This window comes from Maniola jurtina, chromosome 18 (assembly GCF_905333055.1).
Source record: "Maniola jurtina chromosome 18, ilManJurt1.1, whole genome shotgun sequence".
NCBI lineage: Eukaryota > Metazoa > Arthropoda > Insecta > Lepidoptera > Nymphalidae > Maniola > Maniola jurtina.
In genome coordinates, this window is record NC_060046.1 from 7050456 (window position 1) to 7194634 (window position 144179).

Below are 144179 nucleotides of genomic sequence, written 5' to 3' on the forward strand. Positions count from 1 at the left end.
AGTTTAGCTTACAAAGCTGTCCTTTGTGTAGCTACAACAGTTTGATATGTAAATGTTACCAAATACCTGTGGCACTGCACTTACATCGATCAAAATAATTTTTATTTCCATACTAGCTGATGCCTGCGACTTCATGCGCGTGGATTTAGATTTTTTAAATCCCATGGAAACTCCTTGGTATTCCGGGATAAAAGTAGTTAATCCAAGGTATAATCTATCTCCATTCTAAATATCAGCCAAATCTGTCCAGCAGTTTCTGCGTAAACACACACACACACACACTCCCGCAAAACTCTAGATTTTTCGGATAAAAAGTAGCCTATGTGTAAATCCAGGGTATAATCTATCTCCATTCCATATTTTATCCAAATCCATTCAGCCGTTTTTGTGTTATTGAGTAACAAACATCCAAACTTTTATGTTTATATAATATTAAAGTAGGATATTTAATTAGAAATAGGTAATTATGATGTAGCTAACATTGTTTTTTTTTTGTTTTTTGTTTTTTTTTTTAGTAGTATTGGCATAATATTATTGTCTGGCATAATATACCTGTTATTCGGGTTTTCAAACACAGAAAGGTTATTTTCCAGAAAACCTGATACTTTTAACTCAGAGTCCTTGAATCGAAAAATACAGTGAGTAAAAGCCTTAATTTATACCATCTTACCTACTACTTCTGCAATACACAAAATTAAAATAATACCGCTACATTTTTCTCAAGAATACGAGAATTTTTCTTTTTACTTTGAAATCCATTTCAATATCGTAGACTCAGATTGATGTCTTGCGGTTCGCAAAGTAGAGAAATATATCTTTTGACGGATAAATACAATTTGAAACTTGAGGAGTCGGCGAGTTTTGGTGCGGCTTCTCTCTCATTTTGTTGTTAAGTAGAATAACAACTACAATATTTTCTTGTTGACTAGCTATTTCAGTACGTAAATATGACGTTTTATGATTTTTTTACACGTAATCAAGTATGATGTTTTGTGACTGTCACAAACTAGTTTGCATAATAAATCAATTGTTATTTGATATTATACTATGTATAAACCTTGTGTAGTAAGTGTTTCTTTTAGTTAAGAGGCTAATTTATTAATATGCAAAAGAGTTTGGGGCGTATAATACCTATCAATAATATTTAAAGTGTGTTTGTTTCTTGGTTTGTTTTATTTTTTATTCGATTGCAAGTTAGCCCTTGACTGCGATCGCATATGGTGGTAAGTGATGATGCAGTCTAAGGTGGTAACGGGCTAACTTGTGCTTCAGTCACGCCCTAATGGAGCAACGGATTGGGGGATTTTTTGCAGCAGTATAATTAAAAACCTGGAGAGAGATGTAGACTACTATTTATCCTGGAAAATCACAGAGGTCTCACGGGATTTTCAAAAACCTGTATCCACGCGTATAAAGTCGCAGGCACCAGATAGTTTTCTAATATGAAAATAAAAGCCCTGGCTCAATCACTGACTAACTCAACAACGCGCAAGCCAAACTCTTGGACCTAAAAAGCTGAAATTTTCCACAGAGGTTCTATTTATAATGTTAATAAGGAATAAGGCAGGATACTTCGAAATACACACGGGACAGGGAATAAAGAATAGTTATATTTTCGCTTTACGACTGAAACGGAAACTAAACGAGCAAAGCCAGAGGTTCAGCTGCTGTAGAATACTTACCAACTTTGAATTAATAATATTACTTACCAAAATTAAATCAAGGTCTCAACTAATGATACGCCTAATTTCAGCTGGAGGGAACGTCAATCATTTCTTACAAATCGAAAAAGCTCAAGCGCTATTAAAGTGAGTCGACAATATTAAACTTAAAAGATTCTTCGTATCTCAGACGCTGATATTGCGTTAAAAACTAATAGAAACTACTCTAATTTACACATTTCAATGTAGACTAGTATAATACCAATCTTCACTATATTTTTAACCCCCGACCCAGAAAGAGGGATGTTATAAGTTTGATGTGTGTTTCCGTGTATCTGTCTGTGGCATCGTAGCTCCTAAACTAATGAACCGATTTTAATTTTGTTTTTTTTTGTTTGAAAGGTGGCTTGATCGAGAGTGTTCTTAGCTATATAATCCAAGAAAATCGGTTCAGCCGTTTGAAAAATATCAGCTCTTTTCTAGTTACTGTAGCCTTCACTTGTCGGGGGTGTTATAAATTTTTAATTTACACTTGTATAATTTTTATGATAGTGTTTTACCTACACTTCAAGTAAAAAGCAACGTGCCATTATAAGTACCTATTGAATGTAACGGCTATACTTACGTATTTAGTCGATATAAGCCCGATTTGTATCGAACCCATCCGGTGTCCTTTTTTTCATAGAGACAAGTCCCTATGAAAAAAAGCGAAGGCCCGCTGCGCGTCGCAAAACATCTAACGTGAAACATCGTTACGATTTGGCAAAAATAGACATATTTGCATATCATTACAGTTAAAATATTATGCAATCAAGAAAACCCAAAAAAAAGTATAGAATTTTTGTAGTTAAATGGATATGACATGTTCATTAGATAAAACATCAGTAGAGAATCCATCAGATACTAGTACTAGATAAAATGACAGAATTGATGGATGGTGCGTGAGTGGTGCTAAAATCTAATAGCTTTCTAGTTTCTGTCGCTTATGCTAGTCAGGCCTCGATACCTTTTGCAGTATGTTGTGCCTCTTGTATTGGAATTTTAAATCCAAAACAAATAAACTGACACTAGACGTTAGATACATGGATCACTAAGTAGTGACGAGCTAGGTATATCAGTGCGTTAATTAAAAAATTTAAATCTAGAAATCGTTTTCGTTTTTTTAACAAGTAGCTTAAAAAAATTGTTTTGCTTTCGAATGCAACTGTACCTATATTTATTTTTCTAAAATAAAATTCCAGGAAAATTATTTTTTCATAACTATTTTAATTATTCAACTACACTAATTAATTTTTATTTCGAAAAACATACGAGTATCTGGAAAAATACGGATTTATCTCTGGCTACGAGATTCTAGGAATTAATTTATCTGCTCTCGAGGTGTCGGAAGTATTTCCTTAAATGCAAACCAAATAAAAATAAGGTCATCTTAACGCAACCTAAAATATGAGTGCAAAACGGAATAAAGTTTGAAACTGTGTCACAGAAAATAAAATTTGTGATGTAGCAGCAAACGAATATTCGCACCAACACTTTCAGTTTAAATTTGCTAAATATTTTCTTTTTTGCTTTTGCTCAAAATCATCAACGTAGTTCGTTTCGAAATGCGACGCCGCAAGGTATGAAAAATACGTGATTAACATTCCACTAAAGCCCACGAAGCGCTCTGCGTCCTCGTTTATAATGCGTACCGCTTTAAGTGTGGAATTCCCATCCGACGTTTGTGTTTCCGGCTGCTTATAATTTTGGGGAAGCCAAAAGCACCAAATATGCTGCGGCCGTTCAATTTGTCATCTTTGCGACCCTGAGAAGTTGTTTGTCTGTTGTGGTTAGAATTTGCGAGGCTTAGCGAGGTATGCGAGCTCAGGAGGCTGCGTCTTACAAACAATCTGAGGCACTAATATTTTTTCCTGAAGATAGATTAGGGAAATATCTTTTATATATAGGAGTATATGAATGATATCCTAAATTGTTTAATGTGCTCAGGTGCAAAGGTCCAAGACTCTTAATATACTTAATATAAAAATACAACGAAGCGAACGGGTGAGTTGTGGGTAACATCTTACAAAGAAAGAAGGCCTTTCTTCAAAGAGATATATCACGTACCCTTGTTTCACAATATCGTTAGGAGCTCTCGAGAATTGGTACATACGACGTAATGGTTGCGTGGAACTTGTTTATGTTTCAAGACAGCGGCATTTAAAGGATATAAACATTGTTTTGCCATGTAATTGATGTGATTTCTTTTGGCTGAATGAAATTACGAGATGTAGCGGAGGCTAAGTAGTCAACTACGCAGGGGGTAGTAAGCGTAAGTGCAAACACAGAAATACTATCGATCTCATAGTCCGATGGGACGGCAATCTGATACAACCGGAGAAAGACTAAGAGCAGGAGCCATGGCTTTACGTGCTTTCCGACTTATGGAGGAGTAAAATGGCCAACGTCCAACTCCAGGCTGCTACTGAGAATATATTGACAGAAAACCTTAATAACTTCTTTGGGCGGTCCCGGGACTCAAACCTGGGACCACATCATCTGCAGTTGAATAAGATAGCCATGCGACCAACATGGCAATTAGTCAAATAGATCTCGTATAGTTAATAGGAAAGTAGTGCGCAAGTGTGTGGAACAGAGAAAATAAAAATGTACAGCAAAAGTTGTCGCATATTTTCTCCCTTGGGATCTGCTTGGACGACTAGGCATCCTATTCTGCATTATTATGATATTATATTCTGACGCAGGTAGTTTTGAGGCTTCTGAGCTAAGTAAGTACATGACGCACTATTTAAGAGGGGTCTCTCCGTCACTCGCTCCATACAAACGTAGTTCCAATTTCATTTGAATATTAAGCAACCAAAGTCCATGAAATTTTGCACACATATTCTAGAAACTAATATCTATGCCTATGGTTTTCCAGATTTCTGTTAAAATATTCGGTATTATAAATATTTGAGCCCCTGTAATTTTAAAACTATATATTTTTAGAAAAATCTAAAACACCACAGGCACAGATATTAGTTTTTAGAATATGTCTGCAAAATTTCATGGACTTTGGTTGCTTAATATTCAAATGAAATTGGAACTACGATAGTATGGAGTAAGTGACGGAGAGAGCCCTGTTAAGATCCGCTGTTCAAAGTTCATCTCCAATATCAGATAATTATCAAGTGTTAACTTAACCTATCTCAACATGTTTGGCTTTCTTGACTAAGCATCTGGTAATAATATTAGGTAATTAGGTATATCGATTTTATACAGAAGATAGAGTCTTGAGATTACATTACAGGCTTTTTAAAATTACTTTAGTAACCACTAGAGGATGCCCGCGACTTCATCCGCGTGCATTTAGGTTTTTAAAGATCCCGTGGGAACTGTTAAATTTTCAGGGACAAAAAGTTGTCTATGTCAATAACAGGGACTCAAGCTACCTCGGTACCAAATTTCATACAAATCGGTTAAGCGGATGGGTTTTTTGGAATCCCGTGGGAACTCTTTGATTTTCCGGCATAAAAAGTAGCCGTTATATATCCGTCCCCGGGATATAAGCTAATCCTGTACCAAATTTCAGAATCGGTTAAACTGTTGGGCCGTGAAAAGGTAGCACACAGACAGACAAACAGACAGACACACTTTCGCATTTATAATATTAGTATGGATTAGGTACAAGTCGCTACTGTAAACTGTTGCTTAGTATTTCTCTCTGTCTCTATATGGCAGATATTCTTCATTACTGAGCGCCGTGACCCCTTCCATCTACACTAATATAATAAAGAGGTAAAGTGTATAATTTTAAATTTAAGGGGTTATTATGGTCAGAACTAATGATCTGACTATGAAAATTCTTTTACTAATAGATAGGTACATTATCCCCGAGTGATACATAGTACAATTAATTATATTTATTAATTATTTTAATTATTAAGTCTTGGGTTACAGCTATTATTCATGTACTTTACGGATAATAATGCTGTAGGTTCCCAGATCTTTCCGTATATAACTTGATTAAGAGAAAGAGATTTTGATTCTTAACGTAGTGATAATATAACGTAGTATAACCGGGTCCGGCATCTTTAGCTATAGTCCGCGACAGGCTGAGATGGCAATCGGGGTATGAGGCCAGGGGACGCCCCGCACACCCGCACGTTACCTGCGCTCGCCCGCATTGGGTTAATGCGGGGACTGTGCAGGTAATTAATAAAAATGCCATTTCAACCTGACGCGTACTATACATGTTCTACAATAGGCATGGGGAAACGAAAAGCCAAATATGGACCCCTATCCAGTCACAGACCAGGGTCAACGTTGCTTAACCAGCGTGAACGTTTGGACTTTTACAACTAGGCCACACGTCCCTCTTAATTTATCCAACATGGCACTTCATTAAAATCTTCATTTCATTTCATCTATCTCAAAGATCGTATAGGCTTTAATAAGCCTCTTCTGATCTTTGGAATGTCTTGTAGGTCAATTGAATCGACCTGATTTGGAATCTGAAAAAGCTTTCAAAGTAGGCAATGTACCTATGCATTCATTTTGTAACTTTGTGTAAGAAGCGAGACGAGAATCCTTGATTTTTTGCGTCATTAAATATCAGAGTTTTTTTAATGAGATGTTCAGAAATATTAATACGACTATGTATACAACTAATAAAAATTAAACTTTTATTTCGAAATACTGCCTCAAAGCTTTTATTTCAAAATACTGTCTCAAATCTCATTATTATTTTTATTTACAAATTACTTTCGCTACCTACCCGTCCGTCGACATTCGATTGCTAATTTTGCAAAAAGGTACCTACTTACACAGTCAGGTAGCTTGTGCAATAAAATAAGTGAGAGATCTAGGCTACTTTTTATGGCTGAGAAATAAAAGGTTTCTACAAAAGGCATAAGGTAATAAATAAAACCGTTAAAGATGTTTTGAGACTAGCTTTTTAGCCAATAGTTAATCTACGCAATCTGCTTGGATTGAGAGCTTTTTAATTTATGGTATTATTGATTTGTTTAATTTTTATTATTATTTAAAGGATCAAACTATTTTTAACCCACGACCCAAAAAAAGGGGTGTTATAAGTTTGACGTGTGTATCTGTCTGTGGCGTCGTAGCTCCTAAACTTATGAACCGATTTTAATTTAGTTTTTTTTTTGTTTGAAAGGTGGCTTGATCGGGAGTGTTCTTAGCTATAATCCAAGAAAATCGGTTCAGCCGTTTGAAAGTTATCAGCTCTTTTCTTATTACTGTAACCTTCACTTGTCGGGGGTGTAATAAATTTTAAATTTACACTTGTGCGAATTATCGTTCTTTATTTCTTAAAAACCTATTAAAATATTACGACAAAAACATAGGAATATTGCAAGTGGCCTATGTCCAGCCATGGACACCTATCGGTTCAAACGATGACAAACAAATGGCAGAACATTTTAAAGAAGAAATGAACATGGCCTCCACGCTTTAATAAAGTCTTAAAGTTTCAGGGAAAGTTAAAAGGCTTTTCACATTTATTTCTAGTGCGGCGATGGTATGGTGTCGTTTATAAGTTAGCCGACGTTGCTAATTAAAGTGTTTTTAAACTTTGTTTTTTTAATGTACCTACTAGCTAAGAGTTTTTTACCATAAAATGCTTTTCATTACAGAGGCCTTAAAAGTAGACTGAGATATGCGACTTTGCGATAGGAGACTCGGGATGGCGACAAGCGACACGTGAACGTTCACGCTACGCAAGCGGTATGTCATGTTTCACACAGTTCCATTCATTACAACGCAATGGTACGCGCTACGTCTACGCTTATGCAAAGCTTACGCAGCCTGTGTGAACGAGCTCTTAAGGTTGAAATCTATAGAGCGCACTTTGACTTTGCTTAGACTCAAGTTTCAGTTAAAACGAGGCAGATTTATGCCAGCGGTATAGCGCTGTCCCGTTTTAACAGTATCTTAATTCTGAGGTAAGTCAAAGTGTCCTCTATAGATCTCGGCCTAAGAGTTGCGCGATTGATTCATAATTACGTCTAAGTATCGCATCTCACCTCGAGCATTTACGCGTATAATATGCACGTACAGTGATGGTAGATTCATGCAACTCTGGTGTCGTGTTTTTTAATTTGGCAAATACTCAGGTCGTTTAATTAACATAACCGAAGCAAATATACTAATATTTGCGTATTCCACCACAAAATAGCGAAAATAATTCGTACGCAGTGTAAACTTACGCGGTTGACGTACGTCACTGCTGCTCCCGCTCGCTCCCGATTCAGTACCACGCAGCCTCTCGGTGAGGAAACTCGGCCTTAGAACATCAACAGTGCTATAGATCGTACCTAGGTCCTAGACTAGACGTACGTAGTGGAGTGCAGTGTTCAGTGTGTGTGGGAAGCCAATTTATTTACGTGCTGTGTTGTGGTAAAAATGTGAGTATTTTTCATTTTAAACCGTTAAATTTTTATATGACTTGTAATTTTTTGGGTATCTTTTTGTTTAATTTTTTGTTTAGATCATAAAGTATATTAGGAACTAATTAAAATGAGTAGTGATATATTTTATCACTACTCGTTTTATAAATGAGGAAGTAAATATGTTTCTTTGTTGGTTTACTTTGGTTTGTTGGTTTGTTCTTCAATTACACCGTAATAAAATAACGGATTGACATGATTTTTTTTGTAAATATAACTAAAGACCTGGAAAATGATGCAGGCTTAATTTAATCTCGGAAAATCAAAAGTTTTTCTCAATTGGGAATATTTTATTGTTAATCTTAATCATAAAACATTAAAAACAAACATTTCATTACAAAACAGAATAGTTACACTTTTTTATATCACGGTATTTCACTTAAAGATATATAGTAAATCATCAGTAATACAGATAATTTGAGGACGAAATAATAACATAAGAATCTTAGAAGAAAACCTCCGTACCTACCTCTATAAAAATATTAAGTAATAATATTTTTAAGACACTGTAAAAGTTATCTTTTTGAGCTTTAGCTAAGCTCAACCAAGGGGTCAGGGGCGGGCCAAAATACGTATGTACGTGACCTAACGAATAAAGCTCTTTATACATAAGAGACGAAACACAAGCAACGCATTTTTCCATACCTAATGGAAATGCGAAATAATTACGCCATGCGCTTTTTATCGGATTTCTTAAATTCAGTATCTATAAATAAAAACCGTAACTGAAAGATTTCTGTAAATTAATTATATCTTTGTAATTAATTATATCTGTAGAGCAAAGCTGGGGCAGGTAAGTTGAGGAAGGGGAACGTGGAGAGGGAATTGCTCTCCCTGCAAACCCTTGCCCTTGGGAGGACCTGTGGGTGATGGAAACGGGGCGGTCCGTCGTTCACAGCGTGGTCCTCGGGTTAATTGGCGTGCTGTGGTTCCGGCATGCCTCTAACGATGTTTGGGGGCACGTAGTGTTCCTTTGGTGGGTCTGCTGCGGCGGACATCCGCTGGCGGAGTAACGAGGGGCTGAAGGTCCCTTGTGCTCCGTCGTCAGCGGTGGGATGAAACTTCACGAGGTTTTAAGTCGGTAGAAGTCCGACTGTGCTCCCCCGTGGCCGTTGGTATCCATGACGAATTTTCCTCGCGATAAAAAAAAGGTAATCTAGTAAAAGTATAGACTGCGTGTGACCCCGTTCTGCTGTTATATGCAGCAGTCATTACCGCCCATCTCTTTTTATCGGTTTTAATACAGAGTCATCAATTTTATCTTTTACCGTCTAAAAATGTTCTCTACTTTGAACCTTACTCACGATTTTAATCACACGTAGAATGTCCGTCGTCATACGTATTTAGCTGACACCTCACCCTATTCAAACTGAGCCTTTTTGAGTATTCCCACCGTTTTATTTGCATTAGATCAACCACTCCACTTTTATTTACACAAAATCCGCTACCTTTTCGGGGATAAGGATTTTATTTGCATTAGATTTCCTACCGGCAAGCGGTGAATCACATAAACTAGTCACGGTTCATTATTATTCACGACCCCTTTCAGGTTTGCGCGTTCCAACTCGGTCTCGAGCTGCATCATTACTTGCTACGCGGCGTGCTTTGAGATTTTGGTCAAAGTAGACAGACTATTTATAAAAAATAAGATATTTTGACCTTTTTTCAAAAAATTATTACTAATTTTTTACTAGATTTTTACTCCAGCTCTTATAATAATCCTTTTACTACCTTATGATTCCGCTGCCAACCGCTTCCAAGCCACTCGCATCAGTGGTTTCACCTACACTGTCGTCAAATGATTATGAAACGGGGTAATCGTTGCAGCGAAGCAAAGAATTTTAAATATATTATAACACTAGCTGATGTCCGCGACTTATTTCCCGTTGATATAGGTTTTTGAAAATCCCGTGGGAACTTATTGATTTTCCGGGATAAAAAGTAGCCTATGCTTTACTCCAAGGATAAAATCTCCATTCCAGATTTCAGGCAAATCCGTCAAGTAGTTTTTGCGTGAAGAGTAACAAACATCCATACAAACAAACTTTCACGTTTATAATATTAGTAGGATTTTGAAATTTTTGATTTCACGTCACCCTTAGTGCTCAAATACCTAATATTGGACAGATGTCGATTTAAGATCAAACGTAGAGTTCAGTCACTGTAATACACTCTGCTTCTACTGTGCCCCATGGAGTCTACCTTAAGTGCAACGTGCTAATTGCACTATTACGCGATCTTGTAACGTATAGTTTTGTCAGAGAACCCTCCACTCTAGCCATCTCGCTAACTAATTGGGTAACCTACATCACTTTAGCGCAACTAAAAACGAGAAAAATACTTGGCACTTGGCACCTTTACAATCCTTGTATCCACTTCCTAATTTGAGCGTTGAATTTTTGTGGTGGTGATAAAAGACACTGCAAGTAATAATCGTGGCGCAACATAATGTAGGCATTTTCTTATGAAAAAATATATCTTGAAAAGTTCTGACTCAATTACTGACTGATTCATCAACGCCCGCTGAAAATGGACCTAGAAAGCTGAAATGTTGCACAGAGGTCCCCTTTGTAATGTAGGCAAGGAATAAGGGCGAATTTTTGAAATTCTCACGGGACCAAAGTCACGAGCGATTGCTAATCACACTAATATTATAAAGGCGAAAGTTTGTATGTGTGTGTGTGTGTGTGTGTGTGTGTGTGTGTGTGTGTGTGTGTTTGTTACTCCTTCACGCAAAAACTACCGGACGGATTTGGCTGAAATTCGGAATGGAGATACATAATATCCTGGATTAGCACATAGGCTACTTTTTATCCCGGAAAACTAAAGAGTTCCCACGGGATTTCGAAAAACCTAAATCCACGCGGACGAAGTCGCGGGCGTCAGATAGTGATTTAATATATTGAATTTTAGTAGCTTCATAAATGGAATGAATATTTTTTGAAAATTTTCCGTAATTATTTATTTATTAATCATTTTCATTAATTCATTTATCACATTTATTTATTTACTAGCCGATGCCCGCGACTTCGACCGCGTGGATTTAGGTTTTTCGAAATCCCGTGGGATTTTCCGGGATAAAAAGTTGCCTATGTGCTAATCCAGGATACTATCTATCTTCATTCCAAATTTCAGCCAAATCCGTCCAGTAGTTTTTGCGTAAGGAGTAACAAACATACACACACACACACACACACACACACACACATACAAACTTTCGCCTTTATAATATTAGTGTGATGTTGCAGTATGTATCATTTATTCATTTATTTGCGTTCATGGACAGTACCGTGCGAAGGCGCCTCTATCGAACATTTACATGAGGTCCTGTTCACATGATATTTTCCAGAAAAAAATAGCATAATGTCTATAACAATTTTTAATTTTGTGAAATATCCAACTGATTCAGTTACCTCAAATTGGTATCCGTGTAGTTTATCATCTTATAAGCTGTGAACAATCAATTACAAAGACAAGAGGTATGTTATTATGAGCATACTGTAAAGCCGCAATGAAATTTACCTACCTAAAGTGAGATGCTTTAGGTGAGGTAAATTGCCCCAGAACGCTGTATCTCTCACTCTGTGTTGATCAGAATAAACTTAAATTAATATTCCATTAAATAGGTCTGTCATTTGTGTTTTGTGGTGAGATAAGTGTATATATTATACATACACACATACATACAGACTGCTACAGATAAATCAATGTTTTATATAAGGTTTTGGAGGAAAATTAGTCCGAGAACATTATTTATAAAGACAAATATATTACAAAATAATCGATTAATATCGATTCTTATGAATATGATTTGTGATAAGTACACAAACTTAATAATTGTAAATGTCACATAATGTCTCAATTTTCTCATATTTCAAATAATTACTACCGGTTTATATTATTTTCTAGAAACGTTGCATATTTTTTTGCTTTTTTAGTTACTTGTGCAGTACCTTATTATTTAGTAGAGTAGGTAAACTTATTAAAAAAAAAAACTACTTAGCATTTTCTGAGTAGCTTACTTCTCACATTGTAGGGCGTCTGGAAGAAATGTCGATGTGCAATGCCTTTTCGTTTTAGTTTTTAAGTTTTTTGTATTAAATAATTATTAAATAAAATAAAAAAAATATAACCCGACAAACCTATTTAAATGAAACTAGTATAATTACTATTCTAACGGCCATCAGGCACACCTTTAATTTCATTTCCCGTGAGTCATTGTTATTTCAATGGCTGCACTGATTTTGAATAATAATTAGTAATTATCAAAATATTAAAACATAAAAACTAATTGAAAGTCGAAATCTACTTTTGTATAAATAATAAGTTATGAATAATATTAAGTAAGGTACGCAATGCAAATAAAAAATAGATTGTTTTAGTATCCATATGATTTAATTAAATATCTGTTTGTATTTTTATATAGGTAAATTATTATTTCATTAACTGTTGTTTTTGGCTGAATAAAGAATAAGTATTTATTTATATTTGCATTGTATATGCAAATCCATATTATTTCTCATTTATATCGACACGACAGACGGACAGATGGACAAACAGACAGACATACTTACAACTAAGTGATCCTATAAGGGTTCCGTTTTTCCTTTTGAGGCACGGAACCTTAAAAATGCATAAGATGCGAAATATTTACTAAAGTTTTTACACCATGCCAAAGTGATGTAGGTTACCCAATTACTGTCCTGCCGGAAAGTGCCCTCTCCGAAGCATAGCTTCACAATGACGCCTAATTGCCCTAATTACCACGTCACTAGTGCCACATAATTGTCGCTTAGAAAAGTGCAGGTCGAAATTTACAGCTTGAAATCTCTTGCAAGATTTTGTTAAAAGCTCATCCATTTACATCGTTTAGCTCACACATTTACACATAGGTACATTTTACCGAACGTGGAGCGACCTAGTTCACTAAACGAGCAACAAAACAATTTACGCAAAGATCTTTTAAGGCTTTATAGCTACCCCATATTTAGAAATAGATGAAGCGTTTCTTGATAAAAAGCAATTTTTGCACTTTGTCAATTTCGGTTGAATAGATGGGCCGTGATGAGATAGCAGTAGACAGACAGACACACTTTCGCATTTATTCTATTAGTATGATTATTGGTAGTTTAACTACAAAATCACCGTTTCTGCTAATTTGTAACTTATGGATAGACTGTAATGTATGGATGACCATCGTCTACCAAAAAGAACATAACGTCAAAGCTTGACGGCTGAAGATCTATTAGCCAAAGCTGCCTTGAATACATAAAACCACACGAAATCTATGGAAATCCAAACGCTTTCGGATTAAAAATTGGAGAGAATATCATGCACAAGACAGAGATAGATGGAATTATCGACTGGAGCAAGCTTGGACCCACAAAAAGCTGTGGAAACATTATACAGACAAATATAGCATCAAATTACATTTTTGAGTAGTAGTCACCGCGCACAAATTTTGGCAAAGTCCAATTACTCAAATCAGAAACAGCTAAAAATCTTTACGTCAAAGCTTAACAGGGCTCTCTCCGTCACTCGCTTCATACAATCGTAGTTCCAATTTCATTTGAATATTAAGCAACCAAAGTCCATGAAATTTTGCAGACATATTTTAGAAACTAATATCTGTGTCTGTGGTGTTTTAGATTTTTCTAAAAATATGTAGTTTTAAAATTACAGGGGCTCAAAGATTTGTATGAAAATTTTTAAGACCGTGTAACTTTGAAACCGAATATTTTAACAGAAATCTGGAAAACCACAGACATAGATATTAGTTTCTAAAATATGTCTGCTAAATTTCATGGACTTTGGTTGCTTAATATTCAAATGAAATTGGAACTACGATTGTATGAAACGAGTGACGGAGAGAGCCCTCTTAATGGCAAAATGAAAATGGCATCACTAATTTTAGAAAACTCCCGGGCTTCTAAACGAAGTGTAAATAAACCAAAAGTTTTAGATTACGTGTTAGTTCCCACAAAAGGCTTTTAGTCTATTTTTCTCTGTTTACGGATTTTAAAGCGACCTAGTTAAACGAACGAATAACAAAACATCTCCTTGGCCAACAAACCTTGGTCCAAAATTTTACTTAACTACGTGCTTGTATGTTTTCGTACTTTTATTATTTGTCACAAACCTTTTTATGGTTATTTAAAATATTTGATTTCATATAATATTATGTCACTAGTCACTACATTATCTTATGAAGATTAAAGTGATCATCTTGTAGGCTATGAATATATAGAGAACCTTTTTGTCAGGTATCAAGTTATAATTCCCCAAGTCATGGTAGTAGAGCCAGTAATATTTTCCTATTACTATCGAGATATTTTTGATACTATGATAATATAAAATAACTCAAAATTTAAAAAACCCCCGACACAAAAACCTCTATAATAAAACTAGAAAAGAGCTGATAACTTTCAAACGGCTGAACCGATTTTCTTCGAATAGCTAAAACACTCTCGATCAAGCCACTTTCAAACAAGAAAACTAAATTAAAATCGGTTCATTAGTTTAGGAGCTACGATGGCACAGACAGATACACAGATACACACATTAAACTTATAACACCCCTCTTTTCGGGTCGGGGGTTAAAAAGGGGTGTTAAAATAAAATCTGCCATCTTGTACCATCCACTATAATTTGTCTCCCAGCGGGAAGTTTCCTTAGATAAACAAAGAAAGCTAGAGTTTTTTCTGCGTCGCTTCTGAAAACGGAAATATAATTATGTGAGAAAAATGTTGCTTAAAATTAAACACGCTTTAAAAATAATGAACATTATTACAGAGCAATTCTGAAATAAAATTCACTTTACAGAAGATGTGAGGGATCTTTGCGTCTAAGTTTACAATGCTGAGCTCGGAATTCATGAACATTTTTGCCATACCAATATATATATTGCATTGTGTTAGGTTTATTTGAAACTAGCCGATGCCCGCGACTTGGCCCGCGTGGATTTAGGTTTTTCGAAATTCCGTGGGAACGCTTTGATTTCCCGGGATACAAAAGTAGCCTATGCGCTAATCCAGTATATTATCTATCTCCATTCCAAATTTCAGCCAAATCCGTCTTGTAGTTTTTGCGTGAAGGAGTAACAAACATACACACACACACACACACACACACATACAAACTTTCGCCTTTATTAGTGTGATCATCCAAACCTGCGCGAACAAAGCAACTAGGAAGTGGGAACGTCAGCCGCGCGGCGGTCGCCTGCCACGATATGGCACATGCACACCTATGCGACTACAATGCGATTCAAACGCATCTGCGGAGTGGAAGGCACGCGTCTAGTAATCTAGTGAGTAGCTATAGCGCATATAAACAACGAGGTTCGTGATTAGCGTCTACATGCGTAGTTATGCATGTATAGATTTGCGTCATGAAAGCTCCCGCATCGCATCGAGTATCCCGCGTTCACGACGCGCAGGTGTGGCCGTAGTTTATGCTTACACGTTGACTGCTTATTACAATTACACAAGTTATACTATGAATTAATAGGGCCTATAATGAGAATGCTTTTTCGGGCTTACTAACATTAATGAAGCGCATGGACACGCGGCGAGATCTTGCACTTTATGTGAGCATGATTATTGAAAAGAAAGACGTTTCAAGGTTGATTTTAAGGTGATAAGCTAAAAACATAATGGGATTATTATGGCTATCCTTGTCAACGATCCCCCGTCGATTTCCTACGTATGATATTATTGTTCTTATCTCTATCTGCCCTGGTTCGTGCATTCTCGGTTCCTAGATCGGTACATTTGTGATAACCAAATTTCAAATTGCTGTGATTGGCTGAATTTACCATGCTCTTGCTGCGACAGTGAGTTTGAGCCACTAGCGGAACAATGTTAGCCGGTCAGAAATGATTGCAATTAGTCAACCTGTTTGACGTCCGTGTTCTGTTTTCGATTACAAAAAAGAAAAAATTGTTGTTGCAATCATCAATTTTAGCAAATAGTGAAAGAGAGTCGCCCAATCAGAAGTCACAACTACCGTCACACTTTCTGTCACACTATGGCAGTAGGCATACCGAGTAATGAAAACAATTTTTCATTCTGTCTAGGTCGAAGTAGGGTTGCCACCTGGCTCTTTTTGACTTACAGGCTACCACCATCAAAAATACGGGGTTTAGATTTGAAGAAATTTGAAAATTTGAAGTATTTGAAGAAATAGGTGGTGGTTCTCTCTGAAATGCATGGAAAGCCTATTTAGATATTTCAGTTTATTTGTAAGTTTTGTATTTTTTCTCTGTATGTTGCCGTGTCTTGATTGGTGAACTGTGTTTGCAATGTGGTTTTAAATAAAAGATTTATTTATTTAAATAGCTTTTAAAAACTCTTAGTGTTGTAAAGCAAAATGTTATACATTTCATGCATACAATCTTTTCATTTCAACTTAAAATTACATTTAATTTGTAATTCCACCTTCACAGTATCAATACTATGGCCGTAGCCAGGAATCGATTGCGGGAGAGGTTTTATTAGGGCCGGAACTGAATCCTGTCATGAGGAAAAAAACATTCGCTCAACTTTATGGGCTAATTACCTGGTTAGTGGAATTTCGCCTTTCAATTTGACAGTGAGATAAAATACAACAATAAAAAAGCGCGAGCGCAGTGAGCGTAAGTGTTTTTGGTTCAATACAGAAAAAAATAAAGTGAAAGGGAAACGAGTGTAGCCATAGCAAGATTTTATTTTTAAAGCTTCCTATCCATACTAATATTACGAATACGACAGTATATCTATTTGCCTATCTATTTGTTACCCTTTCACGGCCCATCTTCTTTACCAAAATTTTGGTACTTACTATTCAGAGGTAACTTGCATCCTAGACATTTTTTTTAGGTGGCTTTTTAGCCCGGAAAATCCCCCACGGAATTTTTAAAAATCTAAATTCATGCAAACGAAATTGCGGGGTTTACACCAAGTAATAGAAATTCAAAGCGCGAGTGAAGTGAGCGCGAAATGTTTGATATATTTCCAAAAAAAAATTGGTAAGCAAATGCAAGAAATAGTGTAAGTATTATTTTAGGCTTAGGTTTTTGACGGCTTCCCAGGCGCAGTCGCCATTTCTAAATTTCTGGTCTGGTGGGAGGCTTCGGTCATGGCTAGTTATATGGTTAGTATGGCCCTAACGGCCAAGAAATTAGACTGCATCATCACTTACCACTAGAAAAGATTAAAGTCACGGGCTAACTTGTATAAAAAAAGGCTTACATCCTCAAACTAAGCCCCGCCGCCTTGGCTACGACCATGATCAATATCGAGTGGGTTTCGGCTACGCATTGCCGCAAAAGGAAAATATTGTTTCTACTGGACATAACGTCAGTGTTTGATTTCGCCAGCCAGCTTCTGCTGAATTTGTAAAAAACCGGCCATGCGCGAGTCAGACCCACGCACCGAGGGTTCCGTATTCGGGTATTTTTTCCGACATTTTACTCGAGAAATCAAAAACTGTTATGCATTAAAAAAATATGCATAAAAATAAATAAAAATCTGTTTTAGAATGAACAGGTAAAGCCCTTTCATATGATAACCCACTTGATATATGTAGTTATCTTACTTTGAAAATTGAAAATACTAATATTTGTTCATGAACACATGACAGACGGATAGAAGGACAGATGGACAGACGGACAGACGGAAAGACTGACAGACTGACAGACAACGAAGTGATCCTATAAGAGTTCTTTTTTGCTTTTGAGTTACGGAACCCTAAAAATATTTAGTTTTATTTGCCCCGTATTTTATTTTCATAATTACAGGTTTCTGTATCCTGAAATACGGGGTAACCAGTAAAATACGGGGCCTCTGGCAACCCTATTCGGAAAACACTGTCACATTCAAGTTAATGTCAAATATTTTGTTTTCAATTACAGAAAGCTGCATCAATCATTATTACAATATTTTCTTTGTTGTGATTGGCTGAATTTTTGAGTTTCAGCCAATAAACAGACTGTTTGCCAATTAAACGTCATAACAATATAAATGCCAGAAAGTTTAACCAAATAAAACAAACTTAATGAGAACCTAGTGAGAATGCAAACGGCACACAATTTATAATACATATTATGTTAGTCGTATATAATAGATATTATAGTAGTCGTTCACTTTGGTAATAGTCAGATTGTCATCAGTAAAATTGATATTGGTTGATGTATCGTAAATTATTGTTTCGGTGACAAATATTTTTATTATCTATTTATCTTTGAACAGAATGGAATAGAATGAAATGGAATGGAATACAATGATAAATTTTTATTCCTGTAAACTTTTAGGTAAACTTCAAAGTGTTTTTGGATGGTCAGAAAAATTTACCACTGGTTCGGAATGCCGTTCCTACGTTTTCTAGGGTTTCGTACATCAAAATGAAAAAACGGAACTCTTATAGGATCACTTTGTTGTCTATCTCTCTGTCTGTCGTGTGTGTCAAGAAAACCTCTAGGGTACTTCCCGTTGACTCAAAACCATGTTTGGCAGGTAACCTAACTGCGTAGTTTTGGCTAGTTTTTTTAATCGATAAAGAAAGTTTGCGACATTGTTCAATAAAAAATTTGGATTCCAACTCCTCAATCCTGATGTTGCAGGGGACCTGACTACTAAAGCTAATGGGATTTAAAAAGTGTCGATTATTAATTGATATTGAAGGTATCTATACCAAGTAAACACTTTGTCGTTGACCTCAACCCTGATGCTGTAAGAAATTGCATTCCTAAATCCTGGTGATCCCTCGGGATTTGAAAAGGATCATCCGTTTAAATATTCTTACGTGATACAGAAACAAGTTGCATCCCGGGGACGGGCTATTACGGAGAGGCAACTTTTGTTCTGGGAAATGAAAGGATCGGGATTTTTAAAAACCTAAATCCACGCGAGTGAAGCTGCGGGCATTAGCTAATTGTAAATATATTTAGAAGCTACTATAAGATAATAGATAAGGTACTTATTTCCTTATATTTTTATTGTATGGCAGCGCGCGGTTTTAAATTATAAATTGCACGTCCTGTCCTTTTCTGTAATACATTTTTTTCTCAATATCTACCGCTTTATCTCATAGCAAGAGTCCGTAAGACATAATACAGTGAAAATAGGCAAAATATACAATTTTTGCAGTTTCCACGTCAGTACCTGTTGAATTTTTCTAACAGTGTAAGCAGCAGAGCTGAGTTTACCATCAAGTGTTGATATGTGGGTGTTCCATAGAAGCTTTGCATCTAACATTATACCGAGAACACGGGGTTCTCCTTTATTTTCAACATATGATTATTTATTTATCAATGAATTTATGTTATTTAAGGTCCTGGTATTGGGCAGTGTGAATTCAACACACTTAGATTTCTTTGCATTTGGAAGTAAATTGTTAGCAATAAATCAGAGAGTGACCTGTAATATGGCATTACATATAGTATACATTGTCAAAAATTATAATATTAAAGCTGTGGGTATTGCGTGAGGAATAGGTTGCAAGAGAGTTGCAACTTGCAGGGTTTGATGCATGCGCTATTGCCAGCAAACATGAGACATATTTTTATCTACAGGCAACGTCTACGCATAACGGTAGGTAACGCATACGTCTAACGCAAGTTGAAATGTACCAGTGTATTTAGTTAGACCTATCGACAAGTTTGGAGTTGGGTGCAGTCTAAATGTGGCCCGTGTGTTTAGACTGTCAGTTTCTGTCAGTTTCACGTGTCGTCCCCCGCACTTCACCACCCCGCTTGCACAAATCGAGACAGCACGAAATTTTCAAGATTTCTGGGTGTAATTTCTGGTTTTCGTAGTTCCCACATAATTATAACAATATAAAATATATAACGATAATTTTTTTACTACATAATATTCATTAAATTTTCTAGGTCTGTGGTTTTTCCAAATTTCATTAAATTGCTTCGTTGTCTAGAAAAACGAGCACAAAGTTGGGCCTTTTTTTAAAGAAAAATACAAATCTTTGAGCCCCTGTAATTTTAAAACTACATATTTTTAGAAAAATCTAAAACACCACAGACACAGATATTAGTTTCTAGACTATGTCTGCAAAATTTCATGGACTTTGGTTGCTTAATATTCAAATGAAATGGGAACTACGATTGTATGGAGTAAGTGACGGAGAGAGCTCTGTTATGAAATAAAACAAATTTATTTATTTCATGTACCACTTATGACTTAAGACTCTACCGCCGGTTCGGGAAGTAGATTCTACTGAGACGAGCCGGCAACATTAGATTTGTATTCTAAGAATCACGTGCCAACAACCTGTCAAGGGTCTGTGAACGATTAGCTCGTGTTTAATAGTTGTTTAACATATAACTCAAAGTGAACATCTTCTAATTAAGACGTAACTTTATGACTTTGATATTAATATCGATAAACTTCGGGATTTAATATTAAACAAGTTGGTGAAATTAATGTTGTTTTGTCCAGGGTCTCTGTTGTTTTGAAGTTTTCTAATTAAGTAAGTGCTTGTAAGTATAAATATACTATCTAACATATCATCCAAGACGAGTATGGACGAAATCAAAGCCTACAATTTGATCCTCTATTACCAGACGTCGATCATGTCACATGTTAGGGTTTCAGGTTAGCTTTTATTTTGCGCATATAAGCTCTCTTTTAGGAACATTCAAAACATTTTGAATTCCAGTAATTAGTCAAAATTCCACGGATACATACTTACGAAGCGCTTTTCTTCTCCTTTTTCAATTCAAACTGCTAGGATATGAAACGTCCTTCCAGCTTCAGTTTTTATTTACAGTGTAGTCTAGTATACAGTGTAGTAGTTCACTTTATAGTTATCTAAATAACCGATAAAACGATAACCTAACCACATGAATGAAAGTATTTCAAACAGAAAATAGATGAAAATAAATTGCCAAAAAATTGAGCGATTCCACTATTTCCGATTGCACTACGATATACGAGACTGGCGTGCGGGGAAAAAAATGTGACTACATTTCGGGTAACGCCCTAACAATAGCCCTATTTTATACGATCGCTCTCATCTCTATTGCCAATACAATCGTAATCTAGTGTTTTTGTGTACACCAACCAAATGCCAATTTAGTATTCATAGTTCAGTCGTTGTAGCACGCATTACATAAATATTGAGTTACTTTCAAATACAAGTGTAAATTAAAAATTTATAACACCCCCGACAAGTGAAGGTTACAGTAACTAGAAAAGAGCTGATAATTACTTTCAAACGGCTGAATCGATTTTCTTGGATTATAGCTAAAAACACTCTCGATCAAGCCACCTTTAAAACAAAAAAAAAACTAAATTAAAATCGATTCATTAGTTTAGGAGCTACGATGCCACAGACAGATACACACGTTAAACTTATAACACCCCTCTTTTTGGGTCGGGAGTTAAATACAATAAGGGACAATTATGGATATGAATAGTGAGTAGGTTCACAACTACGAGTAGCTTTTGGCCTATATTGTTATCGGTCACGTAGCTTGATCTAATAATAAATAATTAGTGGCAATAAATGCCAACCAAGTTCATTTAGAAAAATCTTTGTTATATTACTTAGGATATCAAATCAATAGGTCAAACGTTTATAGTATACCATTGTGTAACTGAACTAACGGGGTCCTAAAAACTCTACCCTATTTATCCTTCGGATCTTTCTAAAGATTACATTTTAAAACAATTTCTTTAAAGTGGCACGTGTATCGTATAGCGGTAGGACCCCTTGTAATGTTGTGTCCATAATAAACCAAGAACTTTTAGAGCGTCGGAAATAATGAGTTCATCAGACTTAAGCGACTTTACAGAGTTCAAGTATTGAAAATGTGTGATTGCGTATAATGTCTCTCATGCATTCGGTCCGGTAAGATTATTGCCAATGCGAACTTAGTTCGAATATTGAAAATGTGTTGTTTGTGTATGAATACTTATTAGTATTTGGTCTAATAAGAGAAATGCTAGTTCGAGAATTAAAATGTGTGTTCCGCATAGGAACGCATTAAAATATGAAAGGATCATGAGACTGCTCTTACAAGACAACACTTCATATAGAGCCCTACTTATTAGACGTGTGTGTGTGAGTGTGCTTCTTCCTTCGTAAAGGAAGAAGTTGTGTGCGGCATCATTCACTCCAGTTGGCGTAAAAGGGGTTTAGAGTGAATGATGGTACGTAGCTCCACCACGCCACGTACGGTGAGCTTCTGCCTTCCCTTGGTATCCCATCGTCATACTGGGACCCTCGATAAATCAAGAGATCAATATGGCACATAAAATACCAAAGAACAGTAGCTCCCCCCCCCCACACACGTCATCATCCAAATAAACAGCGCAGCGTATGCAAGCATACTTTAGGAAGTGGTGCGTACCACTTATGATCCCACGTTGCAGCCGAAGCTGAAATAGCATTTTTATAGTGGTGCTCTCCCACTACAGACCTGTAATAGGTTTCAAGGACGGGTCAGACTCACTGCGGGAATATCCACAGGCCTTAACCCAACCTTCAGTATATATGCATTAGCGTTATTTTGTATGGGTATGTTATTGATATTGGGTAACCACCACAAGGCGGTTAAGTATTCCAACAAATGTCAGAATACAAACAGAACAGCAGCATTACCTGCCCTCTGTGGTCAGTCTGTTATTAAAGCACATTAGAATCATCTCAGCAAAGGATTCACAAAGCGCCTAAGACACTAGGGCTCTCCTTAGTTAGGATTGACAAAGCATCAAAGGCACCAGGGTTCTCCCTCGCATAAGTTTCTTCCAACGCGCTCTGTCATATGTCAGATAATTAGTTAATATCACCGATAGCCATCTCAAGCAAAGATCACCGAACATCCGGAGGACACGCGGTTCTCCCCGCCTGAGCAGCCACGTCGTCAACAGTTCAAACATAAATCGCTTTTAGATCTTAGGAGGTATCGCCCCTATATAACAAATATATCTGTGTAATTAAAGTGGTCCCTTCTATTCGAGTGTTTGCTTAGAATGTTTCTCTCCAAATACCAACTTGGTCTGAGTCTCAACTCAGTATTCTTTAATATAAACTTTATGTATCGCCCCAGTACAGAATTTAAACAAATTAATTATCTCCACGCATTACGACGTCCGCGCAGGCACCGCCCGCCGACGCAAATGCATGCGGTCCCGCTGTGCGGGGTCACTTCGTTCACGTTCTGATTTCGACTCTGCTCCGAGCGTTACGACGCCCGCGCACACATCGCTCGCCAACGCAATTCGACCGCGGTCGATCGCGTCTCTGCATCACCGACATGCGAAACGGTGTTTGCCTCTTTTCGAAAATTCAAAAATTAATTTTATGTTCGTATGTGTAAGTACATCTCTACAAGTATTCACTAACCTGATTTTGATAAAATTGAAGTAAAATTTTAATACTGTTTTTTTTTTTTTTTTTTTTTTTTTTAATATTATTTTGTAACACTTTGGTGTAAAATCTAGGGTCGTTACATTCAACCCCCTAAATTCTATGAAGAATGCGAAAAGAATACCTTCTATGAAGCATGCTGAATAGAATTTACACTAGGAAATATAAGTCCTGTTTATTTTGCACTTTCAATGGTCAACCCCCCGATCTTATGATTCTATGACAGCTGAATTTATCTAAGATTAATATTCTTATACCCAGATCCAAAAGCGATCCATGCTTGACACTTCATTTGACTATTTATTGAATTTACATAATATATCATTTGTTCTACACACTTCCCTTTCATAACTTACTACTTTATCCTCACTTCTTTGTCATATCATTCATCGTCAATCAACATACATAATATTTATTCACACATTCATTTGACAACATCCTGATAATATTCTCATAACATTCTCTCGTTTCTAAACAATATTAAATATTTAATCACAGTACTTCCGTATTCCCCACTATCCCCTTTTTAATTACCTAAGCGTCAATTCAATAAGTCTTGATTCCCCTAGCTAAGGTGTCTAGTGCTCCATCTATCAATGTTTCCGTTTTTAAGCTATCTATTTATTTATTATATCTTAAATTTTCACAAACTCTGATTTTATGACTTCATAATCTAAAACTTATTAAGATTTCACGTTATAGCATGTGTTATGCTATATAACATGATTTCCCTATAATTCCTCTTAAAATCCACGTCTCCATCACCTATTATCCATCATCGATCAATATATTTAATTCTTTCGCTTCAACAAACTAACTTTCTGTCTTTCGCTCTGTCCACCTTTTATTTATCGTCTTTCGCTTCATCAAACTTTCTTTCTTTCGCTCTGTTCACCTTTCATCTATTATTTGTCTTTCGCTCCTTATTCTCTGTCATTTACTCCGTCAATCATCAAACATACCATCTCTTATAACCTTTGCACATATATGCTTTAAAAACAGGGTACTTGTACACTAGCCAACACTCACAATCACGACACACAACCAGCTACCACAACCCCCTGTCAATTAGACAGTTACTACATTCTTACTTCCTTCTCTTCAATCATCTTTCCCCCACAACCCCCTGATAACAAGTCGTTCAAGTCTTTATGAACTCAAAATTTCCTTACTCTTTCCATTTCACGAGCAACAAATTGTAGGCTTTCGCCTACTTTACCCTACTCTATTTAGCCGTTATGACCAATCCTGGTCACGGCACCAAATTGTAACTGAACTAACGGGGTCCTAAAAACTCTACCCTATTTATCCTTCGGATCTTTCTAAAGATTACATTTTAAAACAATTTCTTTAAAGTGGCACGTGTATCGTATAGCGGTAGGACCCCTTGTAATGTTGTGTCCATAATAAACCAAGAACTTTTAGAGCGTCGGAAATAATGAGTTCATCAGACTTAAGCGACTTTACAGAGTTCAAGTATTGAAAATGTGTGATTGCGTATAATGTCTCTCATGCATTCGGTCCGGTAAGATTATTGCCAATGCGAACTTAGTTCGAATATTGAAAATGTGTTGTTTGTGTATGAATACTTATTAGTATTTGGTCTAATAAGAGAAATGCTAGTTCGAGAATTAAAATGTGTGTTCCGCATAGGAACGCATTAAAATATGAAAGGATCATGAGACTGCTCTTACAAGACAACACTTCATATAGAGCCCTACTTATTAGACGTGTGTGTGTGAGTGTGCTTCTTCCTTCGTAAAGGAAGAAGTTGTGTGCGGCATCATTCACTCCAGTTGGCGTAAAAGGGGTTTAGAGTGAATGATGGTACGTAGCTCCACCACGCCACGTACGGTGAGCTTCTGCCTTCCCTTGGTATCCCATCGTCATACTGGGACCCTCGATAAATCAAGAGATCAATATGGCACATAAAATACCAAAGAACAGTAGCTCCCCCCCCCCACACACGTCATCATCCAAATAAACAGCGCAGCGTATGCAAGCATACTTTAGGAAGTGGTGCGTACCACTTATGATCCCACGTTGCAGCCGAAGCTGAAATAGCATTTTTATAGTGGTGCTCTCCCACTACAGACCTGTAATAGGTTTCAAGGACGGGTCAGACTCACTGCGGGAATATCCACAGGCCTTAACCCAACCTTCAGTATATATGCATTAGCGTTATTTTGTATGGGTATGTTATTGATATTGGGTAACCACCACAAGGCGGTTAAGTATTCCAACAAATGTCAGAATACAAACAGAACAGCAGCATTACCTGCCCTCTGTGGTCAGTCTGTTATTAAAGCACATTAGAATCATCTCAGCAAAGGATTCACAAAGCGCCTAAGACACTAGGGCTCTCCTTAGTTAGGATTGACAAAGCATCAAAGGCACCAGGGTTCTCCCTCGCATAAGTTTCTTCCAACGCGCTCTGTCATATGTCAGATAATTAGTTAATATCACCGATAGCCATCTCAAGCAAAGATCACCGAACATCCGGAGGACACGCGGTTCTCCCCGCCTGAGCAGCCACGTCGTCAACAGTTCAAACATAAATCGCTTTTAGATCTTAGGAGGTATCGCCCCTATATAACAAATATATCTGTGTAATTAAAGTGGTCCCTTCTATTCGAGTGTTTGCTTAGAATGTTTCTCTCCAAATACCAACTTGGTCTGAGTCTCAACTCAGTATTCTTTAATATAAACTTTATGTATCGCCCCAGTACAGAATTTAAACAAATTAATTATCTCCACGCATTACGACGTCCGCGCAGGCACCGCCCGCCGACGCAAATGCATGCGGTCCCGCTGTGCGGGGTCACTTCGTTCACGTTCTGATTTCGACTCTGCTCCGAGCGTTACGACGCCCGCGCACACATCGCTCGCCAACGCAATTCGACCGCGGTCGATCGCGTCTCTGCATCACCGACATGCGAAACGGTGTTTGCCTCTTTTCGAAAATTCAAAAATTAATTTTATGTTCGTATGTGTAAGTACATCTCTACAAGTATTCACTAACCTGATTTTGATAAAATTGAAGTAAAATTTTAATACTGTTTTTTTTTTTTTTTTTTTTTTTTTTAATATTATTTTGTAACACTTTGGTGTAAAATCTAGGGTCGTTACATTCAACCCCCTAAATTCTATGAAGAATGCGAAAAGAATACCTTCTATGAAGCATGCTGAATAGAATTTACACTAGGAAATATAAGTCCTGTTTATTTTGCACTTTCAATGGTCAACCCCCCGATCTTATGATTCTATGACAGCTGAATTTATCTAAGATTAATATTCTTATACCCAGATCCAAAAGCGATCCATGCTTGACACTTCATTTGACTATTTATTGAATTTACATAATATATCATTTGTTCTACACACTTCCCTTTCATAACTTACTACTTTATCCTCACTTCTTTGTCATATCATTCATCGTCAATCAACATACATAATATTTATTCACACATTCATTTGACAACATCCTGATAATATTCTCATAACATTCTCTCGTTTCTAAACAATATTAAATATTTAATCACAGTACTTCCGTATTCCCCACTATCCCCTTTTTAATTACCTAAGCGTCAATTCAATAAGTCTTGATTCCCCTAGCTAAGGTGTCTAGTGCTCCATCTATCAATGTTTCCGTTTTTAAGCTATCTATTTATTTATTATATCTTAAATTTTCACAAACTCTGATTTTATGACTTCATAATCTAAAACTTATTAAGATTTCACGTTATAGCATGTGTTATGCTATATAACATGATTTCCCTATAATTCCTCTTAAAATCCACGTCTCCATCACCTATTATCCATCATCGATCAATATATTTAATTCTTTCGCTTCAACAAACTAACTTTCTGTCTTTCGCTCTGTCCACCTTTTATTTATCGTCTTTCGCTTCATCAAACTTTCTTTCTTTCGCTCTGTTCACCTTTCATCTATTATTTGTCTTTCGCTCCTTATTCTCTGTCATTTACTCCGTCAATCATCAAACATACCATCTCTTATAACCTTTGCACATATATGCTTTAAAAACAGGGTACTTGTACACTAGCCAACACTCACAATCACGACACACAACCAGCTACCACAACCCCCTGTCAATTAGACAGTTACTACATTCTTACTTCCTTCTCTTCAATCATCTTTCCCCCACAACCCCCTGATAACAAGTCGTTCAAGTCTTTATGAACTCAAAATTTCCTTACTCTTTCCATTTCACGAGCAACAAATTGTAGGCTTTCGCCTACTTTACCCTACTCTATTTAGCCGTTATGACCAATCCTGGTCACGGCACCAAATTGTAACTGAACTAACGGGGTCCTAAAAACTCTACCCTATTTATCCTTCGGATCTTTCTAAAGATTACATTTTAAAACAATTTCTTTAAAGTGGCACGTGTATCGTATAGCGGTAGGACCCCTTGTAATGTTGTGTCCATAATAAACCAAGAACTTTTAGAGCGTCGGAAATAATGAGTTCATCAGACTTAAGCGACTTTACAGAGTTCAAGTATTGAAAATGTGTGATTGCGTATAATGTCTCTCATGCATTCGGTCCGGTAAGATTATTGCCAATGCGAACTTAGTTCGAATATTGAAAATGTGTTGTTTGTGTATGAATACTTATTAGTATTTGGTCTAATAAGAGAAATGCTAGTTCGAGAATTAAAATGTGTGTTCCGCATAGGAACGCATTAAAATATGAAAGGATCATGAGACTGCTCTTACAAGACAACACTTCATATAGAGCCCTACTTATTAGACGTGTGTGTGTGAGTGTGCTTCTTCCTTCGTAAAGGAAGAAGTTGTGTGCGGCATCATTCACTCCAGTTGGCGTAAAAGGGGTTTAGAGTGAATGATGGTACGTAGCTCCACCACGCCACGTACGGTGAGCTTCTGCCTTCCCTTGGTATCCCATCGTCATACTGGGACCCTCGATAAATCAAGAGATCAATATGGCACATAAAATACCAAAGAACAGTAGCCCCCCCCCCCCACACACGTCATCATCCAAATAAACAGCGCAGCGTATGCAAGCATACTTTAGGAAGTGGTGCGTACCACTTATGATCCCACGTTGCAGCCGAAGCTGAAATAGCATTTTTATAGTGGTGCTCTCCCACTACAGACCTGTAATAGGTTTCAAGGACGGGTCAGACTCACTGCGGGAATATCCACAGGCCTTAACCCAACCTTCAGTATATATGCATTAGCGTTATTTTGTATGGGTATGTTATTGATATTGGGTAACCACCACAAGGCGGTTAAGTATTCCAACAAATGTCAGAATACAAACAGAACAGCAGCATTACCTGCCCTCTGTGGTCAGTCTGTTATTAAAGCACATTAGAATCATCTCAGCAAAGGATTCACAAAGCGCCTAAGACACTAGGGCTCTCCTTAGTTAGGATTGACAAAGCATCAAAGGCACCAGGGTTCTCCCTCGCATAAGTTTCTTCCAACGCGCTCTGTCATATGTCAGATAATTAGTTAATATCACCGATAGCCATCTCAAGCAAAGATCACCGAACATCCGGAGGACACGCGGTTCTCCCCGCCTGAGCAGCCACGTCGTCAACAGTTCAAACATAAATCGCTTTTAGATCTTAGGAGGTATCGCCCCTATATAACAAATATATCTGTGTAATTAAAGTGGTCCCTTCTATTCGAGTGTTTGCTTAGAATGTTTCTCTCCAAATACCAACTTGGTCTGAGTCTCAACTCAGTATTCTTTAATATAAACTTTATGTATCGCCCCAGTACAGAATTTAAACAAATTAATTATCTCCACGCATTACGACGTCCGCGCAGGCACCGCCCGCCGACGCAAATGCATGCGGTCCCGCTGTGCGGGGTCACTTCGTTCACGTTCTGATTTCGACTCTGCTCCGAGCGTTACGACGCCCGCGCACACATCGCTCGCCAACGCAATTCGACCGCGGTCGATCGCGTCTCTGCATCACCGACATGCGAAACGGTGTTTGCCTCTTTTCGAAAATTCAAAAATTAATTTTATGTTCGTATGTGTAAGTACATCTCTACAAGTATTCACTAACCTGATTTTGATAAAATTGAAGTAAAATTTTAATACTGTTTTTTTTTTTTTTTTTTTTTTTTTTTTTTTTTTTTTTTTAATATTATTTTGTAACACTTTGGTGTAAAATCTAGGGTCGTTACAATTGGTATACCAACATATTTCTGGTCATAACCGAAGATCCAATAATTCTAGCTGTTGTACATAATTGCGATCTCAATTTGTGTCTACCGTCTAAGAGGATCCGCCATGTTGAATTTATGATGACGTCACGTACCCAATCTCCTTTCTTGGGTCCCAAGATACTACTCTGCCAAATTTCAATATAATCGGTTTGGTAATTTAGGTCCAATATAATATAATACGACTGACCTAATTTCCTCAACAGCACCCAATCTCAACAGAGACTAGCAACATAGGAAATGTTGCAGTACACAAATGTATACGCTGGTCCGCGTGCATTCATTATGTCCTCACTTTCCTATCCGATAGGACACCTATTCGACACAACCGGAGAGAGATCAGGCGCGGATCAATGGTTTTACAAAAGTCTGGTCATCAGTTAGCAAATTTCTTTTAAAAAAAAATTTCTATGGATATAAATTATAATATAAGGTACCTACCCCTAAAATTATGATATTTAGCCCATTTCATTTGATAACATTTACCAATATCATTGTGAATTCAAACAGCAGAAATAAGTATTTGAATAAAAACTGTTTATAGAACACGCTGACATGACCCTGGTAATGCATTAGGTACGGCGCGCTCGATGCTGTTGATCTCTGAAATGTTCCTCTAACAATCACAGGTGTTGAAGGTAGTGCAAAAGTGGATCATCTCTTTTCATTATCATCATCATTATCAACCGATAGACGTCAACTGGGCATAGGTCTCATGTAGGGTGTCCATCTAGTGGAAGGGTCTTTCAACATTGCGCTTTCCAGTGCAAAGTCGCCATTCTAGCATCTTGGGAGTTGGAACCCCAACGTTAATCGGTTTTTCGAATCTCGTCTCCTCCTCATATCCTTTAATTATAGCGTACAATTATTTAAAGATCATAATGAGACTTCGACAAAGTTCCAAGACCGCCTTCATTATAAATTGGCTCATCTCTCGGTACATTGCATGTCTCGGTAAATTCAAATTCAGTCATAATATGCTGCAAAGTTATTAAGAAAACGCGGAAAGGAATTATTCTGGCAAAAACGATCCTTTTCCAAGCGATGACTTTTCAAGTAAGTCTTTATATAGATTGGATCGTATTACTTTCCTTTAAATTAAAGTTCAATCGTTATCTTCCAGTCTATTACATTTACTATCTTCTACTGGGTTATCTCTGCAGCCGGTTCAATTAAGAGAATACTTTCAGATTTCATGAAGCCAATTTTATATTATCTGCTATAGAAATTAATATTGAATCTTGAACCATTATATTCAAATGTTTGTTGTAATTTTTCTTTCATAGCTTTCAAGAAAACAAATTTCATCAACTAGCTACTCTATCCTCCATAGAAATATCATAAATAGGAAAGTGTGTATGTCTGTTACTTTTCACGGCATCTGCTGAACTAGTATAGGATACTTTTTATACCAGAAAAATCAAGATTTGCCATAGAATTTAAAAAAAACGTGTACAAGTTGAAAAATACCATCCAGCTTACAGTATTAGCTACTGAGCTACTAATCAATATCCACATAATAAAAAGAGCTTATAAGGCTTCAAAGAATCCTGACCAAGGCCCTTTTATTCATGAGCTTGCAAAAGGTTGTTTAACTCTTAACACACGTACAACAATGACACATTGGGGATACGGGGGACACAGGAAAAGCATTATGAAGATTGTGAGGTTATGATAAATTCTGAAGTTCTTTTACAAGTAGGTATCTTTACTAACTGCTAATTAGAATTTTAATAAGCCTAGTTTATCACAATGTGATGAGGAATTTGAAAATCTTGAGGGACTGATGAACCGGCATAATATAGGTAACTGCTAACTGGTAACAGCGTTAGATGTCGGGTACCGTTTTGGGAGATCCCGGCCATTTTCTCTATGGAATGCTTCTAATATTACAATAAAAATATGTATAAAATGTATGTGATTTTATTGTTTGGGACTTGGCTTAGCCACATTTTGTTAAAAATATACTAATTCTTTCAAAATCATTGAAAATAATAGAATGTGCGAGAGAGAAAGAAACTTAGGTTACCTCAAATTCGAATCAGATTTTTCACGAGACAAATATCGTGAAAGGAAAACAGTTTAACGTTTTCATTGCTCGAAAAGAGCTCTTATGTGAATGGAAGCAGTTGAAGCGTACCCAAAGCGCGCCGTTTGAGTTTGCAAATTAATTTACCTCCGCATTTCCTGTAAATCTTGTTGATTGATGATTGTCTATTTAAGCTCCAAGAAAAATAGATTTAAAGTATCTATAGTATTCTCGCTCTTCATTATATTTATCGTTTTCAAAATTCTTTATATTTTTCTCTGTAATTTATTCTAAAATAGTTATATTATATCTTCTCGATTAATTAATATAAGGTTTAGCTACTAAATAAATTGCCTTCTTTTAACTTTATAATGAACATTCTGTATCTTTTATGTATGCTTATTAGGTATGTCGAGAGAAATATTGATATTATAACTTTGTTAGCCTATTACCCGATATTTCTGACATGCACACTTATTTTATTCGAAGGTTTAAAGTAAATAATATGCATCATTAGTAAGGAAGGCACCATGAGGAAAATACGAAGCAACAAACCAGTATAACGTTTTTTCCAATATTGCCAAACTTTCATTTTCAAAATGTCCGATTATCCGAAATTTTTTCAAAATTTCGATGTCCGAAAAGTATACAAAAATACAAGAGCCATTTCAGGTATAATGAAAAATATCGCATACTTCCATTGTGCAGCCTCCCGTGTATGAAAACAGGTAAAATTAAAAATATTTTTGCACCGGACCAAAACAGGCTGATATTGTAAAAGAAAGTCTGATATTTGGCTGTGGAATGCAAACAATATACGTGACAAAGAGGGATCAAGGTATCGGACAAAGGAGCAAAATTTTAGGTCACCGTTTACATTACTCACTTGAATAGACGAGATAGCAGAATTACTGGCTAAAATTCGAAGAATTTATATCACTTGGCTACGCTTGCCAGGTCGAGTGAACTAGATTCAATATTGCCTTTCAAATACTTTTCTATAACTATTTAATTGTAAGTTGATCACGTCATAAGAATAAAAAGATTTTTCTTCTACCTATGACTTCTTACTAGTAAAATAATTTCTTCTAAATTTAACATTTTAAGATAATAATTACTTCATCTTCAAAATGTCTACCACGATATTTATCTCTGCATTAAGTAGAAAATGCCCGCAACTTCGTCCATATGAATTTCATGATTTTAATTTTAATCCCGCGGAAACTATTAGATTTTTCGGGACCAAAAGTAGTTTAGGTCCTTCCCTGGTTCAAATTTCACCGAAATCGGTTAAGCGGATGGGCCGTGAAAGCACGAAGATAGACAAACACAATTTTATAGTAATGCTAGATTACCTGAATCTTACAAATCCGAAAGTCTGTCTATTTGCTTAATCTCTCAACTATTCAACCGATTTGAACATTTAAAACTTATTTTCCATTTAAAAAATGAAAATAAAACTTTGCATCCCGAGAAACAAAAGTTTCTGCGATATTTATAAAAACCTGCGTCCACATGGACGAAGTTTAGAAAATTTGTCGATCCATAAATATCCACCAAAAAAGTAACTTCTTTAATTCTCAGAAGGTCGAATCTCTATCACCATTAAAAATGGATGGAATTCTTCAAAAGTAGTCAGTCAGTTCTAATGAATTAGATGAAAGACAAAGTGTTTCCAATCACAGCTCCTGGAACTTAGCGATTTGATTTTCTGTGAAATGTATTTTCGTAGCAAAGAGCAATTGCTTAATTGATCCATTGGTTAATTGCTGGCTTCTTCGTCAGTGGTTACGGACTACAGTTCTTGACAATACACGGTTCACTCTTACAATACTGTGTGTAGGACGTTACTTGCTATTATCGGTTTAGCGCCAACACACAACTACTCATTTGATGTTTCTGGACTTTGAGCATGAATTCGTATACTAGCCTATTGTATTAAGCCTAGAGTGTGTGATATACAACGTGTAGTGGCATAGATTGAATTGACTGGCACAATGTTTACTCACTCACCTTTAGGTAGAACTACGCTTACGAGCATGCTTAAATATGGCAACCCGTTATTAGTCTTTAGAAGTTCTTGCTATGAGATTGGAAGCCTCTTTGTCTTTCCATCGATTTGGAGAGCAAGATTTTTGTGATTTGTTTTATGTCAAATCAGGTCTGGTATTAATCTTTAAGAATTATGCTTAAAATCTGGGTAAGTACTAAACTAGTTACTATAAAAAACGTTTATTTAAAAGTTGTGCCACACAGTTCCAGTTTTACTTAAAGGTAGATTGCCCACCACTTGAATATTTAAGCAATTTGTAAACATTTAATATTCGATAGTTTAAAAAAAAAAAAAGCTAAATGCCTTGCGGAAAAGCATGGAAATAAATAGTGTGTAAAAATATTATGTGGTAAAACCTGAAAACAGGTCCCAGCTCTGCATAATGCTGTATGCCCTTGCACAGACTCAAGTGCATATAGTGCTTATTTTCAGCTGCTACCTTTGCGTCATATCAATAAGAAGTCGAAGAGTTTTGGTTTGAGCCAATAATTTAAGTTGCGATATTTTTCTAAAGCTATACAAAAAAATTGTACTCTACATACAAGTGTACTTAAACACCAAAACAAAAAGACCTATATCAATTAAGCCAATTGACTGGCTGTTATTGTTGAAACTTGAGCGTTTTGAAAACAATATGAAAAACTCAGCGAGTGTTATAACCGTGAGTGAAATTCTCCAATTTACAAACAATGGTTGGGCAATTTTTTACTGTTCAAAGCTTTTAGCAAATAAAAAACTGAAAGAATTGTGTAGTTAAACAATTTTTACCGCTCAAATAAAACACGAACTTTTCCATTTTATTTCATGTGGATTTAGAAATATGTGATGTTTGTGTTTGTTAACGAACATCAATAGGAATTTTTATTTCGTTGCCTACGACACTAATAGATAATAATATTATATTTTTTGAAAATGTATTCTTTTGATTGCACAAGCTCACGTAGCATTCAATTTTAATTTTCGAGAGAGTGGATTATAAGCCACATTTTATCTCGGAAAATCAAAGAGTTCCCATGATGAAGAGATTTACAAAGACATATCCAGGCAGACAAAGTCGCGGACATCAAATAGTATTCTATAACACTACTTGCCAAAAATATATAAATATCACTTAATTTAGGCTTTTGATTTAGGTCTTTTGAAAATACCGTAGTAACTCTATGCATTTTTGATATAATAAGTATCGTTTGTCCATTTCCAGGCTACAAGATACCCTTCTGCAAAACTTCGTCAAAATTGGTTCAGCGGTTGAGTCATGAAAAGGTGGCAAACAGACAGACAGAAACACTTTCGCATTTTTGATTAGGATGGATGTTTTAGGAGTAGAGCTTTGGTAGTGCAAGGATAAATTAAAAAATGACGATTATTCTCAAAACCGGATAAAAATGTTCTTATCATAATCCCTAGAGACAATCACACAGCTTCACACGGCTCTGAACAAACATGCTCATCCGTTGAAATAAATTTTCATGTGTTCATACAAAGGCATGTACTCATATTTTGTTTAATATAAGCAAACCGAGAGCTCCTTTAGAAACACTCGAAATATTTTCAGTCGACGCTGTTGTTATCTTGAAAAACACATACATTGTCGCGAATTCAAGAGCACTTCTCTCAGGATTTGCTTAACAGTAATTTCACGGGAATAGCTTTGTAAATATAAAGCAAAAAAGTTGCTACGTGATGATTTAAACAGGTTTTATATTGTTTTTTCTTTGGGGACTTAGAGAACGTTACGTGCTGTGCCCATGTGCCATTCAAAACAAGTGACAGTACTAATTGCTTTCCTGTCCAATTTTTCCTCGTTTTCTTCTTATTTTTACTTTTTTTTGGTACGGAAAAATATAAACGTAATCATATTATCTGGAAAATATATTTCTATATAAAAACCTCAAGTGTTTGTGCTTAGCACGCGACTTTATATGATGTTTGAATTTTGCCATAAATAAGCTAAAACAAAAACGGACAAGTGCGCGTTGCACCGCGTAAAAAGGATTCCGTACGATGAATATGTAAGTTTGTAAGTACGACAATATAAAGAGATTTACCATGTTGGTTTTCCTGTCATCTGTAAAAAAACTAGGTATTTTTTAAAAAGAAAAGTTTAGAGTCGGCAATTTCAGATAAAGAATAAGCCCTTAATAAGCCTTTCATTTGATACACTTCGCAGCACTTTTTTATTTTCTAATTGACCCTCCAAAAGTGACTTCATATTCAAAATTCATTCATATGCCTGCGTTACACGTCCGTATTTGGATCAGATAAATTCAGATTTGTACCTTTAACTTTTATGAATAACTTCAGTAAATACGAAGCAAATCACCTGCCATAGACACACGAGACTTTTGTTTTTTCTTTTAAACGTACGGAACCCTAATAATAATCCGTTCCGTGAAACCTACTTCAAAGAGCAACTGGAATTGCAAAAAAATACTAATTCTCTATCACTGGACGTTATTGGATCAAGAATCCAGTCCCAATTTGGAAGCATAAATCGTATGAAACACCAACTGTTTTTGTTATAGATTCGTAGATAATTCTAAGCCAACGACGTGTAAACCCATTTAACTTGAACAGGCAAAACATGTGATTTGCTTCTTATCTACTTTCACACTGGCTTGACTCCGATTTCAATATATTTCACTACGAGTCACCGCCCCTATTTGGTTCTAAAACTAGTTTGATGTGACTTGCACAAGATACTACTGAGAGAAATTTATTAGAATTTTCTGATACAATTTTGCTGTAATCAGATAACATATTATGGGCGTATAATTATTGTTATAAGCGTGCTATTTATGATATTTTTTTCTGTAAAATCCATAAAATATTTAAAAGATGACACCAATAAATCTGATGCGTCAGTCAGTTAATTCATGGTTGTTTTTTTTTATTATAATATAATGTTTAGATTAATTGTAAGCTTAGTGTGCGAATTGGAATCTACCTACTTATAATGAAAATGTAAAAATTCCTCTACATTAATATATTTGGAAAATTTCAGGCAAAGGAAGTTATTAACGAAATAAACATTTCCTTCTTATTTTTGTTTCTCTGTCTGTACACGCTTCACACTGTTAACCACTTCACTCTTTCAGTGTGCGTTACGCCTTCTTCTTTTTTAACACGCGACCCAAAAAGAGAAGTGTTATAAGTTTGACGTGTGTATCTGTGTATCTGTCTGTGGCATCGTACCTCCTAAAATAATAAACCGATTTTAATTTAGTTTTTTTTGTTTGAAAGGTGGCTTGATCGAGAGTGTTCTTAGCTATAATCCAAGAAAATCGGTTCAGCCGTTTGAAAGTTATCAGCTCTTTTCTAGATACCGTAACCTTCACATGTAGGGAGGGGGGTGATACAAATTTTTTATTTACACTTATCTTGTTTGGGGCTGTGTAGGTCCTTGAATTCCCTGTATCACTTCGACCGTTTCCAATCCATTGTGATCGCCAGCAATTTTAGAATTTCTTGTTGACTCCTATACTTGGAACCACCAGGTACCACCAGCGCTTTTCTGACTGGATTTAGATTAGCTTCCTCAGGGTGTACGATGTAGGAAAACCCTAGAAGCATGCTGTATTTATGCATTAAAATGGGACAATAGCAGATTATGTATTACGCCCTAGTCGTCACCGTCTTTCTCGCCATTGTTATTGTTATTAAAACCATTAACATTGTTTTTCATTGACCCAAACTTTTTCGCGAGCGGTACTACGATCACAATCCTACCTAATGGTTAACATTATCCCGCTTTTAGAAATGGCGATGGCGTAAATGTAATATCGTAACAGAATAGAAAGGCACCATTAGGGTCTAAATGTTGGAGTTTCCATTAGCCCAATGTAAATAGCAGGAATAATAAGGTTGTAATTATTAGTAGTAGGTGAAAGTTGGTGCCCGTTATCTCTTTAACCCCCGACCCAAAAAGAGGGGTCTTATAAGTTTGACGTGTGTATCTGTGTATCTGTCTGTGGCATCGTAGCTCCTAAACTAATGAACCGATTTAAATTTAGTTTTTTTTTGTTTGAAAGGTGGCTTGATCGAGAGTGTTCTTAGCTATAACCCAAGAAAATCGGTTCAGCCGTTTGAAAGTTATCAGCTCTTTTCTAGTTACTGTAACCTTCACTTGTCGGGGGTGTTATAAATTTTTAATTTACACTTGTATATGAATGCCTTGATTTTGTATGTGATTTTGCCTGTACAGGTAAATTCGAATCAATCCATCCATTCATATGCCATAGCCTTTTCGAGAGCACGTCAACGAGGTGATCTGTGACGTCAACAAACGTTCGTTCGTCATTTTTCGTTATCATCATCATCAACCCATCGCCAGCACACTACTGAGCACGGGTCTCCTCTCAGAATGAAAAGGGTTTGGTCATAGTTTACCACGCTGGTCAAGTGCTGAATGGCGGACTACACACTCCTTTAAGAACATTATGGAAAACTAAGGCATCAGGTTTCCTCACGATATTTTCCTTCGCCATTTCCGAAAAGTTTGACATGCGTGCCTAGGATTGAACCACGGACCCACCGATTAAAAGGCTGACGTCTTTACCATTAGACTATCACCCTAAAGATGATAAAAATTAAAAACAAAATCTCTCAATCTTGGGGCTCATAATGTTTTGACTTATTTTCTTGGCTAATGGAACTCCTATAACGATAAAGAAGTTTCCAAAATTACTGGTCATTAAAATCATCATACAATTATTATTATTAGTAAGTATGACTGGAATCCATTAACTAAATCGCAATTCTGTGAAGGTAGTTAGAAAGTAATTTCCTTAAAGGCCTTAAACAAAAATAAGAAAATACTGTTATAGGTACATTAAGTAAGAAAATCCTGTTAAACAAAAGTAAGGGAAAGCCACAAGAAAAGTTCATCTAGAAAGCTGTAATCCTGTTTTTAGGGTTCCATAACTCAAAAGGAAAAAAGAAACACTTGAAACCTTTATAGAACACTGTGTTTTCTGTCTGTCCGTCTGTCTGTCGTGTATGTCTAGAAAATCTATAAGGTACTGCCTGTTGACCTACTCGTAGAATCATGAAGGCAAGTAGGTACTTAGGTCTTATAACACAAGTAAAGGAAAAATGCGAAAACTGTGAATTTTTGGTTACATCACAAAAAAAATTGTTCACGAAAAAATAGTTTACTGAATCACATATAGATGGCGCAGATCGTTATTAACTTGCAGAGTTCTAGATAAAGGTGTTAAGTAATAGGTATTTGTACATTGCATTGGTACGGAACCCTTTGTGTGCGAGTCCGACTCGCACTGGACCGGTTTTTAGGGTTCCGTACCTGACTAGAAAAAACGGCACCCTTATAGGATCACTTTGTTGTCTGTCTGTCTGTCTGTCTGTCCGTCGTGTCTGTCAAGAAACCTATAGGGTACTTCCCGTTGACCTAGAACCATGAAAGGCAAATAGGTAGGTCTTACAGCACAAGTACAGGAATAAATCTGAAAACCGTGAATTTGTAGTTACATGATTAAAAAAACAATAAAATGTGTTTCAATTTTCAAAGTAAGATAACTATACCAAGTGGGGTATCATATGAAAGGGCTTTACGTATACATTCTAAAAGAGTTTTTTATTTATTTTTATGTATAACAGTTTTGATTTATCGTGCAAAATGTTGGAAAAATACCCGAGTACGGAACCCTCAGTGCGCGAGTCTGAGTCACACTTGGCCGGTTTTTTATTTTATAGAAAGCTTTAGCGGCATTACTCCCAACATTCATTATTCAAAATGTTACCTAGAGCTGGTCGTTTGAATTTTTACAATGTTTTCTTAAAAGCAGAGAGCATTATACTCTAGTTAAGCCCCAATTTATAAGTAAACTTCTCCCCTAGTTTCGACTTGCCATTGTTATTTTAACTTTTCTTTTGACTTTCACGGTCCTAAGTCGCGAATTACATTTGGACCTTTTCTCAGTTATAACAAATATTATTGCATTCTATTGTGTGGAATAATGGGCCCCTGGCTTTTTTATATTTGGTTGACATTTTGCGGTTACGCTGCTATGTAACTATAGTTAGGAATATTTTTCACGAGTAATAAATGTTGCCATTAGTCAAACAAAATGTATTTGTCGTGAAATATGTCGTAGCTTGACGTTTATCCGATAATAATATATAATATTGAGACAAACTTCCTTGTCTTTATATTTTACTAGCTGATGCCCGCGACTTCGTACGCGTGGATGTAGTTTTTTAAAAATCCCGTGGGAACTCTTTGATTTTCCGGGATAAAAAGTAGCCTATGTGCTAATCCAGAGTATAATCTATGTCCATTCTAAATTTCAGCCCAATCCGTCCAGTAGTTTTAGCGTGAAGGAGTAACAAACATACACACACACACACACACACACACACATACAAACTTTCGCCTTTATAATATTATAGTGTGATCGTATGCCTAGCTATTCCAAAAAGTGTTAGGTACGTCATAAGAACAATCAGTTTTACTGCCTCACATACTTAATGCTTTTGTTAGCTATCATATTATCGAGAGTAATATTTCACGTAGATTTTTCCTTCTCCTTCCTGATTTTCTTTGAGTCACCTTGGCGCCGCGTCGCGAGCAGACTGGGCCATTGAAAAAGGACCCGAATGGGTTCGAAACGTATTTGTGCACTCTCCGACTAACACATGAGTTCAGCCGACAGATATTTTATCAAGTATATTTATAATGGACGAGCTGACGCCCGCGACTTCGTCCGCGTGTATTTAGGTTTTTCAAAATCCCGTGGGAACTCTTTGATTTTTCGGGATAAAAAGTAGCCTATGTGCTAATCCAGGATATTATCTATCTCCATTCTGAATTTCAGCTAAATCCGTCCAGTGGTATTTGCGTGAAGGAGTAACAAACATACACACACATACAAACTTTCGCCTTTATAATATTAGTGTGATATCACTCACATGTTATCTTTTCCAACATATTTTTTGTGTAAATAAAAAAATATGTGACCTAATAAATGTCATTCCTAATAACCAGTTAATTTAGCTCCTTTTCAAGATAGTATACTAGTTTTCATTACAATTTATTTATATAGAAAACCACTCTATGCTGGATATGAAAGCAATAACATTATTTTGGCCAACTGGCGCACTTTTAAGATAAATATTAGATCATAAAGGGCAAACAAGTGGCACGTACCGCACCCAATCATTTCAGTATCGTGAACGAGTATGAGCCAAAAAGCTGTCTAAAATATCTAGTAGATAAGAAACTAGCTTAAATTTTTCCTTCAAACACTCTTGAAGAAAATAAGACCCAATTTTAACTTCGTAATGATCGTTGAATATAAAAATATTTTGTGTGGGGAGGTATTTGAAGATATCGGATGTTTTTTTAGTGAAAAGGAAAACAGATCTGACTATTAGAAAACCGGGCAAAGTTTGAACAAGCAGGAAACTTCGACTTCAATTCCTATCGGATTTTAATATCAAACAAGTTTCATATTTCATTAAGTTAGATCAGATATTTAATAAACATGAATTTCGAAGTTTCATTATCAAGATTTTTTGTTTAGTTATATATTTTTCAAGATATTGTATAATACTACGGTTATAATATTTCCCTTAATGATATCTATCGTGATAGCAATCATGATATAAACCGAGTAACCTTATGTAACTGGAATTACCTTAAGAGCTGTTTTAATCTAGTTATCATCATGATCATTAACCCTTTATCAGCTCACTACTGAACACGGGTCTCCGCTCAGATTGAGAAGGGTTTAGCCCATAGTAGGTTCGCCACGCTCTGTCTGGCCAAGTGCGGATTGGCAGACTAAAAAAATCTTTGAGAAAATTATGGAAAAGTAGGCTACTGCAGGTTTCCTCACTAATTTTAGTTAGAAGCAAATAGTTTCAATTGATATCAAATCATATTTTTCTAAGATTTTTCTATCAAATTTTTCTTTTTCGTGTTTTAATTTTGTTTATTGTAATTCGTAAAGGTAAGTATGTATTTAACATGATAATATGAGAAATTTTCTTAAGAATAAAGAAATATAAAGGGTTAGAAAAATACGCCATACAAAGTATACGTTATATAAAGATAAATTTACTTAGTTGGAATAGATAGAATTTTTCTATCAAATTTTTCTTTTTCGTGTTTTAATTTTGTTTATTGTAATTCGTAAAGGTAAGTATGTATTTAACATGATAATATGAGAAATTTTCTTAAGAATAAAGAAATATAAAGGGTTAGAAAAATACGCCATACAAAGTATACGTTATATAAAGATAAATTTACTTAGTTGGAATAGATAGAATTTAAGATGAGTTCTTATGAAATTGTTTCATTTGCTCAAACGAACAAATCAAATCAAATCAAAATCAAATCATCATTTATTTGCTCAAATGTAGGTTAGCATAGATTTTACAATTTATTTTAGTGTCACTACACTTGCCATGTAATGGCGTGCAAATATTTTACATAAGCAATGTAAACTACACTAAATAGTTTAAATGTACATTGAATATGCTCAAAATACCTTACACCTTACAGTCATACTTAGGTAGGTATACATATACATAGTCATAAAAAGGTCTGATTTCACAACACCATCATTACTGTTAAATAAAATATAATTTAGAGCTCTTAAAATTAAAATGTAAATAATTTAATAAATCATGTATTATCTATGTAAAATGTCAACAAAAAAGTCACAAGAGTATACAATTAACATACTTAATAATTGATTAATAGACTAGTTCCTCATAATAAATCATTTAGTGTTGAAGAATTCATTTAAACTGTAGAAACACTCATTTAAATTAATTAAAGGAATTATGAGTTTATTTGGATACCTTGTGTTGAAAACCTTCTGGCTTTTTTTTTGTGTAGAAATCAGACTTATTTTTTTGAACAAATAGGCTTATCTCATAAATGTATTATCATAATTATCCTAGTCATAACAATTTCTTTTTTGCATGGAGTTACAATATCATAATCATAGATCAATAATAATAAAAAATCATAAATCAATCAGTAACAATAAAAAATCATAAATCAATAATAATAATATGTCAGATCTTACAGCTATCTAAAAAATCTTTAACGCTATAAAAACATTGGTCAATTAAATAATCAAATAACTTTATCCTAAACTTCGACATTGGTAAATTTTTTATGTTATCAGATAACTTATTATATAGGGTGACAGCCATACAATATGAATTACGAGAGCATATCGCTAGTCTTTGTCGTGGTATTTCCAATTTAAATTTTTGTCGCCGGCTTTCGTTGTCAGGCTTCCTATCAAATAGATGCTCATGTTTCTTTACAAATAGACATGTCTCAAATATATATAGACATGGCAAAGGTAATATCTTTTTCTTTTTAAATAAAGGCCGACATGGAGCTATTATATCCGCACCACACAGTGATCTGATACATTTTTTTTGTACTCTGAAAGCATTTATAATATCGACAGAGTTACCCCATAGTATTAGTCCGTAACGCAGTATAGATGCAACATAGCCATGGTATGCAGTTGTGGCTGCTTCTTCAGAGATTGTATTTCGTAGACGATATAGTGCAAATACGAACCTATTAAGTTTTTTACACGTAATATGTATATGTTCTTTCCAGTTACAATATTTATCTATTGTAATCCCCAGAAAAGTTGCCGACGGCACGACATTTATTTTTTCATTATTATAGTTGATGCTAAGGTTAAGGGATGAGCTATTATAGGTCTGGAATTCCACTACTTTTGTTTTATTTAAGTTAACGCAAAGGTTATTCATGTCAAGCCATTGAATAATTTTGTTTAGTGCAATATTGATGTCTTGTTCAAGTTCATTTTTTATTTTACTTTCAACTATTAAGGTAATATCGTCAGCAAAAAGGATTGTATCATTATTAACCGTGTCTGGTAAGTCATTGATATAGAGCAAAAACAGCAGTGGACCCAGGATACTACCCTGGGGAACTCCGGATTTAACCTCTTTATATAGTGATCTATGAGTAGATTTTTGTTTATTTTTTACTGTCGTAATCTCAACACATTGCTGACGACTATGGAGATAGCTCTTTAGCCAGTCGTAGCCTTTGCCTCGTATACCGTATTTAAATAGTTTTTCGAGAAGAATCTCATGGCTGACGCAGTCAAAAGCTTTGGACATATCCAATAGTATTGCGGCAACTGAACATTTTTTGTTGAAGGCACCATTTACCTTTTTAATTAAATCAAAGCATGCTAATGTAGTTGAGCGCTTTTTTTGGAATCCGTACTGGTTCGTTTTCAGAATATTATTTTTATCAATAAAGTCGTTTATTTTTATATGCATTACTTTTTCAAGAATTTTTGAAATAATTGGTATAAGGGTTATAGGTCGGTAATTATTCATTTCATTTTTAGCACCCTTTTTATGTATAGGTTTAACAATAGAATACTTTAATTTTTCAGGAAAGGTACCATCTTGAAAAGACATATTTATTATGTGGCATAATGGCCCTGTTATTGTTGCTGCACAAGCTTTTACAATCTTCGTTGTAATGTTATCATAACCTGTAGAATTAGTATTTTTAAGATTTTTAATCACTTTATACAGGTCATATTCAATGATAGGCGTTAAGAACAAGGTATTAGTGTTAAGTGGTATGTTTTTTGTAGAATTGTAAATATTTGTGGCTTGTTTATACTTAGTTATATTAATAAAGTAATCGTTGAATTTTTCTGCAATGGTGTATGGATCATTATGGACGTCAGAGTTAATTCTTATTTCATTGATGTCATTTGATTTATTGTTGCAATTAAAGTTATTCTTAATTAATGTCCATGATGCTTTACATGTATTCTTAGCTCTTTTAATGTATCCTAAACTCTCTATTTTTTGTGACCTAAAAATACAGTGTTTTAATATTTTTGCATACCTGGTGTATTTTCTTAGATTTGATTGTTTATTAGTTTTTGAATATATGTAATTTAAATAGAGATTTCTTTTCTTAATACAACACTTTTTAATACCTTTTGTTAACCAACTTGTTCTTATTCCTTTTTTTACTGTTTTAACTAGAATATGTGGAAAACATAGATCATAGAATAGCGTGAAGATTTCATGAAACTTGTTAAATGCTGCATTAGTTTCCATCTCATCGTATACTTCGCTAAAGGATAGAGATGCAATGTATTTGCAAAATTTATCAATATTTTCGCGACTATAGTCTCTCTTGCTCTCAAACCAGAAGGTGTTATTTTTAAGTTTATTTGCTGTAAACTTACAACCAATGCTTTGCGCGGTGTCGTGATCCGAGAGAGCTAATTGGTGTGTCCGCTGTGAACTTTCATAATAAAATAAGACGAAGATTCGAAACTCAAGGAGACGTTTTGCATAATATTCTATATTGTATTGTAGATAAATGTAGATATAGTTATTAAGAAAGTGCACGACCTTTTATGAAAATATATATTCACTCCTTAAGAATCCGAAGCTCATGTTTGGATTCTACTTTTAGTTAAGAAATTTTATACAAACATGTCTTTTTCAAGTGTTTTTAAATTAAATAAGAATGTACAATATATTTGAGCATTTTTAAGATACTTACTTAGGTAGGCGGCAGTGTGTATAAAATAATCTTACCTAGATCTAAATATGAGGAAAGATTTGAAAAAATGGATGTAAAATATGTAATTAACTTTTTATTAAGAAACAAAACATAATTATAACGAATGAGAACGATGATCCTGTAGAAGTATGATCTGTCTTGCAGAAATTAATGATATTTTAAAATAAATAAAATGACATTCTACAATAACATCTAAGTTAAATAATTTGATCATGCCTCAATGAAAAAGAAGTTCTACGTGTAAATACAATACCAAGAAATCATGTTTGGAAGAGATCACTATAGTTATAAGGTCTCATTTTGTTTGTAAAACTAACCTGTATTTTATTCTTTGTCATAATTTTAAGCAATATAGTGGTTTAAGCAGAACCTAACAATAATAGTTTTAAGATCTGTATACTAACCCAAATTCGCAATAAAGATGATTGAATTGAATTGAATTGGTTGAATTGAATTGAATTGATTAAACTAAAAATAAATAAATAAATAAACACCAGTATTAATATCCCCGGACGCCTCCGCTCCTCAAACACCCAGCAAACAGTTAAGCATGTCCTGAAGGACACGCCGCGCCGCGCCGGCCGGTTGGAGCTCGAGTTCGAGGTTGACTCAGAAATTACAACCTCTAACTGGAATTACTTTTATGTGGTGAACGTTCAGGACCAAAATTGGCCTACTTTCGCGTCGCGTCGTATCATGAAGGCAGTGGCTATAACAAACAAATAGATTGATAATACTAGTACCATTTTATAAAATAATAACTAAATAAGAATATTTACGACACTTAAGGACCCTGAAATACAAATATCAGGGGGTTTTCCAGTTAATCTTGGCTACCAAGCAAACATATCGCTACAATTTACACTCATGAAATATAAATATATTTACAAAATCCCGCTGGGAGTAATCTAAGTTGGCAAACTCAATTTGTTCGTAGACGTAGGCTAATGAAGGTGCGTATGTACCTACCTATGTACATACACGTTAATATTAAAATAGGTAAATTTTATATGTTACCTTTTGTAGGCGAATTAGAAGCTAGAACAAAATAGTTCATACTCACATACAAAGGACCCCGAACCATCGTAGACACTAGATATTGTAATAGTAAGGTATGAAGAACATCCAAAAAACCTCGAATTTTGACCTTTGACCCCGAATAACTTTTGTAGCACACAGGATCGATGGGGATTTTTAAAACTTTATTTATAACTAGCTGATGCCCGCAGCTTCGCCCGCGTGGATTTAGGGTCTGAAATCCCGTGGGAAAGTTGTCACAAAGTTCCTCTATCGATTAAAAAAAAAATTACGCAAATCGGTTCAGAAATCTCGGAGATTTCGGTGTACATAGGAAGAAAAACACAACTCCCTTTTTGAAAGTCGGTTAAAAAAGTAGCCTATTTTACTCCCTGATCAATCCTCTACTTGTCTGTGAAAACCCCGTCAAAATCGGTCCAGCCGTTCCAAAGATTAGCCTTTTCAAACAGACAGACAGACAGACAGACAGACAGACAAAAATTTTAAAAACGTGTGATTTAGTGTTGGTATCGTTCAAATAACCATATGAGCTTAATATGAGGTAGTTATTTCGAAATTACAGACAGACACTCCAATTTTATTTATTAGTATAGATACCTACATACTTAATTATATTTGATGAATGAAATTAACGAACGCAACGCAAGAGTAAACATTAGCAAGATTCTACAAACACGCTCAGTGTATTGAACACATGGGGAAAGTGTTTACTTTGGCATGAATTTAACTCTTACTAATTACGGTGTTCACTATTCACAGGTGGTGATTGTACATAGGTAAGGTTCACCTTACCTATGTACAATTTTGTGCAGCCAACCTTCATTTAAATTAAGCGTAAGCATTTTTTTTTATATTACAAGAAGCCTGCAGAATAAATCTTGGGAACGTTCTTTAGACGAAACTGGTATTATGAAATTAATAAAGTAGGTAAATAAAAATGTATGTGGACTCAGATGCAAGCCGGGACAAACGCTAGGACGCGAAACGAAGAAAATGTCTCAATCAAGTGCAACTCTTACATAGCAAGTTCGTAGTTGCAGATAGGTAGGTTTATTAAAATTGCGCGCTACTTAGGTAAATGCTGAATATTAAAGTCTTATCCATTTACCAATTGTAGAAAGAAAGTTTCTTGTTTTTCCTAATAGCTAACTTTTTGTACTTGTGAGACAAAAGTCCCATAAAAATTAAGATAGTAAAAAAACTTTTGTATCATTGTTTACTACCATTTCAATGTGTTATCCCTCTTCAAAACTGTAATAACACTTTTGTGGGGAAACTAAATTAAACTCCAATTAAGGGCAATTGGAAGGAAAATGGGTAACAATAATAATGTGACTTTTGACAACTGTTTTTCCCTTCGGCGAAGTCGAATAGCCGACTACCGATAGGAAACGGTAAAGGTGATAGCCTGCCTAGTGGTTTAGACGTCAGTCTTCTGTTCGGGAGGTTGGGTGTTCGTTCCCGGGCACGTACTTCTAACTTTCAGAGCGATGCGTTTTAACAGTGAAGGAAAACATCGTGAGGAATTCTCCATAATATTCTCAAAGAAGCGTGAAGTTTGTCAATCCACTGTGGGCCAACGCTATCTCATTCTGATCCGATCCCATGATCCGTAGTGGGCCGGCGCGGCGGTAGGTTGATCATGATGATGAAGGTAATGGTAATCATTGGAGATGCAGTAACTCAAAGAAAAACCTATCTCTATCGAATAATGATCTTCTTGATAGTGTATTGACGCACCGGCCTGATAAACATTGACGCGTAAAGTTTATCGAATCAAAATAAAATACATAAATAAGAAATATAATTAAACTAGTGACGAGTTTTCCAATTAATTTCAAAAGTTCGTAGAAAACGTTGATAAACATTTTGTAAACCGAAAAAGGTACAAGTATAAATTAAAAATTTATAACACCCCCGACAAGTGAAGGTTGCAGTAACTAGAAAAGAGCTGATAAAATTTTCAAACGGCTAAACCGATTTTTTTAGATTATAGCTAAGAACACTCTTGATCAAGCCACCTTTCAAACAAAAAAAAAAACTAAATTAAAATCGGTTCATTATTAAGGAGCTACGATGCCACAGACAGATACACAGATACACACGTCAAACTTATAACACCTCTCTTTTTGGGTCGGGGGTTAAAAAAATATTACGACAGACTTGTTTACCAGCCTCCACCCTATGTTACCAATATGTAAACCATATTTTCACGAATAAACTTATCTTGTCTTATCTTTGTCTGGCAGGTAAGCGGCGTGATGCGTCAACGCCTGTGATGTCCGGTCTAATATGCAGTGGGGCGGCCTCTACTTTGTGTGTCTAGCATTATGCTGCTTCCATACTGCGTCAGGTGAGAAGAATCCCATTATTATTTTTATTAAAAAGCGGTGATAGCTTAGCGGTTAAGACGTCGTCTGTGGGTCCGGGGTTTGACCCCGGGCACGCACCTCTAACGTTTCGGAGTCAGTGAAGTAAAACATCACAAGGAAACTGTTTGAGAAAACCAGGCATGCTAATAAGTTCTCCATAATGTCCTCAGAGGCTTAAATCCGTTTAACCGATTTTGACTAGTTTACATTCAAATTCAAATTAAAAATATTTTTATTCAATTAGACTTTTACAAGTTCTTTTGAATCGTCAAAAGCATCTACCACTGGTTTGGAATGCCTTTCCTACCGAGAAGAACGAGCAAGAAACTCGGGGGTTGCTCTTTTCAAAGATTTGATATACAGTATTATACATTCCGAGCCGTCCCTGAGATGTAAGCTATCTCTGTTATCGAATAATAAATCAAGAATATACTTCTGAGATTTGAACGATAAGAAATTTTTCTTATTACCTACTTACTCCTACAAGAAGATTTTCCATTTATCTTGCCTCAAATAAGATTTTGTGAAGGAGATCATATTTGTGATATACTTATAAAAGAAACCCTATTTTAAATTAACTTCCAACAAGTTTTGTTCGTTCAATTATTGTTTGTCAAAGTAACAAAAGTCTGACAGAACAAAACCCGCAGGGTAACATAATTGGGGTTACCGCCCCACATTAGCTGTGGACAACGTTTTGGCAAAGTCTAAAAAGCATTAAAAGTTTACAAAGTTACGAGTCCGCGGTGGTCTCGGGTTGTTATGTTAGCCTAGTTACAAAAAGCCATAGTAAAGGTTTGTTAACCGACTTCTTTTTGTTTTATTGACATCATTATAGATTCTTCTCAGTGCTGACAGAGAACACAGATGATTCAGCGCTATCGTCCACGTAGATATCCCATACCAGCTCCTCGATTATATTTTCTGGAACAAAAAGCCTAAACTTAATGTGTTAACTAAGTAGTTAAGATATAAGTTATCTCCATTCCAAATTTCAGCCAGGGGATAAAAAAGTAGTAGACGTCCAAACATCCAAACTTTCACATTTATAATATTATAGAATAAGGATTAGGAAATTGTAATGGTTAGAACATTGTAATGGTTAGAGAGGCATTCAAGGGTATAAAATAAGGCCGCACGGTGTAGTTATAATAATTATAAAGGGCTTTGTCAAAGGGATGTCTCTGAAACCGGAGGGTTTAATAATAATTACTGGTAATTGTTTTGGTGGTTACTGTTAATCTATAGAATTAAACTACTCTGTTATTGAAAGACCTCTGTAGCTTGGAGACTTTTTGGCGTCGCACGTCCTTTTTAACCCCCGACCCAAAAAGAGGGGTGTTATAAGTTTGATGTGTGTATCTGTGTATCTGTCTGCGGTTTTGTAGCTCCTAAACTAATGAACCGATTGTAATTTAATTTTTTTGTTTGAAAGGTGGCTTGATCGAGAGTGTTCTTAGCTATAATCCAAGAAAATCGGTTCAGCCGTTTGAAAGTTATCAGCTCTTTTCTAGTTACTGTAACCTTCACTTGTCGGGGGTGTTATAAATTTTTAATTTACACTTGTACACAATGAGAATACACAATTTGATTACTAGCACTGGTTCGTGCGAAGTTTAGGCAGCCAACGCACAAAGATCGCGCTAATATGGAACGTGTCTAAGGGTGAGATCTATAGAGCGCGCTCTGCCTTAGAGTTAAAACGAGACAGAGCTATATCTCTCACATAAATCTGTCTCGTTTTAACTCAATCTTAAGTCAAAGCAAAGTCAAAGTGCGCTTTATAGATTTCAGCCTCAGATAGACTTCCGTGGGTACTTACTGGATACGCCCGAAGCTACCGATGCGTGATGGCTTATGCGTTCATACACTAAACACTATGAAAATGTATGGTCTCGCTTCCAAGTCACCTACGTAAGACGCGTGCAGCCGATAGCTGTAATACCTGTCGTCGAAAATGTGTTCGCAATAAGATAAAAAGATTAATTTAGTCACCCAGAATCCTTTTTTATCTAACCTTACTTTAACAGACTACTAAAACTGATTTAGAAGTCGGTAAAAATGGAAAATGGAGAGTGACACACAAGTAGAAGTACCCTGTAGGTTTCTTGACAGACACGACGAACGGACGGACAGACAGACAGACAGACAGACCGACAGATAGACAGACAGACAAACAAACAGACAACAAAGTAATCCTATAAGGGTTCCGTTTTTCCTTTTGAAGTACGGAACCCTAAAAATTGAGTGTGTCTTCGACGTGCGTATTATTGATGCGTCAATCGCTTCAGCCGCGACCTTTGAAAGTTTTTCTGCCCCATAAGCTCACATTTGCGGTTTTAAGCATAGTCCGCCGCATTTACTCTTTAAAAAGAGTAAAATGCAGTAAAAATACGAATAAAGTAGCGAGGTACAGAATAATAAGAGATAATAGTCGCATAAAATATCAGATATTCTCGCTCGGTCAGAACATAATCGTTGAAGGCTTGTAGTACTCGGAGCTATTAACTCCATTAAATCGTTATTTCATTTTTACACCACGAGTTACCGTTTTACTATAATCTGCAAAAATAATACCTTTTTACTAATCAACAATACTATTATTTGTATAATTTTTTTCCCTAAAATATTACCCAGGTGATTAGGCAAATTGATATCAAGTAAATATCATGTGGATGCTTAGAAAGAGCCTCAAAAGCTCAAAGGTTAGGGAGCGGGCTGAATATCGAAAGGTCGGCGATTCAAACCTTACCCGTTGCACTGTTGTTGTACTGCTCCTAGTAAAAGCTTTACACTTAGTAGGAAGGGAAACGGGCAGTAATATAATTAGTCGTGATTAACATAGCTACTATTCTTTTAAAAAAAAATCTGATATAATATATCAAGGACCATAATAGGTATGTACGGTACATTAACCGCCAATCACTTTGATCCAAAGACCAGATAAAGGTGAAAATAACTGACTAACCATAATTTTATATTAGTAGATCTTTATAATATATTCCGAGTCATACCATCAGCCGATCTAGCATGAATAATTTTGCAATCCACAGACACGCGCTGTCATAGGACAGCTGTAATATAACCATCCTGTGACAGCGCGCAATTGGAATTCCCGCTGGGCAGGAAATTATTCACGTTAGGGGTGCAGGTAAGGCTCATGTCTTGGTCATATAACTCGAGAAATAATATATCCAAGGATATATTATCCATCCAAGGCCCATCCACTTAATGTTATGAGAAAGAGAGTTAAGAGATTTTACTCGATATTACCTAAGTTTTTGGTCGCAGCAATGTACGAGCTGAATTGCACTTTATTACGTCTTAATATTACGAATACAGCCTTAAGTATTATATTTTGAGATACCATGAGCGACAAATTAATTTTTTTCGTTCTCATATTGTTGTATCATCCTCATATTGATTTCACATCACACTTCACACTAATATTATAAAGGCGAAAGTGTGTGTGTAAGTGTGTGTATGTATGTTTGTTACTCCTTCACGCAAAAACTACTGGACGGATTTGGCTGAGAATGGAGATAGATAGTATCCTGGATTAGCACATAGGCTACTTTTTATCCCGAAAAATCAAAGAGTTCCCACGGGATTTCGAAAAACCTAAATCCACGCGGACGAAGTCGCGAGCATCGGCAAAAACAATAAATTATGACCCATCTAAAAATGTGCTTCCTAGAACCGCTGCCGATTCCGGAAGATTATCACACAAACGGCCTTCGAACGCGTCGAAGCGATGAAAAGGACGGGCTGGCTCTGTCCAGGGAGATATTTAAGAACATTACGAAGAAGCTGCGGGAAAACATCAAGCTAGAAGCAGCTGACGGGAGCGATCATTTGTTACAGAGTGAGTATCGATTTCGCAAACCTTTTTGTATGCCAAAAGCTTGGTACGCCAGCGTATCTTTTTGAATAAATTATGACCGGAATATATCACCTTTCAAACAATAAATAAAACGTATTGAATCATAATATGCAAAGCTTTAAGTATTTATTTAAATAAAACTATATCTTTTATTCAGCCAAAAAGACAGATAGAGCACCAGGGACTTCGTCTGTGTTGGTGTTAGCTGGCGGCCGTGCTCTGCCTTTTTGGTGTGTTTTTTTTTTTGTTAAAATTGACTGAAAAGCACTCTAAGGGGGTGCCGTGCGTATGTCGGCGAGCACCGGCACAGACGGGGTCCATACTTGTATAGTTTAATTAACTTGTTACAAATTACTACAAACTTGACATTGGCTAATCTTTGTAAAGCCAGACGAGTGAAAAAAAAAGAGCACCAAATAACCGACCAAAGTTTATACTACTTAGTTCCACGAGACCCAGGTACTTACCCACCTCTTAAATCTAAATTATTTCTGCTATGAAAGTAGATATATCTTTTCTCAGATTCAAGACTTCCTGTAGAGAAGATCTTATAAATGATCAACGTTAAAAAAGTAAAGTACCTATCGACTCGCATTCTCACAATATGAAAAGCTTGCTATTCTATGGGCTAATAATATTTTATTTAGTTTCGTAATGACTATATACATTGAAGTTTCGATCTATTCAACCAGTCGAGTCCTTGACTACGCTGCCTCAACCTACCTAGCAATGAAACAATACTAGAGGATGCCCGCGACTTCGTCCGCGTGGATTTAGGTTTTTAAAGATCCCGTGGGAACTCTTTGATTTTCCGGGATAAAAAGTAGCCTATGTCCGTCCCCGGGATATAAGCTAATCCTGTACCAAATCTCGTCATAATCGGTTAAACTGTTGGGCCGTGAAAAGGTAGCAGACAGACAGACAGACATACTTTCGCATTTAGGTATAATGTTAGTATGGATTTACTGAAAAATATTTTGTCACGCAAGGTAGCCTTGGCAGGAACGGGGTGTTTAGAAGAGATGGGAATTTGAGGTCGATTCTTTTGAGCATTTTTAAATGTATCGAATACATGAAGTTTTAGACTGAGTTAAAAATCTCACAAATGACCTTACATATTAGTATTTAAATCAAAAACTTTATTGAGTGTTCATAAACATCTTGTAAGTTTTTAATATAAGCTTTGAAACAACTTGGGAATGACGCAACTGTAAATGCTATATTCGCTCGCTCGGTAGTTTCAAGGTAAAATAATATTTACTGACGTAGCTTCATCTACTTAACTAACTTAGCTTATCTTATGCGCTGTTGACATTACTTGAGATTTTATGTTAGTTATTACCATGAACCTTATAAGCATTACTTAAATGTTAATAACAGAATAACGTGAGTTTACTTTTTCATTCTTTTTTTTGATTAATGTCTTTTCTCAGAGCCAAATCAGCACAATGCAATTTGCCAATCTCAAATACTTACCTAACTTTTCTTATTCTTATAGGTACGACTGTTGAAAAGCCAAAAAGTATTTGTGACAGTAGTTATAATATAATTATTATTTAAGAACTTAGATGATATCCGCGACTTCGTCCGCATGAAATAAGGTTTTTTTTTTAAATCATATAGGAACGTTTTTAAATATATTCATGTGAAAATCACGTGAATTCGTTGATCTGTTGGTGCGTGATTGAAGGACAAAGGCGTCAAAAATTGCATGCCATCCCGCAGTAACCGTTTGATTTCCTGGAATAAAAAGTAGCCTATGTCACTCCCCAGGTCACTTACAATAGCTATGGAAAAAATCATGTCGATCCGTTGTTCCTTTGTTCCTTGGAGACATAGTAGCATACAAAGACACTTTCGCAATTAATAATTTCGATAGAGATTTCACCGACCTACTATTGTAATAGGTATGTCAATTTAGAAAAATATTGATGACAGCAGGTCGAGATGACAATCGGGGCTTGAGGCGGGGGGCCGCCCTGCACACCCGCACGTCAGCCGCGCTATCCTGTATCGGGTTAGCGCGGGGGCTGTGCGGGTGTGCGGGGCGTCCCCACCCCGATTGCCATCTCGACCTGTCGCGTAATATAGAGATATTAAAATCTCGTTTTAACTCTGTCCTATCTTTAAGAAAAGTCATCTTTATAAATCTAAGCCTTAAGGCCGATTCGCAACAATTGCGTACACGTGACACGTGTGTAGTGACGCGCGTAAACCCCTAATACACCGGGCTACGCATACGTCCACGCTTTACGCAAGTACGCGCTACGTCTACGCTTATGCAATGCTTACGCAGCCTATGTGAATGAGCTATTAAGCCTACGCGATAACAATTATTTTGTAAAGAGAAAGTCGTGGGCAACAGGAAGTCCACATTATTTTAACGTTTTACTATCGTGAGATTCCATGACTTAAGAGGAATTCGCTCAACGGTCACCCGTCGATTATTATGATCAAATGAAAGGAATTCGCTCAACGGTCACCCGTCGATTATTATGATCAAATGAAAATCAAACTACGATTGTATGGAGTAGGTAAGCGATGGAGAGATCCCTGTTATTTATTTATTTATTTATTTATTGTATTTACAATATTCTAAAACTATTTACATTGAATTCTTAGCGCCCTGAAGTCTTGGCGACTTGTCTGGGCGCTGTTAACTTGAGTTTGAAACTAGTCGGGCATATTTCGATAACTTGTGAAGTTTAACCGTTAACAGTAGTTTATACGGAACTAGAATACATCCTAGATTATTTTGTATTGGTAGTAAACGAAAAAATTTAAAAAACCATTGAATTACTTACCTACCTGAATGGGAAATTTTTACTTAATTGCGTCAAAGATCTTTTTGCCTTAAATTTTTACAGGTTGATTGACACGCTAATCAAGATTTCTATGCGACAAAATTAAAAACCAGGAAATAAAAGTAAAGTTTTCCAAAGGTACTCTTTTCGTTCAACGAGATTTTAAAGCACTTTTTTTGTGTCGTTATCGATGACCTGAATAGTAATTAAGCTTCAAAGAAATTAAGGAAAAAAACTCTGTCGATCGATGAAAAAATAATTTCCGTTCGGTTAAATATTTTTGAGGATTATATTTTGAAATATCCATACTAACGTTAAATATTGCGACTCTGCTTATACAAAACATAATGAATCTTACGAATTTTATTATATCTCTACTCCTATCAGGTATTATAAATGTGAAAGTATGTTTGTTAGTTCTGCAACGGACAAACGGTTCGCCGTATTTTTTGCTGGATATAACAAGTGAAAAATCTGGAAAGTGATAATATGTGACAACTTTTTATCCAGATGATTATCCATATCATATATCCATAGGATTTTTAAAACCATTTAACATACACATTCAATTAATGAAAGTGCGCTTGTTTGTTAGTTTATTGGTTTGTCCTTCAATCACATTGCAATGGAGTGACGGATCGATGTGATTATTTTCGTGAGTCGGTATATTTAAAGGACATAAGCTACTTTTAGTCCCGGAAAATCAAAAAAATCCCGCGGGATTTTTAAAAATATGACTCCACGCGAGCAGCTAGTATTTCATAATTCTTAAATAATATTTTGTTTCACAGATAAGGTCGAAGAATCCCGTCATTATGCTCCATATCAAGAATACCATCACTATGAACGGCACTGGGGCCCATACTTTGAGGAGAGGAACATCACCCAAGCGACGGCACATGTCGGCTCGGAAGCTCTATTGAATTGCCGAGTTGTTATGCTCAAAGACAAAACCGTGAGTTCTCTTCCATACGTCTCTTAACAGGGCTCTCTCCGTCACTCGCTTCATACAATCGTAGTTCCAATTTCATTTGAATATTAAGTAACCAAAGTCCATGAAATTTTGCAGACATATTCTAGAAACTAATATCTGTGTCTGTGGTGTTTTAGATATTTCAAAAAATATGTAGTTTTAAAATTACAGGGGCTCAAAGATTTGTATGTGAATTTTTAAGACCGCGTAACTTTGAAACCGAATATTTTAACAGAAATCTGGAAAACCACAGACATAGATATTAGTTTCTAGAATATGTCTGCAAAATTTCATGGACTTTGGTTGCTTAATATTCAAATGAAATTGGAACTACGTTTGTATGAAGCGAGTGACGGAAAGACCTCTCTTAATACAATGAGTAGACATTGCAGAGTGGATTCTAAGCTAGAACGTCAATGTAAACTGAAATATAACAATAAATGGCGAATGAATAAAGCATGTACTAGTACTAGCCTAGCTGAATAAGGGCGGTAGCATGCCACCTAGTTACATTGTAAAATCCATGCCAAACCACAGATTAGATGATAATAAATTAGCAAATTTATGTAAATAGTACGTAAAATTAAGTCTTATCCAATGTGATGTGTTCAAAATTATAATAACATCTAAGAGTTGAAATTGGGCGAGCATAAAAAGCCTAAAAGTGGAAAACCCTAGGTTCATCCACTAAAACAGGATCGGCTTCATGATCCCTTTTATAATAATGAAATCTCGTAAATAAGGCTTTGTTCAAGTAGGAGAATAGAGTATCTCAAAATGTGTCTATATAGCTACTCATACTTTGTAACAGTCTGGAAGAAAGTAAAATAGGTATTGAATAAAATGAATGTCAAAGAGATGCAATCTTCTGTAAAAGAGTTTATTTCCTGCTGCTCCGGTATTGAATTTGTGAACTCTTTTACATCAAGCATTCTATAGCAAATCTAGAAGAAGCTTTGTATATTGTTGTGATGAGGAGGTAGAATGTGACGTAATAGCACAATTGACGAGATAGATAACATTATCTGTGCTAAGATTATAAAGAAGAAAGATTTGAAAGCTATCTACTTCACTCAGAACCAACATAGACAATAAGTTACATTTTAGGTAGGTACTGCGGATGAAGAAAAATAAAAAAATTATTAGCAAAGGATTAATGTACATTGTAGTTGAAATTTTATAAATAGGTAGGTACATATCCATTGCTAAAATTGTATTTATCATCATCATTAATCCATCGCAAACTCACTACTGAACATGGGCCTCCATAATCCAGAATCTCAGGTAAGCAGATTTTCTCGCGATGTTTTCTTTCATTATTGAAGCAAGTGATAAAATGTACTATTTAGCAAAGTTAAAAATGTACAGCAAGCGTTTCAAATATTTACATTTTGTACTAAACTATGATACAAATAACGATTAAAACTTTGCCTGGAAAGTGCCAAATGCGGACGGAATTCAAAATAGTCCGACAGTTTTTTGTTGGCACGGAATGCCCGCGTGATAAGTAGGTACATAAATGAGGATTAAAGATTGCGGATGCCTTAAAATTGATGGTAAACCAATAAATCGACGGTATACCGATAAATCTCGTAAAGTCGATGGTAAACCAATTAATCGTACCGTATTGCAGGTTCAAACCAATAATATCGAGTAAGTTTCTAAACCCAATCTGACTTTACTAGATAAACCATCATCAAATTCGTAATAATATATTAGATTGGTGCATGCACAGAATTCATCTCTGAGCGCATTATTAGATATATATTATGATTTAGATATTATATAATATATCATTGCCATTTTACCGCTAGACAGGTATAAAAAAATAAAATAGCTATTACAATACCTTACATTATTTTCACGTAAAAAAACATATACTATTCCATGTTTTTCTTACGATATTCTAAATAAAATTATCATAGATAGGTAGTATAACTTGAAAAATGACAAACTTTCAACCCTTAAACCCCAATGCTTACCAAAATTATTGTTAATGGGCACCTAAGTCATAAAAGGAATCCACTGTCAAAATTGAAAGTTTCAGACCCCAGCGGCAGGCTGTGTGTTGATGGATCAGTCAGTCAGTCAGGACAAGTTATTTTTTGTATATAGATAATAATAATCTGTAGGTACCTAATAATGTTATATTCTGTCAATCAGGTCATGTGGCTGAGGAACACGACAGACACCGCTCAGCTCCTCACAGTTGGCCCGGCGCCCTACGCCGGCGATAACCGGGTAGCTGTCAAATTTCAATACCCAAATAATTGGAGGCTTAGCATTAATCCAGTAAAGTGGTCTGATGCGGGCCTATATATGTGCCAAATATCTACACACCCACCGAGAATTATATATGCTAATTTCAGCGTACTACGTAAGTAAACTGTGCTTTCAGATAAGACCCTATTTTACTTAAGGCCTGTATGTTTAGTATGAGGCTTTATATCCTCACCAATGTTGATAGAATTCGAGCATCAAACACAATAACGTTAGAGTAAGCTTTGACCTAAAGTTCCTTATATTTAACACCACCGATTTTAATTTCGCATTGTTTCCGCTTGGAGCGTTTGCAGTAATGATGAATTTTAAATTTAAAACAAGGCAGATAAGGTAAATTTTAACTAACACTGAAATATCTTGTAATTTGAATTCTATCAACGAAGATGGCATGTAAAATCGCAAACTCTGTTCAAACCTTTAAATACAAAACCTATATTTTTTAGTTTTAAAATGTTAAGATAAAATAATGAAAGAAATGGAGTCCTCTACACAGTAAATTAGAAAACGAGTCGATGAATTGATTCACCCAACCACTTCAGTTTGTTGATCCATATAAAACTCTGAAATGTCTATTCACAAAAAAGGATCACCGTTTTTGGGTCTCATTTGCTGGGAAACCGAACATTTTCAAGAATCACGCATAGCCTTTCAGCCTCCTAAATTACTTTCTTGGATTACCTTCATAAAACATAAAGCTCCAATTCGCATTGTTTGGAAAAGTAAAAGAAGAGTTCTTAACCCATTTTTGTATAATTTAAAGCGCGTATGTGAATTAATCACAGAAATGAATTGAATTTATCTCGCAAAGCTATTATGCATTTGCTTTTTATGAAAAATATATGAAGCGATGAGTACAACAAGCGGCCATACGAGGGAAATTGCGTCATACAAAATGGAAGCGTGGAGTGATTAATGCTGAAGGCAACAATATTGTAAAGGATAAACGCTTTACGGTATAATAATTGTTTGCGTCTGTATCTGCATGAATACTTTATTGAATTGCCTATAGAACTAAAGTGATGAAATAAAAAATACTTCATTTTGGCTACAACGTTAAATGCTACGTTATGTTTTTGAAATAACCACTATACCTAGGTAATATTTAAATAATAATTGGTGCGTTTTGAAATAACTGCAAATACTAGGTACTTATTTTATGAATTTAGCACAGTTTAACTGTTACACACACAGTCTGCACGATGACTAACAGTAACAGTAGTTGGTATTTAATAAATAGAACTAAAAATAACGATATTTAATTAATCTCAAAATGCATATATAAATATAACCCTTTTAAAAAATATTGCTGACACAGTAATCAATATAAGTATATGAAATACACCATGAATACGTTAACATTGAATCATTAACGGATAGGCTAGCATTTCTTAGTAATTATAAAAAATAGGTATACTTACACTCTATATTCCTTTAAAAATATTTAAAAGAGTTATTTAAAGTCATCTTCATTCTAAAACCATTACTCTTTGCAGCTCCCGTATTAACAATAAATGGCGATAAAACACACGACGTAAAAGATAGGTTCTATAAAGCTGGCAGTTCCATAAAGCTTTCCTGCGTTATATCAGAGGAATACGTTGTGTCGCTACCCACTAAACCAGCAACGACTACTAAAACGTTGCCGTCGACAACAACGCCTTTAACGACTACAACGGAATTGACTACTAAAATGAGCACAATATTCAATAGAATAGATTTAATGTTGAATAAAAGTTGGAGTGTAGAGACTACGACGATTACGTCAACAGTTAGTATAAGTACGACGGCTAAGAGCACGGAGTGGACGACTACAACAGAACTAACTACTCTTAAGCCGGTCACAAGAGCCGTGGTGAACAATGTGTACGGGCTCACTTGGAAAAAGCAAGGCAAGGACTTTGTTGATTCGGTCACGTGGCGTAATATGAGGTAAGAAATTATTAATTTAGTTAATGATTTTTCAGTCGCCAAATAATCTTTGAAGTAAAAATATGACATTTTGAAAAGTTTTGAATCAAAAATCAAAATCTGTCACATTTATTCCACGATCACGTAATGATACAATATAAATGTTTATTTATTTGTGGCTACTCATTTTAAAAACTGACATTTTCTATAAACCAAATAATAATAACGATTTACGTACTGCCTATAATTTAGAGCTGATACTAGTATGGAGCGACCAGACTAAGTATATTATTATAATAAAGCATGTTTTAAGCCATGGCTTATAACGTCTTATTTAGTCATGAAACTCAAGTTTCAAAAACAAACACCAATTTTCAGAGTTCCATAAATTGTTGTGCCTAGTTTAGAAGCATGTTATAGAACAATGTTAAATAACTTGGACATATTATCGAATAAAAGAATTTTGTATAACATGTTAAATACACCTAATTTGGACTGACCTAGTACTGCCTGTCTATTTCCTCGCGTTTTTATACATCATGTCCTATTGGTAACATGATAAGATAGTAATCATTAATAGATGATGAAAATGATAGATTCACTCCCTTGATAGATAATAGAAGAATGAATAATATCAAAGGAATCTGGTTTGTGAAAGTCATTCGATATGGAAGCCAGGAGACGTGGCGCTCAAATCAATAAGCCGTAACAATGCTGGTCTTATGAACGGATAATAATTTCATAGCGTTTCAGTTTTCTTTCTTTTCTGTCTGAATGTTGCGATATTGAAAGGCTTTTACGGGTGTTTTACTTTTTATGTATACATCAGTATTGAATACTGTCAAGTCTTGACTTGATAGCTTTATGACATACCTACTTATAGAGTCTGCAATTCAATCATTTAGAACTCCATCTGTTCGCATCAAATTTTTCTTACTAATGTCTCTAATGCTCATATTCTCGTAGGCGTCTATCGATTTACGATGGTGATAGTGATGATAAATTTGTAATTCCAAAATTGTGATAATATGTTATCGCACGACAAATAGTCCAAATTGAAGTTGGTGGTTGAAACTGAACATGGCGCTTTGCGCAGATAATAGACAAGAATTAAATACAAAGTCCGGATGAGATCTATTTTTGTACGATGCGCAATCAGACACTTTGTGTTCAAAATGGACTACTAAGTTTTGCGCGCACTATATTATATATATCAATACTCTTCTTCCTTTCTTCTTTCTTTCTTCTTTTTGGTCAGATTTCCGCACTTAAACGTTACCATCTGTTGTGCGTGTATATCAATATATGCGTGTATATCATTTCTAGTACTAAAATATCTCTTGCTTCGTATTATCCACCAGTTGGCACTGGGCTGTGTTTCCACCAAAGATGTGCGTAGCGAGATGTGTGTACAACCAATTATTTCATTTTCGCAGTTCAGCTCATTGAACATTTTCCTATCCGAGTGTAAAAAGCTTGACTGTGAAAGTCTCCCTTGATTTTACGTACTAAACACATTTTATATGAATTGTTTATAATAATTTTCAATGTACTTTTGCAGCGCCACCATCAGCGTAACATCCGCATCACAAAACGACTCCGGAACTTACACGTGTACCTTACTCAACCATTCGCAAGTCACAGTCAACGTGCATGTTTTGATTGGTAAGTATTTATCGACTCACCGGCCTGCAACAATAAACGTAGTGTCAATAATAAACTATGCAAAACCTAAAATTCATGATCAAAAGTGAACTTAGGTACATAACATTATAATTCATCACACCATGTACCATAGTTTAAAAAGTGCATAGTTTCCTTTTTTGTAACCTGTCATTTGTGATTTGTAATGCAATAAAGTATATGTACATACATACATACATGCACCATGCACCTCCTGTTCTCGCACTTGTATTAACCAAGAAAGCAATACAAACTACCACCATGCAACAACGCCCAAACATGCGTAGCGTACATTTAGTAAAAAAAAAAAATTCAGATACGGGTTAGCCCTTAAACTGCAATATCAGCTGGTGGTAAGTGATGATACCGCCGCCATCCATCGTCGTGTCTATCGACAACGCTGTATGAAATAATCAAAATCTCACCTTCTCTCTATAGTAAAATAAAATAAGCTCTATTTATTCAGCTACTACATTTTTTGTAGCGACTTTGAATTGACTGGAACCGGCGAAGGGTGAAATGCACGAAAGGCGGGTGCCATCACGGCTACCGCGTGTAATTACGAGGAATTTGAATGTTGTTGTTGCCACTACTTTAGTTTTCCGTTTGCTTAAAATATAAGAAACCTTCTTGGAGTAACACGTAGGCAACGCGATTTGCCTGGCGCTTTAGACCTTCTGGAGTTAGGTTATACACTGGTATCGTGATTTCATCGTCAGTGGTATGAGCTGCGTATAGTAGCGCTTCTCACAAAATACATTATAAACCCACCCAATATTTCTTTACTAACTTAAAAATCACACAGTCCTAATACCATTTTATTTTTCTCCCTAGGTGAAAATCAAGCGGCCGTTCACCACGATACCTGGAACAAGGGATCCGTCTTCTGGAAACCACATAATTTGTGTTTATTATCCATCGTAGCGATATTATTAATTTTAACTTAAAATTAACTTAAACATAAATTATTATTATTGTGAATTAAACCCAATTTGTACTACACAACATTGTACCTGACGAACAAGTTATTTCAAGCACCATACCTTGTTTTAAATTGCATTGTTATTTGTTAAAATTTATTCTGTATACCAAAAAAAAATCATACTTTTTTTTACTTTAAAATTTAAATTAAAAAATCCCGACACATTCCTCAATTAATCATTATAATATATAAAAATAATATCAATCCTCCAAAAAATAAATAAAAAATATTTGAGGACGGCTAAGCTCCGGATAAGCTAAACCGAGCAAAGGTCTAAGTCAAAAAATAATGCCTTTATGAATTTAATTGTATAGAGAAACTGGATTTTTTTATCGCTGACACTAATTCCTTTATATGACAAGCGAGGTATTTGTTTTATCTTGGGCAAATATAAAACAGACGGCTTCTTGCGGATAGAGATATTACTTCGCGTGTTGACTAATAAAGAAATATTTGCTTTTATGTAACTCCATTAATGGTTAGGCCACAAGGACCAAAAATCAAAAAGAATTATTATTGTACTAAAATACCGTTCATACTACCTGCAAGTATTTTATAAAGGTAGGTATAATTAATTATTGTGGTTTCCCATGGCATAATTTTTATTAGTTTTACTCTTTTACTAAATGGGTAGTAGGTATCACAAAGCTCTAGATTTCTAGGATTGCAATGCCTAGTGCTCTAGCTAGCAATCCTAGGAAACAAGAGCTTAGCTCAAATGTTGAAAAACCATTTTAAGTATTCCTTGTACTTTTAATTTTATAGTTGTCCTACTTATTCCAACATGCCATGGTAACTTCCAGTAAGTGTAGCTTTATTTGTTGAAAACTTTTCAAAATATAAGTCAGGAAAAAATCATTTTCAAATGATTTAGTGAAGCTGACTCGTAAGGATTTATGACTTATTTATTCTTATGAATTCGTTTTGTTTATAAAATTAATTAACTGCATTTTATGCTTATTTCGTCAAAAAAAATTTGTGTTGATAAAGTTTGAAATTGTAAGATTTTAGATAATCTTTTCTATCGAGAAATTAAAGGCGTGGTTTTAAAAGATCATGTCTTCTTTATAGATAAGCATGCTATTTAAGAGGGCTTTCTCCGTCACTCGTTTCATAGAATCGTAGTTCCAATTTCATTTGAATATTAAGCAACCAAAGTCCATGAAATTTTGCAGACATATTCTAGAAACTAATATCTATGTCTGTGGTTTTCCAGATTTCTATTAAAATATTCCGTTTCAAAGTTACGCGGTCTTAAAAAATTTCATACAAATCTTTGAGCCCCTGTATTTTAAAACTACATATTTTTAGAAAAATCTAATACACCACAGACACAGATATTAGTTTCTAGAATATGTCTGCAAAATTTCATGGACTTTGGTTGCTTAATATTCAAATGAAATTGGAACTACGATTGTATGAAGCGAGTGACGGAGAGAGCCCTGTTAATAAGGTCTAGCTAGAGTTAAGAGTAACATAATTTTAAGAATTAAAGGATCATTTAGATTTAAAAATAACAAATACATGCTGTAAATAATAGAATTTATTATTGTTCATTACTCTGTATTAGAACAATAAATGAAAAATAATCATGATAATATAATATTATGTTGTTAATCTTTGTATTTAGTACAAAATGTACAGTAAACGTTTATTTTTAAAGACTTACGTAAGTAAACGGCATAGCCAGTTAAATATTATCATAATTTAAGTATTTTAAATTGTGTTGCACAAATTGTTATATTAATATTAATATGTTCGTTTTAAAATATCAAAAGGATTGTTTTCTCGAAGTAAATTACAATCAAGCTAAATATATAATTAATATAATCGAAGTTTGTTTTATTTGTGTTCACATTAATTAATATCTATAAAAAATCAAATAAAACATTTACAAGGTATATTTTGATAAAAATAAATAGTGAAAACCTGAAAATATTTTGAACCGTGTTGTTGTTTGAATTACATTTTGTTATTTCAGAGGAAAATAACATTAATCGAGGATGAACATGTTATGAAAGTATGTACCTCACTTGGTACCTAAAATCTATCTCCATTCCAAATTTCAGCCAAATCTCTCTCGTAGTTTTTACGTGATTGAGTAACAAACATCCAAACATCCACACTCACATTTATAATATTGTATTAGGATTAGGATTGGGATTAACAAAATATACGTTAAAATATACGTTTCTTCTTCTATTTACCCACGATAGAATGGAGATGGTACCTATATGCATTAGGCATAAGAGGGGGTGTGTGTGTGTGTGTGTGTGTTTGTGCGTTAGTGAGGAATTAGGTCCTGTTGATTGCGAATAAATAGATATTGTGACTAAAAGGCAGCTTTGCAACAAACTTCTTGCCTATACAGATATTAGCTCAGAGCAGGTATTTAATTAGATTTCTTTTAAGTTATAGGGCCACGTAGACGCTACAGTTCGTCATAGTTTTATATTTTGTACTCATTTTAAGTTTAAGTTGAAATTCCCCTAGTATATATTATAATATGATAATTAGGTAAATACCCTTGGAGGATATAATTTTCCCCAGGCATCCTATAGAAAGTTGGATTATGCATTGCCTGCGACCTACACAAGGAACCTTTCAACATAAAAGCTTAGTATTATATTCAAATGAAAAACAGGATACGAAACGAAGCTCTGTGGAAATGAATGCAGACGCAAACAAGGAAAATATAAAAGTTTAAAACAGTTTGGCATCTAAAATGGAATAAAAATTCTATTCCATTATTTCAATGTTTATTCCAGAAATTTTATTTTATACCTACTACTGCATAACAAAATTTTCCAATTTTCCTAGAGCTTAAAAAAGATATCGTGCTGTTGAAGTCATACACATAAAGCTTCGGCCACACTGTGCGGCTGAATGCAGGATGCGGGACGTGATGCGGGAGCGTCCACGACGCGAATCTATATGTGCAGATGTAGTGGTCAAGTAAGTGTACAGATCGTGAAAGGCGACTGCCGCCGCGTGGCTGACGTTCCCTCTTCGTAGTCGCTTTGGTCGCGCAGGTTTGTATGAAGCTTGTGTTACATCAGCGGTGGATTAAGACAGTCAAAGGCTGAATGAGGTCTCTATTTTCTTTTATGATACTTTTTAACCCCTGACCCAAAAAGAGGGGTGTTATAAGTTTGACGTGGGTATAATAATGTGTATGTGTGTATCTGTCTGTGGCATCGTAGCTCCTAAACTAATGAACCGATTTTAATTTAGTTTTTTTTTATTTAAAAGGTGGCTTGATCGAGAGTGTTCCTATAATCCAAGAAAACCAGTTCAGCCGTTTGAAAGTTATCAGCTATTTTATAGTTGTAACTGTAACCTTCACTTGTCGGGGGTGTTATAAATTTTTAATTTACACTTGTTACTGTTTATTTTGGGTTTGCAAACAGGCGTGATTCGCGAATAATGAAAGAAAACAGGTTATTAAACGAGCTCAATTAGAGAAATAACACAATTGATAACTTTTGTAAAACAAATTCTTCTTAGATTTGGAAATTAATAATAAATAAAACCAAAAAATTTCATTTATTTTACGGGGACTGATTTGGGATTTGGATAATGCTAAAGGATTGGACTTTGGAGGCCCCAAACGAATTTTAGATACGAAGTCGCGTTACATGATATTTTAGTAAATCATATTTTTTGAAACCCCCTAAACATCAACTATGAAGTATAAGTGCATTTATCAAATGCCTTTTCCTCAAGGGAAATCAGTGCTCTCCACGTTTACGGAGTGAAATATTGCATAGCATGAAAAATTGTTGAGAAACTGATGATTTTTGTTCTGATAAAATATGTAATTAACTATTTCAAAGTCATATTTTACTTTAAAACTACTAACTGCGTGATGGCAGGTAGGAAAAAATAAGTATATTCATTTATATGCAATGTTTTCTTTACATTATAGTGCTTTTAATTCAATTCTCTTGTATATTGAGTATAACAAAGTTGTACAAGGTTGTTACAATGCTGTATTCTGGCTCAGAGGACTGAGTGCAAGTAAAAGAATATATCTTCAATAATACATTGTTGTTTTTCTACTAAACTATATAACTAACTTTCAATACTATAAGCTGTACCTTATAATATAAGTAGATGATATTCGTGACTTCGTCAACGTGAGTGTAGTTTTCTTTAAATCCCAGGGAAACTCCTTGATTTTTCGGGAAAAATTGTAGTTTATATCCGTATATAACTCTGTAACAAATAGATCATAATGCCTGCAACTACGTCCACGTGGATTTTAATCCAATGAGAGCTTTTTGATTTTGCGGGACGAAAAATAGCCTACATCTTTCTCCGGGTTGCAAGCTTTCTTTGCACCAAACGTTAAAATTAGTTAAACAGATGGGCCGTGAAAAGCTAGCAGACAGATAGAGAGACACACTTTCGCATTTATAATATTAGTCTGGTGTGGATGTTTGTTTCCTACCCAAAATGAAATGTTTTATGCTGGCGCACGAAAATACCTAAAAAGTATACAAAATGAAGGTGACGATAATCATTTATGATAACGGCCTTTAGCCCCCAAGGGATTTAAAGTTGAGCCACCACCATTAATCTCGGAAGCGGTTTACGCCTTGTCTGAACGAAAAACAAGCAAAAAGTCCTTAGGCGGAAATATTGAACTTTCTTTAAAGTTTCACGTAATTTTCAGTTCCAAGTTTTTGTAAAAAAAAACAGATTTAAAAAAAATTGTATATGCTCGTATGATGCACGTGACTTCGTCCGCTTGAATATGGGTTTTTGGAAATCCTAAGGTAACTCTTCGATTTTCAAGAATAAAAGTAACCTATATTCGTTTACGGTTTACAGGCCACTTCGTACCAAATAAATGATACCCTACAACTTTATATACTTGGATTTAAGTTTTTTTTATTCCGTGGGAACTCTTTGATCTTTCGAGACAAATAGCCTATCTCCGGGATGCAAGCTATTTCTGTACCTTTAGCCAAAATTGGTTAAACGGATGAGCCATAAAAAATTGGCAGTCAGATAGACACACTTTCGTATTTATATTATTAATATTAATAAATAATTTATTGATTTTTTTATTGACTGAGACACTTTATCGCTTTATAAATTTAATTTTGGACTCTAGGTTCGAATATTATTCCTATTTTCATACTAATTTCTAATTACCTATTTCAGCATCACCTTTTTGTTTAGAATAGAATAGATTTTTATTCAAATAAACTTTTACAAGTGCTTTTGAATTGTCAAATAATTTACCACTGGTTCGGAATGTCGTTCCTACCGAGAAGAACCAGCAAGAAACTCGGCGGTTGCTCTTTTCAGTTGTTCAAATTTACAAGTTTTACTTTTATTTTTTAAATTAAAAATAAAAAGTAGAATACCTATTTTATCTTAGAACATAAGGTGCATTATTAAGGTCGCACGTGACTGTTCATGGAATTCTAAGATTATTTTGTGGCGTACTGAATACCTCTGGAGTCTTTGCAGGATAGTTATTCTTTTGCTTTTACGTACCTACCTACCTAGTTAAGCAGTACCATAGTATAATAATTATTTATTTGTTACTTCGTACGAAGTATTTAAATAGGATGAAAATTAGGCGTGGTTCTTATGCCATGTGGAATCTCTGTACCCCTCAAATCAATTAAACAGACCGTAAAAACGTAACATTGATAACATTAGTATGGATTCACAAGATATCTAGGATTAATAACTTCAATTTGCAACGAATCATTTAAATATGTATATTGTATAGGTATGTAATATACCCTTCAATTAAAAACAACGAGATGAAATAACTTTACAAAAGAAATCTACCTTCATTGTTTCAAAGAACTAGAACATTTTTTATCCCAGTAAACTGGGTGTAAGTGACACAGTGTACTGTGCCTGTAACAAACGTTTTTTCCTTCTCGAGGGAAATCTGAGCTCCGTCGCTGTTCGCCGCCTGCACCGGAATGCAACGTGGAAAACATTTGTAAAAGCCAAATGAAATCCTTACTTCAATTAACTTCGAGCTAAAGTGTTCTACATTAAACTTTTTATAAGCTTGTATTTTCACACCAGTATAATAAAGCGGGTCTTGGTTGGTTGGTGATTGCAACGACTTCGTTATATCACTGGGTGATTGTGATTGCTGTTACTATTTTACTTATTTTTTATTTTACTATTTTTTTCCAGGTTCGACACATTCTCACATTGTCTCAACCGTCACTGGTACACTACTGAGCATGGGTACTAAGCATGGAAGGAGACCCATGGCCAGCGTGGTGGACTATTGGGTCCACCACGCTGCCCAAGTGCGGATTGACTGACTTCACAAACCGTTGAGTACATTATGAAAACTCTCAGATATGCAGATATTCTCACGACGTTTTTTCGTTAAAACAAGTGATTTTATAAAATAATCGATTAAAATGCACATAGCTCTGAAAATTTAGATACGCTCTTCCAACATCAGTTGTCCCATCCAATTGTAATATGGGTACCTTCAAGTCAAGGGTGGTAGGCGTCTTCTAGGCAAGGGCGCTTAATCTTAGGCTGCATTATCACTTGCCACCAGGTTTGATTGCAGCCAAGAGCTACTTAGTCTCTAAATTTAAAAAAAACAAGCTGAAACAACCATACAAAGACTACAAAGACTTCATATATAACAAACAAAACTGAATATTTTAATGTATTCGCCTGGAAATGCTGTACCAGATGTTTTCAGTCGCTCGGAGTGTGTCACGCAAAGTAAGTTATTGATATTCAAGTCAGATGTATCACTTGGAGTCATTACATCACGGGCGTGCCTTATTTGATAACCGCTTTCAAAAACAGAAGTAATTCTCAATTTGGCTGTACCTTGTTTTGTATTTGTCTCTGGACAATGAACTATGTTGATGTAATTTTTTATCTAAATCCAAAAAAAAAAAACTTTCGCAAAAACTGGTTCTATTTAAAGTGTGTCAGATTTTTTTAAAGAATATTAGCCATGACACTAATCATGACTAATACTCCTCTTTCCCCTCCAATTAAGCGTAAAGCTTGTGCCAGGAGTGGGTACGACAATTGTGCAACGGGTGGGGTTTGAACCACCGACCTTTCACAATTCAGGCCGCTCCTCAACCGTTGAGCTATCGAGGCTAAGTTTATCAGCCAGCTTTTCATGGCCCATCCGTTTATTTAATTTTGATAGCTGACATCCCGAGGACAGATATGGACATAGGATCTTCCGAGATTCTTAAAAGTCCATCCGTTTAATCGAGTTTATGAAAGGTACAGCGATAGTTTGCATCCCAGAGACTGACATGGGCTACGTTTAACCTGGAAAATCAAAGGGTTTCCACGGGATTTTTAAAAATCATGCATAATATGAAGTTGCAGACATCATCTAGTATTTTTATGATCGACGGGCGTGGTTTTATATCTACCCTACTGCACCTGCACCCACGAGTTCGGCGTGAAAAAGCACGATTCAAGTTTTAGCTGAGTTGCATCGTCTGATAACTCAAAATTTAAAAAACCCCCGAATCAAAACCTCTATAAGAAAACTATAAAAGAGCCGATAACTTTCAAACGGCTGAACCGATTTTCTTTGATTATAGCTAAGAACACCCACCAATAGTCCACCAATAGGAGAATAGCTAAGAAAATCAAGCCACCTTTCAAACAAAAAAAACTAAATTTAAATCGGTTCATTCGTTTAGGAGCTACGATGCCACAGACACACACACACACACACAGATACACACGTCAAACTTATAACACCCCTCTTTTTGAGTCAGGGGTTAAAACTCAATCTTAAAAAATAATACCTACTCATATGTAACTACCGCTATCATTATGACCCATCGCATGAGAAGGGTTTGGCCATAGTCTACCACGCTGGCGAAGTTTTGATTGGCAGACTTCACACACCTTTGAGAACATGGAAAACTTTCGGATAAGCAGGTTTCCTCGCGATGTTTTCCTTCGCCGTTACAACAAGTTATATTTACTTACTTAGACAGATATCGCTATAAAGTTAGATTCAAAATTAATAATCATAATCAATGGAAAAGTTAAATTAGAAGTTTTTCTTTTAATGCAATTTGCTTTTCACTAGTGAATATAAAACATCTTTTATGAACGCGACTTATCGCCTTCTATCGTTAAACAGTTTCCAATGACTTCGATAACTGTTTATAGAGCAATAACCGAAGTTCAACGACTTATTTGAATGCGTTTAAAAGCTAGCATTAAAATGAGTAAATATTAAATCTGTATTTTTACGCTGAGCTCTTGCAACTAGGTTACATCAAACTCACCTCAGTCACTTTATACGTAGGTACTCATCATAAATGCATTCCATAATGTTTTCATGATGAATATGATGAGGCTCTTCAGGAAAGGCGTATCAGTAGACATCTACAGGCTGATGATAATTCATGATGACTCGATTCAGTTGGATAGTGTTGACTCAAGTTAGTACCTGAACTGAATAGGTTACTTTGGAGGTCCAAAGGCGTTTCTTCCATCGATCAGTACATACATACCCAGGTAATAAACACTAACATATTCTGGTAATGAGGATTTGCAATTCAAGTCTGTTGCATAACTAACGACCTGAAGAAGCTGGCGGGAAGCAAGTAATGAGGAAAGCGGAGGAGCGTGTTTGGCGGCGCGCTCTTGTAAAAGCCTATGTCCACCAGTGGGCGCATATAGCCTGACAGATTGGTTCAGAAAATTATTATAAGTAGGTACCTTGTAGGTAGGATTTGTATCTTGTTTACTTTCTTTCCTCCCGAGCTAAATAAAGCCTGCGAATAAAAAGAATAAAGAATATGTACCGATAATGATACCGTTTTACTCTCATGAACTTAAAAGATGAACCGACCTCGTATTGAATTGACGACGTCGTTAACGACTTTTCCGTATTATGAAAAACAAGGAAATTGTTTTGAATAAAGACATTGGTGCTTCTTGTATTAAATATTTTCCGCGTTTGTTATTGTTTTTAACCCCCGACCGAAAAAGAGAGGTGTTATAAGTTTGACGTGTGTATTTATGTATCTGTCTGTCGCATCGTACCTCCTAAACTAATGAACCGATTTTAATTTAGTTTTTTTGGTTTGAAAGGTGGCTTAATCAAGAGTGTTCTTATCTAATCCAAGAAAATCGGTTAAGCCGTTTGAAAGTTATCAGCTCTTTCCTAGTTATTACTGTAACCTTCACTTGTCGGGGGTGATATAAATTTTTAATTAACACTTGCATAAGAACAATTTTAAACTTAGATCCAGAGGATCTAGATGGTTAGCTAAATTTGGAGAACAGAACTCCTCAATGGATAAGAGCAAATTGCTCGCGATCAGTGTAATAGCTTAGTAAACAGAGGGTTTTAACTGGGCATAGCATATTATAGTACAGTGGGGCTGGGAATGAAGATCAATCCATCGCCGGCTCACTACTGAGCATGAATTTCCTCACAGAATGAGAAGGATTATTATGTGCATATAAATATATCAAATGTCGCCCGAGCGAAGCCGGGTGGATCAGCAAGTAATTGATAAAATGTTAAATCGTTATTATTTTTATTTACCGCAATTAATTGTTCCTTAATAGAATTCCCTGAATAAATGGAGTCGTTTCAAATTACCCATATTTGGGTAGCACAAAATGAACACATTAGTCTGAACTGCGGTCAACGACCGCAAGTGAGATTGCTTAATTAACCCCTATCCAATCCCGAGGAATTTCCTTTATCACAGGGCCTGAATATGTCTGCCAACCCGTGACTTTTACGTGAAGCTAACAAAGAGTCGTAAAATGTTGCTACGAAGAGTAGCTACGATTATTTTGTATGCACAGGACTAAAGGCTGTTTTATGCCGGAGTAACAATATGTGACGATGCGGCAGGCTACAAATGGAAACATTAATTTTGCGGACTTAAGCAGCGAGCAGTCTATTTTATGCCGAAACAACATCGCGCTGTAGAATTGGATTATTACGGTAGAGCAGTTTGCTGACGATTCTTGCTACATTTGGAGTTATTGTGAGCGATATAACACGCCACAATGTCGCATTGTGTTGTTCTGGCGTATATCAGCCTTGAATCATTGAACTCACAAAAAAGGTTATTGTTATTGCGAGAGGTCGCGCAAATAGACAGATCAAGAACCGCAAGAGGCGCACTTAAAACTCAAGTTTTGAACTGTTTTGAAAAAGAAAACTCTTCCACCTCCGGCAAGCCAAACGGTCGTCAACGATCTTTTTAACCCCTGACTCAAAAAGAGGGGTGTTATAAGTTTGACGTGTGTATCTGTGTATCTGTCTGTGGCATCGTAGCTCATAAACTAATGAACCGATTTTAATTTAGTTTTTTTTTTGGTGAAAGATGGCTTGATCAAGAGTGCCCTTAGCTATAATCCAAGAAAATCGGTTCAGCCGTTTGAAAGTTATCAGCTCTTTTCTAGTTACTGTAACCTTCATTTGTCGGGGGTGTTATAAATTTTTAATTTTCGCAAAAAAAAAAAGGTTCTTAAGACAGTTTCCTGGTATCTCTCAATCCTTGTAGACTCAATTAAAAAAAACACTCTCTATAGCAGCAAAGTAGAAGAGAAGTCACGGCAGGCCGCTAGTCAAAAATAAAAATTAAACTTTCACAGTTATTTACTGAAAAATTAAAATTATTGTTGGTTGTTATGTTTAGTTGGGACGTGACACTAAAAAATCTCCAACTCATTTATTCAGGTTTGAAATGAATTTTCTCGAAACGGACATCCTGGAACATTTTATATTTCGCCGGAATTGTTAGTCATGAAAGGAATTTTAAATTGTTAGAGCACGTGACCAACGAGTTTTTTTTTCACTAATAAGATTAAAAATATGTTCGCTTTTTTTGGTCTTGATAAATGATGGACTTGTTGGAGACGAACCATATTGCGGCCGGGGAGATTTAAAAATGTTGCACCTGAGGGCACAAACGTGGAAAGATCAATGTTTTTAGATTATTCTGATTATTCAAAACCGCTTGTAAAAGTTTATTTGAATATTATTTTTTTCATAGTGCCATAGTCTCGGGCGGTCTCCCATGGTTTACTTCATACGAGTATAAAACTGAAACAGATCCTTGACCCAAACGTAGCAGATATCACGTTTTAACACTTATTTTTGTTGAAATTGTTGAGCCCCTCGTCTGGTTATAGCTTTGATAGCTGTAATTGGATCGAAATTAACGCATACCAATGATATGGCAATTACGGTTCGTGATGATTTATCGGTGACACACAACTTCGGGGCAATAAAATTAATGTCTCTTTATTCGTTTTCACGTATGTCACTTATAAATATATTTAACGTAAGTAAAAAAAACAGTATTCAAGAATAACAGATATAAAACAAAATTAATTTTGCTAAAATAAAAATCTTAATTATACATCAAATCATGTTTTGTAAAAAATCCCTACTTATTCCATTTCAACCTGGACACTTTTATATCGTGGTACTATGCTTAGCTAGTCCCGTTCTTTTACGGATTGCGGATTTAACAATATAACATTACCAAAAATGGTATATTCGGTGATATTGCGAAAATCTTTTATTAATAAAGAAGTCGTTTGTTATTTAAATAATAAATATTTATCTATACAATATCAAAAGCCCGAATGGACGTTATCTATACTCGTTACTGACTCAGAAAATGTCGGGAAAACGTTGGTCAATGGGCCTGGACAAAGAATATGATCGGAAAATGTTCGTAATAAATTTTCTTTGGACATCATTTTCTTAAAGAAAATGTCAGCAGAATAAAAAGTAGGATGAAAGTAGCCTTGAACTTAATAATAATCCCAGTGCTCTAGAGTGGGATTTTCACTCTGATTTACATTTAAGACTCTTCTGGTAGGTATTATTTATTAACCCCCCAACCCAAAAAGAGGGGTGTTATAAGTTTGACGTGTGTATCTGTGTATCTGTATGTGGCATCGTAGCTCCTAGTTTTTTTTTTGTTTAAAAGGTGGCTTGATCGAGAGTGTTCTTAGCTATAATCCAACAAATCGGTTCAGCCGTTTGAAAGTTATCAACTCTTTTCTAGTTACTGTAACCGTCACTTGTGAGTGGTGTTATAAATTTTTAATTTACACTTCCATTGTATAATAATTTTAGTTTAAAAATATATTTGAAGAAATAAAGAAAAATATCTTTTGCAAACAAATAATATTCCGTTATTTACTTACGTTCCGTTTTGCTTACGTTCACACTTCACACAAGGACCATTTTAAGGGTTCCGTAGTAAAACAAGAAAATTTTGTTGTTTTGTTTAGTCGTCTGTCTGTTAGTCAGTCAAGAAACTATCAGCCAACCGTATACGGAGACGCAGGCCGCCCAGCACAGCACAGGGCTTTAATCTCTTTTCTATGATGACTCATTGTATATGTACAAGAAACGGCGCTGTGCTGAACAGGGTCGCCTGCGCGGCCTGCGTCTTCGTATATGAAATTTAGCACAGTCAAGTATAAACAAAACAGACGTATAAGTACATAATTTTTTTTCTAAATCTCCTAATCATGAGACCTAAGTTTAAACAAAATGACAAACCACCTTGAGTGGAACCTTATTGAACATGTATTTTAAACACAAACACTATTCGAAAAACCTTCCTTTTACAATAATGAGATAAAAGTAGCGGTTTTAAGAGATCCCAGTCCCTAGCTCTTAAACTAGCTATTAGGAATATTAAGCTAATATGAAGCTATTAACCTAATATGAAGCTAGTGTGAACAAAATTTTTTGAAAGAGCCACCCGTGAGGCTATTAACATTAACAGGGCTCTCTCCGTCACTCGTTTCATACAATCCTAGTTCCAATTTCATTTGAATATTAAGCAACCAAAGTCCATGAAATTTTACAGACATATTCTAGAAACTAATATCTATGTCTGTGGTTTCCCAGATTTCTGTTAAAATATTCGGTTTCAAAGTTACGCGGTCTTAAAAATTTTCATACAAATCTTTGAGCCCCTGTAATTTTAAAACTACAAATTTTTAGAAAAATCTAAAACACCACAGACACAGATATTAGTTTCTAGAATATGTCTGCAAAATTTCATGGACTTTGGTTGCTTAATATTCAAATGAAATTGGAACTACGATTGTATGAAACGAGTGACGGAGAGAGCCCTCTTAACTGAATTAGGCAAAGTTTACGAAGATATGGTTGGCGCGGTGTGTAAACGTACAAAAAAAAAATTTAAAGAGAAAAAAAAAATCACAAGAAAAATAAATTGGTTTCCGGTTATTCTTCTTTTTACTATTAAATTATTATTATTATTCCGGTTATTGGATTACGGTTTACAGTTTTTACAAGCATAACTATTTAATTGAACACTATCTTATGCATGCTCTGACTCGCACTTGACCAGATTTCTTGATCTGTCGCTACATGTGATGTTCGCACTACACATTCTCTCGTTCCGTTCATAAAGGAAGAGCAAACAGCCTGCCAATCAAATCGCGAATCGTGTTTTTCTGAATATTCTCACCGCTGTTTCACCTACCGTTGTTTTTGTATGTATAAACTCTACGCTGTTACTTTTGTTGTCTACTGTTTCTACTGTTGTTTTTGTATGCCTAGATTCTAGAGGAAGTCTCCAAAATTTTTAGCCTAAGATTACTACTCCGCTAGTTCAAAGGATAAATGTATATCTAGAGACGTTTGATAACTTAAATGTTGTATAGAAGCAGGCGTTACTTTGCGGAATTCCATCATAATATATACAAGAAACAATAAACTTAATTTGCTATAATCCGCTGAAACAGATAATTCTGTATGGTGCAACATGCAGCATGCGATATGCACCGCGCGCCCTCCCACAGCTAAACATGAAGGAAAAGCCAGCCACCAAGCAAGCAATACGCACCACCACCACGCAGCACAACACAAGTCCCGAAATTCAATCCCAAATTTCCCAATTTGCTATTGTGCATTGTGAGATCTACTTATATGTCCTGAGGATGCTCCGGTGTAGGCGTGAAACGTGCGTCGAGTGGTTTTGGGATTTTGTGTGAGTGGTGGTGCGTGTTGCTCGCTTGGTGGCTGGCTTTTCCTTCGTAGCAGTAGAAGGGCGGGCGGCTCATATCGTTTCTCCATGTTGCACCTTACAGATTAGTCTGTTTCAGCGGATTATAGCAAATTATGCTTTGGATTCTTTGTACCTATTTGATAACTTATTTTTTGTATGTCTTCCCTGCATTATAAATACAATGTAGTCATAATAAACTATGGTGGGTCAGATATCATCAGGCATTTTCAGTTCGCTGAAACTTCGGCTCGCGTGCCAAGCTTGTCCCACGAGATGTAGTTTGGAGGCCGCTGCTCTAGAGTATAGCCTCTAAGTCCGAGAAGCATTTTAATAGTAAAGAAGTAGGTAACAACAAGAACAACAAGATTAGGTAACAAACTTCATAATATGTTAAACACGACGGTATAGCGCTCTATAACTTTTTATGAATATGGGACTCATTCTGTGTCTAAACAGCGTTCGCATAAATAAAACTTTAAATTCGGACGCATTGCAGATGTTTTACTTTAGAGCTGACGGTTGCGTAACATTTTGTACGAAAAAATTATAAACGACTATTAAATTGTATTTGACCTAGAACTAACGCCGACTACCGATTTTTAGCTAACATCAGCCAGAGGTGGTTACCTACTATTACTAAATTTTAAACTAAACGGTGAAAAGTAGTACCAAATGCTACCTTTAAAAGCTACCTAATATCTTTTATTTTCACCGATTTTCTTGGGCTGACTATTACCAGTAGTTTGCGATAGGCATTATACATATCAAATTTTAATAAATATTGGTAAAAGAAATTGAATTGCGCATACATTATGCAAAACAAAAATGTACTTGTCGCAGTGTCTCATTATTTCATGATTTTATTTTTTTATAGGATACATTGGTGCTAATTGGACGATTAACATATTATTGTATGTTTAAATAATATAAAAACTTCTAAATAATATTAAAATATAATTATTTTGAACAGCTAACGCTAAATATTCGTAAATAAACTCATATTCAAATGTCCATTTATACTTAGATATTTTATGTATGCTATATAGGATTATTTTAATTTGTAAATCAAGGTAGGTATAAATACTAAATTATTTTATAGAGTTAAAGTTTGGATGTTTGGAACTAATGATTCAATACTGAAAATCTTTCTCTGATAGATAAAATAATTACATTATTCCCGAGTGCTATTATATCACACAGACGAAAAGGTGTGAAAAAGCTACTATATAATAAAATGATGAAGGTTGTTAATCAAAAAATCTTGTATAGTTGCAGGACTAATCCGTACAGTTAATCACGCTCTTGATTTAAAGGCTCACACCCCTATCTCGAGAAAATATTAATGGCTGACAGTATATCACAGGCTATCTTCAATGACGTTATTCTATCCAATTCATCTTAGCCTTTATCAAATACAACCTTCATGGACCTCTATCAAACCTAAGTACATCTCCAATTAATAAAGTCAGAGATAAGCCTTAACAAATTAATATTGTCAATAAAATAATTCCAATTCAAATATATAAGCCAATGCAATATTATTATGGTTATAAAATCAAAATGTAAAGCCTAAATAATTGACATTAACATAATCGTTAATACATCGTAATTGTGAAGTTAAATAATATACTTTCGAAGCTTTCATAGTATAATGGTAGAAGCACATTTGCAATCGCGACATGAACGTATCAACACGTGTACCATGCACACTAATAAAAACCTATGTCACGCCATAATACTTGATAAACTAGTAATTTGGTTATGATATTGTCCAGAAGCATGACATGCAAAGGATCACGGATGACGTGTTTGCCTCCACCAATAAAGAAACGTGGATCTGGATACTAAAGGTGGTAATAGCCTGCCTTTGTCAGCCTCCTATCCTCCACCAGGTCGGGTGTTCGATCTCAGCCACGCACCTCCAGCCAGCCAGCTTTTTTCAGAAAAGAGATGATAACTTTCAAACAGCTGAACCGATTTTCTTCGATTATAGCTAAGAACACTCTCGATCAAGCCACCTTTCAATCAAAAAAAACTAAATTAAAATTGGTTCATTAGTTTAGGAGCTAAAGGCGGACCTAAATGATTTGATAGGAGTCAACGCGCATGGAAGGTGGCGTGTCAGGGTAGAATTTCGTAATGTGAATGTGCTTCTGCCATAGAGCATGCAATGTGACGTCAGCTACAGTTGACAATTGACCAACTGCGTTTGGCATGAACACCATGAGATACAATCGTTATGCGTCCGTGTTTTAAATTAGTTTGTCAGTAAACAAATGATTTTATAGCGAAACGTTGCCAAAATACTCGTAGGAGTACAGGATCTAGTTAGTGTTGGAATGTATATTGTATTTACAAAATGTTCTATTTTTAAATACGTTAAAAGATAAAACTAACAAAGTTGAGAGTAAGAGATTTTAATATAAAATGAGCGAGTTCCTAAAGGTAATAATTCATACAGACAAACCTCAATCTCATTCTGATAAATTAAACATAATTTGATATTTTTCATTTAATTTATATTTACTTACCTACTTATTTATTCATATACTAACTTATATATTTTTTTCAACATATAAAATAAGTAATCTCTATAATTAATAAATTCTATTGAAAATGTTAATTTGAACCTTTAATCATGTACTTAATTCATATTTTTGCTTTACCCTAACAGGGTCACATGTATAAGTAGGTAATAAGTATGTAAAATGTACATTGTATTCGGCAAATAAAATAAATACACAAGGTTTCTAATTCCACTGCATCAATAGGCCTCAAGCCTAAAACATTACATTGTTAAAAACTTTTACTCAAGTCCTTATAATATGAATATTTCATTTAAGTAGGTACCTAACAGTACGTAATTAAGTTCCACTTAACGGCAATTCCAATTTCCATTTACAGTAAAACGGTTTACAAACAACAGTTTTATTCAGTCTTTAAATAATCGGATTAATTATCGCAGAGTGCAAGAAACTGTTTCTTAAACATTTCAGTTCAATTAATTATTTCCCCAATGCAATTTACTTCTATTTAGAGTTTAACTTCAATAGTAATGGTCTGGGTTTTCAAGAATTTAATTATCTTGCATTTTAATAAACAAACTAAGCAATTGCTTTTGCTTTGAACGTTCTTGTTTACTCATTTTATTAAATTAGAGAAAAGGCAATTCATTACTGTCCAACCGCTACTGTGGTCTAATGTCAGCTTGTTTAGTGCTTTTCCTTTAGTGAAACTTTTATGGTTTACGGTTGGTATCACATAAAGAGGCGTCTGGATCCCAGGTGGCAGCGATGTCTCCGTATGGACGTGTAAGGCTCAATTCATATTGGCGCAGTCGAAGCGACGCTTCGCATCAAATAACGGTCTAATGACTTGACTCCAGCTGCTAACCGATGCACATTGCCACGCATCGTTATATTTGCTTAACACAAACTTTTATATTACTTGGAAATCGAGTTCAAATACTACTTAAACTCATATTATAAACTAGCTGTGCCCGCGACTTCGTTCGCGTGGAATCAGAGCCTTTATATAGCCACGGACGCTCAGGCGTGTAGTACGCACTCTGTACGTTAAAAATGTTCGCCGTGATTCTTTAAATTGACATAACTTTTTTATTTATGAAACCGATTGACATGAAATAAAGATTAAATGTTAAGTGAAGCTTACTACAATATATTAGTGAAAACCGAATCTAAATCGAATAAGCCGTTTCTGATATTAGCGTGCACAAACACACAGACAAACAGACAAACAGACAAAAAAAAATTAATTACAATTTCGGGTTCGGCATCGATATAATAACAACCCCTGCTACTTTTTTTTATATATTTCCATTGTACAGACACCACTTTTCTACAATTTTGTTATATGTGTAGATGTGAAACTGTGTTTGTTGCTTTGTCCTTCAATTACGCCACTACGAAGCAACGAATCAGCGCGATTTTTGCACAAATATAGTTTAAAGCTGAAGAGTGATATAGACTAGCAGAAAATCAAAAAGTTTCCACAAGATTATAAATCTACACTCATGCGGACGAAGTCGCGGGCATCAACTAGTACATTACAAAGTCTAAATAAACGTCGCGACGCGTCGTTTTGACTCTGTGCTAATGTAAATTGAGCTTTATAGTTGTACTTTTCTTACCTACAACCCGCGAAACAACCACCAAAGAAATCCATAAATCACCCTCTGCGCAGGTTCAAGGTAAAAGTAACCAACTGTATGTCTGGTTCACAATGTTCCATGATTCAAGCCCAGCAAAATCTAAACTAACCAACCATAATATCACAGTAAGCGATACATCCTGTCACCAAAAGCAATTTAATAATAAATCATTTTATGCATAAGTATTATAAATACGTATGTAGGTTTGTGGCAGAGCAATAATGTTTCACAATAGAAACCGCATATTTTCGATAAACACGATCGCTCACTTCTCTCCAATTTTAATAATACCAGACTAAAATGAAAGTGCCCCATGATTATTATAATCTTTTTTTCCGACTGCGGCAAAGCCAAAAGGAAGGGTTATGATTTTAGCAGTCTATGTGTGTATGTATGTATGTATGTATCTAGATTCTGTGTGTTCCGCTGTAGCGTCTAAACTACTGGGCCGATTTTGATGAATGAGGTGTCAATTGATTAGTCGTAAAGGTCCGGGTTACATAGGCCATATTTTATACGAAAAAAATTAACCTAACGGATGTTACATCAAAAAAGTGGGGGTCTCCAAATTTTTTTTTTTTGCTATTGTATCGAGTGGGATGTCAACTGAAAGAAAAGAAAATTTTGAGTTCATGATGTACAACAACATTAGAATATACCAAGCGACAGAAAAACAATTTATTCTAATATTTCAGCGTTAATAAGAATATCGTAGTCGGGTTTTAGTTTCCAACTTTATTCAGCATTTGATATCGACCAATCAAAATCTTTGCGAAGGTTTCAATTCTGCTTCGTGCACTACAGTACTATAGACAGATATAACTCTACCAACAATATCTAATTGTCAGTGAGGTTAGCTGCAGGTTTACGCCTATTATTATTAGTTGCAGATGGAAGTACAAATTATACAAACATAAAATATGCAAGATTAAATACATGAGGATTCTCTTAATGAAATACCTGTCTGGATTATGTATCTAATGGGGCATCAGAGAATAGGCAGGCCGCCGAGCCGTTGACAAATGAGCGCGGTTCTGGTCGTGACAACGTTGTAGCAAGATACCTAAATTATGTATCGAAGCGCAGCATTATGGCCCGTACACACTGATTCTACTTTTTGTTTATACATATGTAAAGTCAAAGCCCATAAGTCGTTTAGCACCTTAATGATCATATTCCCGTGCATGGTTATGCACATGCGTTAGGTGCGTGTATTTAGAAAAAGATTAATTTGGTGCAATAGTTTCGCGGAATTGCATATGTAATGTATACATATATGTATGTATAATGTATATGTAATGTATATATGTTTGTATGCAGATTCCGTGTGTTCCACCGTAGTGCCTAAACTACTACTAAATCTAATTTTGATGAATGAGGTGTCAATTGATTCGCTGTAAAAGTTCGAGTGACATAGGCTATATTTTATGTACGAAAAAATTGACCTAACGGATGTTACATCAAAAAAGTAGGGGTCTCCAAAAATTTTTTTTGCTATTGTACCAAGTGGGATATCAAATGAAAGGGGAAAAAATTCTGAGTTCATCAATATAAATGTATTACAACATTAAAATACAAACCAAGCGACAGAAAAACAATTTTACTATAATATTTCAGCGTTTATTAAGATGATCGTAGTCGGGTTTTAGTTTTCAACTTTATCATGTACTATATCTGTACTGTGTGAAAACTCTCTTATAGCGACGCTTCCACGCTACTTCATTAGCCTCGGAGAATGGCGTCAATCTCCTGTGTATTAAAGTTTAGTGGGTGCCAGGTCTTCAGGGCTGAACGATATTACTGATTTTAGGTTAACGTTTTTAACCTTAATTTAGGGCTAACAATTAGGTCTAGGGTATAACTAGGTATAAAAGATAAAATAACTTAATGAGTGGTCCGTGGTATAAGTAACTACTTACTGAGTTATATACCCAGTTGATAAACTAGATGTACAATAGTCTGGGTAAAATAGATACAATAATCAAAAACGAATATCGCAAGGACATGGTTTAATATTTTTTTTAATGACCTATTTACAAATCAAAAAACACAATGGATTTTACAACGTACAAAAAATGTATTGAAGCCTGAAAGAAGTGTTTTCCCTTAAATTCTGCGGAGCTTTCAGTGTTATTGTAACATGTACCACGTACAAGGCAACTTGATTAACCCATGGTCAACTTAAAACAGCGCTTGTTCAAAATCAAATTCAAATTCAAATTATTTTTATTCAATTAAACTTTTACAAGTGCTTTTGAATCGTCAAAATAATCTACCACTGGTTCGGAATGCTGTTCCTACCGAGAAAAACCAGCAAGAAACTCGGCGGTTGCTCTTTTCAAATGTACAATTTACAATAATATGCTATACTGTATACAAGCAATTGCAGCGCCGTGTATTGCTGGAGCGAATCAAATCCAAGCTTTTTTTTCATTTACATATTCTTCGATTCGAATTAAATCGGTACACAACAAGCGGTACCTAAGTAGGTAGGTATACTCTAAGTACGATAATATCTTGTTTGCCATATACATAAAGTTAGTTTTTGAAAAGCTTAGAGAAAGTGCAATTGTAGAGATGCTGCATTTTGGACTAAATGTAGCTCAGCTGTTCCCATTCCCCATTGTTTTCGTCTAAAGCCATCGTACCAGAACACGGCGGATCTCTAGACGGTAAGACTTTGAAGGCGATGAAAGAAAAACACTTTGAGTAAAGCTGTATTGTGTCTGGAGATGTCCTGGAATACTCAGTGGCATTTCTGAATTTCATTTCCCTGTCTTATGAAAAAGTGACCAGGAAAATAATGCTTTGGTTTGATGAGTACAATTTACCTAATAATAACTAATTGGACCTTAAAATTAAATTATTAAAAATGCCTTATAACTAAGGAAAGATACCAACTATCACTTACGTATAAAACTGAGTCTAAATTAAAAAATCTTATTTTTCACCCATAGTTTCGTAGGTAATTATAATTTTGTTTTGTTATTGCTAAAATGTCAAGTGCTGCTATTTTATCTAAGTCACAAGTGTAAATTAAAAAATAACACCTCCGACAAGTGAAGGTTACAGTAACTAGAAAAGAGCTGATAACTTTCAAACGGTTGAACCGATTTTCTTGGATTATAACTAAGAACACTCTCGATCAAGCCACCTTTCAAACAAAAAAAAACTAAATTAAAATCGGTTCATTAGTTTAGGAGCTACGATGCCACAGACAGATACACAGATACACACGTCAAACTTATAACACTCCTCTTTTTGGGTCGGGGGTTAAAAATGACATGAAGATAAAAAATTCAAAATTCAAAATATTTTTATTCAATTAGACTTTTACAAGTTCTTTTGAAGATTATAATATTTGAGTGGCTAGTGATGGTTGAATCTGAAATCATTTATTATTTATTACCTTGTAAACTAACTCACATACTTACTCATTAGTTACTTACTGTCTTTTACTTAATTATATAGCACAATGTCAACACAGTCCGTGTTAGAATAATTTAATGTTATTCTACAACGGTTAACCACAACTACACAACAAATTAAACAGGTTACGTTGTTGCATAAGTGGACTGGATTAAAGACTCCCACACAATGTAATTTAGGTTAAGATGGGGTGCTGTATTATGGAGCGGGTTACGTGTGCACTTAGTGTCTCAGGACCAAGAATTTAACCAGTCTCTACACCTTATTCTAAGGCATTATACTTGAAATTTGGCAGGAAAATCTAGTTAAGAACCTATCGAGCAAAAGTTTAACGAATTAAATCCATCTTATTATTATTACAAACACGTAAATGTTGTTAAATAAACAAATAGGTATTATCTCATATAAACATGGTGTCTATACAGGGCGTTTGGTAATTAGTATATAAAGACGACACGTACCCATGCTACTTTGATCTGATAAATACAATGCTGAAGTAAAATGACTAAATAAAAATATGAAAAATTCCATACAAAATTAAAAAAAATTATGTCAAGTTTACTCACTGAGATCGTTGGGCCATCTTTAGATAGGTCAAGGCAAACGATCTCAGTGAGGTAGGGCAGCATAATAGTACATGTCGTCATCACACTAATATTATAAAGGCGAAAGTTTGTACGTGTGTGTGTGTGTGTGTGTGTGTGTGTGTGTGTGTGTGTGTGTGTATGTTTGTTACTCCTTCACGCAAAAACTACTGGACGGATTTGGCTGAAATTTGGAATGGAGATAGATAATATCCTGGATTAGCACATAGGCTACTTTTTATCCCGGAAAATCAAAGAGTTCCCACGGGATTTAGAAAAACCTAAATACACGCGGGCGAAGTCGCGGGCATCGGCTAGTTATATACTAATTACCAAACAACCTGTAGAGCCTTTAGATAATATTTGCGTGTAAGTAAACAACAGTTTCAAATTCTTTATTTTGCAGATGTTTGCAGAACCATTTATCATATCGATTCACTTAAGTAGGTGCTACCCAAAGTGTAGTCTAAAATATAATGGTAGGTATATATCTACTGATTGTAGCAACAGTCTTTATAATTTTTTTTATTCATGCCTATACAAAAGAAAAAAACAAAAACGCACAGAAAAGCCTACAAAATTATTTCGAAATTGAAACATTTTCTCTAATCAAATTAATGAAATTCAACAAAGTTGCACTTTCAAATGGTTGCTAATAAAATCGTACGTAACAAAGTCTCCAATTAAGCACTCTTTTGATTCAGCTCAGCACAATCTATCTCGCTTCGATTTATTACCTCTTACTTTTTAGTACTCTAGCATTTAAACAAAATTAGCTTATTTATATGCAGCATTGATTAAAACTTTTGTTTTGCCTTGCATTGTTTACTGGATAGAATTGACATCTCGTATACGAAGAACGAAAAACAAACTGATGTTTTTGTTAATTTTCTCATTCAATGCGCTTCTTTACCAGTCATTTTGAAAGCCATCTGTACTTTTTCTATTCAATTCAATGATAATAATCATTTTCATCCAGAATACAACTTTTCTTTTTAAATGGACTGAAAAACTAGTTCATCATGGACTTAGTAAAAGCAGTTTTTTCGATGCAATCCTACATGACCCAAATTTTATGAATTTAATAGGTTCAGTTAATGAGACAGTCGAAAAAAATCTTCGCTATATTTATGGGTTAAAATAATTTATCCGATTTTAAATTAATGATGTTATCAAACGGTATTCAACTTTAAAAGTTTTCAAACTTTTCAAATCATGTTTACATAGTAGGTAGGTACAATGGTGGATTGCGCCTTTTTTAGGGATAAGTAAGGAAAGATGCTGGATTCTTAGCAATTTAAAAAAAAATGTATTCCACGATTAATGGTTTGGAACAGTCTGTCATTGAATCGATCGGAAAGCCTACATAATTCAGCCAAAATAGCAGCAACTTCCGACCCCGGTCCATCACTAATTCATGAATATTGTTGGGAGCTCGTTACAAGTTGGCGGCTGTAAATGCGAGCAATGTTTGGCCTCTTTTAATATAAACAAGAACATTATTTATGAGGACAGATTACCCATCTATAAGCAAACAAAACTATTATTAATTCTGAAACTCTGCACAAAACCCTAACTCCGCTAATCCACACTGGGCCAGCGTGGCAGACAAAGATCTAAGCCTTTCTTACTTAGAAAGCTGAGATTTTGCACAGAGGTTCCCAATGCTTCGTATAATTTGCGATTACGCTTATAAAATTAAGTTAGTTTTTCTGTTAGGAAGTATCAATGGCTAGATGCAATTATGTAGTTGACAAAATGAGAAATAAATCACTGCGTTAAATATATATTTTTATAAGATGCAAACACAGATTTTGGTTCCGCATACATTAGTAATGAAACGTATTTTATTTAAATTGGTGTGTAGTTATTGTGTAGTTACCATACAACCCAAGCATTTTCTGAAATTATGCCGCAAACTTCAAAACTTTGCACTCGTTGGCACTTAGGTAAATAGTGTGACGTCCTAGAGAAAAATCTAGAAATAAATCGTGTGCATCTAGCTTAGTGTTGAAATTTGACAATTTAGTGATAACAGGTTACCGCTACTCGACACCAGGATCTCCACTTGGACAATAGAAAAGGAAAAATATAACCCCCTAAAGTTAGAGAAAGGCAACATACCTTTCATGAGGCACCGTTTATTTTCTCATAGATGGTGATGAAAAGTAGAGTGAAACACTCGGGCGCAAAATATTTTTGGCTCGGGCGACGTAATTTGAATCCTTTGCTACGCTCGGGAAGTTCAGGATTGTACTAAAGAATCCCTCGCTACGCTCGGTATTGTACTAAAGAATCCCTTGCTATGCTCGGGATCCTACTCTACAATCTTCGCTCTGGATTCAAAAATGCGCCCTCGCCGTAAAAATATTATTTTGCTCCCTTATGATACAATCTACTATAGTCAATATAGTATACGTGTCAACTATATCCACGATATATTTTAAGCTTGGATTGGACTATGTTGTTATGTTTATAGCAGCTATATTTTAATTACAAATACCACAATAGAGGCTAATTAAGCTTATGTCAAAGGGTACAAGACGTTAACTTTCTCACTAAGTATCCTCATATACAAAGTAGCTTAGTCCTTGAGCAACTAATTTTATTATTCTAGTTAGCAAGGTAATAGACGTTAACCTTAATATGCTCCAGCAGTTCTCCATAATATTAGTAAGCGGGATTATGCCTCATATAGAACGTTTAGGTTGATTAAGTCGCTGCCAGCGTTTTAATATAACCGCGTATACAATTCTGATCTTCAATATAATGTAGATATTCTGTACAAGTACGCTGGAGTATATCTACTATTTTGGCTGTCAAGAGGTTTGAACCTAGAACACTTTGACTTTACGGTATCTTCAGATTTCTAAAAGAAAATCAACCAAGTTGGCAAAGTTTTTTTTTAATGAGATTAAACTAATTTAATCTCCAGAAACTACTGAATACTTAAGGATTTTTGAATGATGTTTCCAAATTATTTTCTACTTATTTGTGTCGTGCCACTCAGCTTAGTCCAATATTATTGGAATCTCCGACAATTGTCGGTCGTCTGCGATAGGCGTTAGGCATTAATAGACGTCAACGTTAATGTACACCTACTTGGAGCATTAGTGAGCAATACTCATTTAAACGCTTTCGCATCTATGTAAGAGAGCTCGTAGACATGCAATATTATTGCGCAATATCATTATGCTTAATTTTTACGACCTGTGAGACCACAAGGCATGTCAAGTCGATTTTTCGAGTGAGCAGGTCCACAACAGTTCAAGCACAATCAGTGCGATAAATCCATCTCTCTCATGGATTTTACATAAACATGGGTTTGGAAATGCCGCAAGGACACGTCTATAATTGTGCTTGGACTGCAAGCGAGTCTTCTTCAATATAGATGCAGATATGCGATGTAAATGGTTTTGACGATTCAAAAGAACTTGTAAAGGTCTAATTGAATAAAAATATTTTGAATTTGAATTTGAATATAAGTGGTACTAACTCTTCTAACTTCTATAATAATAATTTATCAATTTTATTATTATGTCAGCCATGGTGTTCAAAGTGAAAGTTGATTCGTGATATTCACAATTGAATAATATATTGCACAATAATATGGCACAGTGTATGGACCCTCTAATGTATAAGTGCCACCAGTTTCTAAATTAAACCGCAGATTTTAATTTCACCTCCCAAGTCTCATATACTTAGTGCGCATTAAATGCCGAGGTTTCTGAACGCTTAATCCTTTACTCTCTGACACAGTTTAAACTCTGCTATGTTAACATTTTTAATATTGTATTTTAGACCATCTCTTAAGTTTTAAGGTGAAGTTAAGTTTTAACATTTAGGTACAATTAAATTGAGTTAGAAAGATTGGAAATATCTTGAAAAAGTAAACGTGTGAGCTTTATTTTGACAATATAACAAGATTTTTTATCTTCTTAGATATGGATCTTAGGGAACGTGGTCTACGTTCAACGTATCATACTATTGTAATGGTTTATGTAATAATACTTCTTTTCTACATAGGTAATGTTTATACAGACTTTATTGAAATCACAAACACGATTCTACTTCAGGCCTAAGTGCAATATTATTGTTGATATTTCATCATATTTTCAAAAGTTTGCCTCTTAAATATTATTTTCTAGTTGTAAGTTTAGCTTGTTTGAAACTCTCATATAGCGAACCTGAAAGAGAGCTCTTGAGTCAACGTTTTCAAAATAAGATGTGTAAAATTTTGTCACAAGTACCAAAGTTTTATTATTATTATATATTTTTATATTTATTGTTATATATTTATTCTGTATAATAAAATACTTATTTTTATTTGCAATTAATTTTCAAATAGATGAGTTTTATTCATCAAAGCCCTTGCATTGCATTATTAAGGTATAAGATATGGATGTGGTACTAAAAATGCATACTCTCGAAGTAAAAACGCCTCGGATGGTGAAATCGCGCCTCGCCTAGGTTTTTAATCACTTTTTAGTTTGCTCCTGCGTAGCATTCATTTTTAAAAATATTTGTTTTTGAAAATACACTATTTTTTGACGATAAGAAACTACTTTTTGCAGTTAGATGCTTTTCTAAAAATAGGATTTTGGATTTCAGTCACTTCATAATTTCATAAAATGCATGTTTTTGATAGAATCGAATAATAAATAATTTATCAGTTATTATGAAGTTTAATCACAAAATAATCAGTTAAAAGTTCGAACGAAATTGCATGCCGATTTATTTGCAATAAATACACAAATAAATCGGCTTAGATTAAATTGAATCGCATTACCCCCATTTCCACAGCATTATAAAGTTATTATCCATGACGCGGCGTGGGCAGCTAACTGCGTATCGTTGGCTTGTATAATATAAAACGTTTTTTATTGCCGCTGTGTTTATTGCTATGCTATTTTTATTGAGTAATCCGCTGTTATTATACTCTTTTATGGTTTAGTCTGTTTTATCTGGATATTAGTTTTTTATTCTTAATTTATACGTCTACATGATCTAGTGTTAAGGATGATAATTATTTCTAAATATATATAAGAACAAGTGTAAATTAAAAATTTATAACACCCCCGACAAGTGAAGGTTACAGTAACTAGAAAACAGCTTTTAAATGGCTGAACCGATTTTCTTGGATTATAGCTAAGAACACTCTCGATTAAGTCACCTTTCAAACAAAAAAAAAAACTAAATTAAAATCGGTTCATTAGTTTAGGAGCTACGATGCCACAGACAGATACACACGTCAAACTTATAACACCCCTCTTTTTGGGTCGGGGGTTAAAAAGGTGACTGACTGAGTAATCTATCAACACACAACGCAAGCTACTGGACGGATCAAGCTGGGCACTAAGGTAGTTTTTATGACGTAGGCATCTGCTAAGAGAGCATTTTTGAAAATTAAACTCCTAAGGGGATAAAATAGAGGTTGGGTTAGTCTTGGACATAAGCTATTTAGGTATACTTTATTAGTTCACTTGCTAAATAAGATGAAGGCTATTTATTTGTTATTAACATAAGTTAGACTTAAAATAACATAATGTAACACCGATTTCAGTACTCGACCCGATAACTAGATGGCGCTAGTTACCTGTTACTTCGCGTTACCGTGAACTGCGGGTCAGTTGTATATATCGGCTAGCATATGTTTGTAAAATCATTCTAATCAAGTCAATCTAATCAATTCCTAATGAATTCCGAGTCAGTTCCGGATTCCTTCGCTCGGTACTCAAACGAGTTACGAACTCTGCATCCACACCTGCTGGGACAGAGTTAAACGCTAGTTTCAGTAGTACCAACGACATAGGTGGCACGAACCCCTGCATCCACATCTGCTGGAACGGGGCGTTCCGGAAACCTACCAACCTTCATAGGTGGCACGAACTCCTGCATCCACATCTGCTGGAACAGGGCGTTCTGGAAGCCTACGAAGTGTCAAACTATAAGATTGTACCTAAACTAAGTGGTGAACCAATATATAGTTTCCGTCTAGTTCGACCTCGTGTTTTCTTCATCGCCTGCCTAACCTCCTCTACAAATTGGCGATCCAACGTGCGGCTGGTCCAACGCCTCAATAAATTGGCGATCCAACGTGCGGCTGGTCCAACTCTTCTACAAATTGGCGCTCCAACTGGTGGCCGATCCGACGCAACGGCCGACGCGACTACAGGCGACTTATGAAGGACAACGAGGAAGTCTTTTATGAAACGTGTATCTCCGTGGACGTGGATCCACACAACATCTTCAAACTCTGTGAAGAGAGTTTCTGAACTACCTTGATGCCACTGTTGACACTATACGTTCTGTTAGAATGGAACCAGTATCTTCGCCTTCGCTTCATGAAGACAGTCAGACAAATAGGCTGTACTCAGACTAACCTTATAGTCCGCTCATCTCTTTGACACTCAGCCCACTGAAGAGGAAACACTTAGAACTTTTTGATGATTATTATCCTGTACTAGATGCTCTACATGAAGATGCTATGGAAAGCTGGAAAATTATGGCGACGCACCCAAATTTTTTCTTACCAAGAACGAAAACGTGTTCAATCCTAATGGGAAGCAAGCTACTTTGTCCTTGGAGCAGTTTCCGTGCAGGGGGAGGGTGGATAAGCACTTTGTTAACACAAAGCCTGAACGAAGATTTAAGAGATTGGATGGACGAGAATAATTTCTTACCAAGGCTAACAACGACAATTCCTCGATGCCATCGAGGAAGATCTCTAAAGAACGACTACAACTAACTTCCTGTCTCTCTCGTCGGGACGACTTCGCAGACAGAGGGGGAGACTGTAACACCGATTTCAGTACTCGACCCGATAACTAGATGGCGCTAGTTACCTGTTACTTCGCGTTACCGTGAACTGCGGGTCAGTTGTATATATCGGCTAGCATATGTTTGTAAAATCATTCTAATCAAGTCAATCTAATCAATTCCTAATGAATTCCGAGTCAGTTCCGGATTCCTTCGCTCGGTACTCAAACGAGTTACGAACTCTGCATCCACACCTGCTGGGACAGAGTTAAACGCTAGTTTCAGTAGTACCAACGACATAGGTGGCACGAACCCCTGCATCCACATCTGCTGGAACGGGGCGTTCCGGAAACCTACCAACCTTCATAGGTGGCACGAACTCCTGCATCCACATCTGCTGGAACAGGGCGTTCTGGAAGCCTACGAAGTGTCAAACTATAAGATTGTACCTAAACTAAGTGGTGAACCAATATATAGTTTCCGTCTAGTTCGACCTCGTGTTTTCTTCATCGCCTGCCTAACCTCCTCTACAAATTGGCGATCCAACGTGCGGCTGGTCCAACGCCTCAATAAATTGGCGATCCAACGTGCGGCTGGTCCAACTCTTCTACAATAATTTAATTCCTTCCGAATCTTAAGAGGCGTCTCTCCGTCACTCGCTTCATACAATCGTAGTTCCAATTACATTTGAATATTAAGCAACCAAAGTCGATGAAATTTTGCAGACATATTCTAGAAACTAATATATAATATAATAAATAATATAGTCTGTGGTTTTCCAGATTTCTGTTAAAATATTCGGTTTCAAACTTACGCGGTCTTAAAAAATTTCATACAAATCTTTGAGCCCCTGTAATTTTAAAACTACATATTTTTAGAAAAATCTAAAACACCACAGACACAGATATTAGTTTCTAGAATATGTCTGCATTTCATGGACTTTGGTTGCTTAATATTCAAATGAAATTGGAACTACGATTGTATGGAGCGAGTGACGGAGAGAGCCCTGTTAAGCTACTTTAATTTTGAACGCAGCTGGCATCCTGTTACAAGGAAAAGCTGCATTAAAATATTTGCGCCTTATTAGTTTTGTTCTCAAGTAATAAGTTTTAGGTACTTCTTAAATTTGTCTCTACGTTTCTGTATAAACCGAAATCTTTCTCGCATTTTGTACTCGGGTAAAATGAGCGTAAATCACCTGATCTGGACAGTCTCTTAATTAACATAATAAGTAATTGCTATTCACTCGCTTCCTTGAAATTCTCAATTATAATTCCTTTTTATCGTGTGGAAATAAATTGGATAATAATACGAGTATTCCTGAAAATAATTCTTAGTACTAAAACTAGACTTTATTTACTCACAATATTCACAAATACTATAAAAATGCACTTAAATATAAAAATTACAAAACAAAAACTAACTAGCTTAGTACTAATGGATAGCTAATGACACTTTATTGAGTCCTAACAAGAGACGCTATTTATTTACACAATCTTAACGGAGGTATTATGTTCTTACCTAATGTAGTTCTCCACTAATACAGTGATTATGGTTTCACTCATTCCCTGTGCTAGGTATCTGTTACAAACATACGTACAGAAGATTAGGACATAATAATAAACCTCACCATAACTAACAAGTGTAAATTAAAAATTTATAACACCCCCGACAAGTGAAGGTTACAGTAACTAGAAAAGAGCTGATAACTTTCAAACGGCTGAACCGATTTTCTTGGATTATAGCTAAGAACACTCTCGATCAAGCTACCTTTCAAACAAAAAAAAATAAAATAAAAATCGGTTCATTAGTTTAGGAGCTACGATGCCACAAACAGATACATAGATACACACGTCAAACTTATAACACCCCTCTTTTTGGGTCGGGGGTTAAAAATCACCTCTAATTGCACGCATAAGAACGTAGAAGTATTATATAATTGTGACAGAATTCATGGTAAGCAAATGTAAAATTAGACCTATTATTATTGGCTCAATGCTTTCGATTTTGTTTGATTCATGTACATAAAATGTAAAATGTAATGAGAGGAACTTAGCGAACGGAAAGGAAGATACATTAACTCCCAAGAACCTGATTTCCAGAATGCTCAAGAGCGAGGAGGAATGGGAAAAGTACGCTAAGTTCATCAAACACATCATAAAAACGCGCGAAGATGACGAATGGGAGAGACAAAGACCCTAATAGAACAGCTGCCTTCCTGACGCAATGCTTCGTGCAATTCCGGGAAGCCGTGAGCGGAGATACCGAAGAGTGGAGGAGGTTTTTAGTCCGTAGGACGCTGCGAAACACCTGCAGTGGAGTCGGGCATACCAGATGGTATCCATGAGGATTTTCCTCCCCCAAAAAAAAAAAAAAAAAAAAAAACATAAAATGTAATCAGTATAGTAAATATGTGGTATGTAAATAAAAATTCACGATACAACTCCAAGTGTTTTACGAGGATATAGTACACCGAACGTAAAATATGTTTTACAACTCGTAAACCGCCCGAATTTCAAAATACACCTCCACTTTGCTTCCACCTTCATGATTCAAATGAAAATAAAACGAACAGAGAATTCTTTGCCATTTTAAGAATATCTTTCAGATAAAGAAAAATTCTTTTAAGAATAGGTACCTTTTCAACCATTTCTTTACCTACTTGACAGTACTTACCTGCTTTCTGTATTGTGATGAGCAGATCTTCTTAACTTTTTTCTTCGAAAAAGAATTCTTATCATACTGCTGCTCTAATAAACTTTACAGGTTCTCTAGCTGCTTCCTGCGAATACGTTTGCGTGAGAGCTTTGATTTTTTGAGATAAAAGTAGCTTAGCTCATTTTCACCATACTCAAAAAAAACGTCGACTCGTTGCTCTGTTGCGGCGTGATTGAGGGAAAAACAGTTTTACATTTATAACACGGTTTATTGTTGACTATAATCTTACTTGATGGTGAGGCTGGAGGCAGGAAGAAATATGTAAACTGTAGAGTTCCGATTCTAGGTATAAGTAATAATTATGGTAGATTCCCAAATCCGCATATTTCGAATCATAGGTTTACTGTTATTATTAGATAAAAGTAATAAAAGAGGAGCAAACGAGAATACCAAAACTGGGCTTCAATATCGGTCACCCAACCAGTCACCTTCACCTACTGTACCGCAATCAAAATACGAGTAAAATGGCATATAATATATTGTATGAATGCGTAAATGCAGAAGTAAAACAGAATTGACACCGTCATATTGCGTGCTCTAAAAAGTATACTAAATATTCTAAAAAAACCATAAAGTTGGAAAAATTCTACAAGCTTTTTTAACATGAACCTTGATTTATCACACAAGGCATACACAAGGTAAGAACTAAGAAGACATGAATAAATTGGAATAACACATCACGTCATTTCACATAATACGCGACGTGTACGATATTACTAGATACCCAGAGAGTTAGCATTATATTATTCCTAGATAGAGCAGCCATGTCTCAAAAGGAAAAATCTTGAGTGGTGTTTAAGTTCATCACAATAGACTTGAGACTAACTGACTAATCAGTCAGTCAGTCAGGCTGACGTAGACTATAATTGCTATATAATATCATTCGGTAAATTGGCAATGGATCTTTATATAGGTAACCTGTACATCGATAACATGGTTATCTTTAACATTATCATGACACAACTCTAACGTAAAGTAATGTTATGAAATGTTAACTACAGGTATAACATATAACTGAGTTGTTATAACATAGTCCTGTGATAGTGGAGCGCGGGGAGAGGGTGATGACGTGACGCGATAGCTCAAGGATTGGTAATACTTGTGACAACTGTCACCCTCCCACTCCACTACCGAGGAAACCTACTCAGGTTCTGCGCTATACTTATACTTCGAGGCTAGGCATGCACGGCTTGAATATGGAAACCCTTCCGGCTTCCATTTTCCCCACCAGTTAAGTAAAATTATTATTATTATACTATTATACTTAAGGCTGCATCTATTTTGTGTGATTGCAGTCAAGAGCATGCATATATAGGTAGGTATGTAGTTAATAAAAGCTAACATCTTTGTTATAATTAAGTTGGGGCGCATTTTTGATATATGAAGTTAGCTGCTCCGTGGTCTAACTCATTGCTTATAAAATATTCAGTGCTCACGCATTGGGTATAAGGTAGTCATATAAAATGTATGCTGACTCGCAAATTCAGGGTTCTGTACCCCTTAAGCGAGTATATTCAGAGATTCCGTCTGCGTGGTATTTTAACGAACTTCCGAACTAAAGTCCACGCAATTAATCGGGTTTGGGTTACACCGCTCATAAAATATTTAATGCGGTGCTTTCGGGTTTAGGTTGTTAGTTTGTGAAAATGTTTCTCACTTTTCCCGACTTTTTAATCAACGATTGTTTTAATTACTGTTTCATATTCTTCCTAGTAGCATGTTTCTACGATGGTTTGTTAGTCGATCTCAAGTGTTATTGACAGGTTACACTTACATTATTTGGTTAAAAAATATAATTAGTGATAGTAACCGGGAGCCTCAGCTTAACATACTTTTCGAGGCATGAAAGTAGAAGCCACATTTAGATTAAATACTTACACTACTTGGGAATCAGTGAAATCAACACCACCACACTAGGGAAAAAATTTATTGGTTTGCGTGTAGGGTTAATATCCGAAATCAAAGACTCTAAATTTCTTTTCAATGATAAAAAGCTTTCCCGAAAACTAGTACAAGATAAAGATTTAATAATATTTTTTTAAACCAGTTTTTATCATCTTAAAAATGTCGCTTCACGTGCTTATTAATTAACCTTTAGCTACGCGTATATTTCAATTTCTAGTTTCAGAATTACGGATATTCTATACAACTCATTATTCTATAGGTGAATAATGAGTTGTATAGAATATCCGTAATCCGATCTATCAATGGATAAAATATTCTCTATTTATAAAGTTATAATATTCGATTCATCATATTATTTTCTGATCCTCGCAAATACTTATATACTAAACTAGCGGCACGCTATGATGGCCGGTTTGACGTTTGTCCGCTCATGAAGTTCCGTATTAATTGATAACGACTTTGAAGGAAATAATTGTATTACTTTATTGACGATAGTGATGTGCAGAGATTCATAAATTTTATCGAATGTAGTTTTAGGTTTAGGACTCAAAATTTATTTATTAAATTGATTTCTTAAATGTATACAAGTGTAGAAAAATCAGTTTGCACCATTTAAGGGGTGAATGTACTTGTGAATATGAACAATTTTCACTATGTGGACAAACCTCTGAAATCGCAAAAAAATATCAATAAATTTTTAAAAATGGAATCTAATACGATCGTCACATAGGATCGCTGGCTAGCACAACTACTACCTCCGGCAAACTCGCGTCAATGCTCAATGCAAAACAAAGCAGTTTCGAATTGACGTTGCTTCGAAAAGTATAAACTGTCAGTGCAATGCGATTGTGATATAGTTTTGACCTGGCTTTGGATTTCAAATATTGATACTGCATTACTGTTGACCCTTGCTCGTTAATTTGGACTCTGTTCAAGCCCTTTGTTGTGGATTTCGTCGATATGACCGAACGTACGCAGAGAACTGTTCTAAATAGTCAGACACGTGAGTTCGTAATACGCCTTCGTAACTATTTCGATCGTGAAGCTCAAAATGGAGGGCCAATTTTACCTATAGCGTCAGTGGTTGAACGCGTAGCTGATGCGCTTAATATTGGACAACGAACTGTTAGACGGATAACTAAAAAAAAATATGGCGAGACTGGCACAGAAGAAAATAAACTTCACACACCAAAAAAGAGAAAACGAGCAAAACCAGTCGTAGGCATCGATAGCTTTGATGCCGATGCTATCCGAAGACATGTTTACGGCTACTATTTACAGAAGGAGTATCCAACAAGAAAAAAGTTGGTGCATTCACTGAAGGAAGCTGGATTATTCTTCGGTGGGGAAAGTTCTTTAACGAAGATTTTGAAGACCATTGGATTTCGATACAAAAAATGTAACAAACGCAAAATATTGATGGAAAGATTTGATATAGCGATGGCAAGGTATACTTTTTTACGGCAAGTGAAAGAAATCAAAAATTGGCAAAATGTTGTGTTCTTGGATGAAACATGGCTTAATGCTAACCATACTGTAGGCCGTTCTTGGAACGATGACACAGCAGCATCTACTTCCAAAGTTCCTGTAGGAAAAGGATCGCGACTTATAATTTGTCACGCCGGAACCATCAACGGGTTTGTCGAAGGTTCTCTCATGGCTTTTGCGTCAAAAACCACTGGAGACTATCATGAAGACATGAATGGAGAAAAGTTTACTGAATGGTTTACCTCAATGTTGTGTAGCCTCCCTGAACCATCTATTATAATTATGGACAACGCCCCATACCACTCGATGCAAATTGACAAGCCACCTGCCCAATCCCAAAAGAAAGCTGATATCGTCGCATGGCTTCGTAAAAATGGCGTAGATGCAAACATGAATATGTTAAAAGCGGAATTAGTACGTCTTTTAAAAGAAAACAAACCAACCAAGATCCGATACGTCATTGACGAAATAGCATTAGAACATGGGCACAGAGTTATACGGTTACCGCCTTACCATTGTGAGTATAATGCGATTGAGTTGGTGTGGGCTCAAATTAAGGGATATGCTGCAAGACACAATACAGAACCCCCATTTACCACAAAAAAAATGCTAAAATTATTAGAAGAAGCTTGTGAACATGTGACTAAAGGAGACTGGGAAAAGGTTGTGAATAGAACTGTTAAATTAATAAGGGAAGATTATGAAAGAGATGTGAAAATAGATAATATTATAGAAAACGAACATATAATTATTAATGTATGTGATGATAGCAGTGACGACAGTGAAAATAGTAGTATGGACGAATCTGATTAATTATGGCCTTTTGTGGCACCTTTTTTGGTATCTTTTGTATTCATATGTTTCTTGTGTGCATATAAAGTATGTATATTCATTTTCGTTCAAATATTCAGTTCGTTCAAATAAATTAAATAAACATATACATTTTTGTTTTATTAAACCTATTTAATCAGGTACAAAAACAAAACTTAATTGTTTTTTGTTCGAGAATAAATTGACATTCCACATCACTATTGTAATGTGTCAAACCGGCCATCATAGCGTGCCGCTAGTATAGTAACATGTGATCGCGTTGCGTGTTGTGTACTCAATCGTTGTCTGTTTTCTGTCCAATAAAAGTTGGATCGAGTTTAGCTGATATACTGATAAATCAGCTAGCACATAATATAATATCAAGATTTTTTACCTTACCTCTGGTAGATATGTAGGTACCATTCTAAAATCTATATTTTTCTGTTCCCTTATATTTTGTCAAACTACTAATTGAGATACGAGAATGTATTGATTTGGTATGAAATTTCATTACAATATTTATTTGTACATATACTTAACTAGCTGATGCCCACGATTTCGTTTGCGTAGATTTAGATTCTTAAAATCCCGTGGGCATTCATTGATTGTCTGTGATAAAAAGCAGTCTATGTCACTCTCCAGTCTTTAAGTATATGCTTGCCTATGTTACTATGCAAAAATCACGTCAATTCGTCGCTCCATTGCGGTATGATTAAAGGACAAACCAACAAACCATCGCACCAACAAACAAATAAATAAAAATACTATCACATGATTTATGAATGGGTACTGGGTAGTGATGTATAATAAGTATAAATATGATGTTACTTACTTAAGAGTCCATAACTAGCACTTGAATGTGCACTTATTACTTACCGGATAGTGTAACGATGAAGTTTATAATGGAAGCACTTTAGTATTGAAGGTTTGTGGAAGCATAAATAAGTAACTAACCCGGATTATTTCTATTGAATAATTTCTATGCATTATTGTTCAACTTTGAGACGTTGTGTCGATAATAATTAGCCGCAGCCTTTTACCAGACCATAACAATAGCTTTAACCTATTCAAAAAATTAGAATCCTTAAATTTCTCCACCGGTTAATAGAACATAGAATCTGCCACTTATAAGGTCACATCGTCCTCGAACAGTATATTATCTACAAAATATATACCACAAAGGAAAACAGATTCAATTTATTATCGCCAATCTTCACAGATACCATACTAAGGTTACCTTTCCACCAGAGACGTACGATGTAGCTAAGCGGTGAGTGAGGTCAAAGATAAGCTATGGAACTATGTACCTATTTCCACCAAGACGGTGTAGGGGAACAGGTAGGGAAGTGCTATGAAGATACGCTTTGCGTGATGTACTTAGCTTTGCAAGGAAAATGCACGACACGGTTTAAACTATGACTACATTGGCTGTGATCTATATTTCTCATAGCTAAACCACTCGCGCTAACCTAGTTTGCATCCCTAGCTCACGTCCCGTGCTCCTCTTTAGCTCATATTCAATCAGTTTGTGAAAATTTTAGCTTCGTTGAACCCTCCATCAGAGCTAAGCTAAGCTCTGCTATGAAAATCAAACAATACTTATTAGTGGGTTTGACACATAATATCCGCTTAGTAAAGTAGCATAGCTCTGGTGGCAAGACAGCCTTATACCCTCACGTCTATTACACGATCCTTGTCTGTTTCCTATCCTATAAGAAGTTTATTAGGTTTTGCTGTTACGGTGATAAATAATCTATAACGTCTATACCAAGTTAACGAAGATACATATTTTTTGCTCTTTTCTTTTATCTAGGTACTTATCCATTTATTCTGAGGTAAAGACTTTTTCTATTCAACTTTAATGTGACTTGGCAATGGACTAATAGAAGATTTGTTGCGAGAAATAATATTGCAATGCTTACTAGTCCATCCATATTCATACTTCCATACCTACTAATGTCTAAAATAATAATATATACATACTAATATTATAAATACGAAAGTGTGTCTGTCTGTCTGCTAGCTTTTCACAGCCCATTCCTTTTACCGATTTGGACAGGTACAGACGTAGCCTGTATCCCGGGGATCGATATAAGCTACTTTTTATCCTGGAAAATTAAAGGATTCCCACGGGATTTCAAACAATCTGAGTCCATCTAGCCTCAGATAGCTATTTTTCGATCAAATTCGTAAAGTCTAAAATACTAAAAATGTTTTATCGTATGGATATTAAAAGATGACAATAAATAAATTAAGTCAATTTTTAATTAATTTTTATAAACGCATTTAATTGAAAATCACAAAATTAATTTGCATTAAATTTCGATTTGTTGCTTTAATCACTTTATCCGTAAAATGGGAATCAAAATACAAATCGGTAAAATAATTACATTCTGGGTTTAATCCGAACATCTGCGGCCCAACATGGTAATTTATAATTAATTATAAATGTACTTATTTGTAATCCAAAAGCATTATTTCACATTAGTAGTTACTGTTTGTGTAAGCTTCGAAAATACAGACAAAATCCATAGGTATAAATAAATTAAAAATTAATAAATACCTATAACCTAAATTTAATATTAAGAACTGACCTATGACCTATGATATAAAGAAATACCTATAACTGCTCATAAATGGTGCGCCGAATATCGTGTGAATAAATTTATTGTACGTCTATTTTTATTATACAACAACAGTATTATTTATAATACAATATAACAAAAACCTATTACAGCCATTTTTAATTCCGTCTGTTTGTCTGTTTTTCCGAGTTTATTTTTGAAACGCTTGAACCTGTTTTGAGAGGATTGTCACTGGCTAGTAGCAGAACTGTGCTAGTAGTATAAAATTCATACGCCAACTCTCTGCTTCAATGTGTCGTGCCTGTAAAAATTTAACGGGACCACAAAAATTTTAACCGTAGTTTAAACAGACATAAACCCGATTATCTTTCACGAAGCAGTCTTTAACTGCAGACCAAACCACACCTACAGTTTTTGTGGTAAGATCATACAAGTTTAATTTGTAAATACATTTCACAAATCAACTATTAATTTTATGATTAAAAATTGCTTTATCCGCAACGAATATTTTGTAAATAAATGATAATAACCCACTACAATTATTAATTGATGTATATTATAGTAAAATAAACATAATTAATTGATACCATTGGCTAAAATTCATAAAAGATCAACAAACCGAGCTCTACCTGTCAGCACATAATCAAGCATAATTTAATACGGCTAATAATATTATGTTTCTGAAATTTTCGTATTAATTTTGAATTATTTTAAACCACCAGCCTTATTGTTCAATAACGTTTATACAATGAAGTGTGTACAACAAGCTGTGATAGCCTAGTGGTTAGAACGCCTGGCTCATAATCGAAAGTCGGGGGTTCGATCCCGAACACGCGACTCTAATTTTTCAATTTTGTTTTAACGATGAAAGAAAACATCCTGAGGAAACCTAAATGCCTGAAAGTTCTGCATATTCTCAAAGGTGTGAGAAATCTGCGAATCCGCATTGGCTCAGGCGTGGCAGACTATCGTCTGGCGTGGCGTGGCCTAAATCCTTCTCACTCTGAGAAGAGATCCGTTCTCAGTAGTGGGCCGGCAATGTGTTGATTATTATTATAATGAGGTATTACTATAACGAGCTACACATAATATATCGAGCTTATTGCTAATGCGCAATATTATCTAGGTAACTCAGGAAGCCATCATAAGAAAGATCATTATTTCGAAGAAAATTATGTGATGCAGCCCCGCTTTGCATCTTAATCTTTATTCATGCAGTAAGGCAATTAGTGAACGCTATTTCTAGCTAAATCTTTATTAAATTTGCTTTAGATTGCATTATGTGATAAGCCAATTAGCTTATATGAATTTTATTGTATCTTTCAATATCTTATATCTTATAATGTCCTGCCCGGTACAGTGGTAAGCGCTGTGATAAATGAAGTTTCCTGGTTTGATTTCCGGCATGGACAATTTACGAATTTATTTCTTAACTAGACGATACCCGCGACTTTGTTAGCATGAATTTAGGTTTCCTTAAGATCCTGCGGTAACTCCTTGATTTTTCGGGATAAAAAGTAGCCTTTTTGTTAATTCAAAGTAGGTTTAAGCAATTTTCAATCTAAATTTCAGCCATATCAGATGGCGTGAAGGAGTAACAAACATCCAGACTTTCACATTTATAATATTAGTAAGAATGACTTAGATATTGTCTGGCTTTGAGCGACTTGCGCCTTTTCGACAAAGACTTGATGTCTAGTGAGCGAGCGTTCCAGGATCATCAGGAAGCCTTTGGTCTGTGCTGTGTATAAAACTTCCTTACCTTGCTAGGTTAGCCCGGTTCTATATAAGACAGCTTTACTAAGCAAGACTTTGACTTTGACTTTGACTATAAGACAGCATCGTAACTAATTCCAAGAAGTTGAAATCACAGCCAGGGGCTAATTATTCATCATCGAATTAAAAAAAAAGATTTCAATCTTACTAATTATGAAATCTAAATAGAATACTAACATCATAAAAGTTGTAGTAAAAAATATTTATGAATACTGGGCGTACTATGCTTCTAAGCAAAATAAACGATGAAACCGTCACGCCTAAGAACTTAATTTCATCCAGTCGCTTGTAAAAGTGTCAGGGCCGGTCCCGAATCATGTGATGAATTAACTACACGGTGTAATATTGCCGAAATTCTGCGAAATTGCAAAGGGAGTTATAGTGTATTGTGTGCCCTTATGCTAGTAAATAAGAAATAAGTTATGTGAAATTTAACGGTGATGGAAAATGTCGTGAGGTAACCTGAATACCTGTGTGTGTTCTTGAAGGTGTGTTAAATCTGCCAATCCACTCAGGCCCAGCGTGGCAGACTACCTTAGCCCTTCTCAATCTAAAAGAAGACCGGTGTTCAGTAGTGGGTCGTGATGATAATGACGAATGTGAAAATACAAGTTACGTTGAAATAATAGTCGGTAACATTTTAATTCAAACAATGCTAAATAAAACCTGAAAAGTAGACAGTCATTATAAGGTTTAAGTATATCCCTCACTATAGATAATTTACATGTGAAGTATTTTAAATATCTATTACCCGTTTTCAGGGCCCCGCTGAAGCAATATTGATCAAATTAATTTAGCATAGAGATCGCTTAAAATCTAAAGAAGAAAAAAATACCGTCTTTTTTTCCAGGGTTGACAAAAGATTCCTATAATGGGTTCATTTGGTTTTATAACCTGGAGAGACGAATTGGGCGACTGTGACATGTCCTTGGGTATGTTTTGATCAATGAAGAACTAAACCGTGCGTCGAAGTTTTGGCCAAAAGCTAGTATAATACAATTTCTAAATCGGTGAAAAGTATTTTCCTCTAAACGTTAAAAGGTCTGAGAGAAAAAAGAATTTAAAAAAAGAAGCATTATAAATCATTCTATAATAGGAGCACGTATAAAATATAGGGCAACATTCTTTGCACCTAAAAGCATTTATCTACCGTAAATATCATTAATTCCACTCAACGCCGCAACAAATTACTTTCCCGTTAAAAGCCGTAAAATATCTTTTTTAAGATAACGGAACGCTGTTTGCCAAGTGCTTGTCTGAACTGATCGACAGGCTTGCAAGGTCAATTGCAGTGTTTCTTATCTTAAAATGAATATTGTGAATATTATGAATATTATGTCTTCTGTATTTTTGTCGAAACGATCCCTCATAGTATTTGTGGGGATTCTCTGAAACCAATGATTATTACTTACCACTAGATAAGATTGCATTCAAGAGTCACTTGCAATCAATGACCTTTGTTTAGAAGGTCATTGCTTGCAATGGATAAAAAAATTTAGTCCGCTCCTGTTTTAGACCCTATCGTTATTTACCAACAGCTGAAATGTAGTTAAGGGCTAACTCGTCCTAGTTTTTTTCCACATCACGTGATTACTAGTATAGTACGAATTTGAATCTTAGGTTATTGATTAATTATTATGAGAATTTAGTGGCGATAACTATAGGATAACTATAATATAGGACCGACGGCACAATGTGGTCTGGGGACAGCTTAAGGTAAAACAGGACCTCTAAACTCAGACAACAGTATTGGGCCTACATTAGTTAATCAGCACAATAACTGAGTTGTGCTGTCTATGTCATATCGCCGATCACATCCTCTGGTGCTGCAAATGTTCATGGGCGGCGGTAATCACTTAACATCAGGTGACCCGCCTGGTCATTTGCTTTGCTCGCTATTTTTTATTTAAAAAACTCCTATAGACCAATCTCCATAGAGCGATACTATCGCCGACGATATTAGGTCAGACTCGTTACGATTTCTTCGCCCGTGGAGATGGCATATGGCATCTTAGGCCACATACATGTTCGACTAACGTTTTCATTTTGTCATACCAGCTTGTGTAGGTACTTAGGTAGGTATACTTATTATAGGACATTAGCTCTAGTTTCCTACAATTACATACAAGCTATATAGTATATTGAGCATAAAATGCACAAAAAGGATTATAATGAGCAATGGTAAAACATTATAAAACAAGCAAGTATAAAGTTGTGTAGTCATTCATTTCCACGTTGACCTCCATCCAGAGAAATTCAGATCAAAAAATATTTCAGGTCGTAAAAGTATAAGTACGAAAAATTTGCAAAGTTAGTTACGTAAATTGTTCCATTACTTTTTATATGGTTAAAAAATTCCGTGGTTTTAAAAAGAATATTGGTACTGGATCCGAACATCGCATCGTTCCGAACGATATTTACCAAAAAGCATTTTTAACCGTGAAATATGATATCGACAGCAGTTTACAAAAAGTATTCTCCAATTTCGGTTTTTCGTAACTACAATATGTAAAAGCGTGTAAAATGGCGTGTTATTTTGTATCATTTTATGTTTTACGATTTTGTTATACATTTGTTTTGTTATAGGTGGACAGGAAGCCGCTGGATTCAGGCGCAGCAAGATTGTGGCATGTGGAAATCCCTACAAGAAACCTATGCCCAGCAGACGTCGCTCGTCCATTATTCAATACATTTGTCGAAGTAACTATCTGCATAAATGTGGAATTATATTTAGCATAATGTGAACAGCTAACTCAGTTTTAAATGCATTTAATGAGTGTACATTTTTTATGTGTGCAGGTATTTTGCTGTACAATTTAGCTCCGTAAGGGTTTTCTGCCATAATTTGGTCTAGTTTTGGGTAAGTAACAAGGTAACTGGCTCGACGACTTTTAGTTTTAATTTTTGTAAATGTGATATTTTTGTGGATTGTTTTATTTATAGTTTTCTGATGTATAACTGATGAACGTTCATAATTTTAGTGTCAATATAAAGTTTTTTAGTAGATATTCGAAAGGGATATTGGGAAAGAATTTTTATTATTTTATTTTGAGCACTTTGCAGATGAGTTTGTCTTGTCTTGGTATACCTAACTACTAAGTAATATAATGGTGAGAGATAAATTAAGTACTAGGAGAATGTTGGGACTAGAAATGTTTTGAGCATTCCTTGCGGTCACTGTCTTATTTGAGCCAGCCTATAAATCACGCAGTAAGTACTATCTGACCCGTTGACAGTGATTGATTTTCCCTAAACAAGTTGGCCGAAAAAGGTTTGCGTGTAACATAGTGTAATTTGTGTGAAAGGATAGCAGATTTTTAGGAAAATGTAACAATTTAATTAACAAAAATATAAATCACAATGCCTGTGGACATCCACTGATGGACATAGGCCTTTCCTATAGTGCGCCACCACACCCGGTCCTCAGCCTTCCTCATTCAGCCACTTCCCGCCAGCCACTTTATATCGTCGGTCCATCGTGCTGGAGGGCATCCCACACTACGTTTGCTTAAACGCAGATAATGATGATGATGAAATCACAATGGCTAGGCCACATAGTTCGAAAATCCGATAGAAAGCGCTGGGGAGGGCGCTAAGGAACTTCTCTTATAGGTAATCGATCTTTGAAAACTGGTGAAATCAAATTTATCAAAGGATTTGATGCCTGTATTTTACTACTAAACCGTAATGCTGAAACTTACTCGACACTTAATACTATAAAGTGCCTGGTAAATGTACTAAGATCTAAGTTTATATTAACAAACTTTCAAATACTTCGTAGTTATTTCACAACGTACTTAGAGTGAGAATTTATGTTTATTATGCTTCGCTTATGGATAAACTAATTTCACAGGGTCATTTACTTTTCAGTATCAGTACTTATAAGTAAGTAACGATCTGTATGTGCATAAGCTTTTACACTTGTGTGCTTAGTATAAGATTTTACAGGTCATCAACGTTGATAGAATTTGAGCGTCGAAACGCTAGAGTAAAAAGTAAATTTAATTTGTCTGAGACAGCATGCCTAAGCTAAGTAGCCTGTAGCTATTGCAATTTAGTTGTAAACTATTAAAAATATCCAACAAATCATCATCATCATCATCATTTTCGGTTAAAAACATCCACTATAGCTGGACATTGGTCTCTTGTACTATGTCGGTACTTCCACACGCCACGGTCATGCGCCGCCTGAATCCAACGGCTCCCTGCGACTCGTTCCAAAACAGGTAGAATGAAAGTAAATAATAACGGGAGAATCATTTAATTTTGCTCTGAACAGGTCATTAGCAAACATTTGTCATTTTCAAACAGGCTGACGTTCATCGCTCTACATCTGACGAACGAATACCGGGACACGTAATCAATTATCCTCGATGAATAATTGCGGAAAGATTTTACATTTGTCAATCGGAAGAATGATGTCGCATTTTCATTTAGTTAAGGAGTAGCCTACATTGAAAGCTCGATTGGAAAGGAACTTCTGGCGATAGGCTTGTTGAAAAAATATTGATGTAACGATATATCGATCTTTTGTTTTCGATATATCGATATGTTTTGTAATATGATATTTCAAAGTATCGATATAGAATATCAAGTAGAATATCAAATATCAAAGACGATTTTTTTTTTACCAATAGTTAAACCGTTGTCGCCACTGACTTAGGTACATAATTATTTTTTTAGATCGCCAATGTTTTTCAGAGTCTTACCGATATATCAATATTATTGTTTAATGATTGACACTGTACAAAAATATATAAAATTTAGCAAGAGAAAAAAATACTTCGTTATAGTATCGTGAGGAAATCTAGTATATAACACAATAATGATTAACACTATACACAAGTGTAAATTAAATTTATAACACCCCCGACAAGTGAAGGTTACAGTAACTAGAAAAGAGCTGATAACTTTCAAACGGCTGAACCGATTTTCTTGGATTATATCTAAGATCGCTCTCGATCAAGCCACCTTTCAAACAAAAAAAAACTAAATTAAAATTGGTTCATTAGTTTAGGAGCTACGATGCCACAGACAGAAACAAAGATACACAGATACACACGTCAAACTTATAACACCCCTCTTTTTGGGTCGGGGGTTAAAAAATAAATACAGAACACTCCCTCTTCTTATTTTAATTTAACTACATAATATTTTATTTTACAACAATGTACGTAAATATAAAACATGATGTAAAACATTCATAAAAAGGAGAGCACGTTTTATTTGCGTACGGGATGGCCTCATTCTTTTGTCATAAGGAAAACAAGAAAGGGTCATTTGTATAAAGAGTAATATGGGTATTAAAATGTCATATACTTCCTGTAATAATGCCGACATTTGTAACATTTGAGGTCTATAAATTGTGTTTCCAGAGTTTTGAAGAATATTGTTTTAGTTCTAGATGTCAAAGTTCTAGATTCGTGAAGGTTTATGTTTTTAAAAATCCCGTGGGAGCTCTTTGATTTTCTGAAATAAAAAGTAGCTGATGTACTCCAGGATGCAAGCTAAAGCAAGATGTACCTAACTATTTATAGTTCATCCACGTTTGATTGGGTTAGCAGTTATATTTTCTCCGGATACTTCTGAATTCTCCGGGATAAACGTAGCCTATCACATGTTAATTCAAGGTATAAGCTATCTTCATTTCTAATTTCAGTTCAGTCGTTATGGCGTTAATGTCTAACCAACATCCAAACTTTCACATTTATAATATTAGCTGTGATATTAGTTAGGTATTCAGTTCACAACAAGCATAATTCCGTCAACAAACTGTAATACAGTTTGACTGAATGTGTGTTGAATATCAATTAATAGTTGAATAATAATAATAGTGCAAATGCGGAAGTGTGTATGTCTGTCTGTCTGTACGAGGCCAGGAGTTCGATCCCCGAACACGTACCTGCAACGTTCCAAAGTTTTGTGCTTTTCAAGCAATTAAATATCATTTGCTCCAACAGTGAAGGAAACGTTGTGAGGAAACCTGCATGCATGAAGAGTTCTCCGTAATGTCCTCAAAGTCGTGTGAAGTCTGCCAATCTACACTAGGCCAGCGTGGCAGACTATGGCCCAAACCGTTTCTGAGAGGCTGGCTCATTCTGAGAGGAGACCCGTGATCAGTAGTGGGCTGCCAATGGTTTAGTCATTATGATGATAATAATGGTGTAAAACAACTACTGTCTCTTATGTCCAAACGCGTTGAATATCCTCAATTTGAATGGTATCTCGAAGTACATAAAGCTAAATTTAAGTAGTATAAAAATACTCCACTCCATTGCACTCCGTCTGTTTGTACTGACCCTTAACCTTGCACTTCATGTCTGTTAATGCCTTAAGTAGCAAAACAATGTAAAATGCATTCAGGGAAAATGGATGCAACAAACCTTTTACAACGAGGTCATAATTTAATTACTACTCATATAAAGCTCGGTGCTTGTTGGAATAGTTTTAGTTTTGGAAATGCACAGCAACGTAATTATGCTGAAACATTTTAAATTACTTTAACCCAAAACCATAAATTGTACTCACGAATTGTTTGAAGCTTCTAATCATTGCTTAATTATTATTTAGAGATTAAAACATTTCCTTTGTCAGATTTTAATGTGGGTTGTAGGCATAACCTACCTAACATGATTTCAATACTACAAAGGAACGTTGAGTAAACATAATAATTTGATGTCTATTTAAATGTTTATTTGTAAATACTCCCTCCTTCCTTGCCTCGTGGGAGGTCCCGGGTTCGATTCCCGGCAGGGGTTTTGAGTTATTATAATATTTAAATTTCTGGTCTGGTCTGGTGGGAGGATTCGGCCGTGGTTAGTCACCACCCTACTGGCAAATCCGTGCCGCAAAGCGATAAGCGTTCCGGTACGATGCCGTGTAGAAACCAAAGGAATATGGGTTACTGCCATACCCCTTCCAGGTTAGCTCGCTTCCATCTTAGACTGCATCATCACTTACATGGTGCGTGATTCTGCGGATCATCACATATGGCCGGACGACTACGGACATCCACGCACCGCGCATAAGGCTGTTCCAACGATGCGCGTCAGTCTCTATGGATCTTAAGATTCGAAGCTATTATGAAGTTACCAGCTCACCGCGGATTGGATGCCTCACGATGGACGTGTCTGGCTGCGGTACCACAGATAGTGACCGCAGATACCACAGATATAGACCGTGGGATAACATCCTTCCCACCGTGGGAAGGGTGTCTTCCCACGGTGCGTCAATGCGGGCTGGTCCGTATCCGTCCGCAATCTCACGCGCCGTAGGGAGCAAGTATTATCTTGTCGTGTAATAAAAATAAAATATTTGATCCACAGAATAAAAAGTAAAGTATTCACCTTTTTCATTCCTTTTCTCTTAAAAAAATTATCTTAAGAAGAACGCCTTTGATATCAAAAATCAGAACATTAAAATGAAAAAAACGAATCCTTAAAGCATGAAATTCTTTGTTCTTTACAATTGCAAAATTTACGGTAGCTGATCCAAATCTCAATAATAATACTTTAGAGAGATGAGATTATACGAAAGTCCCCACTCATCCATTTTCACATTTTTACGTCGAATATTATGAATATTTGATCTGAGTAGGTATCTATTTAATCTAAACAATAAATAAAATTAAAGTGTTTGTCTCATTTTATATAACAAGTGTAAATTAAAAATTTATAACACCCCCGACAAGTGAAGGTTACAGTAACTAGAAAAGAGCTGATAGCTAGACTAAGAGAGCGAAGAGCTAACGGCTTAACCAATTTTTTTGGATTATAGCTAAGAACATTCTCGATCAAGCCACCTTTCAAACAAAGAAAACTAAATTAAAATTGGTTCATTAGTTTAGCAGCTACGATGCCACAGACAGATACACATATACACACGTCAAACTTATAACACCCCTCTTTTTGGGTCGGGGGTTAAAAAATTGTGTTTATTAAGGTCATTCAAACGTATCCCTCCTTTTATTTTTGTTTCCGCCTGTCTATTTATCCAGGCCTAATCTTGAAATGGCCGAAATAATAATAACACCCCTCTTTTTGGGTCGGGGGTTAATAAAATAACTTTCATAGGCAGGTATCTTTTTTATACGGAACCTTTTTATACAGAGATTTTTTTTATACAGAGTTCCAGTTCTATTAGTAAAAAATATCAAACTAAGTTTTTCAAATTAATTCAAAGTAGGTATGAATTATTATTGATATACAAAGACCGAAGTTTCACAGCTACTTGTTCGTCTGGCTAACCGCCAGTATGTCTATGAAGTTCTAATCAAAGCCGATAGACATCTGTACTGTTTGAAATTATTATCATTGATAAGCTGAACACCGTCGCTAGAGATAAGAATATGGTTTGAATCATCGAAATTATACCATATATTTATATAATTTACTAACTAATGCCCGCGGCTTCGTTCGCGTGGATATAGGTTTCTTAAAATTCTAACTTTTTAATTATCCGGGATAAAAAGTAGGCTGTGTGTTAATGCAAGGTACGAGTATAATCTATATCCATTTTAATTTTCAGCCAAATTCGTTTGGTTGTTTTTGCGTGAAAGAGCAACAAACATACACACAAACTTTCGCCTTTATAATATTAGGTAGTGTTTTATAATTAAAATTCTGTTTTCTACTGATGCTTCACTAATAGTCACACAGCGAAATCACACCCTATCACTTCGATATGTATTCTGAATTCTGTGTCAGCTACTAGTACCTATAGAACGAGCCTTCTGTGCCTCTGTTCTACTCGTATATTCTATCTCATAAATCATGTAGAGGTGACAACGATTAATGATGGTATTTGCGAGACCGCGTAATTATAAAATGGCGTCAGTATTTTCAAAAAGAATAAGATTTTTTTTTGTTTATTACTTACCTATACCAGTGATGTTGTAAATAAGTTATTCTATGTTCAAGTATTACCATGCCCATCAATATCACACGCGATGCGCGATTCTGCCCCTTTCGGGCGCCTACGAAACCCTGCCAAGTAACCGATTACATGGAAATAATATTTTGTCTAACAAAGAAGTAGATAGATAGATAGAAGTCTTTATTGCATACGAAAACACATGTAAACACAACACAGAAAGAAGAAAACAGAAAAAACAATTGAGTGCAAAGGCGGCCTTATTGCTTAGAGCAATCTCTACCAGGACACCTTAGACAGGTAGGCCGACTTAGGTAGGTAGATGATGTTCGCAGCTTCATCCGTGTGGATGATAGATTAAGGTTTTTTGAAAATCCCATGGGAACTCTGCTTTTCTGCGATAAAAAGTTGCCAATGCCAATTTCCGTGACAAAAACCACCTCTGAATTGAATTTCACGGACGGACGGACGGACGGTCAGACAAATAGACAGACAGAAGTATGGGAATGCGGATATGAATAAAATGTATTCGTACCTACATAACATGTTTCGTAGTAAGACAAGATATTCTTTGCACGAAACTGGTTACGGGTTTTGTAAGGTTCACAAGGGAGTATCTACGATGAAATCGTATCGAACAGTTTTTATTGGCTGTATTGAACAATATCTACATATGTTCAATTTTTGAAGTTCTACGACATGAGATCCATGGTACGGTATTGGTACTTAGTGTATTGAACGACTAACAGCTCAATAGAGATGATTATCTGTTGGGCATCTCTGCTGATGGAACTGCGAGGTGGAAATTGAAACTATCTTATGGCATATGGCAGGATAATACACGGAGGTGTTCATAAGAACTTATCAAATAACTTAAAATTTAAAAAAAAAAACCCCCGACACAAACATCTCTATAAGAAACTAGAAAAGAGCTGATAACTTTCAACCTGATCGGCTGAACCGATTTTCTTCGATTATAGCTAAGAACACTCTTGATCAAGCCTCCTTTCAAACAAAAAAATTAAACTAAAATCGGTCCATTCGTTTAGGAGCTACGATGCCATAGACAGATACACAGATACACACGTCAAACTTACAACATCCCTCTTTTTGGGTCCTGGTGATTGAAATGGAAGATAGGCAGTGGAACCCCATAGTCGCATATGACAGGGTAGTCGTGTTCGGACAGTTGGTGTTAGTGATTGTTGTTGGTGTGGATTACATTGTATAAGCTTATACCACCTGTAAAAAAAAATCATCAGTACTCATATAAATGCTATAGTGTGTTTGTTTGTTGGCTTGTTGGTTTATTGGTTTGTCCTTCAATCACGTCGCAACGTAGCAATGGATCGACGTAATTTGTTTTTGTATGGGAATAGATAAAGACCTGGAGAGTGACAAAAGCTACTTTTTATCCCGGAAAATAGTTCCAATGGGATTTAAAAAAAATTATATCCACGTGAACGAAGTCGTGGGCATGAATAATTATTTTAATAAAACTTGTAATATCAGTAACTATAAAAATGAAAATATCCTATTCGAAACATACACAAAAGCTGTTAGACAAATAAAATACCAACTATGCTGTACTAATTGTATACAATAACCGGTATTAAAACGAAATTTTGCACTGGATTCCTAACGCTTTCCTTTCTATTAAAATGCAAATTGAGAGGAATAATTTCGCGAAGGAAGCTTTTCGTGACCTCTTAAAATAAAAGCACTCGTTTTGGGAGCCGTTGTTCAGCAAAGAATACGATTGTATTTTCGTACCCATTAGTTTTTTTTTGTACGAGTAAAGTGATAGTTAAATATATTGAAAAAATCTTTGTACAAGTGTAAATTAAAAATACACCCCCAACAAGTGAAGGTTACAGCAACTAGAAAAGAGCTGATAACTTTCAAATGGCTGAACCGATTTTCTTGGATTAAGTATAGCTAGGAACCACAGAAATCCAAACTAGGAACACTCTCGATCAAGCCACCTTTCCGTACTGTAACCTTCACTTGTCGGGGGTGTTATTTTTTAATTTACACTTGTTTACTGTCTTAAAATGAAAACAAAAACCGGACATGTGCCAGTTGAATTCACGTAGAGAGGGTTCCGTACGTTGATTTGCATAAGTTTGTACGCACAACCGCTTACACTACAAATGAACTATTACATATATAAGTACCTACTTAAGCTAGCTTAAGCAAGCAATAAGGCCGCCTTAGCACAAAATTGTTTTTTCTGTTTTCTTCTTTCTGTGTTGTGTTCCTTTACATGTGTTTTTGTGTGCAATAAAGTGTTCTATCTATCTATCTATCTTAAGCTTTATTACAGTACACACGAGTAGGATATTTGAGTTCTAACTTTAAACATTAGCCCAAAGGTGCTGCAGCATGCGGTACGTATATGACTCTGTGGGTTGTGATATTCGTGCCAGCTATTCGACCAGCAAAGCAATTTCGCATACTACACTTAGCCCGACCTACTACAGAATAGCTAAGTAAATAGATACCTTCATCACTGTGAAATTGGCAGATATAACTTTACTGCATACTTACTAAAATTGTGATGAGAGATTAAAGAAATCTTTTTTCTGCCTCAATGAGGTTTTCCATATTATACAAACATACTGTTTTACGTTAACTATTTTGTTTCATTGTTCTAGCTATAAAATCAGACACGAATTTCTCTTTATTATCTGGGTAGGTGTGCCTAACAATAACAACGAAATAAGATTTTTTAAGAGAAGTGATGTGATGAATATCTAAGATGTCATTTTTCTTTTTATTTAATTTTTTTATGTAATCTTCTAATATTTTTAGGACTAAGTATTCAAAATTGCTAATTCCTTTTGTTGTATAACTTATTTATTTTAAACAATCGAAAATTTTACTATTATTTAAAATTTTCTATTTACTATGTTTAACACAAATTAATGATTTGCATGCCAGCTTGGTGTGATACAGCTGGAGTAATATTTGTATAATTACACCTATAAAATGGCCTGTATCAGCAAATAGGTAAATAAATTGAATTGAGAAGAGACTACCTGATAGAGCCGCCAGATAGAAGCGGCGGAGTCGCACACATATCTCTTTTTTCAGGTATCTATAATATTACTTTTTAATATTCTATCTATAATATTACTTGTTAAGGTGCCTCCCTCTTCCTCCTCCAAGACGGCCGGTCACCGTGGAGGAGTATGACCACAACCCCCCCGGTTTGAACATACATATTTAACTACTCAAAATACAATATATACACATATTAATATATTTTTTAATTATTTTTTTAATAGGATAAAACAAGATTATTTACATAATTGAACAAAATGGAATGTACTTAGCTATGAGGCTATGATAATTACATAAACATAAAAGGAAAATTCTGGGATACTAATTAATAACGTGAGGAATCTAAAAAGAAGTATATGAAAAGAATTTATATTATAAATATTATGGATTTTTCAAGAGCTTGCATTAATGAAAAATACAACAAAATAAAGACAAAACCGGGGGGAGGCCTTATACCCAAATATGGGATCCTTATCTAGATTTAATAGTGATTACCTACGCAAACAAATAATTTCACAATAGTAATATATGTATATAGCAATAGATACAAATGTAGGTATATACTAAGTAGTTTTAAAACATTTGTAATCTAACGATTTAATTAACCAACACTACAAAACATAACATATGAACACACACACATACAAAACACAATTTTACTTACTAACAAAACTAACATAAAATAAAGGTAAAAATTGTAAAATAAATAGCTAGATAGTTGTAAGAAAACCTATTGTACTTAAAGATAAGGAGTAAATAAAGGCTTAATAATAATAATAATAATATTACTGGTGCTTAGTTTATAAGTACATACCTCTCCCATGACATTCAGGTAGGGCTAATAACGAGTTTGATAAAACCAATTTTGTCTGAAGTTGGATCAAATAAATCTGTCGCTATACTTTCAAACTGTAAGTGGTGTTCATAATGTAAATATTGTTACAAACAGACAAATTGTTACAATTTCGCAAAAGTGGAAATTAGTAATTTAGCAGCCCTGTAAATATCGAGGCGGTGTCAAAAAATAAATCAAAGAGAAAGAGAATTCGATGTCTTTAAATTACATCGTTTTCTTTACTTTATTCATGAGATCACATTTTGTCTAAATCACAGACGTTTTTCAGATACAAATGAAACGGGGTAGGTACCAGAATGAGATTGCTACGAGAGGTAAATATTTACCAGAGTAAATATTTACCTTCGTCGCAATCAATGAATTCGTGATTTCTATTGAGACGATCACAAAGTAACGATTATTCGGAAAACATTTTTGAGAAAAGGCTATTCGGATTTAGATTTATTTTGATCTTTTCATAGGAAATTAATTTCTAATATAAACACGATAAGAGTTCACAACGAAAACCCGACTACTTCCAAAATTACTTTTTAGTTTAGAGAAAAAAGTGAGATAAATAGGTATATCGAGTCTGTTATAAAGTCAAATTATATTTAAGACGTCATAATTAAAGACGTGAAACGCGAAATAAAGCCAATTAATGTCACCTTGTTGTCGTCATCGTCAACCGTATACGTCCACTGCTGGACACAGGCCTCTTAGGAACTTCCACATCTTATGATCTCGTACTGCCTGAATCCAACGGTTTCCTACGACTCATTTGATGTTTTTGTCTGCTTAGCTAGAGTTTGCCAACGCTGTTCTTCCTGGTGCAAGCTCGGCATTCCAGCATCTTGGCTCCCCAATCCTAGCTACAGGCATAACAGCTGATTAGGCTCCTGCGGTAGTGGGACTGTGTGGGAAGCTGTGACGACATGACGTGATGCATCAACTTGGACAACAGCTGTCACCCCTCCCTCCCCGCTCCACTATAGAAGAAGCTTCCTCAGTTATTTGCTATACCTAGAGGTATACAATCCTCAAGCTAAATTGCATAGGTCTAACGTCACCTCAGTTGACAAATACAACATATACATTACATATCACTCTACTGCTAAATTCATGAACCGCCCATAATCGGGTAAATACGAGTACAATCGTGTTTATACTTTGTGGTCGAATCCCGCGCACATAATGAAAGTTAACCGCAAGCGTTGCATAATGCTCATTATTGAAATCCGCATGTAATCGCTTTATGCATTCCACATGAAAATTAAGGTTGACAGACAAATGCACAACAACAGCGACGTGTATTATTTGTGCAAAGCGGTTACTACAAGTGTAAATTAAAAATTTTCAACACCCCCGACAAATCATTTTCAAATAAATAACTATGTATATCTAGGCAACGTCCATCTTGACAGCTTGACATTTTGTCAATTGACACTTGAATATTATGAACCTAAGGGTAATATAACCTTCTTTTCTACAAGAAAACTAGAAAATAGCTGATAACTTTTGAACGGCTGAACCAATTTTTTTGGATTATAGCTAAGAACACTCTCGATCAAGCCACCTTTCAAACAAAAAAAAGTAAATTAAAATCGGTTCATTCGTTTAGGCGCTACGAAGCCACAGACAGATACACAGATACACAGAAACACAGATACACAGAAACACAGATACACAGATACACAGATACACACGTCAAACTTATAACACCCCTCTTTTTGGGTCGGGGGTTAAAAACAGTTGTAATATTTATTATATAATATGAAAAACCAGCCAAGTGCGAGTCAGACTCGCGCACCGAGGGTTCCATATTTGGGTATTTTTTCCGATATTTTGCACGATAAATCAAAAACTGTTATGCATAAAAATAAATAAAAATCTGTTTTAGAATGAACAGGTAAAGCCATTTCATATGATACCCCACTTGGTATCTTACTTTAAAAATTTAAACACATTTTTTTTTTAATGATATGACCACTTTACGGTTTTCAGATTTATTTCTTTACATGTGCCTACCTACCTGTCAAATTTCATGATTCTAGGTCAACTGGAAGTACCCTATAGGTTTTCTTGACAGACACGACGGACGGACGGACGGACGGACAGACGGACAGACAGACAGACTGACAGATAGACAACAAAGTGATCTTATAAGGGTTCCATTTTTCCTTTTGAGGCACGAAACCCTATCAAGGGCAATAGGTAGTACTAATAAATAATACGTTTAACTACGATCAATGTGTGTTGTTAACGTAGCACGCCATCGATCGCACCGATCAACTCATATCCTATATTGGGTGCTCAGCAGCACTAGCTGAAGCCCACGGGGTCATAGGCTACCTGCTGGGTTAGTCTCACATACATCATTATCATCATCATCAGCCTATATGCACCCACTGTTTGAGGTAGGTCTCTTTTAAGTAGTTCTAACTTCATTTTATTGCATCCAATCGATGCCTTATAGGGTATGAATATGAATTATAGGGTATCATTGACACCCGTCCCTGATACGGAACCCGGAAAGAATCCCCTGCATAGCATAAAATAATAAACTGCCTGACATATCAATGTAAATATAACGAATGCAGCTCCAAGAAAGGATTTTGAGAAGTTGCAACGAGATCTATTAGAAACTTAAATCCACGCGGACAAAGTCGCGGGAAAAGCCCAATATTAGATATATCACTATTAATATAATCTGTGACCATAATAAACATACTATATTTTCATACGAGATGTTTTTATGATTACGTTATACCCTTTTATAAACGTCAGAATACAATACCCAGACTTATACAAGCATCTAAGCCCAAAGGCCAGCGAAAGGCCTTTTTGCCGTGATTAGACCTAGTGGTTATCCTTTTCTTTTTCACATCAATAAATCTATTGTGGATCTCTTAGTACTATTATAATGCCTGTATGAATACGAGTACCCAATTATTACTATGAATAGGTAGGTATACAATATTTAAATAACTATCTGATCGACAGCTTTGAAATGCTTGTGATATAGAAACACTAGTTTTGCTTGCGGTTTCGTCCGGGTGGACTTTACAACATAAACATAACTATTTCCAAAAGTTTAAATAGTCAACAAAATGGTACTGATTTTAAGCACAACTAAATTTTAGGATATTTGCATCCTCTTCTGACTAATGTAATATGAAAGAGAAAGACACAGTTTGACAGTTTTAAAAGTTAAGAGTCAATCTTCGTGAATTTAGCTGCCAGTGGCGAGCCTATTGTTTGTCTTTAAATATAAAATTTATGCTCCGTCCTTTTTTAGCAATATTAAAAAGTAAAAGATGCAGATACTCTAATTTAATTTAGTTTAGATAAAGACAACAGAATGGGCGCCTTGTTTCATATACGTTTAGTAAGTAATGTGGCAGTTAAGAGACCGCTACATTAAAATAAACAGCTGCAGTGCCTTTTAACAGCCAAGGAGCTATAATTAAATTTCCTAAGTAGATAGCAGTTTATGTTTCTGTGAATGGATGTGAGAAACTGCAAACTTACTATTACACCTTTAAAACTTCAAACGTCTGAAAGTAAAAGTGGTTGCATGTACGGTGAATTGAAGTTACATGTTAGTTCCTTCTTATGTTCTGAAAAAGTTTAAAATTGTGCACTTCATTCTTTAGTAGATGATGTCTACGACTTCATCCGTGTGGATTTAATTTTTTTAAATCTCGTGGAAACTCTTTAATTTTCCGAGATAAAAAATAGCCTATGTCACTTTATAGGTCTTTAACTTTACCCATGATAAAAAAATCATGTTGATGCGTTGCTCCATTGTGACGGACAAAACAACAAATGAACAATCCAACAAACAAACACACTTCCGCAATTATAAATATAACCGCATTTCGCAATTAAAAATAAAAGAACCTCTGGATACTGATAGCAATTAGTTAATACTCATCAATTTCGCAATTAATGACCTCGTAAATTATTATATCTATCTAGCATATAGGTAGGTACTTTTTCCAAAAGATAAATACTCTTCCTACTGGTTAAATACTGAATGAAATTAGGACTAGAAGTTTATGAAATCAGCGCTTTCAAACCTACTGATGCGGAACCGACTTTCCTAAAATTACGCACATATATTATTATTAGCATTCTAGAGATAGATATAAGATACAATATATAGAATATACAAACGAAAATTTAAAAACATCTAGGTACGTTTATATACCTATCCATGCTGGCAAGGATCCAAAATCTATTTTGGTAAGCTATGAATTACAATATAATAGACCTCTAAAACCTAAGCGAGATTTTTTTAACCCCCGACCCAAAAAGAGGGTGTTATAAGTTTGACGTGTGTATCTGTGTATCTATCCGTGGCATTGTAGCTCCTAAACTAACGAACCGATTTTAATTTAGTTTTTTTGTTTGGAAGGTGGATTGATCGAGAGTGTTCTTAGATATAATCCAAGAAAATCGGTTCAGCCGTTTGAAAGTTATCAGCTCTTTTCTAGTTACTGTAACCTTCACATGTCGGGGGTGTTATAAACTTTTTATTTACATTTTACACTTGTATTTATTTGGATTTAACTATAAAATCGGTAGGTAGCACCGAGATAGAAAGTTAACCTATAACATTGTCATTTACTTATGACAATATGTAGAGCCCTGTACATAAATAGCTATACGTATCTAGTATCTCGCACAAAGGATTAAATAACGCGTTAAATGAGGTTCAATCGCTTGGAAACAAGACAAGGGTAAGTTTTACTACCGTGCGCTTTTTTCTTTAACTATGTCTGAATAGCTAACCTATTTATATGTATAGGCTTTTCCTTATGGCTCATTTGACGCTTTCATACTAATTTGTGTAATATGTGTCTATAGCTAGCAAAGCGGTTGTTCTAGTCCTGTATTTAATTTATGTAACACGATCGAACTCTATGACACCTAGCTTCCCGTATTTCAGAGAGTATGTCAAGCCGTCAGTCTGGATTATCACCAACATCCTAATGTAGGTACCTATGTAGTCATTGAAACAAATAATATTATTTTCTGTTGCCACAGAATCCTATGGTATAGTAGTAATGGTATAGGTATCTGCTGTATTTCATACCTTAATAACGTAACAGATTGTAACAATTCGAAAAAAAATTGTCGATTTTTATTTGTCCTAATCATTTTTTTTTTTCAAAAAACAGGATGTCACTTCTGCAACACAAAAGTAACAGTTTGCGTCCAAAAAAGATACCTATATTTGTATTCGATGACGCTCAAACAACACTATTTTTGAAAAACCCTTGGACAGGTAAGTAACGCCAAGCACATTTTCTTACACAACCATATTTTAACCAAGAAAATTTATACTATGAATACTATTACATTTAGCGTACAAATCGAATAAGGGAAAAATGATTGCATACAAGGAAGGCTGTGTACGAATTTAAGAAGTCCACTGGGAAACAATTCACGCGACTGTCTTAAAAACGTTCAGAATAATACCTACCCGGTAGGAGCGACAATAATTTGCAAAGTCAATCTCGAGCAAGGAATTTAATTACTTAGTAACTAACTCGTATCCGTGACTTCTTCAGAAAAAAGCAGAAAGGAAATACTTTTTTCTTTTATTCACGGCGTAACAGAGAAATACTTGTCCTTAGTCTTATGCGTGAAGTTTTACATAAATAGCCATAAAAGCAGTTTTTATACATTTTAATTAGTTAGACAAAATAAATTGTCTGATCTTTTGGATTAAGAGGGCTCTCTCCGTCAGTCGTTTCATACAATCGTAGTTCCAATTTCATTTGAATATTAAGCAACCAAAGTCCATGAAAGGAGATCATTATTTTTGGGCCTTTTCTGAAAGTGCCGGCCAACGAAAAAAAATGGTACGGATCGTTAGAACTAGCCATTTGGAGTAATAGTTAATATGGCAGAAAAGTTGTAGGATTGTTCTGAACCAAGTTATACAAGGTCGAAGATTCGTCATTTTCATACATTTTATTGATTTCTAAAAGTGCTGGGAAACATAAAATAATGTTAGATATTGCTAGAACTAATGATTTGAAGCAATTGTCATTATGACCCGAAGGCTGTGGGGCCATTATATGTCGTGTTATACAAGTTATACAAAAAATTAATATACTTTGTATAATTAATTGTAACCGATTTTATGAATTTGATTCGTTCTGATTGTTTTATACGAATTTGAATACACGTACAATTATTTTGACTCCCACGAAGTGCTGGATCAGCTGCAATGTGGACAAAATTCGTTTATACATACCTGGATTGTATGCTGCTAGGTGATCTCATCCAGCCATCTCCCAAACTTCTGCCACTGGGATATCTCCGGCGAGCTCTGTGATGAATGCACCATTTGGTTATACGTACTGTTCACCATAGTAACTACGGGCTTGCTTCAGTCGATAGCTGCCCAAAGCAACCGGAGTCAATTCTTCTGTGAATCTAGGAAAGTCATTGAACGGAGGATGTCGGCTTCCGTAGCCTGGAAATGAGCTCTTCTTCTATTATAATTATTGTGATGTGTGATAACAAGTTCTGCTAAACTGTTTTGCGCATTGACCATTTCATGGATTTTGTCAAGGAAATCACGTCTGTAGTACACGTTATTGTCTATCAGAACATGATAGCTGTTTAGTGATGATACCACGATCTTGAAATAATCGATCATGTTACTTAATGCCCGGTCACTCTGATCAATCCTGAGCAAACAAAAATCTCTTTTAAAGCAATTGTTCATCACTTCCACCATCCAGCGGCAAATGGTAACAAGCTTAGATTTATTGGTTTGGTCAGTAATTAGCTGGGTTTCATTTAAATGTTTTGTTTCTAGCATTTGTGTCACATAACCGCATGCCTCAAGAAAGAAAGGCTATCTATAAAGGGCATGTACAGACAGATACAGGCATGTACATATATCTTCAGAAAAGCACTAATTACTTTTTTCAGTGAAAATCATACCCTAACCACAAGTTCCGAAACCACTAAAAGCCTTTATATTTGTTGCGATGGAACAATAATCTACGCGCTGTAGCAACTTCCAATGCCCAGATTTTAAATGATACCTTAAATGATATAGAAGATTTTGATGACGATGACTGGACTGGATTTTTATCTTAGTCCATGGTCTTAGAGATACCATAAACAATCTTGAGGTAATCTTTCTTTCTTGAGGTGTGCGGTTATGTGGCACAAATGCCAGTAACAAAACATCAGTAAAAACCCAGCTAACTACTGACCAAGCCAATAAATGTAGACTTTTTACCATTTGCTGATGGATAATGTAAATGATTAACGACCGCTTTGGAAGAGACTTTTGTTTACTCAGCGTTATTCAGGATTATTGTAACCGGACATTAGTAACATGATCGATTATTTCAGGATCGCGGTAACAGCTATCATGTTCTGATAGACAATAACGTGTACTACAGACGTGATTTCCTTGACAAAATCCATGAAATGGTCAATGCGCAAAACAGTTTAGCAGAACTTGTTATCACATATCACAATAATTATAATAGAAGAAGAGCTCATTTCCAGGCTACGGAAGCCGACATCCTCCGTCTAATGACTTTCCTAGATTCACAGAAGAATTGACTCCGGTTGCTTTGGGCAGCTATCGACTGAAGCAAGCCCGTAGTTACTATGGTGAACAGTACGTATAACCAAATGGTGCATTCATCACAGAGCTCGCCGGAGATATCCCAGTGGCAGAAGTTTGGGAGATGGCTGGATGAGATCACCTAGCCGCATACAATCCAGGTATGTATAAACGAATTTTGTCCACATTGCAGCTGATCCAGCACTTCGTGGGAGTCAAAATAATTGTACGTGTATTCAAATTCGTATAAAACAATCAGAACGAAACAAAATCATAAAATCGGTTACAATTAATTATACAAAGTATATTAATTTTTTGTATAACTTGTATAACACGACATATAATGGCCCCACAGCCTTGGGGTCATAATGACAATTGCTTCAAATCATTAGTTCTAGCAATATCTAACATTATTTTATGTTTCCCAGCACTTTTAGAAATCAATAAAATGTATGAAAATGACGAATCTTCGACCTTGTATAACTTGGTTCAGAACAATCCTACAACTTTTCTGCCATATTAACTATTACTCCAAATGGCTAGTTCTAACGATCCGTACCAATTTTTTTCGTTGGCCGGCACTTTCAGAAAAGGCCCAAAAATGTATGGAGCTAGAATGATCTCCTTTTGCAGACATATTCTAGAAACTAATATCTATGTCTGTGGTTTTCCAGATTTCTTTTAGAATATTCGGTTTCAAAGTTACGCGGTCTTAAAAATTTTCATACAAATCTTTAAGCCCCTGTAATTTTAAAACTACATATTTTTAGAAAAATCTAAAACACCACAGACACAGATATTAGTTTCTAGAATATGTCTGCAAAATTTCATGGACTTTGGTTGCTTAGTATTCAAATGAAATTGGAACTACGATTGTATGAAACGAGCAGAAACGAGTGACGGATAGAGCCCTGTTAATCTTTGAAATCCCCACTTCTTAGCATAACTATTTCGATTGTATATGAATCCAGTGGCTCCTTGCGATACATTTGATATCGTTCGTCCACTAAGTCTATCAAAACTGCGCGTTCCGGTGCTAAGTCACCATTCTAGCATTTTGATACCCAATATAATATTATATTGTAATAATATAGTATATTGGGTCTCAAAATGCTAGAATGGTGATAAAATGGTGTATATATGCATATCGTTTTTCGAATTATATCATGCCTTGTGCAATGCATTTTCAGCTTGGCAAACCGTTGAGCTAATATCGATTACGTTGGTTCTCCTGCGGATCTACTCATATTTCCTATTATAACACTTAAAATGTCATCACTTTCAATAAAGGTCACAAAGAGCGGTAATAAAATAATAACGTTCCACAGATCTCGTGGATCGCCGAGGCGTGAATTTTGTCCGGCATATAATTATTAATTGAATCAATTCGTGCTTTCATTCCAATTTCACTGACAAAGAGATTTCAAGCAGTGGACTGAAATTTATAGTAAACTCTCTTATGCCCGCGACTTCGTCCGCGTGGACTACACAAATTTCAAACCTCTATTTTTCCCCCTTATGGGGTTGAATTTTCGAAAAACTTTTCTTAGTGTTTGTTTACGTTATAATAGCTACCTGCATGCCAAATTTCAGCCTGATAGATCAATCAGTCAGTCAGTCAGCTTTTACTTTTATATATTAAGATATTACAAAATGTGTATCGCTAAATAGATAAGAAACAAAAACATAAACATTAATTTTTATTTATTAAATGGCTTATTTATCGAAGTAAAGCTTCTTTACTTACATACGGTGTGTAAAAATGAGAGGCTAATACAAGGAAAGTGCCGTCTCATAACTAGAACTACTATTTTCTATAAACTTTTTTTAAACCAAGACCACCCGAACATGGGGTCCTGCCTTAAATTATGTTGCAGTGGCAATTTAGAAACTCGCAAACCAGAAATCTCATAGCAGTTTCACTTTTTACGTCTGCGAACTATGAATACGAGGTATATCTTTGTCATGTTACAATTTAGTTGATAATGATAATGTAACTAAATATATTTTTAACAAATGATATAATTTTCAAACTGATTCATGTGTTCCCAGAAAATAAAGATTTTGATAATACGTCATGAAAACACCATTTAATTTTACTTAAAATTTCAGTTTTTTATTTTCAAATATTTTACAAGCATCTGAAAAATCCGTACAGCTTTGTTTAGTCAACGATTCCAATAAGCCAAAATCCAATATACTGGGACTTCAAAATATTTTGCGCAATAAAAATATGGCCTTTTTGTCATCCATATGCATGAAGTAGCAACCATAAAAGTGAGTTTAAAAATACAGCAAAACAGACCTATGCTAAATCGTTTTGCCACGTTTAGTTGATTGTGTCCACATATGAAAACCAGCTAAGTGGGAGTAAGATTCGTGCATCAAGGGTTCCGTGCCTTGGAAGGATCTAATTGGAAGGATATAATTATTTATTTTGCTAAATATTATAAAATCTTCTCAAAAACAAAATAATCTAGAAAGCATTACAGAAATGTTTGTCAGCTGTGCTACGAATTAATTGAAATTTGTCAAAAATTTTAATATTCAGTACAACTTTTATCAGTTTTTCGTCCATTATTCCTTCACCGGATCTTAAATTACTTAAACTTTTTACAGTATCAACTTAGAAATTGTAAAAAAATAGATTTTTTTTAAACAATAAGGGGCATCGACCGTGTCAAATCGACAGAAAACAGAGTGATCCAATTCAATTGTTCCCAATTGAACCCTGAATATGTATGAAAAAAAGAAAACCAAAAAAAAACATTATTTTTCTCTTGAAAATGATTTGAATTGGTGTTTTAAATATACAAGGTGAAATAGATGAAATTCAGGTATCACATTTAATTAGCATTTACTAGGTGACACTTCACATTTTATATAAAAAATTAAAATAATTTATGTTAAATAGTATCCAATAATTTATACGGGATAAAATGTACCGTGTTTATTTCTAAAATAAGTCTTTCAGTAGGTGGAACCTAAAATGGCTGCGCGCTAGCTAAAATAAAATTTAAGATTTATGTTGACTCGTTGACTTCTATTCAGCACTAAATTGCAGCGTTTCTAAGAATTTATTTAAAAGCAAAAGGAACGATGCACATAACACTTGCATTTAATTAAAAATTTGTATTTATCAAAAATTAGATGATACCCACGACTTCGTTGGCTATTTAAAAAAAAAAGTATTTCATACAAACTTTGTCCTGACAATAATATTTACGAACACAACAAAAAAAAACTTCTCAAGTGAAGATCTTCAATACATGCGGCAATTGATTTTTATTTATATAAAACTAGCTGATGCCCGCGACCTCGTTCCCATGGATATGTTTTTTAAAAATCCCGTAGGAATTCATTGATTTTCCGGGATAAAAAACCGGCCAAGTGCGAGTAAGACTCGCGCACTGAGGGTTCCGTACTCGGGTATTTTTTCCAACATTTTGCACGATAAATCAAAAACATAAAAAAAAATCTGTTTTAGAATGTACCTACAGGTAAAGCCCTTTCATATAAAACCCAAATTGGTGTAGTTATCTTACTTTGAAACTTAAAACACATTTTAATTTTTTTTTAAATGGTGTAACCACCAATTTGGGGTTTTTTAGATTTATTCCTGTACTTGTGCTATAAGACCTACCTGCCTGCCAAATTTCATGATTCTACGAGAAGTACCCTATAGGTTTCTTGATAGACAGACAGCCGGACGGACGGACGGACGGACGGACGGACGGACGGACGGATGGACGGACGGACAGACAGACAGACAGACAGACAACAAAGTGATCCTATAAGGGTTCCGTTTTTCCGTTTGAGGTACGGAACCCTAAAAAGTAGCCTATATTATAGCCTATATGTCCAGGGTATAATCTATCTCCGTTCTAAATTTTAGCAAAATCCACCCAATAGTTTTTGCGTGAAAGAGTAACAAACATCTATACATCCATCCATTCATCCATACTAATATTATAAATGCGAAAGTTGTGTCTGTCTGTCTGCTACGTTTTCACGGCCTAACCGCTGAATCAATTTTAATGAAATTTGCTACAGACTTGGGATACATCCAGGAAAAGGACATAGGCTACTTTTATCCCGGAAAATCAAAAAAAAATCTATGGGATTTGAAAAAACCGAAATTCAAGCGGGCGAAGCCGCGGGTATCCCCAGTACAAGATAATATTAAAGTAGAATGCATCCAGGAATAAACCGTGCAATATAAACTAACAGTAATGTCACAGTAAGAATACGTACCTAGGTGTAATATACAGAGTCGATTCACATGCAAAGAGGAAATAGTTGTTATGCTCGAAGGAAAACCAGACGAGACCTCGATGCTTTAACGAGCAGAAGCTACAAATGTTACACGTGTATCTATAATATTACACGTGTATGTATAATATTACACGTGTATGTATAATATTGCTGTAATGCTACATAATAGTTATGATATTCTTATGTGCTACGGTCTCAGAACTATGAAAAACCGGTCAAGTGCGAGTCGGCCTCGCGCATGAAGGATTCCGTACCATTGTACAAGATATACCTAACACCTTTATGTAGTACTCTGCGAGTTAATAATAATCTGCGCCATGTGTATGTGATTGAGTGAATTGATTTTATCGTGAATTTTTTGTATGATATAACCACAATGCACGGTTTTCGGATTTTTTCCTTTACTGGCGATATAAGACCTACTTACATGCCAAATTTCATGATTCTAGCTCAACGGAAAGTATTCTTTAGGTTTTCTTGACAGACACGACAGACGGACAGACAGACAACAAAGTGATCCTATGAGGGTTCCGTTTTTCCTTTTGAGGTACGAAACCCTAAAAATGGACTTAACAATTATTATTCATTATGGTCAACCCATTGCCGACACACAACAGAGTACGTGAAGGCACCACTATCCTACCAAAGCAGAGCTTATACTAAGGATTTAAGATTGTCATTTAAAACAAAACATTTATGCTAAGTGTCTACAAAACATTATCAATTTAAGCATTTTATTAAGAAAGTAAACAAAAATGTAAATAATATCATTACTTTGTATCGTCTATGCCCTTTTAATGAATGCCTCATTCGTATTACTCAGCATGAAGAATAAAATTTGACGAAGTCCTTTTTACTAATTAATTAAAAAAAACCAGACGCTTAATTAATAAAATGGCACATTTGGGGTGTAGAATCATTAATTATATCTGGAGCGATACCACACCGGGGAGGCCTGAAAGCATCCTCGATCCCGGAATTTTCAACGAAAAATGTATTTTAAATTATGAAATCTTTCAGTACAGACTATCAATATATTTTATTTAAAACATGTTACAAAGTTGATTTACCACTTTTTTCTGAGATTTTTCAGTGTTTATTTTAGATTATGAAATTTACAAGTGCACACTGCTTTGAGGGTTCCGTATATTCAGAAAAAATATGGTAAGGAACTTTTCCTGTGCGAGTCCGACTTGCACGGGTTTTTTTCCTAAAATGTTCCCAGAATGTTTCCCATAAAATGTTATAAAATGATTAAAAAAAAATGAGAAATTATAAACAAATAGGTACACGGGTAAATTTGGATTTTAGACTTTTTGTAATATTTAGAGAAAATATTATGTAAGACTGTATAAAGTATAATGAAGCAAGAAGTAATGTTTATGATTAATATAATATTATATTGCCTAATTTTCCGACAAATGAATTAATATATTATATTATCTAATTTTCCGACAAATTAATTACAATAACGGCATCGTAAAGCTCCCGCGGGTTGCGGACAGCCCTTCTAATTGTTTAGTGGTCATGTGATACTTTTTGCCGCAGTTTGCTTAGTTAAAGCCGGAATCACACAACGCGTCAGTGAGGTGCAATACATCGGCAACGTTGCGGCTCCGAAAAATTGGGATGCCGGCGGAAAAAAATAGTGTAATTACATGAAATTTAATTTTATAGCCAGCTCATCAATTGGGATGTAAATGCCTATGCCAAAAATAAATTATTTCTGAGTAATCATTTATTAAATGCCACAAGTTGACCTACGTGAAATGAATATACCTATTTGAATTTGAAAGCTTTCTTGTATGTATGTGATTAGTATGAGATTTGACATCTGATCAACGTTGATAGAATACGAGCATCGCCACGCACACTATAACAATGTGTACGAGTGCACTCACACCAACATAGCCAAACGGTCTTCGTGAAATGGAACATCTATATCACTAATCGTGATGCGTTCAGTGCGAGTGATGGGGCGTCCCGCCGTGCAAAGCAATCGAGTAGAGTTACTGTCACGCGTCGTGTGTTTTAGCCTTTACCTCCCTTTATAGCATTCGAGTAAAATGAAAATGCTTTTTTTGGGTGAATTCTATGAGCCCTAAGTTAATTATCCATTTAAAGGTCGTTTACCTGGCATAATAAAATGTATGAAATGACATACATGATACATTTTATCGAGGTTGCTTAGCCTGGTAATAAGAACTGGGTACCCTAGTAAAATGATAAAATGAATTTCGAGCTCCTTTGCTTAATATATATCATTTTTCCTGAATAATAAATGTTATAAGGCAAAATACAACGCTCTTTGCAGAGATAAATTAAAAATATTGTGAGGATACCAGGAAAATAATATATGGGAGATATTTTGGGAGCATATTGTGTAATAGACAAACTCGTAATCAAAAGTGGAAGTCTCGGGAAAATTCTATAAATAATTAATTTATTACTTTAGCTACTCAATTTAGCGTTTATGAATAGATAATGAAGGTCGATGAAATTAATCAGTTGAATCAAGGTCAACTTGACTACTTGGATGTAGTACCTATTTCCACTTTATCTTATCTGTTTTATCTACTAATATTTATATCATCCAGTCTTTCGTACTAACATACTTGATATATTTATGTAACGCCGCACTGATACCTTATCTGGTTTATTGATAAAGCCCCACATGGACAAGTCAGTACAAGTAGTGCTATTAGTATTTCTACAGCTTCCCTTTCAAGTTAGCGCATAGATCGTTATTATCTAACGCTTACAAGACTTTGTTATAAAGCTATCCTAGGCAGGTATAACTTCAACGCTTAGGCTTAGGAAATTTAATAATGTTGAGAGTGCTAGGCAAAACGAACCAAGAGCGGACAATTAAGCCAGTGCTAGAAACTTGGCAGTAACATTCGCTACATTAAAAGTAATAGATGGAATTAAAATCTGCGGTTACATTCAGTACATGACGCTGATACACATAATGTGAATAAGTTTGGAGTCAGAATGAACTTAACTCTTTTGAGTGGCATTCTTAGAGAAACCCTCGCTTCCTTGCTCCGATTTTGTCCACAAACCTGTACCTACGGACCTACACTTATTCGGTATTTTTTTTTGACTACAGTTTAAGCGCTCTCACAAACTATGATATTCATTTACTTATTTACTATCCGTACTAATATTATAAATATGCGAAACTGTGTTTGTATATCGGTTTTCTGGCTTTTCATGGCCCATCCACTAAATTCATTTTCACTAAAGGTAAAGCCATCGAAGCTTACATCCCGTGAAGGACATACTTAGGCTATTTTTTGTCCAGGAAAATTATGGTTCCTACGGGATTTTCAAATAGTTACCTAAATCCATACCAACGATGTCGCGGGTACTTACCATCTATTTGGTACAAAACTAGTTTTCATCTTGGAGACGAATATTAGATTACTTTTTATCCCGGAAATAAAGGAGTTTCCACGGGATTTTTAAAAAACCGGAACTTAAGTGAACTAAGGCGTGGTGTGGGCATCATATAAGTATTCCATATTCTATTCAAAGATGGATTGTATGATAATTAAATGCAACGTTTTCGACCATTTCGAAGCAAATTGCGATCCGGGAATTGGAATGATCGAATCGATACCAAGCTAATTAGATCAATCTGTGTTTGTGGTTCTACATCGGGATCAAACAATTGTGTATATAACCGTTAGATACCTATTTAGGCCGTCAAAGTTAAATTAAAATAAACGGCTTTAGGGGATAGGAAACTAGATTATAATGAACGTTTGTTTGATGAATATATTTGAAGCATTTGTCACGTTAGCTAGGTATGTAATGTACCTTTATTTTTAAACTCGCAGTAGTAATATACAACTATAGTACGCGAAAGGTTGAGATGGCAATTGAGGTATGAGGCAAGGGGACGCCCCGCACACCCGCATGTCACCTACGCTTTGAGTTTTTATTTGGACATCGACGTCTTAGGCACTTCGCATGGGCAGAATGAACTAGAGTTAGGGAACTCTTGGTTATGGTGACGTAAAATCAAAGAAGAATACGGCTACTTTAGGGCTACCTACGTCAAGTGCACTCATATTTGACATCTGCCAGTGACGTCGAAGCCTCGACGTTTTGTTAAAACCGTGGGAAACAGTGGGAAATCTTTAATTTTCTGGGATAAAATTCTATGTCCATCTCCGGGATACAAGCTATCTCTATACCAGATTTCGTCAAAATCTGTTAAGCAGATGGTCCGTGAAAAGGCATAGTGACATAATAAGTATTTATTTACCAACAGGCGGATAGAAAGACATACTTTTTAACACCCGGTCCAAAAAGAGGGGTGTTATAAGTTTTGACGTGTGTATCTGTGTATCTGTCTGTGGCATCGTAGCTCCTAAACTAATGAACCGATTGATCAAGGGTGTTCTTAGCTATAATCCAAGAAAATCGGTTCAGTCGTTTGAAAGTTATCAGCTCTTTTCTAGTTACTGTACCTAACCTTCACTTGTCGGGGTGTTATAAATTTTTAATTTACACTTGTGCTTTCTGTTAAATGTTCAAATGGCTTCCACTTATAAAAGAACAGAAACACTTATAGCATTAGGTATGTAAGTCGGTAAACAACGAAATAGGTAAATTTTCTAATCCATTGGATCTGAGGGCAAAAGGTTGCCCGAAGGTTTTTACATTCGCTCATAAAATGCACGTGATACACGGGTATTCAGCGCTATTACATAGCAAAGGTTCTACCGTAAGTAATAACCTTAGGATTCAGGAAGCCAATTTACAATAAGTATTACGTACAAGTACATAATACATATTATGTATTAATAAGACTATTTTTTCATGTAAATAACAGTGAATTTAATTATTTACTCTAGTAAATATATTATTATTTACTCTAGTGGTACTTAGCTAGTAAAAAAGCGTTGGTAAAGACGTCGACCTACTAATATAAGGTGCCGGTAACGCACCTCTAACTTTTTGGATATGTGCGTTTTAAGCAATAAATACACATATTGGTCAAGGGAACATCCTGAGGTACCCTGCATGCCTGAAAGTTCTGGCCCCGACCCAAAAAGAGGGGTGTTATAAGTTTGACGTGTGTATCTGTCTGTGGCATCGTAGCTCCTAAACTAATGGACCGATTTTAATTGAGTTTTTTTTGTTTGAAAGGTGGTTTGATCGAGTGTTCTTAGCTATAATCCAAGAAAATCGGTTCAGCCGTTTGAAAGTTATCAGCTCTTTTCTAGTTACTCTAACCTTCACTTGTCGGGGGTGTAATAATTTTTTAATTTACACTTGTTAATTATAAGCTGAATAATAAGTTCAAACAATTAATATGCTACGTTAATTATGATCTTAATTCTATTACCCCTTTGTAACAGAAAATATTGTTTCCCCACAGTAGCAGCTGCGAACGGAAAACCATAAAGAGTGTTTGTTGTGCCCAAGTTAATCCGGATAATGGATAAGCGGCAAATGTTGTCACTCATCCGGCCCGGGCAAATCTCACCCGGTCATAAAGGAGGAAATAAAAATGTTTGTGGATTAAAAAAGGGTCTGAGCATGTATAATGTAATGTAAATCTAATTTAAGCCTCGATAGCTCAACCGGTAGAGGAGTGGACTGAAAACCGAAAAGTCGACGGTTCAAACCCCGCCCGTTGCACTATTGTCGTACCTACTCCTAGCACAAGCCTGACGCTTAGTTGAAGAGGAAAGGGGAATATTAGTCATTTAACATGTCTAATATTCTTTAAAAAAAAAATGGGTTTCGTAATTTCAGAATGTAATAAATGCGACATTTATGCACGTTAATACACATTTTTTAGCCCCCGACCCAAAAAGAGAGGTGTTATAAGTTTGACGTGTGTATCTGTGTACCTGTCTGTGGCATCGTAGCTCCTAAACTAATGAACCGATTTTAATTTAGTTTTTTTTTTGTTTGAAAGGTGGCTTGATCGAGAGTGTTCTTAGCTATAAACCAAGAAAATCGGTTCAGCCGTTTGAAAGTTATCAGCTCTTTTCTAATTACTGTAACCTTCACTTGTCCGGTGTTATAAATTTTTGATTTACACTTGTTAATTTTATAGCCTCTAAAACTTGTTATTTACGATTCTAGAAGTGAAGTGAAATGAAAAATTTTTTTAACCGATACCCTATTACCATAATACCTGTCCAGACGAATATTAATGAGGATATTTCTTAAATAGTTTCTCGTCTACACTTTTTTTGGTAAGTACAAGAGTTCGTACCCGTATTTACAATAATAAAAACAGATCGATCAGAAGAAAGAACAATTAAAGCAGACAAAATTTTAAGTTCTTGAAAGGAATACTAACAATACGCAAATAAATTACCTGCCTAGCTGTTAATCTCTTAGCGAATGAGACGCTTGAATAAATATAGTTTACAACAGCTGCGAGCAAACTTAGTTTAATTGAGCGTTTAATACTAAATTAATTACGTAGAGAATTCATTTCACCATTTTAAACGATGTAATGGAAAGTAAAAGATGTAATAAAGGTTTAGGTACTCTCATAATTTTTTTAAAGATGATTGTGATAATTTCTGCAACGCATTAAAAAAAATATGAAACCTTGTTTAAAGTGGTGGCTATTTTTAACCCCCGACCCAAAAAGAGGGGTGTTATAAGTTTGACGTGTGTATCTGTGGCATCGTAGCTCCTAAACGAATGAACCGATTTTAATTTAGTTTTTTTGTTTGAAAGGTGGCTTGATCGAGAGTGTTCTTAGCATAATCCAAGAAAATCGGTTCAGCCGTTTGAAAGTTATCAGCTCTTTTCTAGTTACTCTAACCTTCACTTGTCGGGGGTGTTATAAATTTTTAATTTACACTTGTTTATTAACAGATAATTTTTATGGCGTTTCGAAAACTGGATATAAGTTCATTATACAAAATCGTTAAAACTGTACTACTTTATTGAACAGGTATTGATTAAGTATAGTAATAGTGTTGGTTCAAGATCCCAGGACCATCAGATAAGTTTAGCCACTCCATCGCCACAAGCTAGCTGGTATGCGTACATTAAATGTAGGTATATAGTAACACTATTCAATCCAACAGATTTTGCTTCTCATAAAATAAGTAACGTCTGGTGGTCTTAGGATCTTGATCTAGATAATATTATATTATCCACCTAGAAATTAACTACTCGCAATGAACCAGCATTGTCAAAACCATAACAAAGTTTTAATACAATTGCTTAATCATCCAAACAGCGAGCAAAATTAACAGAATTTGAAGCGCACATGTTAATACAATCGCACACATGAACACGCTCGTTAATCATAAACTCATACGAGTATGAATATTCAGTGATTTAGCCCGCCGTTGTAAATGTGAAGACGGGACTTTAATTTTCTTTATTATCTGTATAGCAACAGGTAGAAAATGTTTTGTCTGTAAATTGAAAATAAAAATACTCTTCATAGATAATGCAAGTGTAAATTAAAAATTTATAACACCCCCGACAAGAGAAGGTTACAGTAACTAGAAAAGAGCTGATAACTTTCAAACGGCTGAACCGATTTTCTTGAATTATAGCTAAGAACACTCTCGATCGAGCCACCTTTCAAACAAAAAAAAAACTAAATTAAAATCGGTTCATTCGTTTAGGAGCCATAGACGGATACACAAACACACAGATACACAGATACACACGTCAAACTTATAACACGCCTTTTTTTTGTCTGGGGTTAAAAAGCCATCCACACCACCACTACCGCGCCCGTGCCACCAGCGACCCGCCTGTCGTTTCAGGTAGTGTTGATACCACTGAAGAGGCTCAAAACACCCAGACACCTGTCCTATCCTGAGGGGTCTGCGTGGATGACTCGACGACGACCACTCCTACCATGATTCGGTGTTTGATTACTAGTCGAATCAGTACCTATCTATTTATCAAAGTCAAAACTCGCGCTTAGTATGCGAGCTTCTATGAAAACTGGCATGTGGCAAAACACACACACAATAATTTGACGTGCTTTTTTAGTTTAATCGATAATTTAAAATGGTCATTACACTCAAAACTACTCGTAACAAAGGACGTAGATTTTACGTATTGTGGAAGACCCTCTATATAATAATTCCTAGAAAATAATTTATTTTTTCATATGCAAATACCGTATTACTTGTATTGTACTCTCTCATCTGAGCATAAAAAGATGTATAAGGCCCTATACGCAGAGTCTGATGCCAACTATCAATATTATGATGTCCATCTGTTGCTCCGTTATGGCGTGATAGAAGGACAAACTAACAAGCCTACCGTCAACCTACAGTCGTGAATATAAACAAGCTAATGATAATGATAATCAGGATACGTGTAAAGTCACGAGTTTGTACTCGTATATTCTATAAAATATAAGTGAGAATGTTTCAAAGATTTCGCGGAGCAGGAAGTTTATAATACGTTTAAATGTACTGACGAATTTGGGAGTTCACAATTTGCATACTTACTAAAGTTTCAGGCTACATAATTACAAAGTTGCGCGCTGTCGTTTATTCTCCTTTTGTTTGAAAATAACTAATTGACCATGAATGAAAAAGAGGAAAAGGTTCTAAAGTAATGTACCTACCGCTTTAAAAATCATACGGACATACCGTATGATTTTTAAAGCGGTAGGTACATTTAAGAGTTTGTCACAGCCGTTTAAATCAGACTATTAAAAAGGTACAGCTAAAACTTAGCTATACATGAGAAAAACAACACTGCTTCATATACCTACGTGTACTGAAATTAAAAGAACCGGCCAAGTGCGAGTTGTACTCGCGTGGAGAGGGTTCCGTCCGATGAATATGTAAGTTTGTACGCACAATATTGAGAGTAACCATGTTCTTTTCATACCATAGACTTCTTCTTTTCTGTTCGTTTTTTCATTCGGGTCTATGAAAAAGTTAACTTCTTGAAGATGAAAAATAAAAATAAATAAATGACCGCATAGGGAGACCACAGGTACTATAGTGAAAAACTTATTATTAGGTATACATTATAAATGTTTAAGTTTGAAACAATAATATTTGATACAATGAAACTGGTAATCTATATTTCGCCTACAATTTGATATCAAGGAGTTATAGTTACGAGTAGGTATACACATTTTGTAGTGTGTAATTTTCTAAGTTCCCTTAGAGCACTTTCTCATAGACGTCTTGTTTCAAGCTTAGCATATTGGGCACCACGTGATAAATAGAGGGACCAGCCTATACATCACGCAATAGTTACCTCGAACTAAGACACTGGCAGTGATTGATGTGTCCCTAACAGCGCTATATTGTAGTTCTTGCAAATTAATATGTTTCAAAGCCTTTTTTATTAGGATACTAGATGATGCCCGCGACTTCGTCCGCGTGGATTTAGGTTTTTTGAAATCCCGTGGGAACTCTTTGATTTGCCGGGATAAAAAGTAGCCTATGTGCTAATCCTGGATATTATCTATCTCCATTCTTTTCAGCCAAATCCGTCCAGTAGTTTTTGCGTGAAGGAGTAACAAACATACACACACACACACACACACACACACACACACACACACACACACACACACACACACACACACATACAAACTTTCTCCTTTCTAATATTAGTGTGATAATATATTTCAAACGCTAAGAAAGGTTAGCGAAGGTTAAGGTAAGGATCAAAGGATTTTATCAATGACAGACTCATCAACGTCCAGTCCAAATTCTTGGACCTAGAAAGCTGTACCTTGATTTTTGTAATTTTATAATGTTAACAAGGATTATGGCCGGATTTTTAAAATTTCCACAAGCGCGAAGCCGCAGGCGGTCAATAATAACATGTTTGTAACTTAGTTTATAAGTTTCGGGTATAATCTATACTAATCTATAGTAATCTATAGTAATAAATAAAATTGGAGTGTCTGTCTGTAATTTCGAAATAACTACCGCATATTAAGGTCATATGGTTATTTGAACGATACTATAACCGAATCACACGTTTTTAAAATTTTTGTCCGTCTGTCTGTCTGTCTGTCTGTCTGTCTGTCTGTCTGTCTGTCTGTCTGTCTGTCTGTTTGAAAAGGCTAATCTTGGGAACGGCTGAACCGATTTTGACGGGATTTTCACAGACAAGTAGAGAATTGACCAGGGAGTAACATAGGCTACTTTTTTAACCGACTTTCAAAAAGAGAGTTGTGTTTTTCTACCTATGTACACCAAAATCTCCGAGATTTCTGAACCGATTTGCGTCATTTCTTTTTTAATCGATAGAGGAGGAACTTTGCGACATTGTTTCATAAAAAATTTGGAGTCCAACTCCTCAATCCTGATGCTACAGGGGATCTGACCAATCCACGCGGGCGAAGCTGCAGGCATCAGCTAGTTGGCAATAAAATACATCTCGTATTTTAACGAATGATATAATTTGAGGTTTGCTGTTCCATGATCTAACTCAGTGTTCATAAGTATCTTACAACAAAGATAGATACAGTATCAAAATCGATAGGTGGTAGGTAGGTTTATACTGCTCTACTAAATTCACATACGATCGCAATATTCTAGTGTAGATATAGATTAGTTTATGGCATGTTACGACAACTGTTGGAACAAACATAAACACAAATTGTATTTACCCCCGGCTCTACTCGCTTGGAAATCGTTCAACTTATTTTCAAGAGATACCCATACTTTTATGTAACAATACTGTTACCTAATAGGGATTTTTCATATGTTTATTTCTCAGTAGTGGGTAGACCAATTATTATGTTAACAGTCGGAGAATTGTAACTATTATTATGCTTTAAAGCTGCGAAAGTATCTTCTGTAATTACAGTCTAGTATTTTGTAAACGCTATAGAAACTAAATAAAAGAATCAAATTATAATTATAGGATTGTAAAAATTTCAAGTCGGTTGAGATTCTTCGAAATCTAAAGATTATTTCAAGAGATTTTTTTCTTTGCCATGATAAACTCACAAACAATAAAAAACAGATATACCTTTGCATTTAAATAATAATAATATTAGGATATTGAGGAAGAGAACCTTTTAAAAAATACTGTTTGTAACAAGAAACAACAAGAAAGTTCGCGAACTTTTCTGTAGAGCTTAGAAACAAAATTAAGTTGACGCTGAAGAGTTCTACAACAATTAAAACATTTATTAAGAACATACTTTGTCGGACTATTTATCAAAATGAAAACAAATTATACGAGAAAGGATCCAGAGTTAAATAAGGAAATATTAGGGTCACTTCACACTCGACACTTTTAGCATTGGCAATTTAATCACTTTCAGAATCTCAAAGCTGCGTTTGAACTTTTGACTTAGCATATTTTGATCGTTAGTAGCTACGAGTATGAATGCACGTTTCACTCCGCATACATTTGAATGCCAGCCACAGCGATTAAGTAAGGCTCAGACATTTAAAGCATCAGTGTAACTTTCAAGTTAACGTTAACAGTGCGTAAATCTTTATTTAACATGGACGAAAAAGGGACGGAAAACTTTTTGCCCCTATTCCGTTCATATGAAACGACAGATTTACACACAGTTGTTAGTTTTAAAAGTTCCACTAAGGCCTCATACATTTTAATACCACTCTCAAACACAACAACAAGATGAAACGCGATAGATAATAAAGTTGCTAAATAGCTAATCAGTTTTACTACAAGTGTAAATTAAAAATTTATAACACCCCCGACAAGTGAAGGTTACAGTAACTAGAAAAGAGCTGCTAACTTTCAAACAGCTGAATTCGGTTTCAAAGTTACGCGGGCTTAAAAATTTATATACAAATCTTTGAGCCCCTGTAATTTTAAAACTACATATTTTTAGAAAAATCTTAAACACCACAGACACAGATATTAGTTTCTAGAATATGTCTGCAAAATTTCATGGACTTTGGTTGCTTAATATTCAAATGAAACTATGATAATATTCATATGAACTACGATTGTATGAAGCGAGTGACGGAGAGAGTCCTGTTAATTATGACGTTGATGTATTAAAGGCTATAACTCAAGACCGAATTCACATGCGTCATATACCTAAATACTATTATTTCTCAGCTCTATGTAACTTTAATTATTGATTATCTACTGGTAATGATGGTATGACTTTACATAATAAGATTTATTAGATTTGTAAGGTTGATTTACGCTACACCATTCCTGGGCCGGGCCGTGGTCCGAGCAATCAGTAATCATCATTCTATTAAGTACCGTTTTGTTTGAACTGGAGTCTAGATCATGATACTATGTCGTAGACATATTGTAACGTTCATATTACGTGGCGTATAAAATTCGTGCTCGGCGATGAGTAAGATATAAATACGAAACGCACGAGAGTAGAATCAATAGCGCTATACCCAATGTGATCCAAGTGTCGTAGTTTTAAGTCTTTAGATACGTTTGTAACGTATTTACTCATCTACATAATATCATTAGAGCCAGCTAATTCTGTCAAAACTACTGACGAATAATTTAATTACCTACTATTAGGTACTTACTTCTTCACTGCCCACCTGCTTAACAGACTGGGACGAAGTTTAATATGGATAATAGACATCTTGCTTCCTGGGAATCAACTTAGCTCAATAGAAAGCCATGTAAAAAAATCCCACGACCGCGACATTTAAAAAAAAATTACGGTCGGGAAAACTTAAATCATAGCGGACATCATCTATAGTTGCATAGTACAAAATATGAACAGCTACATTAGTACCATATTAGTATTAATTGATGCTTGCTTCATTTTGCGTCAATAGCACATTCGAGTGTGTGCGAAACAATTAATTTGCACTGATGATAGTGCTACGTCAGTTGCATGCCCGTTGATTCAGGCAATAAGTGTCGAAATCAAATCTCAACTACACTACAGACTGTTACATAATATAATCTATAACAGCTGTATTAATATGCTAATTAAGGGCGATAATATTATCATGATATTAACTAATTACGATTTCATTAGATACCTACTAAGATATCTTTAATTAATTATTGTATTTAAGTGCACCTATCTGTCAATTGATTTGTCATAATCAAAAGCCAAAATAGCATCTAAGTTTGCCAGAGCAATTTTGAAAAACTACAAGTAAGTATAATATTTCTAGATTAAGACTAGTCTAAGCGACTAAAGGAGTTTTACTGAACTTTTGAATAGCCTAAAGTGCAATTATGCACTTTACTAGCTGCCTTGCCTCGGTGTCGCTGTTGAATTCCTGAAAATTTCTTAGTGTAGGTTTACGTTGCAAAGAAAATAATCTACTTACAAAATGTGAAGCTTTTAGACCCAAGCGGCTTAAACTGCGCGTTTATATTTTAGTTTCTCCTTTTAAACTTCAAATCAATGCACGGGACTGCAAAATTACTTTGCTTTCTACATGGCTTTATATTATGAATTGGATCTTTGAAAAGAGCAACCGCTGAGTTTCTTGCTGGTACTTTTTGGTAGCAAAGACATTCCGAACCACTGGTAGATTTGACGATGCAAAAGTACTTGTAAAAGTAAAAAAATCTTTCTACTTCTATAATAAATTATATACAAAAAATTATAAATGAATGACATAATGGTAGATTATGTGCAAAAAATGTACCTTGAATTTTTTTTATTTACATTCAGGTTTAAGCTTCTTTTGAAAGTTTCAATATTCAAGTAAATTGTCATCGTTGAGTTATAACAGATCACGGGGTGAATAATAATTGCCGAATTTCGAAGTTCGCACAGCTTTTTATGGCCCGAGTTAACGGTCAACTCGGGACGCCAATATTTAACTTTTGTTTTATCGAGTTTTACAACTTTATGGCAATGGCGACGGGAAGATTAACGATTAAGCTAAGTCTTGTTAATCTACCTATAATATTCATCTTCTTGGTCGTCGTAATACTCTTGGTAGAGTGGTCTTTGTCATTACGAAGAGACGTATTTGAGGGCACTTATACACCTCACACGCATTGGTACCTTCTCTTGGCTGACAGCCTGATGAACTCTGGCTTGTCCTCGACCTTCTTCATACTCCCACTTTCCGCTAATTTCATTACGTCATGCTGGAGTGCACCCACGCTTAATAGTGCGCTTAGATACTACTTAGCTGACGCCTGCGACTTCGTCCGCATCGATTTAGGTTCATCGGATTCCCGTGGGAACTCTTTGATTTTCCATTCCAAATTTCAGCCAAATCCGTCCAGTCGTTTTTGCGTGAAGGAGTATCAAACATACACACACACACACACATAGACACAAACTTTCGCCTTTATAATATTAGTGTGAAGTGTGATAGTGCTTGGTCTCCACTCTAGGATTTTTTGGCTCCAACGGCCACAACTTTAACCACAGACACAGACCTAGATAAGTTTATTGTTCAACGCCATTTCAACTTGTAAATGGTTTTTGTTATGTCGATGATAAGGTTCTCTTACAGATTTTTCTTTCAGAATGATTGTTGGAATTGGAATACATATTTATTCTAAACGCTTTTTCTCCGGTTCGATAGTTACAAATATTCTCTATCTGTTATAGTTAAGTTAGTTTTCCCGTCTCCGACAACCGCCAGACGTAAATCCCCAAGTGAAGGATTACAAATGTCGCTCACCGCAACGACTGACACTAACGCTGGAGATAAGACAAAAGAAAGGAAAGGAAAACCCGTTGTCGGTTTGAATTGGTCGGCTGATATTCATTCATCAAGCTGGACATCGCACTATTTATCAAATGGACTGAATTGGATTTAGTTTATTTATAGGTAGTTTATAGCTGCTGTAGAGACTGTTCAAAGTGCAGCCTCAGCATGTCTATTACGCTCCATTTTACTTAAATGTGAAAAAGATACGTCCAAAATCATGATCAGAGTCTTCCTCTTGCTTTATGGTTTTTAATAAAAAGATATATCGGCCGAAACTCATTTCCCAGCTAGTATGTCTCCCTTTATCGTTATCGCCAAGGGTCATTGCAAAAATAAACGTCAATTATTGCTGAATAGGCTTATCTAAGATAATGCCCGCGACGCGAATCGGTTAAACGTATGAGCTTTTAAGAATCCTATGAGAAATCCTTAATGTTCCGGGATAAAATGTAGCCTATGTCCGTCCCCGGGATGTAAGCTAACTCTGTACCTTTCATCAAAATCGGTCAATCGTTGGACTATGAAAAACTAGCTGACAGACAGACAATCAGCCACACATTTATAATATTAGTTGGATAGCTAGGGGATTCCTATAAACTACGGTCACATACGGTTGTGCATATACAGTAGTAACTCCCTGGGATTCCTTGATGTTGCTTAGATGTAAATGGCATTGTTATACTAACCTACATTAAAAATTTGATACCTACTTACCACTGCTTGCCTACGTCGCTAAATGTATTTTTATCTTGCTTACAAAAAAACTATTTTTCTATACAAAGTAAAGTACTACGAAAATAATGTAAACTATTTTCTCTTTGCAAATACCTACCCACTCGCAGTGTCATGGTTCCACAACATTAGGTAAAGGAAATTTTGCGTTTCATTCTATTTAATCTTGTTAGCTATACAAAAGGGTATCATTACTTTAATGTCTTTTACGAAGACGATATGGCAGTTGATTTGGTACATCCTTCGTGCTTATGTACCAAAGTATATTTTAATCTGATTAAGTAGATACTTCATCGAGAAAAACTTAGAAAATATTACATACTTAGATATAATATGCGATTGCTAGGAAACAATAATTATTACTTATCTAAATCCACTATTTTGACTTTAACATCTTCATACATAGCGATATGTTAGTCTAAATTAGCCACCGTGAAGCGGTGAGACCACGAAGGCTAGGACAAATACAACGCGATGACACGGGTCTATCGGAGCTCTTAGAACTGTAATAGGACTATAGGAGCCTACCATCATCATCATCATATCAGCCTACGCACGTCCATTGTTGAACATAGGATTCCCATAGTTTATAATTTGATACATTTTTTTTAATTTATTTTAC

General features: G+C 35.3%; 1 protein-coding gene and 1 long non-coding RNA gene across 3 annotated transcripts; one reads left to right on the forward strand and one right to left on the reverse strand.

Moving 5' to 3' along the window:
- Positions 1 to 328: 328 nt before the first annotated feature.
- Positions 329 to 3199, reverse strand: LOC123874258. The gene is made up of 3 exons (XR_006797875.1): positions 3189 to 3199; positions 663 to 665; positions 329 to 413 (listed from the first exon to the last, which is right to left on the reverse strand). It is a non-coding gene; the product is annotated as an uncharacterized LOC123874258 (long non-coding RNA).
- Positions 3200 to 7890: 4691 nt separating this feature from the next.
- Positions 7891 to 63421, forward strand: LOC123874257. 2 transcript variants are annotated; one of them, XM_045919497.1, is made up of 8 exons: positions 7892 to 8068; positions 48670 to 48773; positions 52490 to 52657; positions 56271 to 56434; positions 58616 to 58829; positions 60229 to 60664; positions 62205 to 62308; positions 63161 to 63418. In XM_045919497.1, exons 2-8 carry the CDS (start codon positions 48713 to 48715, stop codon positions 63271 to 63273), a joined length of 1260 nt encoding a protein of 419 aa, XP_045775453.1. In that variant the 5' UTR covers positions 7892 to 8068; positions 48670 to 48712; the 3' UTR covers positions 63274 to 63418. The 2 variants fall into 2 exon arrangements, with proteins under 2 accessions (XP_045775454.1, XP_045775453.1); XM_045919498.1 differs by lacking the exon at positions 52490 to 52657 and having other exon boundaries at positions 7891 to 8068; positions 63161 to 63421.
- The last annotated feature ends 80758 nt before the right edge of the window (positions 63422 to 144179 follow it).

Coding starts and splice junctions, on each gene's coding strand:
- LOC123874257 (XM_045919497.1), top strand. CDS start 48,713: ATGCAGTGGGGCGGCCTCTACTTTGTGTGTCTAGCATTATGCTGCTTC. Junction 58,830..60,228: donor TGCTAATTTCAGCGTACTAC/GTAAGTAAACTG, acceptor TACTCTTTGCAG/CTCCCGTATTAACAATAAAT. Junction 60,665..62,204: donor GTCACGTGGCGTAATATGAG/GTAAGAAATTAT, acceptor GTACTTTTGCAG/CGCCACCATCAGCGTAACAT.